Raw genomic sequence first — 128,710 nt, 5'->3', positions numbered from 1 at the left:
TGGCAGTCATCATTTTCTGTCGATTTTTTTTTGTCAAGTGAGCGCGCTAACGACCAACCAACAGGGATTATTCGCACGGTTATCGCTAATGTATGTGGACCAAATCGCTGTTCAGGCAACCCGACTAATCAGTGTCGCATATAATTCTAGCTTATAAATCGGAATTGAACACGGCAACGTTGCACAAGTGCACAAGTTTAAATCAGCGCCAAGCAGAGCGCCGCTATTGTTATTCTGAGATCTAAATTCAGGCAGTATTTCTTTTTTTGACCTCAGGTAACATATAATATAATCACGGTGCATTATAAAGCCTGACAGCTGAAGATAATAAAAACAAAAGCGCAGCACAGACAATTTCGCTTGATTTCAAGCAGACCGCAGACAAAGCAAAAGCAGCTGTGCGGCAGTGACCAAGCTAGACTGAAGCCTATAACGTCAGTGTCTACAACGCACCCCTTAGACCTACGACGCCACTGGTTTGTTGATTTTGAAAATGACACGCAAATGTCACAAACTGGGTCGCCGTTATCGCAGCCAGCTGTGCTGCTTTAGCGGACCCCTAAGATGGTCACACGAACAGGCACGGGCGGATGTATTGAACCTTCTCCACTCTGGTGCAGTCGAAGGCGCTGATGAACTCGGCCATGTTTAGAATGGGCACCATGCATCGAAGCGAGGTGTAGCGCTCGTCGCTGCTCTGGTCGGCGTTACAGGTGAGCAGGCAGTACCTGCGGAAGAAGGTCTGCTGAGCAGTTACCCACACGTCCTGGAAGTTGTCCGACGAGCTCACCGACGCGTAGGAGGTTTTCATGACTCTATGAGCCATCTTCACCGCTCGCGTCCAGCGGAACAGGTCGAGAGCCCTGGCCGGCGGCATGTCCTTGAGAGACGTGCGTAGGATCGACCGGACCGAGGTCTCGCTGCAACGCATGAAGTACTCGACGTTGTTCGCGTACCATTCCCCGCTCACTGGCGCGCTGGTCGGCATGCCGGCGTTGAAGACTTCCCTGGCGATAAGCACGCCCACGGTTCCCGTGTCGAACTCGATGGGAACTCGGTCCGAGTACATGATGGGGGCTCTCCGCATGGCGCCGGACAGGATCACAGCGTTCATGGCTCGAGAGTACGTGACTTGCTCCGAGAAGAAGAGTCCGTTTAGGATGGCGTCGTCTAAAGAGGGCGGCTGCTTGAGTCGCCTGGAGGCCTCGGACGTTTTCAGGAACGCGTACAATGCGCCGAAGTCTCCCGAGAAGTTTGCGCTCTGGAAGAGCGCGACGGACTCCTTGGGCATCGGCTCCAGCGACGACTGGTGCAAAGCCAGGCGCACGTCGGCCAAAGCGTTCACTGCGCTCTCCACGTCCTCCTCGGTCATTCCGGAGATGACGGGACGTTCGGCGGCAAGCTTCTGGATCGCGTCGAAAATCGCGACCGCGCGAGAGGGTTCCGAGTCAGAACTGTGAGTTAGATTACTCACCAGTCGCGACCAAGTCGGAGGCATGACGTCTTGGCTGGCGCCGATGCACAGGTGATCGACGATGTCATTGGTGTCCTGGCCCATTGGAAACCACTTTAGGTATTGGAACTTTCCAATCTCCATCACGATGTGCAAGAAGACGTAGACGCGGCCATGTTCCAGGTGCTGGCGGAAGTGGTTGACTCTGGCTTTGATTGTGTCCAGTCCGTTGGCAACGACCGTCGACTTGTCGCTTATTTGGGTGCCGGGTGGCGCGATGGAGTTGATCACCTTCCTCCATCCATGCTCGCCGAAGTCCTCGTTAAAAAATTTGAAGCCAGACGCAGTGAATGTCTGTACGTCGACCGGGATAGGCGAGTGCGAAACGAGCTTGCGCTCCAGCTCCAGCAAAGCAGCTGCTGTTCTTTGCGCGTTCTTGCCTGCCAATCGCGGCACGAGCGGACGCAGGGCATTCAGCACTCTCACGATGAAGTTCCTGGCACCGGTCCCGTTGGGCATCCTCACTCTGAGCTTCTCGGCCAGGGTGCTGCCGGGCGTCAGATGGACTGATAAGGCGCCACGGTACATCACCAGGTTTGTGCTCAGCAGAGAAGTGATGCCCCTGGTTAGCGACAGCCGGATTACTTGCCTCAACAGCAACGACATGTTTCGGATGCTCAGAATGTCCATGTCCCTGCGAAAGAAGTTCACCAGGTTCGCTTCCGTGTCTGTGGGAGGAGACGTTGTCGCCATGTATGTGTAGCAGGACCTGAACAGGACGAGAAGTTTCTAGTGAGAAGGCGTGTGTCTGTAAGATTCGAAAGAATTGTGCTCTCCTTCATGCAAGCTTAACAGAAGGACCATGCTTGTGGTGGCTTCGTTCGAAACAGTGATTTCTTTCTTTTTGTCCACAGTTAAAATATCGGCTGCCGAATAAAGAGGCCCCCGCCCGTTCCTTTAAGTGCACTTCGGTTTAAAAATATTGCGTTTATGGTTTTATAAACCTTCCATAATAATTTCGTGCCGGAAATACATCTTATGCTCGGAAATTTCGTAGAAGGATTTCATACTCGGACGTGCTCCTGCCTCCATCGAGACAGGTAATCATGGTCACGGGCTAAAGCGTTGAGTTGAAAATGCCGAATATAAGTAATGTGTACTTTTGCGGTACTTAAGCCGAGAGAATGGCTACGAGGCTCCCTTTTTATATAAGAGAGTGCGCTCGAGGACAGCTTACTCTTTTTTTACTCCTATATAGGCGTATTCGTGTTTAGAGCGCATGAGCTACCGCAATGGATATGTGAAGGATCCGGCTGCACATCCGTGGGTTCACCTGTAGAACTTGCCCAACTCTGCGACGCCCGTCTGATCGCCGATGCTCGCGACGAGTTCGTCGTCTTTCATGGACCAGTGGAGACTGGCGAACATATCTCTCGTAGCCTCGCCGGTCAGATTGTCGGCGGCTCCGTCGGCCACGCCGTTGGTGTAGCGCTCGACCGTCCAGCGCCGGCACACGTGCCGGTAGAAGTTGCGGCACGGCTCCACACCTTTGTCCATGAGCGAGTCGAGGAACCTGAGCGCCCGGCGGCAGTCGTGGTTCGAGCAGTGCAGCAGCTCGCCGCGGGGACGCGGAGACAGTACGGCCACCAGCGCGATGCTGACGACCACGACTGCGCACACGGAGGCGCCCAGCGCGATGGCTGTGCGCACGTCGCGCTCGGTAGGCGTAGACTCCCGCGGGAGGTAGTGCATCGTGTTGTCGCCGACTGCAGTGTGAAAGGGAGCGCACGAGGGCGAGAGACAGGTGCGAGTTTTAGTGCTCGTCCTCCGCGACCTTGTCTAAAATGATGCGTCGCCACGCCATTTTAATCGCTGCATCTATTTACTCCAGTCACTATCATGATCTCAGGAGCCCTACAGATGGAGGTAGTATAGTTCATTGTTCGATGGAGACCCGTCTGGCGAGGGAAAACAAGCACTCTCCAAGGTCAATTACGAAGAAATGCGCAAATAACATTACGGGTGCCGAAGCGTCAATGTTTTTGCGTTTTTATTCATAATTAACCTCGGAGAGTGCTTGTTTCTTCGGAGAAAAAAGGGGGTATTTTTGACACTTTTGTGCTCAATCTCGCGAGTTCTTTGAAAGGAATGGAAGCAAAGAGCGCAAGGCGACGGCTTCCATTCAAGTGTGCTCCTCTCACGTGTCGAAGATCCACCCAGACATTTTTGGAAGCTAGTAATTTGCACTCCACTGCAAGTTACTAGCGATCCCTCGAAGTTTACATGTACACTTCACGACAACACACAACGCAGCGAAGGACACAGACTCGCACTATCGTTGCCGATGTATACATTCGTGACCGCGATCAGCAGTTTGTTCCGCAGTATGCGGCTGTCCTCAATAAGTTCACGCAGTTTCTTTCCCATCCCCGGAGCCTGCAACGAGAAGCAGACGCTCGCGATTCAGTGCAGAGCCCCGATCCGAATAGTCGGGGACGGAGGCGGCCTGTACTTGCACCACTTGGAACCTTGACTCCGTGACCACCATGACCACTGATCTGCTGACTTTCCGTTTTCGGTTTCCGGCCGCATTTCCAGTCTTTGGAAGTGGCGCCTATGATTGGTCCGATTGTAAATACGTCATAGAAATGACGTCGCGGCAGTTTTATTTTTCGTAGGCGCTTTGAATCTGGGAGGGTATCGGTACTTTCATGCGCGGTTTTCTCAGCAACGCGTAGCTACTCTGCGTAGAAAAGAACGTCGTCGGTAGTGCTCTCGAGGAATAATCTGTCTTGCATAGTTAAATACAGTTAAAACTCGATTTAACGAAGCGAACAGAAGCAACGAATTATTTCGTTAAAAAGAAAAATTCGTAAAATCGAGGTAGGCATTTTCCCGCCCTTTCAAAATCCCGAATTGTAACGTAGCTCCACCATGAAAATATCGAGGAATCGCATTTGCCGAGAAGCCGCGCCTGCGCCCATGTAAAGCCCACGAAAGCGGCCCGAATCGCTTGTGCATGAAAGCGCCATATTGTAAAACGGATTTGAAGCCAAGGTGGGACACGCCGCCGACTGCTGAGTCCTTCGTTCCGTGCAGTGGCGCAGCTTGGAGTCCCGTCAAAAACGAAACCAGGGTCGTGACTTGGGGCACCTAGAAGTTACTGCTGTCACACTGCCAACAAGCTGCGAGATATCGTGGGCAAAATAAGTAAAAAAAAATCACCTATATTTTACACTTTTACTCCCCCCCAAAAAACTTCGTTAAATAGGATATAGTGGTATTTTTTTTTTTCGCTATTTCGGGTTATTGAGAACATTGAACCCTAAGGAAACTTGCCGAGGAATCAAAATCTGTTCGTTAGATCGGGAACTTCGAAAATATGGTTTCGTTATATAGAGTTTTTAGAGCCCCGTTAATAGCTTCCTACCGTTTGTCTGGAGAAGCACGCCTGATGTGCTACCCATGGGAGCTTGCGTGTGGAAATCTGACAGAAAATATTTTCTTGTTGATTAATGCCGCTTCCGCCAGTGATAACGTGCACGAAATTGCAGAGCCGGAGCACCGAAACTAGAGTGACTACAATAAAACGAAGCAGGCAAGCAATTATGCCATCCAGTAGCGTGAAATTCTTTGCCTAAATACAAATAACGTTGTATACGCTAGTTTGATGGTTTTCGGACTGTTGAAGTTTGCTGTGTTTGTTCTTTCGACAGAGGACAACTACGATGGATGCATAAGCTGTTTTTAAGCCTTTTGCTATGATGACAATGAACCAGTGCTTCACTCTTACGTCAGTGGGCCGGTCCACTGGAGACGGCAACACGTTAATCGGTACAGACCGAAAATCACTATTTATGGCGGCCATATCACTAATATCGTGCGAGGAATTGAACGCAGTGACGTAGGCAATGCAACTTGCAGCGGACTGACGATTTCCGCCTCGGTAGAGCAGGGACGTTCCCCTCCTGCGAAAGAATGTCTTCCGAAGCCAGTTCCGTAGGTGATGGGTGTAGCTTCGGAGACTGAAACAAGACAAGATTTGAGAACACGTGATAAGTTCAAAGCACAGGTGTGCGTGAAGGGCCGGGACATTTAACGCACTCTGAACTACATTCGTTATCCAGTCAACGAAACCCCGTGAGGGGTGGTTTATGGGGGTTTAACGTCCCAAAGCGACTCAGGCTATGAGGGACGCCGTAGTGAAGGGCTCCGGAAATTTCGACCACCTGGGGTTCTTTAACGTGCACTGACATCGCACAGCACACGTGCCTCTAGAATTTCGCCTTCATCGAAATTCAACCGCCGCGGCCGGGATCGAACTCGCGTCTTTCGGGTCAGCAGCAGAGTGCCATAACCACTGAGTCACCGCGGCGGTCGCGAGGAATGACTATAGATGGTTAAATGTTGTGGTGCCTTGAACGCACACTGGGAATCCTGGGACCGCGCAAGGCTGTAGCTTGGAGCGTGCGTAAGGAATAAAAACAAAAACACCGTAAGGTTACAGCTTACAATTAGGGCACAAACATATGGGAAACTGTCTGATAAGAGCACGCTCCGATGGGCGTGACAACAAAAGCGGAGAACAGTTTCCTGCTTCGGGTAAACGCGGCGAGTGTTCGTTAGAACGCTGTCTAGAACGTACCACACTAGGAGAAGTTAACCTTGCTGTTTCTCAGAATTATTCGCGTATTTAACCCAAGCGCTGAACGCAACATCGAGGAAGAGGAGGAAATGGCTATAGCGCTCGCCGTAGCAACCACGAACTCCAAGACAACACTATAAGCGATTTAAAATCAGCAGTCCGAAATTATATCCGGGGAGGGGTACCTACAGCGTCCCAGAAAACGCTTAAGGAAACCAAATACCCAAGCACGCTTCAACTGATGTGGACACCCGCCCACACATCCCTTCTCGGGAACGATGCTGCCTACAACGCGACTCGAGGAAGTTGCCAGCCGAGCCGCTGGACCGGCAAAGCCGCCGGATCCGTGGGAGATGTAGGAAGGCTCACCACGTCCCAGGAGATCCTGGAACACTACAGACTAGACAGACTGACGTACCCACCAGCACACACATCACTCATCAAGGCATATTCAGTAACATGGAGAAGGCTATAACACCTTTCCACACCCTACATTATATAGAACATATACCCCGAAACATACCTGAAACACTGTAAGGAGTGCTATCAAGCAGCAAATCTTTTCCACGTGTTATGGGCGTGTTCCAAAGAACCACCAGAGCACAGCACAAGCTATCCATAAAAGAATTGGGAGGCCATATGCTGTCCAACTCCGACCCGGCCGTTCAAGCCAGGGTCATAGCCCGAGGCGGAGGCAGTCGCCGCTGCTCAAGGGCCACAGGTTGGCTAACAAAACCATCGTCCTCCGTCCATCCGTGGCAAGACCTCCCCTTCTCCAAACCCAAGTGGTATTTTATGCACCAACAAAAGTATTTACGCATGCACGCACACACGTTTGTGGTCAATTTGAGTTTGGTTTCCGGCCGCTGCCCAAATCATCTCCATGTGGAAGCACCTGCTAAGGGGCCGGCAACAAGACGGTGCCCTTATTGACCGTGAAACCTCTCGTATAGAGGTAGGATCTCTGCCTATAATAAGGCTTCGAGGAAGTGGTTCCGTGAGGAGTAGACAGTAGAAGAAAACGTAGTAGATGAAAACGCTGTCGATGCCAAGACTTTTAATCAAACCCCGAACGGAGCATGTCTCCCGGAGTTCCCGGGTTCGAACCCGACCGCGGCGGCTGCGTTTTTATGGAGGAAAAACGCTAAGGCGCCCGTGTGCTGTGCGATGTCAGCGCACGTTAAAGATCCCCAGGTGGTCGAAATTATTCCGGAGCCCTCCACTACGGCACCTCCTTCCTTTCCTCTTTCACTCCCTCCCTTATCCCTTTCCTTACGGCGCGGTTCAGGTGTCCAACGATATATGAGACAGATACTGCGCCTTTCCTTTCCCCAAAAAAACCAATTATTATTATTATTATGTCTTCCGGCCAGTTTTAAAGAATGGTGGTTCTGCCGCTCAAACTGGGCAGCCTCTGACGGAGCCCCGACTGTTCTTCCTTCGCCATATTCCCGTCCTGAACAAATATGTCTAGCTCTGAACGTAGTAGGTGGCGAGGCTAGAACCTTTAAGTGTAGTTTTGTATTGTAAACGCCAGCTTTCATTTCTTCCCGGGATGCATACTTTCATGTCCTAAATACGGTATGCATGGAAACAATTCTTGACTGCACTGCACTGTACTCGCTGCTCCTGCAGCTACTTACGAAACACTTACCCTCGTTAGCGCCGCTATGAAGCGCGCCAATAATGGCGACACACTGCCCATGGGGCTTCGACCAGACAGCTCCCCCTTCGGCTCGAAGTCTTGAGCGCCGGGTTGAGCTTTGCCTTCGACGGCCTCTAGCGCTGCGCCCTCGCTCTTCGCACTTGCGGAATGTGCATTCGACGGAGTCTCAGCTTTCTCTCCGACGTTCGTGGCCGTTGGGCTCCCGTCCTTCGTCGGCAAGGAATATGTCTTCCACGGCACCAGAACTCTCCCTTCGATGTTTACGGACTTTGGGCTTTCACCCTTCGAGTAAGAGCGATGTGCCTCCCGCGGTATCTGAGCGCTCCCTTCGAAGTTCACGGGCTTTGGGCTTTCCCCCTTAGAGTCCGAGGGATGTGTCTTCCGCAGTGTCTGGGCGGTCCCTTCAACACCCACAGGCTTTGGGCTTTCACCCTTCGAGTCCGAGGGACGTGCCTCCCGCGCTATCTGAGCGCTCCCTTCAACACCCACAGGCTTTGGACTCTTGACCTTCGAGTCCGAGGGACGTGCCTTCAATGGCGAATGAGCTTTCGCTTTGACACCGGCGTGCTTTGGGCTCCTATCCTTGGTGTCTGAGGAACTTTCGTCCGATGTGGCCGTTCCTGGCGACACCGTCGGTACCGCCGTGTGCCGACGTGCTGCAAAGACGCAAGCACGCATGACCACGCGCACCAGACTGTTATGATATGTGAGCCACAATATGTCCTAGAGCTATTGGGGAGACATCGCGCAAACTATTGCAGACACCGCACACAGCCGCATCCAACCACTTTGCCCTCTGAAGAGTCGACCGGAGCCGAAAAGCAGGAGGCTGAGCAAAGTTCTAGGCGGCAAAAATTTACGACTCAACAAAACAAGAGAAACAAAACTGGCATATATACAGAATACAATATGACCTGATCTGGCATGTTTAGAAGCCATGTTTAAGTCGACGATTTTCAGTGTACGAAAACAAAATTTGGTTTTGGATATTGAGCCATGAAGTAGTGTCAGTGGGATATTATACCCGTACGATCTATAATGCGCTCTCACTCATTCTTGCTTAAATATTCGAGGGGGGGGGGGGGAGAGGACAAGCTCTAGACCATTGTCGTTAACACGTGAGTGTAATTTGCGAGATATCCCGGATTCACGTTGCCTAAGGGGAACGTTACCCAGAAGAGCCTTGAAAATGTGCTCTGTAGTAAGGCTGATGATGATGATGATGTACAGTAATTTCCAGAGTATACAGTCGCCCATACACCTATCTAGAGCGCTCGAACGGCGCCATCTGTTATGCATTTAAACACTGCTGCGTACCCGGCCCAATATAGTTGTTGGGCATGATGAGTAAACACAATCCATAGGATTGTGCGTACGTGATAACGTATTTTTTCGAGTCTAGGGCACTCGCAAATGACACAGTGCAATCGAGTGCTGTGTAGACAACTGCACAGTCTGCAGACTGGTTGAGAAAAAAAAAAAACTTAACTGGACTGTGCACCAGGCACACAAAATCGCGTTGGACATTTCACGATTTTAAAGATTTCGGGGCCCACGGTACTGAAAATCCGGGCGCATAGCGTTCGACTACGACCGCACAGGCCCAGCCCTCTCGGCGCCCGGGCTGCCTGCACGTTCCCATATTACGTGGTCGAGAGCGTTTCTCTCCCCGCACGTTATGCAATATTGGTCTTTCTCCTCTTTCGAGATTTTTATGTATACCCAGAAGGGGCTTATATGATTTCCCCCTTGTAATCTCCCAGTTACAAACCATGCTGGCGTCACTTTTGACATGATTTGCACGTGCGCAGTCTCCCATTGTTTGCGCAGTTCCCCCGGTGCCAACTCTGCGCTAAGGTTCCCGCAGGGTTAAAAAGGACCCCTCAAACCAGTGAAATTGAAGAGCTTAGCTTTCCTCTTTTTTTTTTTTTGAGCCCACAGTAGGTTCGCGCTGAGGAGAACGTGAATGGCACAAGGGAAGGATAGGTAACATATACTCACGTGCTGGAGAAGTGTCAAGCGCATCGACCTGCGGCGAGAGGCTCTGGGAAGCCGGCAATTGTGGGGAAGCACAGGCCGGACCGGACGCGAGCGACTGCGAAGAGTCGGTGGGCGCTGAGCCGCTGGACTTGGAGTCGTCGCGCCGCTGGGAACCCTTGCGCTGACGCTGCGCCTGGTGTTTGCTTTGGCTCTTGTCCTTGGGCTTGCTCTGCGCCCGCGGCGTGGCTGTCTTGGCGCTAGGCGACAGAGGGCCGGCTTGACGAGGTTGCTGCTGCTCAGCCATGGTGGAACGCAACGCTTCTTCTGCTTCCTCTTCTTCTTCTCACGCGCAAGGCACGCGCTCACGCAGGGACATTTCTTCAGGAACGTACAGTCGTCCACAGACCTGTCTAGAGCGCTCGAACTCCGTGTCATCTGAGTTGGATGGATGGATGGATGGATAAGGCTGAACCCTTTAAACCGGGCGGTGGCTCAAGCCACCTAGCCATGACCTGTGAATTTTTACTCTTGTCTTGATTTTAGCCACGAACCAGATAACCTTTGCTTGTTCACTTCTACCCGCTTAAAATCTACTTTTCCTTCACTGTACTAAACCCCAATGCCTTGGATAAATCAGCCCCGCTGCTTTCCACTGTACGGTGAAGCCCTTTACAGAAAAGTATCAAGTGTTCAGCCGTTTCCTCCTCCTCTCCACAAGCACCGTACAACGTGTCAATCTCCGCAGCGCAGGGCTGGGCCGCGTTGCGAGAGCGTGCGGACGCGTTTCGCATGAGCTCCGAGGATTACGGCTACCACCCGCGGAATAGCCCTCGACCGGCTGCTGAAACCTTTACTAACGCCTTCAGGACCTCGTCCGGATCACGAGGACGACCGGTGTTTGCGTGCAAGTGCTCGTGTGCCTATTTTTCGGCGCATTTTGCGTCGACCACGTTTTTTCCGCCGCTAGGCCTAATAGGCCTAGCACGAGTACGGCCGCCTGGCGGTAACCACTCCCGACGACCTCGGCTCCCCGGAGGGAGCTGACACGCCTGCAACATGGAAGTCACCGTCGAGGGTGAACCGATCACAGAACATGATTTGAACGACGGAACATGGACCTCCATGGCACTCAAGAACCAGCAACGATTCCGCCGGCGCGGCGTCGACAAAGAAGACGGACGCTCGGCGCCGGGCCGAGCCGCCATCGGGACGCCGGCGTTGGGGACGAGGCCGCCGTCATTACTGGCGCCCAAGGCTACGCGAAGAAAGGCAAGCCCCTTGACTCTACCCATAGGAAGCCTAGGCCTCCCCATAGAAGAAGACCCCCGATCCCGAGGCTACCGGCAGAGCATTACAAAATTGTAATCAGACCGCAGTCTCCCCTTGACCTTCCCACCCATGGCGGAGCGCTACTGCTCGAAGCGTTTCGTCAAGCCGCCAAGATTACCGATGACAACACCCTTACCGAAGATATTCTTCAGAAACACCCAGTAAAGCACACCTTCACGATAAGCACGCCCAACGAGAAACGTGCGCACGCTTACCTCAACTTGCAAGCGTTCGTCATGGGGGAAAAGCAGTACCCCATCAAAGCTTACGCGCCTTCCCCGGATCTCTCGGTAAAAGGCCTCATCCACAACGAGTATTGTGGCGAAACGGCCCAAACTACAACACCTACAACCCCGACTGGACTATCCTATCGGCAAGACGGTATGGGAGAACAAATCGTATAATCATTACGGTAGCCGGAACGGAGCTCCCCCGACTACTCCGATACCCCGGCACAAGACATAAAGTGGTCCTCTTTCTCAACCGAGTAGAGGCCTGCTTCAACTGCCGCAAGACAGGGCACCGACAAGACGTCTGCCCACAACCAAAACGAACCCGCTGCGTCAGGTGCGGAGAAGAGCACCCCCCACCACATGAGGGACAACCACCAACCTGCGTCCCCGTTTGCATCGTCTGCACGGGGGCGCACAGAACCGGGAGCACCAGCATGCAAGTTCAAATTCGTCAAGCAGCAAGCCACCCAGAAACCCGACCTGGCCAGGAACGCCTACCAAAACGCCGGGCAGAGCGACACCTTCGGACGCCAATCGAGGGACAGAACCCGACAAAAAGAGACGCTGACCCTAGGCGACGAGAGGGAGGAGTCCTTCCCGCCGCTGCCACGAAGTAGAAGCAAGTATGCTACACGACGCAGCCAGTCGCAGGACCTTCGACAGGACCTACCATCGTCCAGCCGGAAGCGGGACCCCAAGAACCCCTGGACAAAGCCAGAAGAAAAGGCTCTCAAGTGGCAGGAAGATCCGGAGAAGCAGGCACTTCGCAATCAGGTGAGGGAGCAAGCCATTTTAATAGAACGCATGCAGTCCCAGATCAGTGAGCTAGGCAGTAAACTCGCGAGCCTCACGCAAACCCAACGCCACATTGAAAGCGCGACAACCGCTAATGACAGGTCTCAATCCCTCCCTCCTTCCGAAGGTGCGGGTATGGACATAGAACAACCGAAGGCTCAAAAAAGACAGGCCCAAAAAGACCAGCAAGAGGCCCAGAATCCCAAGAAGCGAATTGAAACAGACGCGGCGTCCCAACCGACGTAATAATAATTGGTTTTTTGGGGGAAAGGAAATGGCGCAGTATCTGTCTCATATATCGTTGGACACCTGAACCGCGCCGTAAGGGAAGGGATGTAGGAGGGAGTGAAAGAAGAAAGAGAAATAGGTGCCGTAGTGGAGGGCTCCGGCATAATTTCGGCCACCTGGGGATCTTTAACGTGCACTGACATCGCACAGCACACGGGCGCCTTAGCGTTTTGCCTCCATAAAAAAGCAGCCGCCGTGGTCGGGTTTGAACCCGGGAACTCCGGATCAGTAGTCGAGCTCCCTAACCACTAAGCCACCGCGGCGGGACCAACCGACGTCAACTTTCGCTGTTAAAGCCAAGCTAGCTCTCCAGCAGAATGAGAGGGTCAACAAACTGGAAGCCCGAGCAGATAGGCTAGACGCGACATGCACAGATATCGCCAAGAACCTACAACAGACCAGAGAAGAAATAATGGACGCCATCAAGGCATTACAAGCCCAAGTGAGCGCAATAGCGAGCGCCGTTACGCAGCTGACAGTGCCCCAACATGGCAGCTCGTAATCAAGATATCATCATCTGGCAATGGAACTGTAGAGGTTTTCGAGGCAAAAAAATCCAATCTGCAGCTTTATATTCAAAACTTAGAAGTCAAACCGGACATTATTACGATCCAAGAACCGATGGGACCCGTTAGTTTACCAGGATACAAAACCATATCACAAAAAAACATACCACACAAAGCAGCAATGACAGCCACGCTAGTGGGTAACCAACTCACGGCCATTCAACATGAATTCGACGATTCTCAAGCAGACTACACGCTCACCGAAATTATTCCCGCCAGAAAGAGGCAGGGGAGCCTATACTTTCTTAACCTATACAGCTCCCCAAAAGATCAATCCAGAGAAATCCCGGCATTACTAGAGTCCACCACGAAATTAGCCAAGAATGGGCAGCTAGTGATTACGGGCGACTTCAACGCGCCACACGTAGAGTGGGGATACCAGAAGACAAGCAAGAAAGGCAACATCCTCTGGAACAAAATCCAAGGATTAGGACTCTCGCTACTAAACGATCCTAGCACAGCGACCAGAACTGGCAACAGCGTTAGCCGAGACACCACCCCGGACCTCACGCTAGCCAGGAATGCGCAGAACCCCGCCTGGCGAAACACAGGCACAGACCTAAACAGCGACCACTACATCCTGGCCATTACCCTTCGCACCGAGATTCGGAAGAAGGGCTGGAAGGTAACGAAATTTACAGACTGGGAAAAATTTCGGAAAGAACGGGATCAAACGGCCCCGACTGAAATCGAAGACATCCAAGATTGGGTTAGATCAATATGTAAGGATGTAGAGTCGCACACAAGCGAAATAACAACAGACGCCGCACAACCTAACCTCGATTCAAGATTGGCACACATGTGGGAGGCAAAAAATAGTCTTATGAAGAGGTGGAAGAGACAGCGACTCAACAAAAGCCTACGAAGTCGAATCGCCCAACTCGAAAGAGAAATTGAACAATATGCGATAGAACTTACCCGGCAACAATGGTATCATACCTGTGACATCCTGAACAGACAACTGGGTAGTAAGAGGGCGTGGCACCTGCTCCGCCACCTTCTCGACCCCACACAGTCCAAGTCGGCTGCGCAAGGACAGCTCGCTAAAGTCATCCATCAACACCCCGGGGACGAACACTACTTCTTGGACCTCCTCAGGGACAAATACCTAAATACCGCATACGACGGAGAAACGAGCCCACAGTATTCGGGACAACCAAATCCGCAGCTGGACGAGCCGTTCAGTAATGCAGAAGTCTGGGCAGCCCTGGGCCAGCTTAGAACCTCAGCGGCAGGACCAGATCTGATTACGAATAAAATCCTCCGCAACCTGGACCTGAAATCTGTCACTGCAGTCACAGATTACTTCAACGTATGCTGGGAGACAGGAATCATTCCCAGCAGCTGGAAACATGCCCGAGTGACATTTATTCCAAAACCCAACAAGAAACTCAACGTGGACAACCTAAGACCCATTTTCCTCACATCCTGTCTCGGGAAACTCATGGAGCACGTGGTTCTGAACAGACTACGGGACTACACCGAAGACCACAACCTCATGCCACACTCCATGGTGGGCTTCAGAAGAGGACTCTCCACCCAAGACGTCATGCTCCAGCTATCACGTGACATACTCGACCCCTCCATTAAGAACACAAGAGCAATATTGAGCCTCGATCTCAAAAAGGCATTCGACAACGTGTCACACAATACCATTCTGAAACACCTAGCCGACCTCAACCCAGGCGAACGGGCGTACAATTATGTTAAAGCCTTCCTAGAAAATAGAACGGTGATCACCGTTGGACAACTGAAATCCACCCCAATCAGGCTCGGTAACAGAGGGACACCACAAGGAGCAGTCTTGTCGCCCTTCCTCTTTAATCTGGCTTTAATCAAGCTTCCAGACAGGCTCAACGCAATTCAAAACATCCATCACACTCTGTACGCAGACGACATAACTATCTGGACGAACCGCGGCTCCGATGGACAAATTGAAGAAGCTCTCCAAGCAGCGGCTGAAACGGTTGAGTTGGAGGCAAGGAGAGCCGGCCTCGAGTGTTCCCAACCAAAATCAGAACTCCTAATCGTACGGCGGAGCAAGAAACCTGAAGACAGGATCCCCATCAACATTACGATCCAAGGCAAAAACATAGATGAAGTGGAGAACATACGGGTCTTAGGACTCCACATCTCCAACACCTCCCGCAACACTGTAGCACTGGGGAGACTCGAAAGCTCAGTACACCGGGTGGCGCGCATTATCAGGCGCATCGCCAACAAGAGACGAGGCATGAAGGAGCACGACCTATACAAACTCCTTCAAGCATTCGTCATCAGCAAAATTACATACGCCTTCCCATATCTCCATCTCAAGAAAGGAGAAGAACAAAAGATCGATACCCTAATACGGTATGCATACAAAACGGCGTTGGGCCTTCCTAAATTCACAGCCAACGAGAAACTCCTCGCCCTGGGAGTACACAATACCTTTTCTGAACTTAAGGAAGCCCACCTAACAACACAGACGGCTCGACTCTCCAGCACTGCAGCGGGCAGAATCATCCTGGACAGACTTGGCATCGAAGGGGAGCCTATGGCGGACCATCCAGGCCCCGTTCCTAGCCATATCCGAAAAAAGATAAAAATATTACCTCTACCCAAGAACATGAACCCGCAAACCCAACAGGGTCGGCGGGAAGCAAAAACCAGAGCTCTGCATCGACGCTTGCAGAGTCTTCCAAACGTCATCTACGTCGGTGCAGCCAACTACCAAGACAGCCCCCACAGATTCACCATCTGTGGGGTATCTCATCCTCAGTACCCGGACCCGGCCACTCCACTCATGGCCGCTACAGTATTTACCAAGAACGCGGAAACCGCGGAAGAAGCTGCAATTGCAGCTGCTATCGCCTTTACGGACGCTACAACCATCGTTAGCGATTCCAAATATGCCATTGCGAACTTTGCCAAAGGCCGCATCTCACTCACGGCCATAAATATCCTGGAAAATGTTAAAGACACATCTCCCCTCCGAGACATTGACCTGGTATGGGTCCCGGCGCACGCCGGAAACCCCGGAAACGAGGCCGCCAACGCACAAGCTCGAGTTAAAGCCGACCGATCAGTAGACGGTCCGAACCCGGAGGCAACCGGTGAAGCGCTTACCTCCTATCACGACCACACCACCCATTTTAGACTCGCACGTAGGCAGTTCCCGCCGCCGCACCCCTCCCTGTCAAGGGAGCAGCAGGTGGCGTGGAGAAGACTACAAACCGACTCTCTCCCAAACCCAAATGTGTACTCGCACATATTTATTACAACTTCCAGCCCTAACTGCCGCTTCTGCGATGCAAAAGCTACTTGAGACCACATAATCTGGGACTGTAAAGCACATCCCCCACCCCCAGATCTCATGGCTGCTCCCTCACCTGACGCGTGGCTTTCAGTAAAGGTCAGCGACGACCGAGGCACTCAAGTCAAGGCTGTCGAATGGGCCTGTGCGGTACGAGACCTACATGGTCTGGACCTCACTTACTGACCACGAATCTACACTTTCTTTCAATAAAGATTTTACTCACTCACTCACTCCGCAGCGCACAGAGCGGCGTCCAGTGGCAACGCCTGGTTCGAGATAGCGCGTCTTTGAATATCGGCTGAGCATCAGACATGCGCTGTAGTTTCTGCTACAACGTTGTGAATGCCAACGCGTGCAGCGCACATCTAGTCACTACCGCCACATAAGTTAATGAGCGACTGAGGCGTCCACTGTCCCAGGGGACCAGTTATGCGCCTTTCCTTTGCTTTCCAAGAAAACTGAAGAGTGGTTTTGAGGAAAGGAAATGGCGCAGTAACTGTGTCACATCGGTGGACACCCGAATCGCGCCCAGTGGCGGCGAGACACCTGTGGCTCGGCTGAAGATCAAACTCCAGCGTATAAGCCACACGAGCCGCAGCTGGCCCAGTGAAGCTTTCGCTGCATAAGCGCCGCATTCACGAAGGGCGAACGCAAGGCATGTTGAGCAGTACAAGGATCCCGCGTGCAGGAGGCGTGCTTAGATGCCCGCTACGAATTCCAGTTTCCTTGGCGCACAGGTGGCGCTGATAGCAATTTCCGCTCTGGCCTCGTGCTCCGTTTACTTATGCCATGCACCGTGGCCAATCCCCCGCCGTGGGTATGTGCCATTAGCCTGAGGACATCATCATAATCGTCCGCACCCATACACGCTACGTGGTCGATGCAAAGAATGTACGGTACTAACCGCATACACGCTCGAGCTAGGTCAAATGAATTCCGTTCCGGCCGCCGACACCCTGGCCCCACGCTGCCCGAATAGACGGGTCTCGAAGATGGACAGCCGACATGCGGCACACAAATCATCCCGGAGAGCGCTTCATCACTGCGCCAACGATGATTTACGTTCCGTGCTTGCAAAAAGATGTCCAAAGACTCGTGCTTCACCCCCCGTTCGCCTCGCTTCCTTCCGATCTATTTTCGCACCACTTCCACCGAACATTCCATCTTCGTACCTTCTTCACACGCTCTTTCTAGTCTTCCTTGTCTTCGTCGATTGGCTGCAGAGCCACTGAAGCGCACCGGCGTGCAATAGCATAGCTGTTGATGCTCCTTTGCTGAAAGTGACGTACATTGCGGTCTGGTGACGCAAATTCCCTGCAGCCAGTGGGAACGCTCCAATCCAGCCAAAAAGCGAATTTAGCTTCCAACGACACGTTTTTTTCCCCCTCCGATGAGGCTTCTAATGCTATCCCATTAATTTGTGTAGGCCGTGCAACGCGCTCGTCTTCTTGCATTCCGAATGCTGCTGCTTCGGAGCAAAATACTGTTCCCTCCCCCTTCCCCTAACCTGCCGCGGTGGCTCAGTGGTTACGGCGCTCGGATACTGATCCGGAGTTCCCGGGTTCGAACCCGACCGCGGCGGCTGCGTTTCGATGGAGAGAGAATAAACATTTAATTGTCAAAAAGAAGACCGGAGCGGATTGTGGGTAGGGTCCTCAGTCCAAGACTCCAGTGGCTTCCGCCGATGCTTTGGCGATGGCGACTAGCGCCTCATGGTCTTCCAGGGTGCCGCTGGCCAGAGTCACCTCCAACTGCGCCAGCGCCGCTTTGTGCGGCTTTAAGTGGTTCGGTTTAGCTGAGCATGCCCATGTAATGTGCGTGAATGTATGAATTTAGCCACACCAAGGACATGTATCTGCGTATAATGTTGGGTGAATACTGGGGAAAGTAAGCGTTTGGATGCGTCTAAGGTGGTAGGAGTCCTCCGGGGAAAGTTTATTATGTGGCGGGGAGTAGAGACGCCTATTTAGGCGGAGGGTCTCTAGGCGGGTTGAAAAATGGGTTGAGAGGGGGGTAGAGAGTAGAGTCACTGTGCCCCGCTCGGTTGGTGTAATCTCGAGCTAGGGCATCTGCCCTAATATTGCGATCGAGACCTGCGTGTCCTGGGACCCAGGCGATGACGTGATCATAATGGAGATGGCCGCCCAGTACGCGGAGAACCGTGCGCTGGACACGTCCACTCGTATAGTCTCTGCAGGTGGCTTGGGAGTCTGTAAAAATGTGAGTGCCGTGGTGTTGCGTGTCGCTCATTTTGATCGTGATGGCTATTGCAATGGCTTCTGCGGCCACCGGATTCTGTGCCGTGAAGGACGCTCCAAGAAAAGAGGTGTTGGCGTGATTGACAGCAGCGCAAGCATATCTGTGGGGCTGTGCATAGGAAGCCACATCCACATACATGAATCCGAGGTGTCTTGGCCGTATTGCCTACGGAGGCTGCGAAGACGGGCCTGACGGCGCGGGGCCCGTGACTCGTGGTTCATATGGCGAGGGATGGGGTCCATGTAAAGGCGTGAGCGGACAGCATTTGAAAGAACTTCGGTCAGGGCCATGGTGGCTTGCAGGTCACCTATCCTTGAAAGGATGGCCCTACCTGCCGAGGTAGTGAGGAGACGAGTCTGTTGGGAGTTCAGAACAGCCTCCTGGATTTCCGCAAACGTGTTGTGAATCCCAAGTGCAAGCAGTCTAGTGGTGGATGTACACTACCCATGGGAAGGCCCAGAGCTGTTTTAAAGAGGGTACGGATAAGGATATCGATCCTACTCTCCGCGGTGCGATCAACATTGTGGTATGGGAGACCATACCGGATTCGACTCATGGCCATGGCAGGGCCGTGGCGAGGCGGATGGTGTCATCCTCGCGCATGCCCTTGCGATGTCCAGCGATGCGTCGTACCATACGGGCGATATTGAGCACAGACGTGCGTAGAGGGGCAATGGTGTGGGTGGGCTTGCCGTCATGCTGGACACAGAGGCCAAGCACTTGGATGAGTGATTTTTCTTCTATAGGGTGGTTGTGAATTTTGAGCATGATTGGGCCGGGTGAACGATAGCGGGGACCATGAAAACAGATGATTTCCGATTTGTCCGGTGCACACTGCATACCGCTAGTCTGAACAAAATGCTCGACCACATCGATGGCTGTTTGTAAGGCTAGCTCTTTGGCGGCGAGGGATCCTCGGGTTGACCAGATGGTGATGTCATCCGCATAGATGGTATATCCGATGTCGGAGAGTGTAGAGAGCTTGTGGGCGAGAGGGGTCATGGCTATATTGAATAGTAGTGGTGATAGGACAGCACCTTGTGGAGTGCCCTTGTCAGGTGTTTGGAAGGGCGACGATCTAGTAGATCCGATACCTATGGTGGCTGTGAGGAAGGTGGAGATATATTGGAAGATGCGAGATACATAGTGTATCTGATTTAGACCTAGGATTGCAGAATGGGAAATGGTGCCGAAGGCGCCCATAATGTCAAGTGTTAGAAGGTGCTCTCCGCCAGGAGGTATCTTCGTGAGGACTTCGTGTTTGATAAGAAAGGCGTCTTGCGTTGAAAGACCTGACGAAAGTCGAGCATAAAACGGGGAGATTATGATCTTCAATATAGTTTTGCAGGTGTGTCTGGATGACTCGCTCCTATAGCCTGCCCAAGCAGGAGGTGAGCGATATGGGCCATTGAGGGGGTATTTTGCCTTGGGTCCGCAGTTCATCATTGATGTATTAAGTATAGCGTTAGTGATTTTGTCGGCACCTGGGGCACTAGAGCGGCTACAAGCGCGTGCAGCTGCGAAGACCTTTTCATAAGTGATTGGCGCGTCGAGTTCCGGGTTGGTGTGGCCGGTGTAAGTGGTAGATGAGGTAAGTGGCTGTCAAGCGCCGAAGTATTTGGAGCGGAGGGTGTCCAGAAGCTCTTGGTCAGTGCCGGTGAATTGATGGGCTACTGCTTGCAAGGTTCTGTTGGTAGACGCATTTTTGTTTCAGGATGTAGAAGGCTGCGCAGTATGGCCCATGTTTTTGAAGTACTCAGTGTGCCACGAAGGCAGTCGCAAAATTGATGTCAGTTTTGGGTGGAGAGTTGCGTTGCGTAGTCCTGAGCTTGTAAGGTAAGCTGCGCTATGCGCTTTTTGAGGGTGCGGTTATGTCGTTGTCGGCGCCATCTTTTCAGCAGGCCATGACGGGCCTCCCAGAGGTGGAGGAAATGGGGGTCGACTGCGGGGTTGTCAACGGTCTGTTGGAGGGCCTGCGTGTGCGATTGATGGGTGTGACAGAGGGCCTGGGTCCATGCCGCGATATCAGTAATAGAGCTAGAATGTGGAGCCGTGGCTCTGTAGGTTTCCCCAATTGGTGAACTTGATGATACCGAGGGGCACCCGGTGCTGTGGGACAGTATGCTGATTCAGAGTATGTAATGGTCGCTTCCTAGTGTTTCTCCTAGGTTAGTCCTGGTAGGGCGGGTGACATTCTAGTGAAAGTGAGATCCGGAGAGGTGTCACGGGAGACACTATTACCTAGCCTTGTGGGGGCTGAGAGATCGGTTATCAAGGCAAGGTGCGCGGCGTCCACGGCATCCAGGAGAGTGCTCCGCTTGGCTGTATCGACTCGGTAAGCCCAGGCGGTGTGGGGAGCATTAAAGTCGCAAAGTACCACGAAGCGATTACGTTGGGCTATGCGGTGGCATTCCGAAAGCAGGGGGCCAAACAGAGCGTGTTTTTGTTGAGGGGGACTGTACACACTGAGGATGAACGCCCTTTGCTTGCGGGCCTTTCGGGGAATAATTTCGATGAATTGATGATCGATGTTGGACGAGTTGAGGGCATGTGCTGTAGCAGCTCTCGTTTTCTAAACAAGGATGGCTACCCGGGATGCGAGGTGAGTCTGAAGCGTGTAATAGCCTTATATGCGGATGAGCCCTTTGCCCACTTCTTGAAGACAAATGACGTCTGGGGGAACTGGGGCGGAATGTATATATTGGAGAAGAGCTGCTGCTTTAGGACGAAAAGAACGGCAGTTCCACTGCCAGATTTCAAGGTGGTGGAGCGGCGGTGTCGATGCGCTATTGGGCGCCATGATGGCTCTCTAGTGCCGGGATGCTATCCCGAATCACTGGCTTCCGACGGAAGACACATGCAACGTTGGTGGGGCCCACTAGGGGAGTCGCCAGATGGGATTCGTGAGGGATGTGTACATCTCCTGCATTTGCTGCTGGAGTTGTTGCATAGTAACCAGCTGTTGCTGGAAGGTGGCCATTTGCTGCTGCATTCGGTGTTGGTATTGTGAGTGTTGCTGTGTCACGGTCAGCAAGATATCGTTCTTCGTACGGTCCAAGTATTCTAACTGGGCAGAAGTGAAGGGCGCAGATGTTTGGGGGGGGGGGGGGGGTGTTGCGTTGCTGTCGAATTGTTTGGTGGGGGCGTTACTGAAGCAGGCGCGGAAGGGTTATGCGACTGGTCTCCCGGAGCTCGTGTTGTGTGCTTGGTGGTTTGTTGCCCTAGCTGTGTGTTCAGGCGTGATATTTCTGCCTTGATTTTGGTGATTTGTGTAGATTTAGTTTTTGGCGCAGAGGAGGCAACAACTGACCAGCTCATTTGTGGTCTTGAGGCCGGTGCTTCCAATTGTGGACCCTTGGCCGTCCCGGATGGTTTGCTGACCGGTATTTTACTTGTCTTCATGCGCACTGGGGAGGGGGTCTGCTTTCGGGGAAGCTTTCCTGAGGAGTCCCTTTCGGAGTTGAACCACTTTGGGCGATCCTCTTGAGCTTTCCGGATCGTGCTTTGAACCAGGCGTTCGCGGCATTCCCGTGCTCCACTAAGGTGAGCTTCCCGCAGGATGCACACCTCGGGGTGCAGGTTTGTCCAGAGGTTGGGTTGAGAGTGCCAAATGTGTGGCAGATAGAGATGTCCGGTGTGGGGCAGACGTCGGAATGGTGGCCCACTTGGTGACAGACTTGACATACTTGCTTGGTCGGCTTGAATGGGTAGCAGGGCAGTTCACCTCCATAGTAGATGACCGACCACGGAGCATTACGGGTATTGAAGGTAAGGACGGCCGTTCTCGTGGCGCCCAGCATGCGAGCCCGGAGGACTTCCACGCAGAAAAAAGGGGTCCTGAGGCCACCCATAAGCTCGGTTTCCGAGGTGTTGGGGTTGAGGCCATGAATGGCGCCCTTGGAGTCGGTCTCCGGGGTTGCAACGTAGGCAGAGGCGGCGTAGGCCTTGGAGGCGAGCGTAAGGCTGTCGATTTGTCGGACTTGATTTGCCGTATCAAGATCGGAGGTGCTGGCGATAATGATGTTGGAGCCCTGATGAATGCGCACCCTGAGGGAGCTCGTATTTATGGCGGAGCGGCAGGCTTGGGCTACAGCAATGGAGATCTCTTAGGTGGTTAAATTCTTCAGAGGTAGACCTTTCTTGGGGCGGATAATTCTGCAGTCCTGCTTGGGTAATGGGGGAAGGCGGTCGCGGCGAGGTGGTCTTCGAAGGGGTGGATATAGGTGGCGCAGTTGAGGGTTGGATTGACTCCCGCCACCGTGATTGGCTTACCTCGAGCCAGGTGTTTGCTGTGACACACAGCGTTTAGATAGTCCAATCAGATGGGTCCTTCACAGGAGTCCCTGACGGAGAACCAGCGTTCTCCTGTGGCGGTGGAAAGTCTGGAGGAGGATTGAGCTCCATGTCTTCTTCCTCTTCGGAGGTGGAAAGGAGGGAGCGGCGGTGGCAACGGGAGCACTGAGGAGCTTCGTCGTGACTCATGCCTTGCAGCTGTAGGCGGACCCGCGCCGAGCCTGGGTAGGCTTAACGCGGCGGCCTGAATCGTGGGACTTTCAGGGTGCCGGAAAAAGGTGTAATTACCGTTATCCAGACGTAAAACTTGCCCCAGACGTGCCTGATGATGTTCGGTCGGTGGTCCACAATAAAGGGTGGCGTCCGATAAAGACTGTAGGGGTAATCTGATGAATTTGGTGGAGCTCATGTGAAATGCGTCCGTACACATCAGCCACCTAGCGGCGGAAAAAAAACGTTTCGATGTAGGCGAAATGCTAAGGCGCCCGTGTGCTGTGCGATGTCAGTGCACGTTAAAGATACCCAGGTGGTCGAAATTATTCCAGAGCCCTCCACTACGCACCTTTCTTCCTTCACTCCCTCCTTTATCCCTTCCCTTACGGCGCGGTTCAGGTGTCCGCCGAGAAATGAGACAGATACTGCGCCATTTCCTTTCCCCCAAAACCAATTATCATTATTATTGCGTTACATTGGATGCCTCCTCGAGCGTGCTAACCATGCCCATGAACAAAGGTGAATCAGACTTCTGTTGTGAAGGACTGGTTCAGTTTACTCAAATTAAATGTTTTACGACTGGCTACGAAGCGAACTAGCTCAGCCCCACTGCATTTTACATTAATAACGGCCTAGTATTGAAGCGTTTGTCAGTAATCTCGGGTCCGAGAGCAAGGAGTTGGATTGGGGGGGGGGGGGGGGTGCGCGCTGCCTTCTTTGAATTGTGTGTGTGTGTGGGGGGGGATGCTCTTACTTCCGGAGTCTCTGTGGCCAGTACTTATTCAAAGGAAAGAAAAAGTTGTGAGCTGAGCCCTCAAAATGTGAGTTTTTCTAGTTGATTTGCTAACAAGCTCAACTACGCACAAGTGAAGTAAATGTGCAATCATTACAATTTGTACGCATTGACTACAGGGTCGCAAAGTATATATGCTCCGGGAACAGGATAACGTCCATGTTCTTATTTCATCTCCAATGCATAGGGAGGGGCTGGTATTCTTGCACTGCCGAACTTTTTTCGTGCACCAAACACGCACTGATCCGACCAACTGCGATTTGTAGCCCTCGTGAAAGGACTGCATGCTCGGAGAAGGAATATTCAAGCAAAAAGCACACAGGAACCAGTCGCAGCAAGAAACACCTCAGCCAAGCGGTTTTGTAAAGATGGCCGCCGCAACAGCGAGCTCGCTTAAGTGACATCACGCGCAAGTTATGTGCGTGCCGTAATGGTCAACACATTACGAGCATCGCAGTATGGCGCTGATCTTTGGAGTTCCCATAAAAAGGCACACACCGCGGTAGTTCAGGGGTCATGGCAACAGGCTGCAAAGCACAAGGTACAGGTATTGAATCCCAGCCGAATATAAATGGAGGCAAAATGCAATAATGGCTGAGTGCTGTGTGAAGCCAGTGCACATTAAAAAACCTCTTTTTCTTTATATTCCACTCACAGCACAGTTCGTGCAGAGAGAATGCAATAATTATTGCGCATTCCCTTGCCTCGTAAGACATTTCCATTTTGTGCCAGATCGCCACCCCAATTCACGCAACTACCCAAGCATGTTCAAGGGCCAATTGCAGCTCTTTCGCGTTCCTCCAGATTACGAACAGTAAAAGATACAGCTGTGACATCTCAGTGATAACACAACTTCGTCATGAGACTATGACGTCTCTACTGACGATGTGATCACATGACGTCAAGCTTTGCGTGACACTGCCGTGGCTCCCACAGGAAGTACCACCAAGTCTCTACAAGCCATTCGCGTGCTCGCCCAAAATAACACATCACCAGTTAAGCTAGTTGGACCGTTCTCCACAATTCCTGGCTGGCCTCCTTAATGGTTTTGGTTGGGGTAAGTGCCACTGTGGCCACCACATTACTGTTTTTGTGGACGATATGGGCCAGGATCAACATAGTCAAGAGGAGCAATCACAAATGGGGCTGCCATTTTCTCCTGTGGAACATCTTCAGTTACATCAGAAAGTGATGTTGAAACCTGTGTGCACAGGAAACAGAGCAATATAAAAAACATTGGGACCAGTCAGCGAGATTTTGGTTGTAGCACTAGTTGTACGGTGCACCATGTTTTTATTCGAGCACATGGCCATTAGCCGATCCAGGAAAAAGGAAGTGGGTGGTACACATTCTGCAAGCTCACTGTTCACTACCAGGCTTTGCGCATTCCAAAAAGTGGTGGTTGCACGGTAACGCCCAGAACCTCGGAATTTTTTTTCGCACCTCACATTAGTATCAATCAATAGCATGACGCATTTCTTCACCACTGGACACCCATACTACAGAAGACCCAAGTCTTATGGTACCTGACACCAGTGATTATGATCACTAAAGGCAGTGCACACATTGGGATTCAATCAGACAACAATATTCACTTATGCAGTATTTGCTTTCCAAGCAAAGAGGCTGACTATAGCAAGCAAGAAAAAGTTCATTCAGATGAACTGATGCCTAGCTGTGCCAAAGCAAGAAAGTTGTGCTCATTGAAGCCAAAGCATATAAAAGGATTTGAACACATGACAACATTCACTCATGATTCCTGGTTTTTCACAAGACAGAAGACTAACTACAGCAAGCAAACAAAAAGTTCATTTAATCAAACTGATAAACTGATTTCCAGCTTTGCCAAGGCAAGAAGGCAGAATTACAAGTTTGTTGTTGCAACTGGCAGCAAATCAGATTTGGCTCCTATTATTGTAGACCAGCCATATATGAGTGAAACGTACCAAACATACCCATTAATAGTCACAGTAGACACATCCTTGATTCAAGCAGTAGGCTAAATTATTCATGCAGAAAAGAAAACTTTCTTATCACAAACTTCACTATGAAGACATTCATGATGTGTGCAGATGACAAGGTTTATTTTGCAGGTGCAGCTATAGGTGTGGCAGTCGCCCTTCTGAAGTTGTTGAAATGTTCCATGTACTGTTGAACAGTATCCACGGGATTGTAAAGTTCATTCATACGACCCTGCAGGTATTGGGGAGGGCCTTGCACAGCCGAGCCCATAAAGCCTTGAAGAAACTCACGCATCAGGTCCCAACAACTTGACGGCACTACACACGGAAGGTACTCAACCTGGAAGGTTCAAGAACATCTTCAACACCAGAATCATACACAAGCATAAACCTTTCAATGTTTACGGGAATCTCCCACGGTGGTTTATATTTCTAATAAGGGAGTATTTACTCCCTTTTTACAAATCTACTCCACCATAGGCAATTCGAACCCTGGACCACCAACTCAGTGGGGCAGTTGCTCTACCATCAGCTAGCCGGGACAGCTACCATGTGCTAGCTGTCCTGGCTAGCTGATGGTAGAGCAACTGCCCCAGTGAGTCGGTGGTCCTAGGTTCGAACCCCGGACTAGGATGAACATTTCTTCGACTACGAAGTCTCTGTGGAAGCTCTTTATGACTGCACTTGGATGGATGCTAGTAAGTAATAACCCTTATTATAAACAATCCACATAGGCAGTTTAACCTCAGAGCACATGTGTGGCTTGTTCTCCTGAAACTCTTCACCCTTAACAAACAACTATCATTAAAAATATAGTCTCCTGTATTCAAGCTTGAAGAAACTGCACCACATTGAAAACACGGTGCGTGTGTTTGCAGTGTACGTGATGTAGTGTCTATAATTTAAAATAAAGGATTTTCCTACGTGCAGCATTTAAACGCCGCGAGAATGCTCACGTTTACCCGAGCATGTCATACAGGAGCCTACGCGGGAAGTGGTACTACCGCATTAAGGGCACAGGGTAAGGTAAAATTAGAAAAAAATCGTTTTCTTTTTCTTTTGGAATTTTAGAAGTTCAATTCTTTCTACACATGTTCCATGATCGCACTTTCCTCAGAAAGCCATATTTACGGCTGAAAAACGCTTTTTCCGAAACCAAGTAGTGAGCGACCACGCCCCCTTTCAGGATTAACGTCAATTTTTTCAACCAAAAAGTCCACCACCGGATTTCAAAACTTGTCTAAAATCAGCTACATATAAAAAATTGTCTGGCAACTATTGTACAGCTCCTCTTTTTTAGCCAAGACAATCCTGAGACGCTTTGCACGTTTTTTCCATGTTTCTGCAACCTTCATGCAGCTGCGTCCGAGTGCTATCCCTTTCGATCAGTATTGTAAATTGTGCCGGTGTTGGTTGCTGCTGATAAGTTGAGATGCCCAGAGCAAAGAAGGCCTTCGTCAGGCGTGAATTTCACGGCAACCGCTACGCTCATCGTGAAAAAGCAAAAGGATGTCCACGACCGAATGAGATCCCGAACGCCGAACGCGCCAGCTCCTCGACATCGAAGCTTTCAAGATTTTCTCTGTGCTTCCAGGAAGAGGATGTGCTACAGAGCAGCAGCCAATATGCCTTAATGGACATGGACGGCATTTGTGCCGCAATTACACAGATTTGTGTGTGCAGAGAGTGCGGTGGAAGTGTTGAGCTCATCGAAATTGTGACAAAATGGGTAGGTGTTGCAAGCGTTTACAGTTTGAACTGTGAAGTGTGTAGTGCCGCACAACGATTTGAGACGTAGAAGAAAACTACTTCTGGCCTCTATGAAGCCAACCTCAGGTTAGTGTATGCCTTGAGGTCCATTGGTAAGGGAATGGCTGCAGGAAATATACTCTGTGCTATGCTAAACCTTCCTAAGCCGCCGACAAAGTTTGCGAAATACAATCAAGAGCTTCTAGGTCTCATCGAAGCTGCTGCTCAGGAGTCGATGAAAAGGGCAGCTGATGAAGCTGTGCAGCTGAATGAGGGGGATAAAGACATCGCAGTTGCTCTTGATGGAAGCTGGCAGAAGCGAGGCCATACTTCCAAATAACGGCATAGTCTCTGCGACCAGTGTAGGCTCTGGGAAAGTGCTGGATGTGGAGGTTTTGTCTAAACGTTGTCCAAAGTGCAGCATCAAGGGTACAAACAGTGACCCCCTTCATAGAGAGGTGTGCCAAAGCAACTACCAAGGCACCAGCGGTGGAATGGAAGTCGCAGGAGCACTGAAAATTTTCGGCAGGAGTGAGGAGCTTCACGGCGTTCGATACGTCAAATACCTTGGGGATGGTGACAGCAAGGCTTTTATTTTATGGCTGTGAAGGCACAAATGCCATATGGTGATTCCGTTGAAATATCCAAGGTTGAGTGCATAGGGCACGTGCAAAAAAGGATGGGCACAAGGTTACGAAGGCTAAAAAAAGGAAACAAAGCAGGAAAACTCTGATGGAAAGAGCCTCTCGGGCCGAGGCCGACTGACTGATGCAGTAATAGACAAGCTCCAGACGTACTATGGTTTGGCCATCAGAAGAAATGTAGGAAACCTGGATGAAATGCGAAAGGCCGTTTGGGCAACCTTCTTTCACTTATCGGCCACAGACGATGACCCATGCCATGGACTTTGCCCAAAGGGACCTGATACGTGGTGTGCCTTCAACAGAAGTCAGTCAGAGGGCAAGCCATTTTTCCACAAGGAGAGTTTGCCTGCATCTGTCTTGGAGGCTATCAAACCCATTTATAGGGAGCTATTGAAGGCTGAGCTCCTAGAGAAGTGCCTGCATGGGCGAACTCAAAATGCAAATGAGTCGTTCAACCATGTTGTTTGGGAACGCGCGCCAAAGAATGTGTTTGTTAGGCTTCGGACCCTACGGTTGGCAACACTGGATGCTGTTCTTTCATTTAATGATGGTAGCATCGCACGGGCCAACGTTTTGAAGGCGTGTGGATTGAACCCAGGGAGCAACACCATCAAGTGGCTGAGGGAAGCTGACCATAAGCGCATGTACTTTGCGGACCAAGCAACACGACAGCTTACAAAAGAGGCCCGACAGTCAAAACGACAAGCCGAAAAGCGAAAAAATGACGGCGACAGTGACTAAGAAGCAGGGGGCTATTAAACCAATTACTATGGAGGCGTTTCTGCAAATAAAAAATGGTTTTTCACATCTTTTTTCTCTTTCCGCTCTATTATCTCAAAACAGTGTTTTTTCTTACAAAGGTACCATTATTTCCAATGCCTTTCAAGACAGACAGCTGATTTTTTTTTTCAATCATCTACATAAGTGTTGCCAACTACTGAACTAGAATTAAGCAATTTCACTGAGCAGTTATTCTGTTATGAATTTTGAAATGCGCAAAGAAAGGCCAGATTTGTGTACTGCCGGAAAAAATTTTATTAAAAATCGAATTTTCAACACATTTCAAATATTCTAGTTCAGTAAAAAGAGCACAAAATTTGGCAAACAATGATATATGTGTTATTAGGCTACTGTTATTAGTTAGTGAGAAACATGTACCTCAACATGGCCTAAAATGCATGGGAAGTATAGGGCTTACCCTGTGCCCTTAAAACTGCTAACACGAGAGCACAAACTTATTGTAGATTAATAGGCTAAATTGTTCACGAGGCCGCACGTGACCATAACGACAACGGTGTTCGTTCCTAGAGCATCGAATATGACAGAATTCGCATGTTTTAAGGCGCGAAACATGTGGCGAATGAATATTTATACGCTAGGCGAAACTCACCTCAACGAGAATGCCCCGGAAGCTCGGTCCCATCGAAACGCTGCCAACTTTGACGAGAAAGTCGGCTATTTCGTATCGAGGTCCCTTGGATTCAATCTTTGTCGATTTCTTGGAACTGTAGATACCGGCCATTTTGAGCATGAGCATGTCGAAGGTTATGTCCGCAACAAGGCACATGCCCGTGTCCAGCAACGCGAAGCATGTCGCAGGATGTTCCGTGTCATGGATTATGTTCACAGAACGGCTTGGGTCTGAACAAAATAAAGCACGTGCCATTAAATTACGCGGGAACAACTTTTTTGGCAATGCAATTAACTGAACGGTAAGTTTATGACTAGTTCATCGGAGAAGAAACGTTACTCACTAATATTAGGTGCACTGTAGTATGTCTCGCAGTCAACGGTAAATATTCCTTCCCGAACAGCTCCTAACGTCTCAAGGCGTTTCTGCAGAAGTTCCGTAGCTTGCTGGCCGCTTTTTCCTTCTGGTATCGGGAACTGATGTATGCTGGACGAAGCGGAGCCAAACAAATCAAACAAATAGGGGTTGAGGCAAAACCCATCAACAACTTCAGACACAGTAAAGAACGAGAATTTTACCTTACGACACCCATGCTCAGAACAGTGCCAGAACGTGCAAATTGAACTGCAAAACATCCAACTCTATCAACTAGCACAGCAAACAAATCGCGTGCGCCGCCATCACAGGAGCGATTATGCCGCCACCTAAAGTTGGTTTCGACATGAACCACACTACACTTTACGAACTTACACGAAATATAAATAAAAAAACCAATCCTACTTGAATAAAAAAAATTAGTTTTTATTACTATGCTGCATTTATATAAACTTATTTTTAGCAAAAAACCAACTACGAATTGATGAGAGTAACGCGCACTCCAGAATTCGTCTGCACGCTTGCTGCGTTGGCATCGGCAGCAGTTTCCGTGCTGAGCAGGTGTTTGCTTCGAAATACTTTATTCGTTGCGAAAAACATTCGACAAAAGCTGCTTCATGATTCATTTTTAGTTTATGCATGCTCCATGTGACTACCTGCGTTGTGTTAGTCAATGTGCAGCGACTGCATTGCCCGATTCGAAGCGTTCCGCATACGTGTAGTCGGGTAACAGACGTGAGTATATTCGAATGTCTCGTCTACTTTCGCAGACATAGAGCGCGAAAACTTCAAAAATCACGACTACGCCTACTTAAATGCATACCCGGGTCTGACGAGACTGTGTTTCAACTGCACCCGTGGCTCAAACGTTTGTTGCGTTTCCGTTAAGGTCCTTGAAGTTTGGAGCTGGCGACATGGGAAATGCTGAAGCACACGAAGGTGGCCCACCACCTGATCTACTCAACAGAGACCTTGACCTTAGCGTCAAAGTTGACGACCGCTCTTTCCACAAGGTACGCACACCGCTTTCGCAGCAAATGCATGCAGCGCGCGCATGAGTGCACGTTTTATCATATGTCTTTCCTTTTTCAGCACATCAACGGCGACCACAGCGAGAAGAGCCTTACGGACCTACCTTGGAGCCTTAGGGACGCGGTTTCGTTGTATGAAACTCTGAACGTGTCGTTCAACGAACTTACAACGCTGCCCCCCGAGACGCCGTTCAGACTGCCGCACCTTCGCGTATTGGACCTGAGCTACAACCGGCTCAAGTCTTTGCCGGACAGCATCGGTTTCCTCTTCCACCTCGAAGAGTTGCTAGTGCCCTTCAACCAGCTTGACTCCATACCAGACACGATCGTCTACCTGAAAGTGCTGCGAAAGATAGACCTTTCTCACAACTGCATCACGCAGCTCCCCGACAACCTCGGAAAAATCACTTCCCTGGCCAAGCTTAACGTGAGCCACAACAAGCTTACTTCTCTTCCCAAATCGCTGGGCAAACTGCCCAACCTGAAGATTCTCCTTGCTGCGGGCAATGCCGACATTACCAGTCCTCCTTCGGCAGTTTGCGAAAAGGGCTCTGACGCCACTCTCCAGCACCTGCGAAAATCGGTCCACATTCAAGAGAAGCCGACGTTGCGCGCTGTGGAATGCAACCAGTTTCCAAGAGTGCGCGGTAATCAGGTTGCATCTTCAGTGCCGAATCTCCACTCAGCGCAAGCACAGTACTTGCAAATCCAGACTGACACAGTGAACACTGCGAGTCGCATCAAGACGCCCCTGCTCCCACCAATTGGTGCTACAAAGTTGGAGCCCAACATACTGACCGACAGGATAACAGGTCTGTTCTCACCGTGACCTAAAGAGCATGTATTTTTACACTAATGCTTTTTCTTGTATGCCGTAGCTTGTTTTCTGTTGGAGTTGTCCTCTACAACACGAGTTATCTTAAGACATTCAAGCACGCAGGGCACTTCACCTCCTGCACTGGATGTGATAGCCTGATCTGGTACTGAACCACATTCCAGTGCCTGTGCCAGCATGGTGATAAGGCATAAAAAAATGTGTTATCAGTTAAACCATGTTTTTCCTGCACAATGGCTTTGCGCTGAAATATATGCATTGTAGAGGAGCAAGTGTATGTGATGTTCTTGTGATGCATGTTTCCAATTGTTAAGGAAACACCCAAACTCCCTGAACAACAGGGGCAGTATCAAGTGGAATTAATATCATTACATCCAATTTTTATGTTCACTATGTTTTACCCAACTGTGTTACAGCACCCAGAAGCTATAATGTACTGCTTGATGTTGATTATAGAACTATTTTTTCAGGTCTTCTGTATGGGGCTGCTATAGGAGATGCTATTGGTGTTGCCACGGAGTTCATGACTGCAGACGAATGTGCTTTCTACTACGACCCACAGTGCCTAGAATATGCGTGTATTAGGAGGGATGAACACAGAGTGAGGTGGAAGCAGGGAGACTGGACATGCAATGCTGACCACATGGCAAGTAGAACTTTTTATAGCCTCCTAGTGTGTAGTCCAAGTGTATAAAGCAAGATGTTTAACGAAATTTAGTAGGTTGGTAGCGTTAACATAGAATCCTGTTTTGATGACTTCTGCAATCATGTATGCATGCTGGACACATTAAAAACAGAGAGGAAACACATGAGATAGGCAATTTACAAGAGCTGAAATAGTAAAAAAATATTTGTGCCTTCAGTGCTATTTGGTCATCTTTTATTTAACACAACATTGTTTAGAGCCATGTTGGCACGTACTGCTCTGGTTACTTTTGGCAATGTGCCTTTTTAGTTGTACGTTGTCATTTCAGGGCTTTTATTTTGTATAATGCTCATACGGTGATCAGATGACTAGCTGTGGAGTCGTGTGTCTTGAGCTGTCATGCATGCAAAACCTGTGTGCTCTGGTATTCATGTCACTTACACTGCCCATTTCCGTTAATTTCCTACAGTTCTTAGTCCTTGATTCGCTGTTGCGGTGGGCTGGTGTTGTCGACGAACTCGACTTTGCTAAGCGACTGGTGTCTTGGAAACGGTCCGGCGTACCAGAGCTTGGTGATGTTGAAGGCTTCCTGCTGTCTGACCTCACAAAACTGGTTAGCCAATGTCATGCCAACTGACTCTACCCTTTTCTTGAAAATGACCCTGGTAGGTGTTGTTTAAATTTAATAAAGCATTATGCGAGCCATGGTGCATCAGTGTATTTTCTTAAAAAAAAAAAGAACCTGTTTTGGGTAAGCCTGTTTGATATTGGTATGATGTGACTGTAGGCTACTCCCAAAATAAAAGATTGTCGTGTTGGTCACCTGCAGCTTTCCAAAAAATTTATAAGCCTCTTGCTGACCTTCTAGTCTCGTCGATCTACACCATTCACATATACTGCCTGTGTCCTGGATAGGTGCTTTAAAAAAAAATGCATACATAAAGATGCACTCATAACTGGCTTATAAAAGTGAATTCCAAGCCAGTTAGGTGAATGTGTACTGTTCTCAAGCTAACCGTTCAACAAACCTGGTCCAATACTAGAAAAGGGTGGCAAGTTGAATTAGGCAGTATACATTACTTTCAGAACACAAAGTGAAAACCTAGTTTAAAACATAACAGAAAATGGATGCAAGAGGCAAAAGAGCATGGACTCGTTGGTGTGCATTTGTTTGTGGTATGAGAAAACAAGAAGTAATGCTGGACTATGGATAAATTCTGCCCATCCTGTGCAGTACTCCTCTTTATGTTGGTGTGTTTTGGTTTGGTTTTTGTTTTCAACAACTGTTCAATGCTGTTCTTACTTAATGCAAGTTGTTTCTGCAAGCAAGATTTACTAGGTGATTACTAACAGCTCTGCAAAACATTCCTGATTTCTGGTTAAGGATCCATACTAATAAGCTGCGTCTTAATTAGGTGCTGCAGGAAGAGGGCTACATGAATGCTCCGCACCAAGTAGCGCTGCAGGTCTTCCAGCGAAGCCAGCCAGCCTGCAACAATGGCCTGGGCAAGCTGCATGAAGCCAATGCACCAGCTCTGGTTGACAACGGCTCCTTGACCAGGGCCATTGCACTAGGTGCGCTCCAGAAAGCACCACTCGTTTGGCTGCTCATACGGCACTGTGACCAGTCGCATTAGCAAGTTTGAAGCAGTGCAGGTTAAAGTAGACCTCTGTCAAAGAGGTGCACTATGACTTGAATGCTACAGGAAAGAACGTGTGCTAACAGTGCATAGTACCACAGTGGCTTTTTATGAAGTTAGCCAGTGCTGTCATATGAGAGCTGCTGGAGGCAATCGGAATAGCAGCTAAAGACATCAAAAGGACATTATTTAAGGAGGTGCAGAAACAAGTGATTTGTGCTCTTGCCTAAATGATGTCCTTTTATGGAGAGGAATGATGGATGCAATAAGTACAACAGGCAGCTAAATAGGGCAGTTAAATTGAAAAACTGTGCACTGAGCACACAAAACAGCACTGTGGATACAATGAAATGAGGAAATGGCACTGCAGTCATGTTTCATGCTGGTACCAACACATGCAAGTGATATAGTAGCATGTAATTCACAAAATGCGATGCTGCTTGTAGTTAGCATAGCTCATTTTGAGAAGTACAGTCTATCTCCTACAGAGTGGCCTCGAAGAATGGGCATCAGCTGGCCTATTGTTCACTGTGCAGGCATACCGGTGTTCCACAACCTGTCAGAGGTGGCCTCAAACTCTGTGCGCATATGCCTGGCCACTCACCCAGAAGAGCAGTGCAAGGCAGCATCTGTGGCCATTTCGACAACCCTGGCAACCATATTGCAGGCATGAAGATCACACCACAGCTATTGTAGGTACAGCCTTGGCCAAGTCTTCAGGTGACAGGGCTAACTTTTGAGCCACATGTTCAGACAGGTACATACAGCACACGATGCTCAAAAGTAAGGAGAAGTGAGGACAAAAGCGTGCCTCCATCTCCGGAGGTCTGGAACCTCAGGCATACCATAGATGCCCGGCTACACAGCTCAAAACCAAACCCTTGGCCTGAAGTGTTTCACCAAGGCTGTACCTGTTTGTAAGGTATGCACATTTGCATGTGTTGTGTTTAGGTGACTCACTTCAGCTTTCAATCTTGTAGCCTGGAGTAGTATAGCAAAGCATTAACAGTTCTTTCTCTGTTGAGCACCGCAGTTGTGCCTACAAAAATGTTTGAAAATAGAGAAGCATTGGACTACTTATTCCCTTTGGTAAATGCGTACAGCAAAGCCTTCACTCCAGTCCTAATAAGCTGCCCCCCGACAGGTTTAGATGCAAAAAGGCTTAGTCATCACCATGTTTATATTCATGTCAATTTGGAATTGACAAACATTTCCAAAAGTTCCCTGTCAGAAAATGAGAAAATTAAGACAAGAAAATTAAGCCCCAAGCTCCCATACTTCGGAGAATGGGAGCCATTTAATGGTACTAGTGACTCAAGCCTCCCAAGATTATTCCTATGACAAATAAAACAAATTCATGAAGGCGCATGTGTTTGGTCACTAGGCCTTAAGAACCGTGGCAGAAATGATCACAGCTTGAGGTCACTCATTTTGTGCTGCTTCTACGATCGGCAGGGTCAACACAACCTCTACAGCTGCCTGGACGTGGATAGGCTACTACAGACCGTCCATCAGCTGTCAGTGCAGCAGCTGACAAATGAAAGTAGTATCGCAAACTTCAAGAAGTGCTTCGAAGCTAGCAGTTTTGATGAGTGAGTACATGTGCATGTTCAAATATTTAATTTAATCACACCTGTTCAAATTCAGCGCTTTTCAGTCGCGGTGCACACATTGTTAGTGCTACTGAAATACAACTGGTTTCACAGGGTCCAACATTGCAAGTCACATCTGCTGGTAACTAGAGTAAAAAGAAAATTATCAAAGAAATGCAAGCTGCCGTACTGTAAAAACTGTTTCTAACAATGCTATTTTATTTTGCCGAAAGAAAAAAATGTTGCAAGTGCCATGTGCCTTTGTACATTTGCACAGTCAAATTTGCAATGAAAAGCCGTCTTCTACTTTATACACTGCTTACATAAGCATAAGAAAGGCAGATTGATTTCCCAGATATTTTAGAGTACTTTAAAAAAGAAAAACCAATCACAGCTTTAAACATGCAGGTTGCATCTGAACGACCAGCAGATGACCAGTCACCCATTCAAGTCCCTATCAGCAAGCATTACAGCTCTCAGGCAGTGTGCTGATTACAGGTGAGGCGTTGGCATTCCACTTTCGAATCAAATGGGGAGGCTATACCTCAATGCAGAATGCAGTGATGGCTTATAGGTAGAACGTTTGCCTTATGTGCAAGAAGCCCATGGTTTGAATCCCGGTGCCGCAGAAATTTTGCACCAGATGAAAAAAAAAAAAAAACATCCGAGTTCTGATGGAATTGAATAAGCAGGCCTGGGGTGCAGCCTGAACCTGGTGACCAGAGCAGACAATGCACCCTCTCACCGGAACAGAAGTTGGTTACCCTGTTATAGTACTTGGCCATCACCTCCTGTATGAATAAATGAGGACCAAGTGACAACAGATTAGTTGAAAGAGTGGGATGTTGTGCTAGAAAAACTTGCCACCCTGCATACGCATTGCCTCACCATCTAGCATACCTGAAACTTGGAAGAACGCTAAAATCATCTTAATTCATAAGAAAGAGGACGTCAAGAATTTGAGAAATTAGACCGATCAGCTTAGTGCCCATTGTTTACAAGATATTTACTAAGGTAACCACTAACCAAATTAGACTAACATTAAACTTAAATGCGTGAAAGGACCAGGCTGGCTTTAGACAGGGCTACTTGACTATAAACCACATTCACGCCATCAATCAGGTGTTACAGAAATGCGGAGGATATAACCAGTAGCCTGCATAGAATGTGAGAAAGCCTACGACTCAACAGAAACCTCAGTAGTCATGTAGGTGTTGTGTAACCAGGGTGTAGAAGAGGTATATGTGAACGTAATGGAAAATATCTATAGCAGTCGCACAGCGACCGCATTCTTTCACAAGGAAAGTGGTAAACTACCAATCAGGAAGGGTAAACACAAAGTGAACAAGGGAACCTCAGGCATACCATAGCTGCCCAGCTACAAAGGTCAGAACCAAACCCTGTGGGCTGAAATCTTTGACCAAGGCTGTACCTGTTTGTAAGGTATGCACATTTGCCTTAGGGAGCTTGGCAACATTTCGACAACAGGACTTGTCTTTTGTCAAGGAAAAGTGTTCATCATTGTCAGACAAGAAGATATGATCTCTCTGATATTATTCATCACATGTTAACAGGAGGTTTCAGTAGGCCATTTTTTTCTCTCACGGGTAAAAATAAACAAAAAGGACACAAAACCTTAGGCACTTGATTGATGTGAAAAAGTGAATCCAACAGCTGTATCAGATTCACCATGCAGGGAATTATTTAATTAATACAGTTAATACCAATTAATTAATGCACCCTCCCAATAAGGGTTGTGGAACAGCCACTGCAGTGTGCCGCACTAGTCGTCTAGATAGCTAGCATCTACCTGTGGATAACCGGAATGCAGCTGAGCGAGGTGAGCGTGTTTTTGGGTACTGTTGCTGATAACACTGTAACATGTCTCTCACATAGTGCCGTAAAAATCGGTCTTGCTTACTCTAAACACTGCCCATTTGACCATAGCTGCACTCTCCACAAAAACGCCCAGGCTACCGAAAGTTTTTTTGACCTGATAATGGTGACACTCGTCATTAGGCCAGTGCACATTATAATGCAACTGTAGACAACTCATGGTGCATGTAAAACAATCTCCGAACAGGCCTCGTGTTGCATGAAAAGCATCGGCACTCTTCACTGCTGGGCAAGAGGTACTTTCTACACAGCCAACTCTTGCTTGTTCAAACTTATTATAAGTGTAATATATTAAGTGTAATAAAAAGGTTCCCTAGGATGTAAATGATGCTCAACAGATTTTTCGCCCCCTTCTAGTTTGAATTATCTTGCTTGCCCAGGTCCAGCATTAGCCTCCTGGCCATGCAAGGGGGCCATAGCAGTGTCAACTGTTGCTTGGCGGGTGCATTCCTCGGCTGTCGGGATGGCTTCTCAGCCTTACCAGAGTCTTGGGTCCAGGGTCTGCTGCCCAAACAGCGTGCGTGGCTGAATGAGCGAGTCAACAGCCTACTTGACAAAATGGGCCTCCCCTGAGGACTGTCGCTTCTTGCATTTTGCATTCGGCTGCTCCTGATGGAAGATGGACCTTCCTTATCTGCAGAGTTGCATGTGGCACACTTTTCACTTGAAATGTGCTATTCTGTACAGCGGCATAATACTTGTTGGAAGGGACGGTAGTAGAGGCTGGTGTAAAATGCTTGCTTGCTAGCTTGACTACCACCCAATTTATGTGTCACACTGAGTGAAGTGATCTATGAACTGAGAAGCTTTGCACAGGGTTGCCCTTGACAAGGACACAAGCAGTAGAGGCACACCAAGTCAGAGCAGTTCCTATTTCCAATGTAAACATAGAAAAAAAAATTCTAAATGGCTGTTAGCACTAACGAGTTACAAAATATATGTGACCAACATAATCAAGCGTGACTGCCATTTAGGTATAACCAATAATTTCTCGGTGCAGGGTACTTATGAGGGTTGTGTTGCTCACTCTGAGGGTGGTGTTATAATATCAGGCATCTCTTTTGAACCTGTTTTGCAAGCGGTCTTTTAAAAAAGCAAGTTGTTAACAGTTCAGTGCCCAAGCTTTTTAAGTCTTTTCAGAATGTGTCCACTTACTGTCTTTTTGTGTACTTTTGTGTCAACTTCCCTTTCCATGATGTGCCTTTACAACACATTTACTCTCTTGTTGACTAATTGCCACTGTACAGCTCTTAATGCATTACTTACATTATTATTTTTGTGAAATCGTGCATCAAATTATGAGATGGAAACTGGGGATGTGTGCTTGAATAATCACTTCCGGCGATATTTTCACTTGTGCGTGATAGGGTATGCAACTGCATGTGCTGAATCCACATTTTGGAGTGAAATCAGCATGAAAACGCTTCTCTTCAAAAGTATTAAGCATGCTCTTCTGCTCACTGGGACAAATTTCATAGAACTGTGCGTAGTCCCGTTTCTGTCCTTCAACCAACCAGCTTGCCCTGAAAGTTATCATCGCTGGAAGTGAACATTACAGTACGCTGTCCCTGAGCATGTCAGCCTTTCATGAAAAGCCAGCACAGTACTTGCCGTAGAGGTAATGTCTTGTATCTATAAAATGCTAGTGGCTGTGACTGCATGTTGACAATCTATGTGTACATACAGAACTTTTGGAGAGAAATGTGTATTCATGTGCTAAGCAATGCAAGAATGGCAGCTGTTTTTGAAAAGGGGGTATCCAGTGCTTTGTGCTTCTTCACTTCTGTTGTAATGTCGTTCTTAATGCCTTATGAACACTCATGGTGCATATCTGGCAGACGCAGACTACATGTGCCACCAAGCCTTTATAACACTAATTTGAGCTGAAACTGCATCAAGTCTTTGATTACACCCATACACATGGCTGCTATTTCATATGAAATGTCCAATATAAAAGAAGAATGTAAAGTAGAATTAAGAATCGAATCAGTGGTTCATTTTGACTGAGTACAATATTGCCACAGGTGAAGGATAGTGCTGCACAATTTCGATTGGTGCAATTTTTCTTCTCACATACTATTACTTAGTACTTTCATAGTGGAAACATGAAAGCAACCTTGAAACTGGTCAGTGTGCAGTTATAAAAGAAGTCACAAATGCTCATGCGGCGTCTTACCAGGCCAGGGCCAAAGGTAGTAAAAACGGACATCTACTTTCATGTAACTGCAGGCTTGGTTATTGGATCGGCCATAACATACCTCTATTCAAAACAAAGCTTTGTTCAATCTTTCTTTGTCTTCTGTGGACTCTGAGCAACTGTACTGCATGTGCAATAATGTATTGTGACTGCTGCTCTTTTATTCCCACCAGATCTGAATGTTATGTGCAAGATGTGCATTACATGAACAATACTGTCATAAAAAGAACTAGAGCTATTCATTATCCAGATATACTAATTATAGCAGTGGCAGCATAGGAAAGTTTTAGCAGCTTCGTCTAGTGTGTTTTGCAATTATTTGCTTTATATCAAGTCTGCCTTCAACTTAAGATATGTGCTTTCTAGACACAAGAATTCTAATATGGGAGCGCTTTATGTGTCAAAAGTGTGACAATTTTTTATAGAAAATGGTTAAAAGAACAGCACAACAGACAGTGCACTGGCATTCTTATACATGCTATGTTGCATTTTCTGGGGAAATTCCTCTACCTCTTGCTTTTACGAGAGCAGAAAGTTGGGCTAGTTGATTGATATACATACTGAAGAAGTTGGCGCGGAAAAAAGAGGAAGTTGACGCGGCTCTTGTTTTTAGTTCACAAGCCTCACTTATCTGTGATAGCACTATTGCATGGCATGAAAGCTTAAAGAACAAAATCGACTTCTGCTCTTCCTTTGTTCAAAGGAAGCCTAACCAGAGTATTAACCAGCACTGATATGTAGGTCTTGTCTGAAATGCTAGCAAAATGCTGATGGAGATCGATTTTGTCGTGAACAGTGACAGTGTTTAGGTTGAACTATAGAAGAAGCATCGCACTGCTTTCTACCTCAGTACGGAGCCAGCAACATATAAACAGATTAGTCTTGGCTCAACCGCAGAACTGCTGTACAACACACCTTAAAGGAACTGCAATGACTTCTCGTAATCATACAGACCGAAATCATACTTCTGATGGTGGTGTTAAATTTGGCACCTTTGATTAGTCCAACACTTGAAGGGGCTCTGAAAGGGGCTCTAATAAAGCTCCAGTATGGCTGGGATGTTAAAGCACGCCTCTTCATGAATACTGTCCAGCAAGAAATTTTCTAATGCTCTTTGTAGAGGCTGAATTATCTGCAGTCAAAATTTGAATTTCCGCGTCTTTGCGCTTTTCCCTCTCCTCTCGTCACTTTTTGCACGCTGGAAGGTTGGCGCTCCTCTGCTGGCCCCACCTCCAGGGGAGAGCTTCCCGACCCGCCGGAGTTAGGCGGCTTATTGGCCGCAGCCTTGGTAGCTGCCCGACGTCTGAAAGAATCTAACCAGTAGCCACCTCTCAACATGTATACGTAGATGCGAGCGACGGAGGCGGGTGCTAGCATAAAAAAGCCGCTGGGAAGGGCTCACCAACTTTCGCGCGTGATTGCAGGTCCTCTGCTGCGTGTAGGAGTGTATTATTTGGCTCAGGTTTTCATGACAACACAATGCAGTGATTGAGCGAGTTGATGTGCTTTCCTCCCCTTTAACCGACAGCAAGATACAAGCAACCAACATTATCAATGCTAAATAAATTCATTTAATTCATTTAAATAAATTCATTTCATTTGAGTTAATACCAAATTACTGTACAAGTGCACAACTGTACACTTCTATCAACAGATTAATTCAGCGCGAAGGAACGAGGACACGAGAAAACACACAACACGGCTGGATTAATCTGTTGATGTCAATGAACCAGCCAACCAAGACCAAAACCATAGTTTGCACAGCTAACAGACAGACATATACATGGATAATCTCGCATACTAATTGCATGCTGTGGGTGCCTGCCCATTTCCATGGCTGTGGGCTAGCCACATCTCATGGAATGGTAGGTGTTGGGGAGGCTACTGCAGTAAGAAATGACAGAAAGCTTGGTTTGGCATTCCGTTCATGTGCAAAGTTCATGGGACATGAGTGCATGGAACAGTTCTGCTAGGCTGAACTGTTCCCAGCAGCAAACTGTAGCCAGTGAATTATTGTCTTAGCACCATTCGTTGGGTGTTTCAGGGGCCAATTTAAATACTGGTTTGTAGGACCTATGAGTTAAAGAGCCCGAAAGCTTTCACATTTACCTTCAGCTCAGCTGCACAAAACTCCTTTGCATTTCTTGAAAAACATACAGTGTACCTTAAGTCAGTCCACACCTACTTCTTTATGTGCCTGTTCTCTCATCAAAGCTGCAGTCATTATTGCAGCAAACAAGTTCCCACTGCCAAAACGAAATGCTGTTTTAATCTTGTTTTGCAAGAAAGGTCTCAAAACTAATGTTTTAAACATCATATCCATGTGGTCAAATCTTAATGCAAATATTAATTTAAATAACATAAATATAAAGTTTAATATGTACATATTATATTATATATTAAATAATAAAGTAATTTTGAAGGGATCCGAATACATATATTGCAGTCGACAGGGATGCTTTTGTGAAAAAATTATGCTCTTTCTCCTTGAAGGTTTCTTAAGCCCCAAGCTTTTGAACTGCTTGAAGATAGTGATGCAATGATGTGTTGAGTGCTATGAAGATGGAATTATGGCACAGATTAAATATGCACTTAACACTTTTTTTTCTTCAGAACTAACCTTTTGCTCAGAATTCTGTGCGTATCGGGGCTGGCTGCATGTTGCCAGAGAATTTGTGTAACCAGTTATGTACTGAATTGTGAAGCATGCCAAAATGTCACAACGATGGGACAATTAAACTGCTTAAATTGCATTCTTGCCTCATGTGTTGATATTTGATATTGAAAGCTGATGTGAAAGCCACAGCTGCATCCTAATTTGAAGGGACATTGAAGACACCTCCATCCAAATATTGCTCATATTAAAATTCGACTGCGTGGCCTTTTGTGGTTCTGTTGGTTTTCGGCCGCAAAAGATATATTAATAGCCAAGAAATTTGGAGCTGGAAATGGAACATTTTTTCCCGTCATTCGATTGACACTTATGATTTTGATGTCGAGAGAATTATGGATTCCGTGAAAAATGGTTGTAGGTGGATGGTGGTAGTACATATGGTCAAGCTAGAGAGATCAGCATACAAAGATCAGCATAGCTTCTCTGTTTTCAGTGAAAGTAGCTTTGTTTTAATTAGAATAATGGACTGATACAGGCCAACTTCAATTCGTCCTCACTGTCCCATCAAGCAAAGCAAGGCCACAGCTTCAAAAGGCGCTCTTACCACAGTACTGAATTGTCGTGTAGTGTGTCTTTCATTAAAGCAAACCAAATACACCTAATCTGGGTGCATTCCTGAAGTCAGAAACAATGGCTCCTTGTGCAAGCGGCTACGGTATCGCCGTAGTACAGTGTTAGTTTAATAAACAGCTATTCGGTTAAAGCATCTCATGTTTAGTGCATTCCGACAATTATTATTAGAACATTTGGGTCACAAGGAATTTGTACTTATTCAACATTCCTATAACAGCAACCCTTGTCTGAAAAAAATTTATCAGCAAAGAGTAGGATATACATATAATGGATTATTTACCATGACGAGAGAAACACTGACAGCCAAAAAATTCACTGGACATTTCCCCCTAACAAAATGTGAATTGCAACTATAGCTGGTTGGCAATATGATGACGCACGATGATGAGGTGAGCAATACTAGTAGAATGCTTGTGAGGTGACATGCCAGCAGTGGTACCAATGATATGCAGTACCATTGTAATGCTACCAGTATCATGCATTTTGCATGACGGAGCAGCACACACACATGCATCTGTGCCCATGAAAGCAATGAGCAACAATGCCTGTTTGTGAGCCACTAGGCGGAATAGCGGGCGGCCATGGTGCGGCGCGCCTCCCCCCTTTCCTTTGTCCTGCTGCCACTAGTACCCTCCTCCCCTGCTTCCATGCGTGCTGTGCCTCCACTTTTCTCCTTGCACTCCTCTCTGTCTGCACATTGTGCGTGCGGACGTGACTGCATCGTGCAAAAACCAAGGATGTGGCACTAACAGCCACCACAGTAAAATCAGTGACGCAGCATGTTCCCATTTTTAAAAGGAGAAGCTCTTCCGAGTCTGAGCCGCTTCTTCCTCTCAGAAAGAACAAACTTTCAACTCGTGGCAAGCTCAATGTGAAGACCACATGCTCAAGAGTCAACCACTGCTTGCATTTTAATTTATGTTTTACTCCATCATGCTGAATGCTTTACATTCCTCACGGTCGGCTGTTGAACGCCCCTCGTAGTAGGGGGCAGGCTTGCCCACTTCAGGGTCGTACGTCCATTTGGGAAACATACGCTTGTACAGGTGCATCAGCACTGTGTCTTGAGACTTCAGCTGGCCATTGAACACACATTTCATGTGGCCATGCGTGCCTGCACAAATTCCATTAATAAAAAAAGATCAGTTCCAGAAATCCATACCAATCCACAAACTTCATCCAAATTCCATTAGAAAGAAATTCAGCCATCTTGAAACCTCTATATGGCCATTAGAAATGACGGGCAGGAGTGAGTGGCATCTCATGCAAACATATGCCATTTTCATAATTTCGGCTGCATGACAGTACAACAAAATACGAACACAGTGCATTAAGAGGTCACGGCAGAACAGGGCCGAGTATCCCTCTTCCCTAGGCTGCTACGCAGGATATGTGCGAGTTACTGGGAGCATTACAGTAGATCAAAAGAGGTAAACAATGCATAAAGCAAAAATTTCCAACTTTGCAAGTTCTGTACAGCACCAACAAGGCGCAACCCACCAAACGTAGCTATCACACTACAGCAGCAGCAAGAGTTCATTTCATTTATTAATACCCTCAGGGCCGTTTGGCATTTTTTAATGCCTAATGCACCTGCAAATAAAAGGGACGAACAAAACAAAAACACACCAAGTGGCTCCTTGATATGTCCTCTTCTTCCATATTTGGTCTTGAGCTCGACAGGCTTGAACCACAGTATGTCATCTGCAGAAGGGTACAAAAATACCCATGAGAGACAAAGGCAGTGAGCCAGCCGCATTCAAGCCTGCCAAAACAAACCTACAAGACACATTAAATTCGACAACAGCAGGAGGAAATTATCTGTGACAGCGTAGGTTTCCTTCACAAAGGGAGGTCAAACAGAAAATTACAGGGAATGAAATTCTGAGTCGCTGATTGACACTGTGCTGAATCCTAACCAACAATACTTTACGGGCCTAATGAGCACAGGAAGGATTAGAATACGTTGGGCGGATGATGCGACTCACCCCTGTTGAAGAACATGTAGCGGACGACGGCGGACTTGCGGTTGATTTTGAAGGGGTGCCCACTCAGGACCGCTCGTTTGACGACGACCCGGTCTGGATTGGCGTTCAGGACGGCACCAGACCCAACAAGTCTGTGCTGGCCTGTATGAACCGACATATAACAAGTGAGTGAATCAAAATCGAAAAGCAGGCTACAGCTTACTGCAGCTAATACCAAGCTGTGTAACATTACGCATAGCCCACAAAAACATATAAATATGTGTACACATTTGCGCAAGCACTATATATGCAGGCCTCCAAATAACTTCACGTGAACAATGTCCATTGACATTGACAATGTCCACATGGCATGGTTGGGAGCTTTTTTGCACCATGCTCACATGCAGGATTAGCAGCAAACTAAAAATGGTTCAAGGTGTGCTAAAAAAAGAACAAAGAAATGGAATGTATTTGAAAAAACAAACAAACAGCAAGAGTGCGGTGCAGATATTGAAATTAAGGCCCTAATTAGGACTACTAATGCAAGAGAATGCCAGGTACTCTAGGGCATCACACACATGCACCTCATGAGAAGCTAATAAAAGTAACAGTCCAGTGTATTTAAGAGAAACCCTAAAGCTGGAGTAGATTTCAATTAGGGAGTAATAACGCCCCAATAGTAATCAAAGTTCCGCACCATTTCCATTTTGAGCTGATCAATTTGGCCTCGCCCTACCATCTGCTAGGTGTACTGGTCAGCTTAGTATGTAGAGTGACTGCCCCAGACAGGCAGTAGTTCCCGGTTCAATACCTGAACTGCAACAATTTTTCTCAAATGGCACAGCCTCTGAGAAAGCTGTATACCTTTCCTTCATAGCCAAATGTTTCCGCTCTTGTGTACGCTAAGAGCAATATTTCCCAATTGTTTTGCATTAATATCTTCTGTCACACATCACCAAAATGCACGTGAGATGTTCTAATGTTCGAAAAGTTATGTACCGTTCTCATCCTCTATGAACACCACTGCAGAGACTGGTGGGAATATGATGGGCGCATACATTGTAGCAACAGACACGGCATCACTCTTGAGGAACCTGTCATACTGGAAAAAGCAAAACAAGAAAGCAGTTATGATGTGCGTGTGCTGCCAATTCAATGTCCCCACAGGGAGTTTACCCAGAAAATCTAAAGAATGCCATATGTGAGTTCACTAGACCAAAACACCATTTTGCTTACTTGACCACGATTCCCCATTTTTACAACTGAACACCTCGCAGCTGTGCTTGAGATGGTGCACAATGAAGCAAAGTGTCAACAGCAAATTAGTAGGCCTCGAGCTTTTTGCACGCTAAGGTTTACTACTAAGGTGCACATCACGTCATGCATTAGTGACTATTACAGTCAAACATCAATATAACGAACGGGGATGTAGTGAATTACAGGACATACCGAACTATTCCTGATATTTTTAACAAGTGCATGCAATTTTTATTTCATATATCGAGCGCGGTTGGCTATAAAACGAATATATCGAACTTCCCAGAGCCAAACAATGCCCGTTCGGATGGCAGGTGGTAGGCTTCGCTGCACTACACATGTGACTGGTGGTGGTGCTTTTATCTCGCACTCGCCTACAGCGCGCTACAGAAGATACAGCGGCTTAGCGAATTGGTAGCCAGGTGGTCAGCACGCGTTCGCGCCTCTCGCACCCATCGACAGCGCCCCACCAGAAGCAGCGGCACGGCACGGACGGATGTAATGGAGGGGGTGAAAACGACGACTGCTTTCGCTCTGACACACCATAGCTGATGCGATATGGTTGCCATGCGGGAACGCCATCCTAGCTGGCGCTCGGCCTGCTGTCGTTGTGTGCTTGCACAGCTGTGCAGGGAAGCCAGCATAGCTGGCACTCGGCTTCTTGCGACTTCTGGAATTGCCATGAGAGCTTTCGAAATGGTGCTAAATCTTCGGAAAAGGTCTCCCTGTTTACCTAATAACGATCACCTGATTTGCTGTCCCTTTAGTGATTAAACTGCGCTGCTCTTGGTGCAAACTTTATAGTACCAATTACGGCTACATCGAACAATTTTGTGATTTTCATTTCTTTGTTATAAAGGTATACATATAATAAAATGCGCCGGCAGGCTCGCGCTATTAAATGCGTTGCCATAAATACATGATGCATTTCAAGAGCTTTCAAGTCCTTACAGCAAATACAGAGAAACTCCCCACAATTCAGAAACCTTTGTCAATCATTTGCTATGTGCATCACAATTAAAGCATTTAACACTTCTTTGCACTGAAAACCTGAAAATTTGTTTTCTGCAAGAGAGATACACAAAAGAGGCAGTCTACAGAACAGAAAAATCTAATTCTGAATTCTGGACAACTAAAGAGCAGCAAGTAGCCATGGCAATCTACATTCCAAAGAGTTATGACAGCTATTTCAGTTGGTGAACCAACATTCATGGTGGAGGTGAGGGGAACTATGACACACAACTCCCAACACATATTCGAACACAGAGTTCTGCACAAAGAACAGCTCCTCGTTGCAGTGACAGCTATGTGAGGAACTTTCTTCAGGGTCTACGGCATTGTGCAATAGTGTGGCCACAGTTCAAAACTGTCGTATTCACTTCCACATTCCACAACAGAGTCTGTCTGTTTCCACAAACATATTTTTCTTGTACAGTAGGTGGTTGCGGAGGTTTCCAACTATGACATAATACAACTACGATGATGTATAAATCACGGAGAAGGTCCTTCATCACAACACTATCACTGGAAACATGAAGGTGTGCATTGGGCTCTTGTGATTCCTTGCTCATTAAGAAACTGTGTCTGAGGGCTAATTTAAACATTTTGAAGCTCCTTAAAATTCACTGTAGCCCCGGCATATGAATGCTTTGATATTAACCTCAATCCATGAGCTTTGCTGCTGCAGTGAACAAATGCCAGACCTGAAACCATTTGAACTTACGCCCTTAAAAAAAAATGTGGTCAGTGGTGGCAACAGCAACATGTGCACTTGGTAGCTGTTGTAATGAGAATGCCCACTGCTTTTGGCTGTGCTAAATTTAAAAATGACTGTGAATTTCAAGGTGCTTAAAATGCTGACTACAATCTGGAATGCATGATCATGAGCGTATGAGAGTGCTTGGGTTGTGTCTTGTGTAGCAAAATGATGATAAGGCCGCATGCCAGAGGTAATAAAGAACATGAAAAAAATACAACAAAGCTTCTCAGTACAGTCAAACCTGGATATAACGAAATTGAAAAAAGTTCGCAATTTTTCGTTATATCCAGGTTTTCGTTAGATGCAGTTTTGGGTTAAGACTGGTAAGGATCATGCCAAAACTAAATAAAAATTCGACAGATATCAATTCAAGTGAACTCGCCATTCAAAGAATTTATTTAATAGAGAAAAACTGCGTAATTTTCGCTTGCTGTTTTTGCCCAATTGAAGCCACTACTCGGCGCTTCAAGGAAACTAAGGCATCCAGGGCTGCTTCATCGTCCTGCGAGCCGACGAAATGGCGCAGAACGTCCACCACGTCCATCAGTTCCCTCGCGGTGGGCACAGCACAAAACGTATCAGGCTCTGACGAACCGCCACCTTCAAGGCTATCCTTAACGGTTTCCACAAGTGCCGCATCAGTCATCTCTTCCATAGCCACGGCGCCGTTGTCCACGAACAAAAAGTTGCACAGCTCGACACCGTCGGGCACCCCACCGTTCATGCGTAGTTCATCCCACGCTTCTGCGACCTCGGGTGGGCTTGAAAGTTCGTCTTCAGTGACTGTAGCTTGAATGGCCTTATTTACCTGAGCCTTGGCGAAGCAATTGGCGATCACTTGTGATTCGACCTCTTGCCACGACGCAGCAAGCATTCCGATTGCTTGGTAGATATCCACTTTTGTTGGCCGTTCAAGGCGGATGTCCAGGTGCATCTTTTGTATCAATCGACGGCGGTAACAGCATTTAAAGCTGTTAATAACCCCTTTGTCTAAGGGTTGTACCAGAGAAGTGCAGTTAGGTGGCAAATACTGCAGCTCGACGTTCGAAAGCTGTAGGCCTTCCACATGGTGCGCGGAGCAGTTGTCAAGCAGCAAAAAAATGCTGCGAACTTGTCGCTTGACATCTTGGTTGAGCTCCTTCAGCCAGTCGGAAAAAATTGCCCACGACATCCAAGCTTTGGAGTTTGCCACATATTTTACTGGCATCCGCCTTGTTCCTTTAAAACATCCGGATCAGGCATTGCGGCCAATAACCAATAGGATTCGCTTGTCGCTGCCATCAGTGTTGGCGCAAAGCAAAACCGTCACACGGAGTTTACTTTGCTTTCCACCGCAGCAGTCTTCTCCTTTTAGTGAGAACGGGCGGCTCGGTAGCATTTAATAAACCAGGGCCGTCTCATCAGCATTATAAATGTCGGCAGCTTCATAGTGGCTGAAAATGCCGGGAAGCTTCTCAGCCACCCACGAGGCAGCAGCATCGCTGTCTGCGGAGGCAGACTCGCCAGATACCACTTTTCCGACGACATCGTGCCGGCTTTTAAATCCTTGTAGCCAGCCGTTACTCGCTTTGAAGTCGTCGTGGCCCAGGATGCAAGCAAGATCTATGGCTTTCTGCTGCAAAATCACGCCACTTATGGGCACGTTTTGTGCTCGTCTGTCCAAAAACCATGCAAAAACGGCGTTGTACACATCAGCATACGTCGACGTCTTCAGTCTTTTCTTTTGGGCACTTGTGCCCGACTCCATCGCACTGCGGATGCTTTGTTCTGCAGCAAGAATGGTTGACAGGGCGCTGGCTGGTATATTGAAGCGGGCAGCGACAGCCTTCTTTTTTTCGCCGGCGGTAACCGCATTCAAAATCGAGAGCTTATCTTCAAGCGACAAAACTTTGCATTTCCTCACAGCGGAACTCATCGTAACGAACCGACACCGTAAACACACACCAGCACACGCACGTCAACATGCTGACGAAGAAGAAGAAGGCTTACCATAACTGCGCCGCAACACCACGAAGAATTTGTCATAGTAGTGCCACCTAGTGTCAAGCTACAAAATGAAAGCTTAAAAGTTGCTACGCTTGCCACGGAGCGGCACTCAACATCATCATCATCACCGAGGTCTGCTTGTTTGCTGCGATTGCAAGCGTTCTGCTCGCGGTTTACTTTACCTTTTAATATAAAAACTTACTTAAACAATATTCATTAAAGTTGCGCACTGCCCGGTCAAATTTCGGGCAAAACATTACAAGATACAGCTCGATGATCAGAGCCACGGATTCGTTACATCAAGGTCGACTGCCGCAACGAGTTCGTTACATGGAGGTCGCCTATACATGGGCTTCAATGGGGGATGTGCTGGGGAATTGAAAAATTTCGTAAAATCCAGGAATTCGTTACATAGAGGTTCGTTACATAGAGGTTCAACTGTAATACTGAAGGCCATTGTTACATTATTGCAAAAACTCCTGCAGCCCCATTTCTCATAAGCTCAACGGCGCAAAAGCATCAAGCTTCTCTGAAGGCCTTAGGCTTAGTGAAGCTAAACTTGGAACCAATTCTACGCACAACGTTCATGGGCCCACTACTATAAAAGGTGAAGTTTGCTTTGTTTTGTTAAAGTCAGCTTTTCAAAACCTATGGAACTGTCTCACAGCACTCTGATATGAACAGGCCAACTCACTTTGTGCTTGTCCCCATTGGTGTGTGCCGAGAAGATGGGGCAGGCGGAGAAGCGGCGGAAGCCAATGTGGAAAATGAGTCTCTCCTTGGACTTGATGGGATCTGTGTAACCAGGGTGTCGCTTGATGGCCACATTGAGCACAGACATCTTCTGCTCGTGAGGAAGCAGGCCGAACAGCACCAGGGGATCTCCTGCCTGGACCGCATCTGGTACATGGCAAGAGCAAGACAGTACCAACGCCGTCAGAAGCAGTAGAGGCTGCCATGTTAAAGCTACACCTCGTCAAGCATTTGTCAGGTGAACGCATGCCAATTTGATTTGAAGTTTGAGACTAAAACGTTTGCTATGTTTGCTGGCATAATGACTGTAATGTTTTCCCATAAAATCAATTAGAATTCTGCACTTGTGTTCATTACAACTGTAAAATTTCAATGCAAAAAGTTCCAACGAAATCAGATGAACAATGTACAGGTGTGACCATGTAAGTGCATTCATCACACTCCACAAACGTGAATGCAGACGTACTGAAATAAAAATTGAACCTTCACGACATTCTGATATATGCGAAAGTATACTAATAAGCCAATAACTCAAACAAGTACCGATGCTGGTTTATTTGACAGGGCATATGCTTGATATGTCCTGCGAAGGAAGCATGTCTTAAGCTTGTTTTTATTGTTTTCAAGAAATTTAACATGTTTGCCTGCCTATGAACACCTTTCATTCAAATGCACCAGCAGAGGTAAATGGGTCTGACGGAAGCTGCACATATGATATTTTTCAGATTATGAGTTCGCATGCATGCAAAAGGAGCATGTCTACAGGATGACAGCATGCTACAAGAGATACGAAAATGTGTTGAACAAAGTATGCTTCAGTTCTTACCATAAACAGTCCTTGGTACATTGGCGATGTGGACGGTGACGTACCAGCCAGGCTACAATGAATGAAAAAGTTGTTTTTAAATTATGGAAAGAGTATTTCCACTTCTTTTAAGCTGCCATGCATTTAAGCTGCCAGCAAAATAGACTGGAAAAATTGGGGTTTGTATGAAGTGATCAAACTAGGTACGCATTACTGTTTATTTAAATGAAACTAAGCGGCTGCCTTGCTAAGCCAGCTGGCAAGATGAGCTGACATCGCAAGCTCAGTCTTTGCATCTTTCATGAAAAAACTGCACTTCAGCAGGTATCACAGTGTTTTAAGACCTCAGACAACAAGTGTTTTTGCATTTCTTCCACATAAGTACGCAACCACAACAGCAACAGGTCGAAACTAATAGGCTTCATTCAGCAGCATTTGAACATCCAGCCACCTTAATGCAGCTAAAGCTTCAGACTCGGAATGAATTTTACTGATTGGCTTAGAACTAATGAGAAGATTCTGAGCAAAGAATAGAGGCAAAATATAACACACACCATGGCACCGTCTTTTTCTTCATTAATGACTCGTTTCTTGGTCCTGGCAAAGTTCTCAAACTGAAACACCCGGGCGTAGTCTAGAGGAAGGTTCTCTTTAGGGTCCCAAGGTGATGAGTGGAAGCTCTTCAGACCACGATACCTGCGGGCATGTTGGCTTAGTCAACTGCTGAGACATTACGCATAAAATGACACACAATGCAGCGGCAGTCTGAAGTACATTAGACAAACCCTATGGGACTTTACAAATGTGTTCAGCTTGTTAGAAGTAGCTGAAATGCCATTTCGTGTGCGAGCATATAGGCGCGCAGCGAGCTATGGAAAGGAAAATCGTAGCAATAATGCTAAGCAACAGGAAGCAAGCAGAGTGGGTAGGGAACAAATGCGGGTTACTGATATTTTAGCAGAAATAAAAAAAAGGGGAAATGGGCATGGGCATTACATGTAATGCAAAGAACAGTTACCTGAGAGCCTCCAAGACTTTATTTTTTTAATCCGAAAGCAAATTAAACTCTGAAACCATCAACACGCGGTAAGTTTTGCAACCTCACCTTGCAAACCTTGTCCTTGCAGGCCGGTCGAGAGGGGTATCTATTTCGTCCGGAAACATCTGGTCCATGCGCTCCTCTCTGAACCTTACAAGACTGAAAAGAGGTTAAGTGCCTCGGATCAGCCCAGAACATGGAGTACAAATTAAAGTTTGACTATCTTGACTGAACGTCACATTTTAATGAAAAATTGGCTACTTTCACTGAAGACAGAGCTCTTATAAATTAGGAAAGGCCAGCAAATGTTGCACGTATCATTGCCATATATTTTTCTCAAGCAAGCTGCAATGACATCAAGCACTCCCTTGTTTGAGGCTACATGGCCTAGAGCAACAAGGCTATGTAGGTCACAGAAAGTGGCAAGGGATTAAAACATAGGAAAAGGCAGAACAGAGCAGAATTACCATGCGAGTTCAAGAGGCAATAGCAACTAAACATTGCCTTATAAAAATCTACAACATGTGCTTTCACTGCTAAACACTGCCTTATAAAAATCTACAACATGTGCTTTAACTGCTCAGATAGGTTTTACTGTTTCAAGCAACGACTGCATACCTAGCTTTTTCCTCTTCCAAGTCGAGGTGGTTGTCATATCCTTCTTTTCCTCCAGCAATTGAGATCTGAAATGCATTGTCTATGATGTCAAAACGCCTTAAAATCATGTCAAAATTCAGCGAATTTTCAAAAACATTCAAAGTTTAGAAAACATGGAAAGTCTCCAAAAGAAAGTTATCAGTACCTGAAAAGTACTCAGCACAGGAGACTATCCAATAGCTACGCTCGATACTGGTGCACTGCCCAGTCATGGCTCAGTTGTTTTTGACTTTACAGCCATCAAGCTTTAATTTACTCATTTGCAGCCCACAACTGTACCCACCGACTCTGTGTCGTCGGCAATGGTTGCGTTGTCAGTGTCCGACACCTCCTCGTCGTCCCCGTCCATTGGTTCGAAGCCTTCTCCTCCCTCTTCTTCGTCCCCACTATCGGCATCAGAATCTGAGCCTTCTCCGCCGCTCTCATTATCCAAGATCCAGCATGCCTGGTAGTCGGATGTGCCTTTGGGGACCTTCTTAACCACTTTCTTCTTTGACGAAGTCTGTGACTGTGTTGCTGGAGAACATACCAACACAGGCAAAGGGAAGGAAAACAGCAATCAGTAAAAAAATGTACTCCCTCCAGGAACACTTACATGGCTGGGCCGCAAGTTTTTGTGCAGTGCTACAGAATACACAGCATCAAACAAAACAAGCCCACGAAGCTGAGCCCAACATTTTTTCGTAAAATTAAGTTGTGAAAGTAGTAAAACATTGTCTAGTAACATATTCATTGCTGCAGTGATTTTTGAAGCCCTAATCCCTATGCGTTGCGGTGCACTGGAGGGCCACCCTTAAATTTTCTTGGGTGCGATGTGATCGACTAGTGAACTAGTGGCAAAGCCAGCTTCTTGGACCATCAAGAGGTGGCAATAGCGAACTAGCATGCATGCTTTCCACGGGCTCTCTTAAAAATTTGAGCTGCCCCATGGCTTCATCGCATGATTTGGTATTTGTGGCCACACGACATCAACACACAACGTTGCCCATAAATGACCCACAATGCAGTGCACAAAAGACCATTCCAGGAATTCATTTTCACTTTCATTTTGTATTTTAGTTTTCATGAATAAAAAGTTTCAATCTTAGACAACATTGCCGCAAATTAAGCCCGTGGAAATAAAACTATGCATGGACTATTTGCTTTCACGAGACAACCTCATCACTCTGCAATGGCCCATGAAAATACAGTCGACCGCAAAACAGCAAAACGACCTACAATGTACAATGAAGGAATTTAGGCATGCCCAAAGGCTGGTTTGTTGCTTTACAATGCACACATGTAGCAGCGCCACCACTGCCCTTCACAGATGTCCCTGAGCTGTGATGCGCATAGCGAGTGCAAGTTGACACCACAGTGAAGACAGCACAGGAGAATCCAAATTAAGTAGTAGCTATGGTAACCACCACATCAACACAAATAAAAAAAAATCTGCAGCCGGCCGCATGGCCCGAACATTCTGATGAGCAGCACTAGCGTTGCCTGCCGGTCAAAAAGCAAAACTAAGCACTATGATCTTACGATCTCTGTGCTCAGGAAACCACCACTGGTGAACCCTGTGAACAACAAGCGCTAGCATGTCGACTAAGATGGCAGCTGCAGCAGGCGGTTTTGCAGCGATCCAGTTGGGAGCTGACAAACTGACGTAAACTTCAGGAAGTGCTTGCCGGCACATTCCACCTCTCTGCAGTTAGTAAGCACTATGTGTTGTGCATGTGTTTGCGTTCTGGCTAAATGAGCTGAGCATACATGGTTTTAGCCATTTTCTTTGCTCCTTGGGGCGTTTGGAGCAGCATTTCTTGCAACGTCTCGGGATCACTGCTATGACTGCAAGCAGTGCAAGAATATCGAAGCACCAATAGTGCTTTCTTGGCGAAAAGTTGCAAATTGTCAGTGCTGTCGCGAGTGGCCACAAAAACAAAGACACTGCAGCCAAGAATGGGATCAGTGCATCAATGCTGTCAACATTCCTCTAAGATACAAGATACAAGCGCAAGTGACACAATGTGGGACAGACCCATCACACAAGAAAATTGGAGCAGCGACTTTCCATGATGCTGACATTGCCACCCACACATGGTTTGCAGATGTATTAGTAAACAGAGTTCCTGTCAGTGTGAAAGCCAAGGAGGTTGCTTGCGCATTTGGTGTGTAAGAGGCGTTCAAGACAACCAATGAATGGGTGAGGAGTTTCAAACAATGGCATGGCATGGTTTCAAAACCACAGCAGAAGAAGAATCCGCTGCGCCGCGCAATCTTGCATACAACTGACAAGAGTTGGAGCCAATCAAGGTGCTGCAGGAGTACAGATCAGAAGATATTTTAATGCTGAAGAAACAGCTGCTTCCTGAGAGAACGCTCCTTGCGAAGACAGATCGTTGCAAAGGTGGAAAGAAGCCGAAGCAATGCTTGGCCGCGCTGTTTTGTTGTAATGCTGCAGGTACGGAGAAGCTGAAGCCATTTGTGACTGGCGCTTCAGAAACGTAAGCAGCCTTCTGGCTGACTATGTGGCCAACAAAAACACCTGGATAATGGTGGAGTTGTTTCAAGCCTGGCTTCAGCAGGTGGAGAAAATGATGCGGCTACAGAACCACATGATTACCCTTGTTGTCAGCAATTGTGCTGCACACAAGTTCCCGGTGCTCAAGCACATGAATGTGATTTTCTTTCCATCGAATTGCACTTCCCTGTTGTAGCCATTAGATTAAGACATAATACGGTCTGCAAGGGCACACTATTGCACAAGAATGCTGCAACAAATTCTGCTGAACCTCGAGCACAAGGTTGAGTTGCTAACTAAGATAAATGCTCACCAAGCCACTGAAATGGAGCATGCCGCAGAGCATGCCGTGAACCTCGATGTGGTAAGGCCGGCTGCAGTTGCACAATCCATAGAACAACAAAGTGTCCAGAAGAAAATTAGTTATCTATTTCTTTCATTTATTATTTTAGCCTTTCATCAAGTTCCTCTTCAATTAATGTTAAATAAAGAGATTTTTTTTCCTGAACGTATATAGCTTGCTCTGCTGAGCAGTCATGGTGGTAGAACCCTACTGTTACGCTTATTATGGGACTGCAGAGAAGAAACATACTAGCTGGGAAAAGCAAGAACAGTGCGTGAAAAAGTGAAACACTATTGTGCGCTGCATTATTAAAAATTTCCCACAAGCCAAATATGTCTCTGGAATTCACAAGGTTTAGTGGCTCTTGTGGACCTTTTGCATGCGCAGAATATCGTACGTGCCTTGTGACAGCTCCCCAGGCACCTGTATAGCTGTCGGTAGATGAGCGGCAGCAGCGAGGAGGGGTGAGTGGGGAGCTGGTTAAGTTGCAGCCCACATGCGCTTCTGCGCTGCTGCTTTAATCTTGCACAGTTCCTGGATACGGGAACCTCCAAACTGCATTTTGTAAGCTTCAGGGGTCAAGAAAAAAAAATGTGGATGACAAAAGCCTCGGAGCCAACCCACGGAACTGCACCACAGCGTTGCCTGCGTGCCATCTCTCGCCACATACCGTATTTACGCGCATAATTTGCGCCCTCGCATAATTTGCGCACCCTTAACTTATCACCCGAGTTTACAAAAAAACATTTTTTACTAGCATATTTTACGCACCGCGCTGTGCTAGATCACCATCATGCACGCGGGCTCTAACCAGTAGCATTCGGCTATTCCGCGTGTTTGTTCGGAAGGCTTTTTGAATCTTTTGTGCACTGGACGTCCATGGTGGTGTCAAGGGCCGCTGTCACAATCGCGGCGGCACCAGCGGCATCGCCACTCGGAACGGCCAGCAGCGCTTCCAGGGAGGATCGGCAGCTGATAAAAGAGCCAACACCGCTGTTTCTTTGGCTGATGCATGTGACTCAACTGCCGGCTATGCTTTTCTTGGTGGCTCCGACTGCTTGTGTTTGGTTGTTCGGTCGTGTCGTGCGATGGGATATCACAACTATGCGGCAAGTTTCAAACTGCTTGTCAGCTCCTTATCACAGCTCGGAGCGGCGAAGCCAGCGAGAATAACCGCGTGCGCACAAGTTTGCCCATAGACGACAATTGTTGTGTCGGCAAACTTGTGCGCATGTGGCTATTCTCGCTGGCTTCGCAGCTCCGCGCCATGATAAGGCGCCGACAAGCAGTTTGGTCAACGCTCACGCGGTACTGTTAAAGAATTGTGTGGTGTGATAATTGATTTATCGATTCGTGCTAGCTATCCTGGACGAAGTTGCAAAAGCAAACTTACGGAATCTGGAACTACCGAACAATTGGCTGGGCCGCAAGCGATGACGCTGTTTTAGAGTCTTATTCAGCTTCATGCATGCACCTTCATGCCATCCCGCAAAAAGGGGGGGGGATGCGCGGCTTTTCATTTAGAGTGAACCTTTTTTTCGGGGGGGGGGGGGGGGGGGGGGGGGGGGGGGGGGGGGCGGCGGCCAGCGTGGGGTGCAGATCCCGGTGCCGACGTATATGCAGCAACATACACTATACCTAAATTGCGCGTTATGACCTTTGTGGAGTTCTTTAAGTCGCGCTCGCGAAATCCTCGCGTAATTTGCGCACCGCATTCCCTTCTTCGAGCCCTAACTTCTGAATAAAAAGTGCGCAAATTATGCGTGTAAATATGGTAGTTTCATTTTTGCGCTTATGGTCATATGCACTCACATCACAGCGGCGATGGAACTGCACCAACAGCTGCAACAAAATTCACACTCCCTGTAACCATGTAGCACGCAGCAGTGTGCTTGAAGACTGCAAACACCATGATGGTCAAGTGCTAATGGAATGCAAAATCCCGGCTCAGCCGGCGTGTTGTTGGCTTTCCGTGCGAGCTCTACGTAAGCGAGGTAGAACAACAGTGCAAAGGGACATTCATGATGTACCATGCAGGAATGCTGCCCCCTATGTGACATAACAACCAAGTTTATATTGCATGGGTGTCTGCGTGAGCTAGAAAGGAAGGGACTTGCTCATGAAAACTTAGTGGGGAAATCACAGTACCCAGGGATGTAACAGCGGGTTTCTACTGTACATGCTACTGGCCAGAGGGCCTTATGTGAAGGGCATTTGTCACTTTGTTCTTAAGTTGTGTGCGCCTCGTCCCATGTATCTACTGGAGTTTCTGGTGGTGCCAGCCCTCACCTTCCGCTTCTGCCAACTCTTCAGGTGTGGGCCAGGTCTGCTCAGCATCCATGTCATCAGGCACGTTCTCAGATTGGAGGGACTCCTGCTTCGAAGGGTCAGCCTTCTCCAGAAGCTTGGGTGTCAGGTCCGCCATTTCTACAGACTTCTGTTAGAAAAAAAGAAAAACAGGCTCCCCTTCACTGTCATCTTCTAAGCCAGTGCACAGAAGCTGCACAACAGCGAGTCCTGATAAAGCTGAATTGAACAACAATTCAACAATCCTGCAATTAAATGAACATATTTCATTTCTCACCATACCCCCTGCCGCCCCTGCATGAACAACCACAGAGTGAAATAATTTCTGTGAACACCAAAAAATAAAAAGTTGTGCCTTCCATGAACTCTATGAAGCTACAGTGGAATTCTAGTTTTTGGTTGATTGCTCCCTGCTGCAACAGTCTTCACTGAGGGTAAGAAAAGTCGAATACTAATAGATACTGAATCGCTTATCATCCTCCCATAAAAAATTTTCGACCTTGCTTATGCAGCACTATAAGGCATCAGCGATTAAAAAGCCCTCTGTGTTTTCTCTCTAAACTTACACACTGGACCGAGTGGGAGAAAAAAAAATATTAAAGACTGGGATCACACTCCCCCCACAAAAGCATCACCCAGCCAACGCGGCTCAGTTGTCTATTTTTTTTGTTACCGCTTGCTATCCCATCACTGCTATACAAACAAGGAGAAAATGGAAGGGAGACAAGCGCCAACGTTTCCTATACACCGTGCACCCTGCCATCTTCACTGCTTCGTCTATCAACATTGTTGTGGCTTTAAAGCGAGAGCGTTAAGGAGCCCCTGTCATAGAAAAGCTAGCATTGTTGTCGGCGTACGTCGTTGGTTTCTTTGACTGGAAGCGAAAAATAAACGAAAAATCCCGAGAGAAGCAACCCAGGCGGCAGGTGGGCCACCTATGCCACGAGACCGTGTGGCATCATCACAACCTGCCCATCGGACTGTGAACAATTGCCCACCGCAGCACGTGGTAATTAAATTAATGATTGGTAGTGAGAGGTTGCTCGGGAATAGTAACCTGGGTTGCACAAGCACCACTGGTGGCAGTGCCTACCATTGCAGGGATGTGGCGCATCGCTTAACCACTGTACAACTGCGCCAGGAGTGGTATGAGGACTCCCGGGGATCTATGAGTGTAAAGTAGAGAATGACCACTTCCGCATATATGGGCCATAACTCATTGGCAAGCCAATGACAGGCCCTTACTGCTGACGTCACGTGTGCCTTACTATCTTGAAAGGCGGAATTCGAGCAAGAGACCGGCACCGGATGTCGCTGCGAGGTGAAGGAATGGGGATTTTTAGGAATTACGTGTAAATTATCGGCTTGCTTTTGAGGCCTTGCACACACCATGAACATTCAACAGCCTTTACTCCATGCAATTCAGAGATTTTATAACTGCTTTTAAAGCTGTTTCAAAAGCCTTTCAATTTGAGGTCCGCACATATTTCAAACAAATTTGCAGTCTCCTCTAAGTCAAATCATCAAACACAAAGTGTAATTATAATCACATATCCCATAAAACAGTGCTGTAGCAGCTAGTGTGATATGCCGCTTTAGCCTTCAAGAAAAGGAAAGGAAAACATCTGGAAATGTTACTGCTGGCATGTTAAAAATTGCATACAATTATCTGGATTGTGCTGGTAGCACGACTTACAGAACTGTCTCGGGACTTCAGAACCAGCATGTGAGGGTCATCAGGAGCATCGATCTGTGTCATCTGAAAGTCCCCGTGGCCTGGTATGTGGACAAGTGAGTTCACGCTGAGTGGCTTTCCCCTGATGTATCCCGACACCTTCAGTGTTCCCACAAGGTTCTGGAAAAATAAAATGGATGGAGGCGGAGAAATTTTCACTGGCTAGCAGCACTCCACACATATGCATGCTTGTCTAAAAGTTTAAATCCCGAAAAATGTCTCTCGTGATATTCTTATTGCAAAATTTGGACACATGCAAGGAAGAAAACAAGCAGGTGCCTCAGAACAGCCACAATCTGTAGATGGAAGCTGCTACTAGATATGCACACGAACACAGACCCCATGAAGTTCCAATGTAAACTGCAAGGCTAATTATGAGCATGCAACGGTCCCACAATACATATGTATAGAAAAATCGGACCTGGAAACTGCACCAACATGAAGGGATGGTTTACACACAAAGGGCTGCAACTTAACCAATGTGGCATCGTTATTTAGAGTTCCATATTTGTTATGTGATTATTACAAAGCTCAAATATCAGAAATCAACACCCACTTCGCTTAATCTAAGCTTACCACAAAGGCAACAAAGTTTAGCTGTAGTTTTGTTCCTGTAGAGGCACTGATCAGAATCACTTCTGCTTCAATGCGATATTCTGTAGTGAATCTGAAGGCAGAGTTGCTCTTCGGGAGACCATATAATCTTCCACTGCACAATGGATTCACATGTGCAGATTCAGCTGTCATTTTATTTTTTTCTAACCTCTGAAAACAAAGCCCACCTCCTTTGCTTCCGGGGACAGAAACAAACCAATCTGCTTCAAGAGCACTTACTTGGCCTTCATGAGTGCAGAACTCCACGCTCTCTGCCAGCATGTGTGGACGAGAATCTCGATAGTTTATCTGTCGGCGCTTCTGATCCGCTATCTGTCTCAGCAGCAGCAGGCCATCTTCTTTCTTGTCCACCGCACGGAGTTTCTCTCCTGGGAACCTGCAGTGGACACGGAGTGCTCCAAATGACAGTGCCATCATACATGCAGATTAGCGGGCCCCTGAAACAGTTTGTTACACAAAATAGGGCAGAAGAAATGTAAACAAAAAAAAGAACAGTAGGAGACAACACAAGTGGTACCTTGTGTTGTCAGTAGTATCTTGCGGTTCTGCCGTGTATCTTCCATGGTTCTTCGATCCTTATGCATTAAAAACTGTTCCGCAGCCAAATACTCCTAGGTTTTTAGACCCTTCCTCCCGCAAGCAAGAAATCTGTGGGCAAACCGCACTGGACCCCAGATATTCCATGAAGGAATCTTAAAAAATGCATCGAGCAAATAGTACCGCTCCCTCCAAGCGTGGCCGATAAATATGTCCCTGCTTGGAGTGCATGTTCTGCCTTAATTAACCCTGAGGCATAGTTATAGTTAAGCGGCTCCTAAAAAAAGGCAGACGATAGTGGTGTACCTGTAGATTAAAGAACTGCATGCTTACCTGGATTCTAATGCTTTGGTAACCTGCTTCCTTGCCTCTGACCGCTGCTTTTGTGGAAGTGCTTCAAGACCCTGCACAATACAGTCAGCAAAATTAAAAACAACCCTCGAATAGCAACAGGCCTGAATGAATGGAAGAAAAAATTATTTGGTAAAAGAATTCAGAAATGTGGTGACTTTAGCAGAAAAGCATCCCCTCAGGTACACAACTTCCAAGCCTCTTTAGGTAGTGTTGAGTATGGCAGTAAACTCAACAAATGCACAAGAACTACCACCACTACATATTCACAATCAACAGTCCATGCAAAAAGTGAAGAAAGTAAAAAAGAATGTAAATTATTTATAATGACACGAAATATGCAGCTAATGGTTACATTTGTAGCGGGCATACAAAGTGGGTCACGAGGGAAGAAATAAAGCAGGTGTGAAAGGAGGAAGAGGGAGAAAGAGTAGCTGTAGTGGAGGGCTTCAGATTAATTTCGACCACCTGGGGTCCTGTAATGTGCACTGGCATCACACATTACATGTGTGTTTTCGCACTTTACCTCCGTCAATATGCAGCTAGCTGCCATGGCTGGGACTCAATGCCATCACAACACGCTTAGCAGGTGAATGCCATCAGCCAGTGACCCACCCACCGTGACAAGTGGATAAAGAATAAATTTTTGTAGTAAATAAACTACAAATGCACCCTGCTTGGGACCAAACTCACTAACAGCCTGGCAGAGTCACCTTGGATCATGTTCTACAGAAGGCAACATGGAGTATAGAAAAATGCTGATCCAAATATTTCCCCAAATTCATGAACATGTTTTTCACAGCTATCTCGTGCAAAAATGTACAGCCAAGATGCACAATTTCCTTGCTGTTTTGCTGATGTAACATAGCATTGTGCAGCATTGTGATGCTACAAGGCAGGATCTTTGGCTGTATTCGCTATTTAACTAGCTAAACCGTCTTTTACACATTACATGCTTTTTGATAAACAAGCGGTCAAAAATGCTCGGGAGTTGTCTGTGCAAGATTAAAACCTAAGTCGTGCTGAGACACCAATTACAGCCTCCCAAATGCATAATACATTCAGCATTTGACATATACTGCATGTATATCATGTGTACATCGCTTTCAGTAGAATGTGTCACTGAAAGCCCATGATAAGTAAGTCTCCACCTCAAGGCATTTTCAATGCTTGCCTCTATCAGGATTTTACCAGAAAGCAAACCACCAATGGATGATCTCTCAGTGTACACACAAAGCTTACCAAGCATAAGAGATCACATAAAGGAAAGACAAGAGTGTTACGCAGACTGCTCTACACATGGTAAAGGGACAAATATAAAGGGAAAGATGAGGTGAGGGAGAGACAAAAGAAAAGATACAGCATGCCCACAAGCTTTAGGCAGTCTATTCAACCTGCATGACACAAATGTCTTAAATGTGCAGCTCTTAGACTGACCTGTACAACATGGATAGGAGATGGCAAACCCTGCGCAAAGAGCGTTGACAGCATCATATCGCCCACATCATCATAGCCCCCATCCTCGAGGGAGTACAGCAGCAAAGTTGAGTCAGCAACCTACATTATGACCAGACAGAAGGCAAGCGCAACAAACACAGAAATCAATGTCTGCAAAGTAGACCATCCTCTGCCTCCCTACATGCCCAAAATTTTCACAAAGGAGTCTCTGCAACTCCAAAATCAGATTCTTGAGGCTAGCTCCTGCACGTAGCAGTATTCCATTCCATTTATAACACAAATACATGTTAATAACACGAGAATTTTCTTACAGCTGACAAATTTCTTGTGTGGGCTAAATAAAAAAAAGAAGGGCAGAGAGACACCATAAAATACAAGTGCTTGCCATGCACAGTTCAATGAAGATGTTTCAATTACCTTGGCAGCATCAAGTGTTGCGTACACGTCTCCTGGCCTTGGAAGCACAAAGGAGTACCTCTTCTTAAACCGAGGCAGACTAAAGAAGAAAGCAAGGAATGATTTGGTAACAGTGTTCAAGATCATGCAATCATACAAAATACACATGCGTTATGTGGGAGTGCCGAACCACTAACATAGAACACACGACAACACAACACTGATGTCATTCTGTATTCGACCGTCACTATTTTGTGCTGCCACATGTCACAAGTGCAGGTCCTTTCAATATGAAAGAGAACAAAGTTTGAGAATACGATACATGATTACTCAAAAGTTGTGCGTGACAAGCATACTTTTTCTTGTTTTGTAACTAGTTTTCCTCTTTGCACATAATATCCAAAATTCATTTTCAACTTTGACACAGAAATAATATTAAAAATCTGTCATTCTGTGCAAACTGGGTGTCCCCGTTCATATTGGACGGAGCTGTACATCGCCGACTAGCCCACAGCTTTTAGGTTTAGTTTTAGTTTAACAATGAAAAAAAAAAAAAGGCGCCGACAACGATAATTCGATGCGCTCGACGAAAGCAAACCGCTGTTTACCTGATATGGCAGTATCCTTGACTGCTTTCAGTGACGACGGCGTCTTCATCGCAACTTTTTACAAGTTCGAGGAACTTGACGGGGTCTTCGTTTGCGTGCAGGGGGATGATCGCCTACGGGAAGACGCGAAAAATGTAAAGACCGGTGCTTCCGAAAAGTGCTCCACTATCAGCTAGCTGTGAATACGTCTCACCGTCAGGAAAGGTGGCACCCCGCTTCCACCGAGCGATCGCTTTCTTTCAGTGGCCTCTTCTCTCTTCAGCTTTCTCAGCTGCTGAAGCTGTAAGTCAGCAAAGGACGGTGCGAAAGTAAGTTCAAGTCCACTGACCGCAAGCTGGTAACACGAAACCGTAGCTGTTACTCGGCACACGGGAGATATCAAACATACTAAAAAGATTTTGCGCCAAAACAACACACACAACAAACTGCAAAAGGCACATCAAGCCGATTTAAACAGCAAAGTGGAGTTATAGCCTCATGTGCTGCCCAGCGGGCTAACAGAAAGCTACAGTAGTAACACTATCATTTTTCTTTCACGGCTCGGTGTGTTCGACAGGCTGTCACCTCAGGATCATTTCGCAGAGATGCTGTCAGCTGTCATCAGCTAAACCATCCGTGACAGCTCCCTAATAACGCATCGTAACACGCGCTCGCTGCATTTCTGCAACGGCGCGTGAGTTCTGTACACGGGACACTTTGCATTAACTCAACTCAGTTGGGACAATTGATAATTTACGGCTGGAAAATGCGCAAGATGCATCAAAGGGACACTTACCTGATTTTTTCGTTCCAGTCTTTTCAGCTCATGCTTCGCCTTGCGCGTGACAGCTTTGAGACTGACCTTCCCTAAGTGCGACAAAACACGACAGATAACGAGGAAACAGAAAATTTAAGGGAACCAACGAATCAACTACGCATGCAATCGACACTGCAATGCTAAAAGAAAGCACATGGCCTCACACGTAGACATGTAATCAAAAGGCTGGAGGCGTCAAGCTGACGCTTAAAGAGCTAATGGATAATACCTTACCCCTGCTTAGAGATTCCAGTGATCTATTGCTCCTGTGACGACCATGCTTATGCGTTTTGTTCTGCTGTTTAAAGGCTCCCGGCCTATGTGCCACATTATCGCTGCGCAGCGCCATGTTTTCTTCCTGACACTGAAGATGGTCAGGCTTCGACCGCACTGTAGTAATCACAACTTTCCGCAAAAACATGACAAAATAATTGTTTTAAAATACTCAATTTAGTTTTAATGAAAATATGTTGGAAAAATTAACAATTGTATTAGAAGACAAATCAGGTTGTGAGTTGTTGTTTCTTTACTTTCATTTCGAAACAAATGTCAAGATTCGAATCGCCAGAGAGCTTTTAAAAATGGCGGCCGCGCTACCGCAGGTCCCCGATCGGTTAAAACAAGTGGCTCCTTACGTAAAAATAGCAGCTGAGCATGATTCCAGAGATCCAGTCATCGCCTACTGGTGTAAGTCAAGCGTTATAAATTATTGTCACTTCAAAACCGTGATCGTGGCCTGAGAAAGGAGAAGGGGCGGTCACCTAAGGCACAGGCACCGAATGTGTTGTTTGTCTGTTTAAACGATGAATGATTGTGCCTTAGAGAAGTGACACCTGACTTTTTTCCTCCTAAAACGTGCGCGCTGTATTTGTGAAGGTTTGAAAAAAGTGGTTGCTGCTTGAGAACGTGTTTTAAACACTCCGGACGGCACACCGGACGTTGCTCGAACGAGCGCTTGAGTTTATCTTGACAGCTGCAGCGTTAACTATCGCTGATGGGTAACGTTATTCTCCGTTACAGGCCGGCTGTATGCTTTGCAGACTGGCATGAAGGTTGACAGGTCTTCCTCTGAAAGCAGAGGATTTCTGATGGCTTACATGGATTGGTTGGAGAAGGTATGTGCGCGTATTACATTGCCGACCGGCGCCTAGAATACACACTGCGCGAGTGCAATGTCAACACCTCTTGCAATGTCGTTGGCATTTATTCTGACACACATGGCATTGCAACTGCTCCTGCTATGCATGCGGGCAAGCAAAAGTGAGAACAATGTAACTAGAGGTAAGCTGCGTTCGCCTCAGGATACTTTTGCATACAGATTGCATTCTCATTTTTTCTTTTCCGTGTGATGGTTCTGACAGATTGCCTAAGTAGAAGAGACAGTACCCCGACGTGCATTTACAGCACAAGAGTGCCCATGTGGGCAGGTTCATTCATAGTGCTGAGATTGAAGGAGCGTGGGGCAGAGCATATGGAGAACTTCATTTGCCTGTGTCTGTCCACTGCCAGCGTTGTTTATTGTACGCATCTTTGTACGCATTCCCGTCCAGGAAAAATCCATCCGGAAAGATGAAGAAGCGATCTCAAACGATGTTGTTGCTCAGGCTCACATTGAAACTAGAGCATTGAAGCTTTTCCTGTGGGCAGATGGTGAAGACAGAGCGGCACGCTTTAACAAGTATGTGCATTTTCACACTGACACAATTTATTTGCCCTTCTGCTGTAAGACAGTTTCTGGCATGCTCATTTTTTTTTATTTTGTTATTGCAGGAACGTTGTTAAGGCGTTCTACACAGCTGGGTACTTGTTTGATGTGCTCACAACATTTGGGGAACTAACAGAAGAGGTATGTCAGTGTTATCTTTGGGGCAAGTTTTTGTAGTGATGTAGTGGTCATCATTTGTAGTGATGACTTCCAGAAAGTTCTTGTTGACTGTTTGAAGAAGTATAGCTACCAAATTTTGGTTGCGTGTTTTCTACTTTGTAATGATGCATGGGACCTTAGTATACATAGATCACCATGTTGTGTTCAGCAGCGACCAGTAAATAATTTATAATTGAATTTTTTCTCTCATGCCGTTTTTGTTTTGTATGGCTGTGATGTCAAGGTTCAGTGAAGGTCACTTGAGGCATCAAAAAGCAGCGAAATAATCATTGCTTTGTTGTTTTAATTTAATGCAGTGCATAAGCCAGCCTTCCTCAAGAGCTGGAAGGATATGAACGAAGAGGCAGTGATTATATCACAGGGTTTTTGTGCATCACATGACCTATGACCTACATATACTGAACCTTGATGTCACAGCCATTGCTCAGTTTCTGAAACCTGAAGTGCATGAGAGAAATAACTCAATTATAAATTATTTGCCGGTCGCAGGCGAATACGATGTGGCAATCCATGAGTACTAAAGTCTTGTGCATCGTTAAAAAGAAGAAAACATGGAAGTAAAAATTTGGTGTCTATATTCCTATAAAGTACTTAGACGTGCTTTGTTAGTGCTGATGGCTAAATCTTTTCACTTGCGCTGTTTTTTTTCACACACACTTAATTAGTAGGCAGAAAGTATTTCATGCTCCACTTATCGTGTGAATCTCCTGTGCCAAATTTGTGACGCCTGTCTGCAGGTTGCCAGCCATCGTAAATATGCAAGGTGGAAGGCAGCGTACATTCACAGGTGCCTCAAGAACGGCGAAGTGCCAGTTCCGGGCCCCATGAAGGGAGACGACGAAGGATTCGAGGAGGATGCTGGTGGTATGACCGCATTGTGTCACCAGTCAGCAGCATATGCTAAATTATCTAATCTCACGTTCAGCCCCTGTGCTCAAGAAGTAGTGCTAATATGCTTGAAGCACACAAAGGCACTAAGGCTGAGAAAAAAGTGTAGGACATATGCTAGCTTCTGTATATTTCTAGGCATTGCATGTATGTTACCACTCAATGCAATAGAACGATTCCATTTCAACTTAAACATTGCATGATGTGGTTGGGTACCATTTGAAAAGAGCTTCAGGTTAAGGTTGAGAACGCAGTCACAAAAATAGTTTAATTTGAACAGTATTTATTAGGCAACCTTGAGGGCATTTTGTTCTTTGACCACAGATATCTCATATCAGTTATCATTTCTTGTTCATCGTGTGCTTGAAATTAGCTCAGAAACTGCACTCGCTACTTTATTTTCTTAAACAGACTCTGAAAATCTGAAACTGCTGGTGCTGTGGTTAGCTCTTACACTCGAAGCATGGGTAGCTGCATGACTGATGCTTAACTCAATGGCAGCCAGTCCAAAGCAGCAGCTTTAGCACATAGTGCCAAGTGTAGCAAGTAGTGCTTTCCCGAGTTTAGTCATCATTTATGCGTGCTGAGTGGAGAACTGTGCTTGTCTGTAATAGTGCTCCACTGCATCTTGCTGTGAGCAATACCCCAGGTCACATTCTTGCGAACTTATTTGGTAACTGTGATTGCAAACTACAATACGATGTTTAGGATTATGGGGCTTAACTTCCCAAAACGACTCGGGCTATGAGGGACGCCGTAGTGAAGGGCTCCGGAAATTTTGACCACTTGGTGTTCTTTAACGTGCGCTGACATCGACAGTACACCAGCCTCTAGAATTTTGCCTTCATCGAAATTCAACCACCGTGGTCGGGATCAAACCCACGTCTTTTAGGTCAGCAGCCAAGCACCATAACCACTGATCCACTGCAGCGGCTTACAGCACTAGGTGACATGGAGGGTAACACATTTCATCCAAGCTTTAGAGGCACAGGCAAAAACATTCGAGAGGCTTATACCCCCTTCCACAAGTTTAAGGTCTTCCCCTTCAATAATTTATTCATTCATTCAAAGGGTAACGAAGTACATTATCTGCATCCTCAGTACTTAGCGATGGCTTTCAACATGCTTCACTTGCAGTCATTGAATGGAACCTGATGTGGCTTTTAATGTTGGCTGGCAAGTAGCTTTGATATTTTTGGTGCAGGAATCAATATCAGGTGGCATGTAATCTGAGCACAACAAAATAGCACTGCTATATTTTCTTGGAAGCTTGCCATGTGCTATTGCTAGTGAGACTCCTAAACTGGTCTGTCCTTAGTGGCCTCAAGTGACATGATGCTGTATGGCACGAAATATTTCGAGAAAGATGATAATTTCTCAGGCTCACCTCAAAGGTGGCATGTTTTCTTTTACCTCACTTATTTAGCCTTAAAGGGCTGTTGTGAGGCTTCTTGTCAATATGTGGCATCATTGCTCATTTCAGCGGTAGGGGGCAACCCGAGCCCGTCAAATGGCCCAACTGGAGCTGTTGGAGGCAGTGATGGCTTTCCGCCTCTCCCACCGGGATTCGGCATAGGCGGTGCCACTGCCTCTGGATTCTCAGAGCCCAGCACGAGCGGTCGATCATCCTATGGTGACCAGCAGCCGATGCCTTCGTCACTCCCTGTGCCCACCCCAGGATCTCAGGCCCCACCTTCGACGCCGAGTGGCTCCACCCAGCCATCGCCTTCCATGGCCCCACTTGATGAAATCCGTGCTGCAAGTAAGCACTTTTCCCGATACCCATGGAAATGAAAGTCAAGGCTTGTGTAGGCAGAGTTTTGTGTTTAGTTCTTCTGCTGACTTTACTGCTGTAAAGGCCCGATGGGTACAGTCTTTGTCAAAAGTTTAGAGCCCACTAGGACTTGTAGCCGAAGCAGGAGAGCTGCAGTACCACCGCTTTTAAAATATAGGCGATGCATAGTTCAGAAATAGTGCTTAAGTGAAGAAGTGGAATTCCGAATTGGGGTCCTTGTTTTTTTATTCTTATGCTTTTCTGAATGAAACCAAAAATACTGATGTGAAGAATGTGAAATGAAACATGCTGACATGAGCCAGCCATGTGCCCATGGCTGTTCCAAACGCAAGGAGCTATCTAGTGGACATCGTGCTTGCACAATGAAATGCGCCTCCAATTTCCGTAACAGCAAGAAATGTGTTTCAATGTTAAAGTGACACTGAGGACAAATTGAAAGTGGTCTGTATATTCAGATCACTGTGTTCTAACGACAAAGAAGCTACTTTCAGTGAAAACGAAGCTTTTAAGAGGTATAAAAGGCCAAAAAATGAAACACGGGTGTTGCTACCACTGACCGATTTCACAATTAAATCATGGTGCATCACCACAGTTTTTCTTGTGTGGATCTCAGAAGCTAGGTTACAACAACACTCACTCCAAAATGGCGATGGCGGAGTCCTTTTTTGTATCTTTGCGCTTGCATTTTAAATGATGACATAATTGCTGTTTAAATCCGTCGAGACATTAGACTTCTCCTACAGCATTGAAGATGTGTGGAGAACTTCAGTGATAATGTCATCTACAGTGAGGTTTCAGATTTCCACTGCTTTTGCCCACACCCTGCTGCACGTTGACAGATGCTGCCAAACAATTCTTCATGGGATTTACTTTTGGTGATATTGGGTTTCTTCCTTCGAGGAAGCATTTCTACATTGGAAATGTACAGTCATTGTAGGTGATGTCTAAATACGGCCCCCTTCCTGGTGCTGTGTGCTGCAGAGATGCCTAAACACTGTAGCAGCTTTATTTGGTGATTACTTAACATTTCAAGTGTTCTTATGTAAAGACTTTGCATGCTTTACCTGCAAGTTTCATACTTTCAACGCTTTAAGCTCATCCAATACTAAAGCTTTTCCAATTCCTTTTTAAGAGGAAACTGCATGCTGGTGTGAGAGGGCACGTCTAATTCATAGAATAGCCACAGAAGTGTGTTCAGCCAGCAGCACATGCTTGTGTGTTGTCTTTAATGTTGGTTACACCTCTGCATTAGCCAGAATTTTGAGTAAAAACTGGAGCATGTTTGCCTATCGTGTCACCACATGTAGAGTCGGCAGTAGTTTATGAGATGTCTGTGCTTGGAAGACAGTGCTACAGATTTATTATAGAACTCTCTTGCAACTCAGTAGCCTGGTATTGATACCAGTAGATAGAGTTTTCATATCCTTTTATCATACTTGCATTTTCATGTGAGTGGCTTATGTGATGTCACTGAAACCATTTTTCTTTCTGCGCTCCTCCATACCTTAACCTTTCTGCCGACTGTGCAGCTGTATACAACATGAGAGAACCTTAACCTAATGGTTCTTCTTGGATTGCATTCACTGTCTGTGATTTACTGAGACCTCGTTTTATGCTTGCTAAACTTTATTGTTGACTTTCTCAAATTTACTTCCTCTACTTCTTTGAATTCTGCCTCGTAGATGGCAAGGCCCTCAACCCAGAAGACTTCCTCAAGGCGCAGAAGTACTGCAAGTTTGCAGGCAGCGCACTGCAGTACGAAGACGTCCCAACTGCCATTGAAAACCTGCAGAAGGCACTCAGGTTGCTTACCACAGGCTCGGAGGGGCCCTGATAGCCTCTGTCACCGAGGGCCCAAAGATGAAGCAAAAGTACAGAAGCTCCTTTCCTCCTGGAATAGCTAGGAGAAGCTGCCCCTCAAACAAAACAAGTGTCACTTAATGCCCCCTCTCTGTCTGGTGCAAAGTCATTTCTTGTGTATGTTTGTAGCTGTTGTTGTGAAACTTGCTTTTACAGAGCTTGGTGCTCCCACATCAGATGATGGGGTGCTTTCTTCTTGTTTACTGAGAGGACAAAATGAGACTTGCCATGCTTACTCAGTTCTGACGTGCACCTTTTTCCACTAAAACTGAGCTGCAGAACGGCATGCGTGTTGCGATGTGATACGAAGCTATAACTGTGCGGGGAAAAGCCCCACTGTCAGTTTCATTGCAAGATAGCAGTTACGCCTATTTGCATTGGCAGTTGACATTTTGTTGGAGGTGTTAGGCGTAACTACTTTGCTGTGCTGTTTGCATTTTCCTGAGTTTTTATTTTTTTCCACTTTCTGTTTTTGTGAACATGAAAACAAGGTGCGCATTAAGATAGGGGGCACGTCAGAACTGAGTATAATTACACGTGAGAAGTGTGCAGCCTATTTTGTATAGGATGGTGTGAACAACGGAGAAAAATGGTGAACATTGTTGTATAATGAGGTACTGCTGCGTCTTGGTACTGTTAGATGGACAGGCAGGCATGGTCGGGCAATTGTGACACACCTCTGTGACATCGCAAAACAAGCAATGTCAAGCAGTTTTGTTTGGCCATTTCCCTTACTCTATAAGAGGGTGTTCACAAGTGCAGATGGAATACTGCAGTTTTCTTAGCCACCTTGCAACAGGATCGCTAAATGACATGTATATTATCTGCTCACATGCTTTCTAGCTGCAACTGGATAGCAGTATTGCACTTTTGCAATTTAACTTGATGCACTTTTTCAATGAAAGCTACTTTTGTGTGTCGGAAAGAGCTTCTCTAGTGAAATTTTTATGTACAAGAAGGCAGAAGAACATCTCTCAAAGTGCAGTTAGCTGCTGGGAAATGTGATTCTGTTCTGTCAGCTGCATAGAACAGCCACCTTCAGTTGCACCACACAGTGCATCTCCCACTTTTCTAAATGGCAGTATTGTTTTAAAGCATCTTATCTTGTTGAAAAGGTAACAGACACCGAGGGGAGAGTGTAAATAATGTGTACGCAGTTGCTTTCGAGCATAAAAACAGCAAAAAAGAAAAATTAACTTTAGCAAGAGGACTTTTTAACTACAGCTTGAGGATTCAAACTGCCATTTTCCATTCCTGAGAACGCAGTTTTCACAACGCCACTGCACTGATGAATGAGCTTGTGTGTAATGGTGTTATCCATTCTAATCAACTGCCGCCATTTTTCCAATGGGTGGCGCTGCTTAACCGAAAGTTGCTGTTCTGTGTCATTGACAGAAGAGAGACTGCTGGGAAGCTGTAACCATGCTGTTTCACAATTTGCGGTTCAGAGAGTCATGATTGCTCCTGCCATGTTGCTTTTTAACAAGCTCATTTTGAATAACCCTGGTCAACAGCAGCAATAAGGGTGAGCAAATGTCAGCGAAGTGGCTTGTTTATATTGGGGCCATCGTTAAAGAAAAGCATGCAGGTGATATTTTGTAGCTTGGTTTTGCTTGCATAGTGTTCTGGATTCTGGCAATTAGAAGCCGGATTATAGCATTGATTTTTGCTACTTCACATTACTTTAATGATGGAAACCAGGCATTTTGGTATCATGCAAAGTTTTGCCATGACATAAAACTCGAATGAAATGGTTAATTTTGGCTTGAGAAGTTCATTGCAAGTTGTCACCGATGTTGACATTTAAGATAGAAGAGTTGGCATGCATAGTTGTGACAGAAAAGTGTAGAAATGAGTCTGTTTAGTGTAACTATCCTGTACCAATTTCTTTCCATTTTTGTATTTCCTGCCTCTCGTCATTGGTTGATACAACACTACGTCTCTGCTATTGCTGGGCTTGGTGGGCGAGTAACCAAGAAGGGATGTGGAGTGTGTCATCAACTCAGCCGTTGACCAGGAGTTGGAAATACAAGAAATGGACTCAGTTTTGGAATGTTTTTATTATACCTGCCCTGGTACAACAAAAAAGTAGAAACACTGGAGAAATTTTCTTGATGTCGCAGGAGGGGCGACCACAGCAGAAAGGTAACAAGGACTCTATTCCAGAAAGAATAACTTGATGTAAGTTATTAACGCAACAGCGTTAAGGAGCTGTGTGGCAGAAAAGCTGATGTTGTTGGGGTCTTTGGCCATGAGTGAAAAATGGGTGGACACCTGAACTGTGCCATAAGGGAAGGGATTTTCCTTTCCTTATGGTGCAGTACAGGTGTCCAGAGAGAATTGTGGTACAGGCGGCATTTCCTTTCCTTAAAACGAATTTTCATTTCAGTTTCCTTCGCTTTATATGAGACAGGCGTCCTTTCCTTTCCTTAAATTGTTCAAGGGGCCATGGGTGGGGCCGAAGGGGGTTGAGGTGCCATGGACTCCTTGGCAGCACTGCAACTGTAACACACTGTGGCAGAGGAAGCTTAAGCGTCCTCCAAATTTTTTTTTTTATATTTGTGCCCACCTGTGCTAACTTTTGCATTGGATAATGCAACTTGTATTGCTTATTAGGCATCTTGATGCTTTATTTCAGTGTTGCATGCCATACATTTCTGGAGTGTGTATCAAAATGAGGGTGAACAAAGGTGTGATGTGAGAGAAGTGGAATGATGATGTTTTTTGTTTCATAACTGTGGAAATTTTTCTCATTCTGAATAAACTGTGTAAACACAGGGTTTAGTTCCCGACTGTTTGTCTTCCTTGCTGTAATGAGGAGCCAGCTAAATCAGTGGTGAAAAAGCAAAACATGTCATAACCTTGAACAGATATCAGACAAAATTTCAAGACATTAGAGAGGCCACTGGACTTGTAGCACTAAATTAGCAATGCAGCTCCAATTATGTGCCAAACCCAACGTTTGGGTAAATGTAGCACTCTATGACCTTAGAACGAGAAGCCTTCTCTTTTTACTGAGAGCAAGGTTCACAAGGGGGAGCTTCTTGAGGGGAAGCTTCACAGCTGGTCTCAGTAAAGAGTGATATCTTGTGTCACCGCTTTTGCAAGGCACAGAGCGTGCAATCGTTGCATCGCAGCTGGACTGGTCTTGACATTGACTTTACAAAAAGGAGCAAGCAGCCTTACGTGAAGCAAGTCTGAAAATTGACAATTTAACGGATGTCGGGAGATTGCGGCGCTGAGTTTGTATGAACTTCCATGGCACTTAGGCTTTTGCTTGTACAGGAGAACCTGGATCAGGTTTAATTGTTTTGTAGAGAGACAAACTGTGTTGTCTGGTGAAAGAATTCATGCATGGACAGACTCAATAGCTGCAGTGTGGTTAGTGGTGGTTGCTGTCTGCCTGACAGTAATGTACTCCTGGTTTAAGTTTCTATTTGTGGGGGAGGGGGAGGGCACACTGTTGGTGATGTGATGCGAAAGGTGGCCTGTGCCACATTTGAAGCTGCTGGGAAAATAAGATGAAATCAATCTGTGCTAGTCTTATTTTTGGCTTGCCTAACAAGAAGTGACCTGATCCTGTACAGTATGGTCCACTGTTAAAGGGAACATGTGGTTGCGTGTCGCGTGTCGTTGGCTTTCCGTGAGGCGCTGCTGCGGAAAGCCGGAAAGAATGCCGCGCTGATTATGGACCGGAGTTTTTTTCGGCATTCTGTCCCCTTGCATGGATCTCATTTTTCACACCCACAATGCATCGATTACCTGTTCTCCTGGTTTAAGTTTCTATTTGTGGGGGAGGGGGAGGGCACACTGTTGGTGATGTGATGCGAAAGGTGGCCTGTGCCACATTTGAAGCTGCTGGGAAAATAAGATGAAATCAATCTGTGCTAGTCTTATTTTTGGCTTGCCTAACAAGAAGTGACCTGATCCTGTACAGTATGGTCCACTGTTAAAGGGAACATGTGGTTGCGTGTCGCGTGTCGTTGGCTTTCCGTGAGGCGCTGCTGCGGAAAGCCGGAAAGAATGCCGCGCTGATTATGGACCGGAGTTTTTTTCGGCATTCTGTCCCCTTGCATGGATCTCATTTTTCACACCCACAATGCATCGATTACCTGTTCTCGCTGCTGAATTGGCTTTTTCCATTCTGTGGTTGCGTTTCGTGCGAAATAAGCAACATTTTCTAAGGAGTAAATTATCCACGTGTGAGTGCCTTGGCTCATATGCCACATAACGTGTACTGTACGCGTACAACCGGGCTTCCTTAACTCTTCCTTTACCGGGGAAAAATGACCGATTTTGAGTGTTTTAAAATATAAATTATTGCTGCAAGAAGTGCTCAACGCACTTTGCATTGTAATACATCAAACTGTATCTTATCAGTTAAACTCCCCAACTGTCTCCTGAGAAAGCAGTCGTGTAAGGACATGAAGAGGAGATAGATATGGGATGTGCTACTCATTACGTTTGTTCGGAGTTCTGTTCTTGATTTTTTTTTTGTTTAGTAGAGTTTGCAGTTCCTCCTTTTCTTCATTTATCAGTTGGTAGTGAATGGGTTCTATAGGTGAAAAGGGGGCGTGGCCTTGCTTGACATCATCATAGTAAAAAATTTCCGCATCACCAGATGTTACTGGGGCTTCCTTTGAGATTCCAGTGTGCATATATATGTGTAGATAACCAGCAGGCACATTGTCCCAAAATAAATAAAATTCGGATGGCGCGTTTGGTAAGATATCTTGACACTATGTTGCATCTTGGCAGTACGTTCCAAAGGCCCTAAAGCACCAAATAGAGCCACTTTCATCATTTACAAATCAAGCACACTACATAAAATACAACGTGAACTCTAAAACGAGCGCGAAGTCTCGCAATCGGAACTCAAAAACCTACCATTCAGCATGGTCGTCTAACTCGCCACTGCTGGTCTTAAAAAAAACAAAAAAACATCAGAACTAACAATGAGGGGCAACTTCATGAAACCGACAAAAATGTTCAGGTACAATGAGGGGCAACTTCATGAAACCGACAAAAATGTTCAGTGCAGCCTTTCGCCTTCGAGGAGCGCAGGCCCAACAGACGCCATGATCGCTGACCAGCTAAGCTTCATTTTTCACGTCGCTTACCCGAGAAAATGAAAAAAAAAAAAAAAAAACGTGGCCTCCGCGATCAGCTCTGGCAACGCATGGTTGATATTCTAGTACACATTACCGTTGAGGTAGAGTATATTTAAGGCCACTTTTGGCACTGTATCCGCCTATAAAATCAAAGTACATCATTGCACATGCCTAATTTCTGCCTATAATTGACTGAAGTCTCATATGATTGATTGCATGAAATACGGATCGAAGTACATATTCATAAATCGATTGCATATCTCGCTGCAAAGCAGAAAAGTACGGCATATGCATGTTCGCGTTTCATTCCGGTCTGGCTGTACGCTCCCATTTGTACGCGTACACTCATCGAGAGCCACCGCCGCTATCGTGGTTTCGGCATCCTAGCGTGCGGGGAAGTATGCTTCCGAAAGTTCTCGCGGGATATTGCATCGACAAACTGCTTCGTGACAAAGCTTCTTGCTTCCGACTTTTATACTCACGGCCGTTTACACGAGGTCGCGGGATCGAATGCCGCATTTTGAAGGAGCCGATGTGCAAGTACGCCTGCACCCTTTCCTTACCGCGCCATACGCCATCGATTTTTGAACCTACCGCCAATAATTAGTCGTCTTTTCTGGACATGCCGCCCCATCTAGTTTTCTTCTATAACACCATTTTTTTATTTCCGCGTTTCTAGAGCGGATTGCGGAGGCCACATTATTAAAGCTGAAATTTGGGATAGTTGGAAATAATTCACAATCATATTGTTCAAAACGTCGGCTTGGTGGCCAATGGGGTGGAAAAGGGGACGTGACGTTCCTTGACATCATGACAATCAAAACTTTGCCGGTGCATTCGGTGTTGTAGGAGTAAACTAGATGGCGCAGCTTGTCCAGGAACACCGTCTTGAAATTTTGGCGGCAGGTCCAAAACGGGGGTAGGGCGCGGTAAGGAAAATCTGGGTCGAAAAATAAACACCCGAAAAAAATAAAAAAGATTTGCATCAAGTGCAATATAATAACTTCTGAAAATAATCGCATCGGGGTATCTAAACTTGCAGACAGACAGACAGAAAAACTGAAAATAGAGCAGCGCGTAACAGAACAGGACACAAAGGAGAGAGACAGAACGACACGAGCGCTAACTATCAACTGTTTATTTCTTGCTGTCGCTACGTATAAATACATGAGCCACAACGAGAAACGAAAAACGAAAAAGATTGATAAGTCAGCCTTTCGCTGGTTGCCATCGATCTAGATAGGAGAGCTCTTTCGCTGACAGTGCCACTGATGCCACGCTCACACACTTGTTACCTGCACGCGAAATACTACCAGCCTCAATAATCTCTCGAAAAATCTTATCATTGTGGCTGGTTATGATTTGGCTCTTCTTAAAAAGTGGCATGCATGAATTTGGACTGTCCCGTTTCTCAGACTCGACCTTGCAGTGACGACAGTGTTGGCTTAGGTGGCCCGATCTGCTTTCATTAACATTGTAGTCATGTTCTTTTAACCTGCTATTCACACATCTCCCTGTTTGCCCAATATACTCATGGCCACAAGACAATGGTACGCGATAGACAACACCCTCCTCACAAGTGACAAATCGTTTCTGATGGTCTATTACGCATCTTTTTTTTCTCCTGGATACCGCACGGTATTATCAAGTACTGCCTGACAAATACGCTCAAAAGCTCATGTGAGCACATGATGCAAGAATGCTTGGCATCACAGATTAGACGACTGTCTGATTCTGGGTATCCTGGGCCACTAATTGTTTCTGTGGCTGAAGGCCTGCTCCAAAAAATGAAAAAAAAAAACCACGATTGTTCAACAAGCAGGAAGGTACCAATGAACATCAGGATCGCAAGAAAGTAGCTGTTATCTAAGAGCGTACGTTGTTGGGCTAGTCGGTCAATCATAGTAAATACAAGAAGGGGGGTACTGCGCACAAAAAGACAAGGACAAGAAGATAACACAACTGCGCCTGTTGTGTTATCTTCTTGTCCTTGTCTTTTTGTGCGCAGTACCCCCCTTCTAGCTGTTATCTCTTACATTCATCATACATCCCACAACCTAAAGAAAATAGGAAAACGAGCAGGCGTTGAAGTTGTATTTTCAGTACCCGTAAAACTGTCTATGCTTTGCAAAAAGACCAATCCGTGCGGTATCCAGGAGAAAAAAAAAAGATGTGTAATAACCCGCCACAATGATAAGATTGTTCGAGAGATTATTGAGGCTCGTAGTATTTCGCGTGTAGGTAACAAGTGTGTGAGCGTGGCATCAGTGGCGCTGTCAGCGAAAGAGCTCTCCTATCTAGATCGATGGCAACCAACGAAAGGCTGACATCAATCTTTTTTGTTTTTCGTTTCTCGTTGTGGCTCAGGTATTTATACGTAGCGACAGCAAGAAATAAACAGTTGATAGTTAGCGCTCGTGTCGTTCTGTGTCTCTCCTTTGTGTAGCGCTCGTGTCGTCCTGTGTCTCTCCTTTGTGCCCTGTTTTGTTACGCGCTCCTCTATTTTCATGGATCACCAACTCGCCCAACAAGCAACACTTCTAGAAAAACTTTATTGAGCAAGGTTTTTCAGCAGCGCAGGGGACAAAGGACATGACAAGTGCACAGACACGGCGCTGAACTTACAACTGGTTTATTGAGGTGATTTTCACTACTTAAGTACAGTGGCAACCAATCTCAAATGAAAAGACAGATACACAAAACAGATTGACGAAAATGATAATTCCTGAGCACAGGTCTACAGTGGCACAAGACAAGCTGCGCACGTTTTTCTATTCTAATCAAGGAAACGTAGTTCTTAATCAGACAGAGCTACTGAGGCAACGCTTACGCATTCATCTTTGAATTTATGGATTTCATGAGCTTCAATGATTTCACGTGTGATTTTTGTTCTATTATCTGACAGCACTCGACACTGAGTGAAAACAGGATAACACGCCTTTCGCTTCTACACATTCTAAGCTTGTAAAGCGCGGCATCGCAAAGTTGTGGTTAAGAAATGCCCTAGAAAAATCATACCATCATGCGATGCAAGACAGCTATCAAAATCAGGTGGTACGCTTACAAGCAGCAGGATACCCTTCCGACCTTATGATTGCAATATCAGAGAGCCTGGTAAGATAAATCATTAATTCAAGCCGCAGAGATTCCACTGAAAGGCCCAAGGAAGAAAAAAGAAAGTATGTGGTTATTCCTTATCTACACCGCATTTCACATAATCTGGAAAGGGTGGAGCGCGTGCCGATGTAAACGTTGTTTTTTCCGCGCCCGGTAAGCTCTCCAAACTCTGCCATATTGTAAACAGCAGCAATGAAAGGATGGTTGGCTGCGATAAGAAACACCAAAAAGGTTTTGTACCATGTAGCAGCAATGTTGTGTACAGGTTTCCGCTTACATGTGGCAAGCACTACACGGGGCAAACTGGTCGTTGCCTCAACGACCGGCTGCGGGAACACAACAACAACGTGAGCGGCACCGCTTCCCGTCACCTTGGCATTCATTGCAAAGATTGCACAGAGGAAAGAAAAAAGAACAAAAAAACCGCCGTGTTATCCTGTTTTCACTGAGTGTCGAGCGCTGTCAGATAATAGAACAAAAATCACTCCTGAAATCATTGAAGCTCATGAAATCCATAAATTCAAAGATGAATGCGTAAGTGTTGCCTCAATAGATCTGTCTGATAAAGAACTACGTTTCCTTGATGAGAATAGAAAAACGTGCGCAGCTGGTCTTGTGCCACTGTAGACCTGTGCTTAGGAATTGTCATTTTCGTCAATTTGTTTTGTGTATCTGTTTTTTCATTTGAGATTGGTTGCCACTGTATTTAAATAGTGAAAATCACCTCAATTAACCAGTTGTAAGTTCAGCGCCGTGTCTGTGGACTTGTCACGTCCTTTGTCCCCTGCGCTGCTGAAAAACCATGTCACACTAACTTGCCCAAGCTTCTACAGTATCTTTATTGAGCAAGTGAGCTTTAGACCCAGCTGGGTCCCTGGGCCACTGCGCGGTCCCGCACTGCATCAAGTAGGTCATGCCGGGACATGACGTCGGCAGCCCGAGTCACCGCAGCAAGCTGCGATGTCGGGTCTGCAGACATAAGCAGGACCTCCCAGCTCGAGATGGCGTGCTGTCCCCGCGGGGGAGGGTCAGCAGGGCAGCCGAAAAGGATATGGGAGAGTGTGGCGTGGGGGTCACCGCATAGGGAGCATGCAGGGCATGTGCCGCAATAGTGGGATAAGAGCTGAGGGGATGACAGAGAGCGGGTCTGGAGGCGTCTGAAGAGGATCTGTTGGGAGTGCGTAAGAGAGGCAATATGCTTCTTGCATTTCACACCATGCAGCATGTGAAAGAGTATTTAGCAAGGAGGACACTCGGGTATTAGTTGGAGCGTGAGGTGGTACGGCGAGCGCAGGGTTCTTTAAAAACGAATAATTCTCTAGAAGTTTGTCAACTTCTAATGATTTTAATACTTCCAACGGATACGAGTAAATACCTCGCACCCTTCCTGCTGGTTGATATTTTTTACTCCTCTTGCCGCATGGTGGTGGTGGTAGCGGTTCATTAGAAGACATAACTGAAAGAAAAAAAAAATGCGTGCGTCGTCTGCGGAAACTATCGATTCGGGTGGATATTTTGTGCTAAGTTTACATATCAGTGCTCGCTGAACGCCTTATTTAGGCGATGTATTTATGACCGAAGATGTTCCCGCTGAGCCACTGGGTCGGCGGGGGCTCCCCTCGCAGCTGCATGGTGGCGGCCGCATCGAAGAGCAAGGCGCTTGGTCTGCTTGCGCGGGCAAAAGGAACCGCTTTCGCGTCATACCGTTAAAGGCGGAGCTTAAGTTCCCCCCACCCCACCCCCATTTTTTTTTTGGCGCACGTATGACATATGACGGACGAACCACAGAAAATGACAGGTCATCTCTCCACATTTTTTGTCATGCTTGTCCACAAAAATGTATTTCTGCCTGCGCGGGCGGTCACGTGATAGGTTACAGCCACACCGGCGCCGCTCAGCCCACAGACGAGCCAGTAACAGCTGTGCTGTAAAACTCCCAGGAGTTTCGCTCTCTTCAGGAATCAAGAACCAGCAGCACAGCCGCAGAAATTTCCTGATCTACTGAAGGTGCCAGCGCACGCCCATAGCTGCCCCCTTTTCGTCCCCAAAAATAGGGAGCTAGAAAAAGCACGCTGGGGAACTCCCCTTTTAACCCGCCGCGGTGGCTCAGTGGTTAGAGCGCTCGGCTACTGATCGGAGTTCGCGGGTTCGAGCCCGACCGCGGCGGCCGCGTTTCGATGGAGGCGAAACGCTAAGGCGCTCGTGTCTGTGCGATGTCAGTGGTCGAAATTATTGCGGAGCACTCCACTACGGCACCTCTTTCTTCCTTTCTTCTTTCACTCCCTTCTTTATCTCTTCCCTTACGGTGCGGTTCAGGTGTCCGTCGATATGTGCGACAGATACTGCGCCATTTCCTTTCCCTAAAAACCAGTTTTCAATTTTCAACTCCCATTTCCCTTCAGCACCAGTCAACGCACAGATTGCGCCGTCGCAGCTGCGTGCACTGAAAGAGAACACCGGACGCATATTGTCATCATAAATAAACATATCTTTTTATTTTTCTGTAAAAGTGTGTGTACAGCCGTGCACGCGTGATGTCGAATGCGTGAAGTACGTAAAACGAGTCGCCGCCATTTATTTTATTCTTTTTTTAACTCCCGCGGCGGAAATGGATCTTTTTCTTTCATTTTTTTTCACACACACAACACACGCACACACACAGGCACGCAGACGCACACAAGAGTTGGGACATGCAAGTTCGCTCTATGTACAAGGCGCGCCTTTCCTCTCGTTCGATACCTCAGCTGCCGGCCGTGACACTGCAGCGGTACAACCTACGCTCTTTCGTGTTTGAACTCATTTACTGGCGATGCCCTGGCTGATGTGTAATGCGTTTCGCAACTTTCGTCAGGCACTCCACTCTGTCCATATTCCTGCAGCCGACACAGGCGATGATACACGTATTGTATGATTTGGGAAGGTCAACACCAATTCAGAATGCGATGGGCATGCATATTGACTTCTCGCATATACGAACAACGGAGCTCGCGACAAATATGCGTCACTTTTTTTTTTGTTAATGCGGAAACATCGGTTGTCTTTGGTATAGGTCAAACAGGAAACGGCTTGACGCTCTTACGCTTTTAATATGCTACAGAGCTTTAAATGTCCTGAGAGGCTCGCGAGACGTAAAGGAACGCATTGCACGCACATGGGGTAAGGAGACGGAAAAAAAGAATCGAACGGTAAATACATGATTGCGCGAGGTACCTTAGAAGCCGCGTATTTCGGCGCGTCGTGTTTAAAAGCAAACATAAGCACTCCCAGGGTGCATCGGGCGACGATATTGTTCTCGAAGGCAACCACGTTGAAACGGTAGTGAAAAAACGACATATACAGTCACGAAATATTGCACACCATACACTGCATCGTAAAATTCTCTTTTTTTTTTCTTGAAACACTTTGTACACAGACGAAACGAAAAAAAAAAGAGATGCGTATATCTTGTTCCAGGCAAAAGCGATGCCGTCGCGATGCTTGTAATGCGTGCTCTTTGGTGAAGGCGCGAGGCAATTTCGTTCGACGAAATTAGAATGCACATCTTAATTTCACATCTCATTAGAGTGTCGTGGTAGAGCGAGTAAAGTCGAAAGACTTGCGGAGTATCGTTCATCTTATTACGAGGGGAAATAATGAAAGAGCAAATGAAGAGAAAAAAAAAGTAAAATGCATTGCGGATGAAGAACAGTGTCGTGAACGACAACGCGCGATTTGGTAAGTGAAAAGAAAAAAAAATGTTTCGAGACGTGAAGCGCTTGCCCGTTAATGCGTGAAGTGAAAGGTGTGGCGATGACTGCAGGAGAAAATTCCCCGTAAACTCGTTTTTTTTTTTTACATAGAAATGTACGCACGGGAAAAAGGGATGCGAGTCGGGAGAGTGGCCGTGGGAAGAACAACTCACTCGTTTTTCTGTGCTGCGGAAAGGAAAGAAGCAAATAATAAATCCATACGGCAAAGAACACACTGTGTGGCGTACAAACACTTGTGACGCAGGCAAGCTTCCCTACAGAGCGCGAGGCGGCTCCTACAGACTGGTATACGATCACCTTGTCGCTCTCAACGTCCACGTCGTTTTCGGTGCGTTTAAAAAATGGGACGGCACATTGCGACCGCTTTCCCGACATCTGGTGAATTAACAAAAAAAATTAAAAGCAAATGAGAATGCTAGTGTCCACGAAAGGGTTGAGTTGTGCTGTGACGACGAAAAGTATGAAATAAAGACGGGAAAGAAATAATGCACTACAACAGTTAATGCCGGCTGTGACCACGTACGGGAGCGTAAGACAGTGCGAAGATTATCATACTTGCTACTGTTTGCTGCTGACTAGAGCAATTCATTCTCGAAGCGTGGGTGAAAGGTTGCAAGCGTGTGTTATGGGAGTTTCTCTGTGGGACCATCGGCCTCGGTCTAAAAAGCTCACGAAAATCAGCTCGAACGCCAAGCAACGTATGCTGGTGTCATCTCTATGTAGGGTCGAGGATCGGACACCATATGGGTTAGCGACTCTAGGTAGGACTGTCTTACTCTCTCTCTCTCTCTGTCTTATATGGTATAGGCTAATCTTGACTAGCCGCATTAGCAAAGGCTACGTGTGACTAGCGAATTCCTAGAACAATGACCCGGTGTTCGCAAAAGCAGATCGCTGATTGGTTCGTAGACGGAGTCCAATCTGGCCCCCCATCGAGTCCTCACTCCAGTCGCCAAAGGCGGGGCCAAATCGATGGTCGCTCCTCGTCACGGGAATAGGACTGTATTCCCCTCGTCGCACACACGCGCGAAGCACACGCGGCGTCTGGTTCTTTTTGATCGAGTCCACTTTGGGTCCAAGCACGGTCAAACGCACGACACGAAGATAAGACACACTCGACGCTCTAATAAAACAGAATGAGCAAACAAAACATTAAAACAGCGAGAGAACACAGCTTATCACACTCACAGTCCGTCTCACGGTAACCGGAGAGCGAGCAGGGCGCTGCGCTATCAGGATAAAGGAGATGTGTCAGGAGGCGCAGACAGTCCTCGCCTCGTGATACCCATCGTAAGATGGAAAGCTCACAAAAGCACACCCTTCACTGGCCCCCATTCAAAATGACACCCACATCTTCTGTTCAGAGAGAAACGCCATGTTCATATCGCACGTGTCATGAAAATTGCCAAGCGAGGAGCTAGCGTTCGCGGCGTCTGAGATTCATCATTCGGTGCTCGCGCGTGCGCGCACCAATAGCGTAACGCTGGAGCTGCAGCTGAGCGGTGAGACAACGGGTAACACCGGAGCCCTTTTCCGAAGCGAGGCAGTCCGCTCCTCTTCCTCGCTCCTTTCCTCACAGCAGGCGGGCGCGCTAGACCTGGGTGATGTTGCGTGTCACTCCTCCGGTCTTGTCGAGCGAGTGCTGCGACGAAGTGTAGACCGCGTTGTAGCTGGGCACTTGCGGGGGCAGCGGCGGCGGCACGGCAATTCCATCCTGTCCAGGGCGGTGCTTGGCGAGTCTGGCGGGCGCCGGCACGCCACCGTAGTCGCTCTTGGAGTAGAGCGACGGTGTGGACGAGTTGAGCGAGACGCCATCCTCGACCATCATGATGGGCGGCGGCTCGTGCCTCTGCTTGGCCTGCTGCACCTTGTTGTAGTGGTCGAGCAGCACGCTGGCGGGCCACGAGTTGACCGGGCTGATGGCCGCCGCGTCCAGGCGGCCCGTGGGCGTCGTCTGCTTCACGTCCTCGTCCACGATGGGCGTCGTCTGCGGCGGCGGCGCCGTGATGTCGTCGCGAGCGATCTTGGCGGGCAGCGGCGGGGGCTGCGAAGCGTTGCCGTTGTCCGTGGACTTCTTGGGTGGCGGGGCCTTGCGCCGCCGGGCCATGAGCAGGATAATGACGATGATGCCGACCAGAAGCACGGCCAAGGGCACGGCGATGATGAGCGCCAGCTGGGCGGCGTTCAGCTTGTCCCTGGTGCTGCGGGAGCCGCTGGGCTGACCGTGGGCGCCTGCGCCGCCCGCCGCGCCGCTGCCCCACGAGGACGAAGGCTGCGTCGAAGTCGACGTAGTCGTGGGCGGCGGGATGATGACTACCTCGACTACGTTGGAGACGGGCCCCGCGTTTCCCTGGTCGTCCACGGCGCGGATGGCGAAATAGAGCGGCGGCGACGCCTGTTGGCTGTTCTTGAGTCGCACGGTGGCCGTCTGCGTGGAGCCGAATGGCTTGGGAGGCTCGTAGTAGGGTCCGTCGACGTCCCACTGGCCAACCAGCTGGCCGTGACTCGCAAAGCGGCGTTGAGCGTTGAGCCTGTCCTTGAAGCTCTTCAGCTCGTAGCGACTCGCTGCACCAGGACAGACAAGACCAGACAGGAGTTAGATAGGCAGCGCACCGGAAGACATGAGAAAAATCGTGTCATGTGTATCGACAATTCAAGTTGTTCTTAAATAAAGAGGACACAGTGTACCGCTTGCGCGGGTAGTAACGACTTTAGAGTGTCCAAGTGTCTCCACGACTAACGGCCAGAAGGTCGGGCGCTGCTAGCCTTTTCTGCTGAGCAATTTTGCGGACCTTCGTTGAATCAAGCTTTGTCTACACGAGAATGCAAGTGAGAGGAAGACAGTGTTAGAGGAGGGGAAAAAAAAACGAAAGCGGGAGGAGCTAGGTGTTGCTGAAATCAGACGACTGGTTCAAGTGACAAAGAGGTTCCTCTGCCTAAAGACGAAATGGATGAAGTTCCACCTAGAGGGAGAAGGAAACTAATGTAGACCGATCCGAGGAGGACGCAGAAGCGGCTTGGGAAAGAGAACATTGCAGAAAGAAGCAAAATCCAATACTCTGTGCCCCGTTATAGCTCTGCTAGCAGGTAAAAGTGCCACAAAGTTTTCGAACGCCAAACATTCTTTGGTTGTTTTCGAGGGCCAGCCAACGCGTTGATGGTATGCCGGCCACTGTGCCGCAGCCGTGCCAAAAGCACCGGCGCGCGGGGACACCGTGTGGCCGGGCCGGTTCCTAACGTCTTCGGGCTCGACATGTGTCGTACGTAGGAAATGAGGCTCGGCGGATAGAAAAGGCCGCGCACCCACGAGCAAGCGCACATAACATGTCGTGTGTTCGTTGTATCAAGTGTATGCACCAGGGACACACTCTTCCTAAACAAATAACGTAGCCCAACAAGCAGGGGTGGATTTAAAGGAAGGACGGTATGAGAGGGGGGAGTTAGGGGAAGGAAGCCGTCCTCCCTTCTCAAGCTAGAAATGTAGTACGGAAAATATAGAAATGGACCGTAAATACGCCTTGGTACAAAACTACTGCTTGCACTGATGCAGACAACACGCTACTGACCTTGTCCTTCGTCGAAGTCATCGCCCGGCGCTGTCCAGTTGAACGTCACGGCCATCCTGCGATTGTCGGTGGACACCACGCGCAGGTCGGTGATGCGGCTCGGCGGTAGCACGTCCCGGTCCGCCTTGGGCACGGTCACGAAGAACGAGCCGTAGTGGTTGATGCGCGTGAAGCGACTCGTCTTCTGCGAGTAGCTGTCCGACACGCGGCTGCCGCAGCACGACGGGTACTCTGCGAATGTTGAGAACGTCGCGCCCCTTAGGCTTGAATCATCGCCGCACACTTCTTCCGCCACACTCCCTTTGCATCGAACCGCAGGGGCACGATTGAACATGACCGATCATGCTGCCCGATGCATAAAAGGCAAGAATGGCCATAGCTTCAAATTTAGGTCGCAGTTTCTTATCGATTTTTTGGAGAAGCATCGCGCCTTTCAACAGGTGGTCCATGGACCTCTGTGAACTTATTCAGAGGCAATTTATGCCATGTACGCCCCCTGCTCACCTCGCTAGCGCGTCTCAATATTTTGCTACATCTTCAGTTCCCTTTCACATTATCTGGCTCGATTTCCCCATCGCATCAGTTCGCTCGCACGATCACAGGGACAGCTGCCGCTTCTCCGTTCCATCAAAACGCTGTTCTGTACAAACCTCCTGCCACATGAACAGTGTGGTTATGAAAATTGATACGAACAAGTCTTCTGCGACTTGAAAAGTGCGTTGATGTGGCAGTATTTGTACGGTACAGCGATTATGCGGTACATGTTATGTGGCACTGTGTTTAAGTGGCACATTGCTTTGGCGGCGACTGATTTTGTGAGAGAGCGCCCTCGAGAGTAAGCAAGTGATAGATAATGAGCAGCCGAGCTGAACACATTGCTACCTTTGCAGTACCTGAGTACCTCACAAACCAACTCTCATTAATTTTTTTTTGCTTGCACTAGTTCTTCCACTCGCGACTGCTCTAAATGATGCAGTGCGTTGCCATTCACGTGCAGATCTGCGCGTACCTGCTCCCTCGGGGAACCTGCTCTCGTACTCTCCGCTCGAGGCCCCGATGACGACGGCGGAGACGTCGTTGTCGTTCGCCACCACTGTCAGGTCGTACCGTCCGGTGCTTGTGAAGTCGGTGAAGTAGCGGCTGTACACGCCGTCGTTCTGCGTTATGTCCGGATCTGCGTGGCGAGCGAAAAAACAAAAACACATGTAGCTATCGGGCGCCTGCGGCTAGGAGGTCACAACTAGCACAATACATGAACAGTGAAAAAAGAAAGTTTCACATTTCCTTGGTGACTGCGATGTGGAAAATTACTGTTGAGATATATGGAATTAATGGCGCCCAAAACGTGTCCCCTAATATGGGTGTTTTGCCGTCCATCTGTTGATCCACGAACTCTCAGCCCTCACTATTACTGTCACTATCCCCACGCACAAACACCATCATCGTGTCGTAGGCATCCGCTAAACGGCACCAAACCGTAGCCTATAGGAGCAAGGCCGCTTTCACGGAAAGGACGTTTTCGCGCCATATCTACACCTGCAAGTGCAGTGTATGCAAGACATACACTGTGTTGTGCCCTGGACCTCCTCGATCCTCGCCCATTAACAGAGCAAAAGATCCTGGGTCCGTGGCCACAACAGTCGACTGCCCTCAAGGCATACAAGACACTCTTTGCCTACTTGAGTGCGACTGGATTGAGTGACAAATTGTGACCGCGTTGAGCGCGTGTGTGTGTTAGGCCTTTTTCCCCTTCTCTCACCCTCCTTTTAGTCCCCAATTCCTCTTCCCCAGTGCAGGGTAGCCAACCGGAACCCCTTTCTGGTTAACATTCCTGCCTTTCCCTCCTCCTCTTTATCTATCTATCTACACCTGGGCTTTGACGTACGCCGTAAATGGTTCTCAGATTTAACTGCAGTCATTTGGGGGTTCTTTACCGAGCGGTGAAGTCTAATGTGCCACCTGAACTAAAACTATTATTAATTATGTATCCGTGAATAGCGTCCAGCCCTAACGGCAGGAAAGAGTGGCAAGCAGCGCACAATGTTGATGAAAGGATGAGCAATGAAAACAATAGACTGCTACTGAGAAGGAAAGTGGTTCGAGGAGTTGATGTCCATTATACATATATTTGTTGCCTTTTGAGAAAGCGTGAATAAATTCGTTAGAACCATCACTTCGTTCTGTTGTTGCCATGCTGCAATGCACAGCAAGGGAGGAAAAGATCGATGAGCGAAACGAAACAGTCACAGGGAAAGCGGTGTGCCGAGCAGCAAAGGCGGCCACGCACCCCCAGCTCCGTTGTCGATCAGGTGGAGGCGGGTGATGCTGTCCGTGTCCGGGTGCCGGATCAGGGCCGTCACCATGGCCTTGGCCACCGGGTGAGAGCCCTTCTTCAGCTCGGCGTAGAGGATGAACCTGTCCGAGGCGTTCACCTGCACAGGACGCACTAGTTGTGATTTCTACTTCTCTTATCATCGAAAAACAAAGCAAGAAGGATAGAGATAAGCTGGAAGCTGTCGACAGAAGTAACCTCGTTATCCACGTGATCTCAGTATTTTGGACGCAACAGTATCGCCGTGAAGAGAGAGTGCCCCGAAACGAACGCAGAGAGAGAGAGAGAGAGAGAGAGAGAGAGAGAGAGAGAGAGAGAGAGAGAGAGAGAGAGAGAGAGAGAGAGAGAGAGAGAGAGAGAGAGAGAGAGAGAGAGAGCTCACCGCGGAGGTGCGACCGCTGACCCAGACGTCGAGCAGGATGGGCGTCTCCTTGGCAGCCGGCCTGGCGTAGACTAGCCCGATCACCGGCTGGTCCGTTTTCGTGGTCGGCTCCGCCCGAAGCTCCCACATGCCAACCTGCGGTGGCGAAACATCCCAGGATACACGCAACCGATAATCGTCACCATCATCATCACCACCACCACAACAACAGCAATAATAATCCCAGCTTCGAACCCTGCGGAACAAAGGCCTCGGCCCCTGATTTCCAATCAGTCCTGGACTGCGCTAACTTGGGCCATCCAGAACATTCTGGAGACTTAGTTTATTGTCTCCTGGCCACCCTCCTATTCTGAGTATTAGCATTAGTGTTCCCCCTGGAGGGTGGCGGGTGGCGTGATCCCTCCATCGATCACCGTGTGACGCGCCGTACCCCCGCTCCATTCTTGCGAACCAACCCATCAATCACCCCGTCTCCACTCTCCCCGCATCTCTACTCTGATTGGCAACCGTGGTGTCCCTCTCGCACCAGTCGCCTTCCACCGTCTCTAACTCCTCCCCGTCCCACTTTACCCCTGCCTCCTCTCCCGTAGAAGTGGAGAGGGTCATCGCTCTCTCCACTTTGCATCCTGCCAACCGAGGCTTCACACGCTAACGCCGGGCACTTTTTGCGATAATGAATGTTCTAATGCTGACGCATTAAAAAAAAAACGAAAATAAATGGTTGGTTTCACTGTCCGGCCATGTGTTGTCCGCGATGCTCTGCACTGCTGGGTACATCAGAAATTTTTTTAGGAACATCCCTCAAGGTGGTAATAAGAGTAGTAAGTACTCATTAGTGTCCACCCAAGCGACTAACCCTGTTAGACAAAACCCGTTCCTACTTCGAGTTATTGATCAATTCGTTCTCGCCCTACCATGTGCGAGCAGTCCCGGTTAGCTTAGTTGGTAGAGAGACTGCCCCCCGACAGGCGGTTGTACCGGGCTCGAAGCCCGGGCCAGGACGAATTTTTCTTTAACTACGAAGTTTCTGTGACAGCTGTTCCATTGTAGCCGTATGGTGCGCTTGGGTGGACGCTATAATGAATCCCTTATTGCTAGGTACAACCTTTCAAAGCCCCCTTTCTTCTTAGGCGGACCCGACACAGAAACTTGCTTATTGGCAGAAATAAAGAACAAAACTACAAAACTAGAAATTTTTTTCTCCTTGCAAGCAGACAAGATAGTTTGGGACGAAGAGAAACAATACGGGGGGGGGGGGGGGGGGGGGGGAGTACGTATAAAGTTAGTTTAGTTTATGAGGGTTTAACGTCCCAAAGCGACTCAGGCTAAACAAACGAACAAACAAACGTATAACAAACGTATAAACAAACGAACAAGGCAGAAGCTCTCGATATCATGCATTTCCGTTACGTATGTACATCGCCGCGCCAAACACAGCGGCTCCCACATCTGTTTCAATGAGCCGGCAATGTATAAGACCATCGCATCCCTGCTTATCAATCTCGACACGAAGAACGGAGTCCAAGACCTATAGACCGGAGAAAGAGTGAAGGTGAGGAAGGGAAGAAGGAGAAGTCAAGAGACGGGATCCCGATATCGCGGGGGGGGGGGGGGGGGGGGGGGGGGGGGGACGCCGTAACAAAGTATCCGGTCCGCGGAAAAAGGAAACCATGTCCCGCTTCGACGACTACTCCGCGAGTAACGAACACTTCCCTTCTCTCGAGAACCGTCACGAAGCGAGCATCCGCCAGTTCTGACAAGCAGTCTCGAAGAGGTGGTGGGAAGAAGCGGCGCCCTTTAATACGCCTGTATCCGGCGCCCGGTATCAGAGGAGAGAGACAGCAGAAAGAAGAAAAGAAAACAAAGGGAAATACATAAACGGGCAAGGTCTGAGAAAAAGGTCACCTCGCGGCGGTGTAGAAGAGAGGGAAGCGAGAGTTTGTACACACAAAACGCCCGGCTCGTTTCTCGACGACGACGCCTTCCCCCTTTTTTTCTCGCTATTTTCGAGTGGTAAAACACATAAAAAGAATAAAAGAAGTAAAGGGAGTCGGAGCCAATTCCGCTGGGATAAAAATTGATTGGACGGGTCGATGGAGTCATACGGCTCGGGCTCTCCGGAGCTGCGGCTCTTTCCCTCATCGCTTCAGTTGGACCCCGGACGACAAGGGGAAAGAGGCGGGGGGAGAGGGAAGAAAACAAAGAACTTTAGGGAAGAATAGGCTGTAGGGGTAAGGGCACTTGGGAAAGGGCCAATTAGAGAATTTCTCCTGTGAGGTACGACGCAGATAATGCGAAGAAAGATCTGCAAGGCATTTAAGATGTGAAATAACTGATAGCATAGGCGAAGAGGAGTATGGAAAACAACGTTAATGTAAGGAAACACAATGAACAAGGCTAGTTTAAAAACGAGCGCACGTGACGCTAGGCTGGCGAAGAGCGATGTATTGCCACGGTAATGTGCTGAGGCGCAGGAAAACGCATAACAGTAAAAAACAATAACAAAAATATAAAGTTCCGGACCAAGGTCTAATTCGAGGTGAAGGCTACAACTCGAGAAAAATAGTACAGGAGCGGAGAGTTCCCGGCAATTTGTTACGGGAACGTAAAGTCCAAAACTGAGGAGACCTGAATAAAAAGCCAACGAAGCTGTTGCCACGGCGTAAAAGAAAAGGGGGAGAAAAATGATCCACGTTCTCTGGTCCTGATTGCACAAATAAATGGAATCACTTAACGCACAGTACATTTGAAGCGACCCCCGAGCCAGCCATGGCGGTCGACGCTGGCGGGTGTGACGTCACGCGTGCGCATACTTTGTACGTCGATATGCATGGCGCCAAGGCGTTTCCTTTACATTGGTCGCCTTTGCCTAAACCTTGCTGTAATTTCCTGATTTCGCTATCGTATCCGAGAAAAAAACGGCAGATACGTTTTGCTTTTCTTTTTTCTCTTCAGATACCAACTTCCCTCACCTCTTTCCCGCGTCTACAAATACACGAGCCACCTAAGTCGGAACCAAAGTCGCAGTCGTTCTAGCAGTGTTAGCAAAACAAAGGTCGCGGACGGCGGCAGCCGCCAGGGGCTTTGTACTCAACTCCCGCCCAGGAAGTCTGTCTCACTGCTTTCCCTCCGCAAAGCGTATAGGCGCGATGGCGGGACGTGTCGAGCGCCTCAAAGGACCTCCGAGACTACCCCCCCCCCCCCCCCCCCCCCCCACCGGCCGTCATATACCAGCCAGCCGGCCGGCAGGAGCATCAAGCTGCAAAAGCAACTTTGCCTGCTTGCTGCCGGGCGGCCCGTTCGATGTGTCGCGCCTGATCCCCAACGTGCCTCACAATCCAAGACCCTGCTGCCTTTTCCTCCCCTTTTCTTCCCTCCTCATTCCCTCTCGGCGGAGCGCGACCAAGCCGAATCCATAGCCGGAGTAATGAGCCGGCCCGTTCGTTACACGAGCGGCAGTTGTCGGAAGCGAGTGATTCCGAGTCACGTCAGAGAACAAACGCAGCGTGGAGAAGGGCGCCACGCCGCGGCGCAGTGGAGAAGCCGAGAGTACGGGAGGGAGGAAAGAAGGAAGGTAGATGTGGAAGGAGAGCTCGAGGACGACAGTCGCGCCACCACCGGAGACGAGAGAAAGCGAACGGAAACGAGCCTGCCAAGTACAGGCAGGAACACCGACAACCAGAGAGAAAGGACAAAAAAAAAACAAAACAAAACAAAGACATTGGGGAAAACGAAGGAAATGTTGAAACGAGAAGCAGAAACAGATGGAACGAGAAGTGGAGCAGTTTCGTTTCCGATGGGGGAATTAAAGAGGTATATATATATACGCGGGCAGCAGCGTGTATAATACACAGTACGTGTACGCGGGTGCAGATGCGTGTCGGTGCGCTCGCGTACACAAAGAGCCGTCTATTGGAAATCGAAACCTCGCGTCCCGCGTTATAATAAGGGCTAGGACAATAAAAAAAATGTAACGAAGCTTGGCTGTTAGTGTATTGCTCAGTGCGTCTGTCGTTTCACCTCCACCCCCTCCCCCCTCAACCTTGTTCTTCGTGTTCCTTGTCGACAAGGCAGGAACTCTGTACGCAGTCAGGAAAGCAGTGCAGCAAAGGTAGCGAGGACACAGTGCGTGTGCGCGACGCGACGCAACCTGCTCACGCACACACACTCGCCGCTCAGCATGCTCGGGACGTTGGAGCAGAAACACAACGCGTCTGCGCGCAAAGGTTGATTTTATTTTGTTTTGTGTTTGGTTCCATCTTTCTCTCCTGGGTAAAAGGGTGCACTGAAGCGCTCCTCGACCAAGCGTCACAACAGGAGTAGACACAAGCACACCAACACAAAGAAAAGCGAATCAAGCGTCTTCGTTACTACCACAGCGGCTAATAGTCATGTCATCCTCTGCCGTAACAAGTAGCCGCAATTACTATTACTAGTGCGCTAAGCGTAGGGACCGAAAAAAAAAAAAGGTCTCTTGCTTGCACGGATGAAAAGAAAGGGTAGAGAATTTAAAAAAAAGAACTCCAAAAGGAAGTGATGATGTAGAGACGGTTAATCATTGAGGTGCAGGCGGTCCTCCGGGACCTTCTATTACATTGTCGCGGGTGTTTGCGTTTAGTAGGAGATTTAGTTTGCACAGTACGCCGTCTCCATATGCGGCAGACTGAGATGAGACCGCTTTATTGGCCGAAGGAAGCCGTCTAGCATTAATCTGGACTTCGCGTATGAAAAACTGAAAAGAGATATTAAAGGCCAAGAGCGAAAACGGAGCTAGTCAAACAACGGGACAGAGTAACGAAGTTATCGAGATTTCGACGGTTGCATTAAGAATGCCGCCTACGGAGAAGAAAAAAATGATTAAAACGCTATTTGCACAAGGCTAATGACTTTTGCAAATAGACTACAGGCTTGTAGATATCCCGCAGAAAAATCAGCCCGATGAATGTTTTCAAAGCAATGTCATTACAAGGCCTATATTAGGTCGTGTATACGGATTACGTCAAACAGCATACGGGGAACACATGGATACAAGGCAGACAATCGTCCTCGATTGCCAAACATTGAAGAATGCTTGCTGTTACCCACTATCTGCATATATAGTACTACGGTTTAGCGTATGCGTCATTGTATGAGGGTAGAATTTCTGGTCATTACAGTAGCGTGCAGCGCATAGCACACTGCATGTGCGCACATTGGTGGTGGCTGAATCGCTATCTATTGCGCATTATTCACGGAGACTCCCCGTTTACGGCTGACACAATAAGAACTGAAAGACGCAAGCTGTTTCACAACAACAAACAATTAAAACAAGGTGCTCAAGTTCTGTATATGTTGTCACGATGTTTTGGTCAATCAGCAGAAGAATTTAAAGAGTGTTCTTCGGTTACCAGCACTGGCACACGGCCTCATAATTTATGTCCGCCACAGGGGCATCTTCTCTAGGCTCGCTGGACGGAGCTGGTCTGTTTGCGAAAGATCGCGATCGCGCGTGTCCGACTCTACAACGTTCGGGACTGTTCAGACAAGTTATCTGGAAAGTTCCTGCTTAAAGACAGCGCAGTCGACAGCCGTGCACGGCTACTCTGATCTCGACAAGGGTGCAGGTTGCTAGCGTGGACACAGAACGAGTTGCTATCTTTTCGCTGAAAAAGTTGGCTTTAATAAACAGTTCGCCTCCAAAAACTTCCTTCCAGCCTGATGCAGTGCCTCTGGCTCAGATAAGAACTCGGGCATAGATGAGGGAGCAAGCCTTCACCTGTAAAAACATTTAATATCCTATGTACAAAGCAAGAAAGAAAACATGGAAACAGAACGGCAGAGAATGTGCTAGGTTTAATGCACTGCGAAGTGTGCTATAAGGCTGCAATAATATCAAGTCTATTGATGAAAGTTTTTCTTGACATCATAAGCACTGCTTCCTTGCGGTAAGGAATTGTTATATGTAACCTGTATGATCAGCTCTGCCCAAGCCTTTCGGCAATTTATTGCCGCATTTCCTACTGAACATGGCGAACTGGAGACGATAGCTTTTAAATGCACTTTACAGCGTATTTTAGTCGTACTGCTTATTGCGCATTTTTTTCTGCCAGTTTCTGTTTTGTTTAGAGCGATTCATGATTGTTTATTTCTAAGTTCCGTCCTGCGCAAAACAAACGTAATTTATTAGACAGCTCCTGAGTTGACTCTTTCTCTGCAATAGGCGTCGTGTATGCTTTTCAACATTTTCTAAATACAAGCGCAGTCAGCTGTTCCCGCAGCTTGCTGCTTCATACAAAAACTGTTGTGCCACTTCAAGCGGCATATGCACAAAGCCCACATTCTTGCTGTGGGATGGTCATTTGGTCCGGAGAGTGGACGTCAGGTACGAAGGAAGTCATCTGCTTCGAAATCGATCCCACCCTCCGGTGCGCAGCCAACAATGCCGCTCACTAACCCACCTGCTTACGCATTCAGTCACTCGCTTCACGCACCTGCCTCGCCGAATCGCTTATCCCCTCAATTCGGCCGTCAATTTGTCTGCCTGCCTAGCTAGGCCTCATTTTATTTTATTCATCACCGATTCGTCTCCGGCGCTCTTCCAGCCAGACAAGCTTCGGTAATAAATGCTCGCTTACAGCAACAAGCAAGCGAAGCCAGTAAAGAGGAGCCGATATCCCGGCTTCTCCGCTCGCGAAGCGAACACGAGAAGAATGCGTGGCTGAGCAGTAGCTTCTCGAGACCCGCCGCGTCGTGCAAAGCCACCTCCTCTCCCCTTATGCTGCCCTTTCCCTTTCCTGGACGACAAACGCGGTTTGGCTTCGAATAAATAACGCCGCTAGCGAGCGCGCAAGCCGCGCTATATAGGCAAACCGCGGCGGCTTCCGAACGAGAATCCCCGCGCATTCTTCGCCGCCAGTATTGTTTATTTTTCTCGCGCGAAACCGAAATCACGAATCGCCAAAGGAACACAGAAATGGCTGCTACGAAAGTTGAAGGAACACAAAGAGCGCTAGCGAAGGAGGGAGAGAAAGAAAAAGAATGAAAGAAAGCGTGAAACGGAAGTGACTGCACGCAACGGAGGCGACTAACGCCTGCCGCACGGAAGGAAGTGAGCAAGGGGTAGAAGGAAGGCTGGCTGGAGGCGGAAAGAAGTCTGAAAAATAGCCGAAAATCTCAAGCCGCCGCGCCGCCACCAATGCTGGCGGGCGCAGCACGTGTGGTGTGCAGGGCGCGCGCGGTTTTAAGGTTTGAGGCGGCCTGGGACAGCGTAAAAAATGGTGCGGAATATAGGACGCCGTGGCAGCACAGAGCCCTTGTGGGAGGCGGGGGACAGAGTCCCGAGAGCGTTTGCGGCGCAGCACAGCAGCTGATGCGGACGCCGCGGCTCCGTGCTTGAGCCTCGGGGAAGAGGCGGCTCTGAACTGTGTCTTCTGCCTCCAGGGCTGCTGCTGCTGCTGCTGGTGCTGTTTTGCGCCCGAGGCGGTGGCGCTTGCAGAGGTCGGTGGCGCATGTCTGAGCACGGTGCTACGAGGAGAAACGCATGGCGAACTTTTCACGAGGCCTAAGAAAGGGGATGGGGGTGGGAAGGGAGCCACAGGCCCTTGCGATACAGAAACCGAGGAGCGGGATCGAGAGCGTCCGTGATAAACTAACCGCGTCTGGGCGCCGGTGCGGTGGAGGGATTACTGGATTATGTGGCGCCAAGCTGGGTGCTACGTCTAGATCACGAGAACACGTTAATAACTTCTTGGCCCTCTCTCCAGTATCGTTTTGCGTTTTTCTTTCATGCCGTTCGATCGAAGCGCCCTACCTGATCAGGTTAGCTTTCTTTATTAACATTGTCTGACAAAAACGAAATGATGTTAAAGAGCAGGAAGAGATTCGCTTCTTGGTAGATATTTTTTTTTTGTTATGACGCGAACTTATTAATTTGGCTGGTAGAGAGTACAGACAATCTAATGAGTGCGGAAAAAATAAATCGTGCTGGAAAATTACACAATGTGATGCGTCCTTTCAGCGTAAGCGGTATGCTTGTATTTTTGGTCTTTTAAAACTTGCTTTTAATGTTCGCCTTTTAAATGCGCCTTAATTGCTCCGATGGCGGTGGTTCCGATGCGAGTGCTAGTTCCTTTCGCTCCTGCTATGGGTGCTAATGCAGTGCGGCTCTTTAGCGCCTCCCCCTCCTGCTCCTTGTTTCGCTTTCTCCTCTCTTTCGCATTCTTTCAAGCCGCCCACACAACCCTCCGGTAACGAAACCCACAACGAATTTTCAGGAGTTACTTCGCACGATAAGCATTTGGCAAGTATGAGGCAGCCCCCCCCCCCCCCCCCCCTTCCCCTTGCAATGCGAAAGAAGTGACAGCGATGGTTGCGCCTACTCGAAAAGGCCCACCGACTTGAGGGCGCCGGACTGCATTCGACTCATGCCTGTGACGTCACGCTAGCGTCACACGATCGGCGTTCTCCATTGCGCTCGTCCTCCGATCTCCCTTTCGCGAAAGCGTCTTTGTGCACGTTTTCTTCCTTTTACCGTCCTCCTCGCAGATAGGATTAGATCGACGCGCCACCTGTCGAAGTTAGAACGTTAACATTTCGGCAGAGATCTACCTGATCCGAAGGCGAATTAGAGAGAAAAAAAGGACATTCCTACCAAAGACGAAAAGAAACGCAGTGGCAAACGCCGGCCAAGAAGGCGAGCCCGTTTACCGGGGCCTCTGATTAGGGAACCTGCACGTTGCACCGCCGCCTCTCTACCTCTGATTAAGTCGCCATGCCGTCTATCGAATGCACTACGGAGCTCTGCCCAGTGTGGCACTAATCGCGTGCTCCTATCAGCACAGTATGATATACTGTTCCATTTTTCTTCGTTTCCTAAGGCCCACCTGAGTCACACTGTCCCTTGGCTGCAAACGAACGAGGGAGATTGCCGTGATGTCATATTTTTTGTATGCACTTATTCAGCATACTTCGGAGAAAGCTCATCATCATAAAAGTATTGCTATAGATTTAGCCACCTGGGGGAATAAAATGTAGAACAAGCTCCCCTATTCTGTGAAAATGTTCAAGCAAAGAAAAGAAGGCAGTGGAAAGTACTTTAGGGGAAACAAGCAAAGAGGAAAGATCTTGCGCCACAACCAGGGTGAAATAAACAATGGCAGCTCGCCGACAAGAAAACAGGGATATGGAGTGGCACAACATCCCCCCTCTTTCCCCCCGTCCTCTGATTCTGAAAACGATAAACTTGTCCCAGCGAAAATCACGAACGAAGCAGCAGAGCGAAGTTAAGGAGAAGGACTTCCTTAGCTTTGGAACTTATCCGGCCAGTAAGCTTCGCGGCTTCAGCTCTTGGACAGCCTAGTTCCTTCAAGCAGCCGGACCGGCGAGGCGTTGTTTTAACGCGACTTTTCATTCTCGCCGGCTTCCTTCGCGTCATTTCCGGCGGATAACGTCAGTCGGAAGCAATTGAATCGTTCTCGGACGAGACGTTGCAGCCCGAGAACGGTGTCACGTTGATTTATCGCGACTTCGAAAGCGATTCCGGTGCTGGAGAGAGGTCAATACTAGCTCGCCCGCGCACTGCGTAAAGCATCGGGACGCTGCGTCCCCCGTTGCTACCGGGGGTGAAAAATGAAGGCATCTGGTTCCCAGGATATCTGCAGCTGGCCGTACTAGCCGTAAGTACAGCACAGACTGCCTAGTCCCATTATGAGGCCAGATAGTCAGGAAAAGGCGACATCTATAATTCGCCTGCACACCCGAACGCTCAGAGCCCAACTGTTGTTGATAATGTGCACAGACAGAGCTCGAGAGAGCCGGCAGGCCCTCCAGTGCACTAGACAGAATTACTGACGCAAGGAAACGGTTCTTTGGTATTCGCTGTTAGTTCTCCAGTTTGAACAGGTGCCAGAACTTGATGCCAGCAATGAAGTCACGTATAATTCTCAATCGGTACGGATCTCTAAAATTTTTGTCTCAAACATGACACCATCGTTATTTCATCGTTGAAGTGCAATTGCTCGACGCCTGTTTGACGAACCCCGGCTATTCACAAGCATGTGTGAAAATCTGTCTTTGGTCCGAAGGTTAGATAAAAAGTTGGGAGCCATCTCAACCACATTCCTAAAGAAGAAAATGCGATAGCATTTGTAAGTTGGCCCACCCCCAAATGTTCCAAACAACCCCCAAAATTTTGGGAGTAGGCCCAGCCTATTAAATTAAGGTGGATTAGTTGGAATTAGTGGGGATTAATGGTGGATTCAGATGAATAAGTGTATTCTCATATGATAATCCAATTGAAGGTGCTGGAACAATCTAGTCCTCAGATTTTCAAATTTGGCGGTTCTGATGACGTCACGACCCTCCCGACCAATCAGAGATTTTCTTTACAGAGAAACCGTAAATTTTTTGGATGACGACAACCTAAATCCTATCGCAGTGATAGCAGCAGCAGCTGCTTTCAACTTTGCGCTCGGAAACTTGCCATTATTTTATCAGGTAGCAGCCACATTGCATGACATAAAACTTCCGCGCTAATCAGGCGCCTAATTGTCGAAAGAAATGAAATTGTTTTTTAGGGAAAGGAAATGGCGCAGTATCTGTCTCACATATCGGCGGACACCTGAACCGCGCCGTAAGGGAAGGGATAAAGGAGGGAGTGAAAGAAGGAAGAAAGAAAGAGGTGCCCGTAGTGGAGGGCTCCGGAATAATTTCGACCACCTGGAGATCTTTAACGAGCACTGACATCGCACATCACACGGGCGCCTTAGCGTTTTGCCTCCATCCGATACGCAGCCGCTGCAGTCGGATTCGAACCCGGGAGCTTATAGAAACCTGTCGTTAACTTTTTTAGCTCATGCCTTGGGTACTTGCACGCGGTGACACTGGGAATTGGCTTAAAAATTAACAAATATAGAAGGAAGAACATAAGGAAAGTGACGTACCGGCGGGTCGTTGATGCGGAACGTGTAGCTCCAGAACTCGTAGTCGAAGTTGAACACGTAGTCGCTGTAACGGTAGCTCTGCTGCGGCGAGCCGGGCGGCGCGATCAGCTCGAGTCCCTCTTGGGGCACCGAAGGCAGCGAGATCTTGCTGAAGTCGTAGCCGACGACCACGACCAGCAGCTGGCGCGCCAGACTGTGGTCGATGTCGAAGTTGAGCACCAGCGGACCGGAGGCCTGCTCGGCCTCGCCGAACTCCCGCTTGTCCACCTGCGCCACACGAGTGGGGTGACATCAACAGTGAACGACGCGAGAAACGCTGAATGACTGCAGGCGAGGCAGGTTGAATCCTACAGTAAGCAAACGAGCTGGGTGCTTTTCTTTATTGAGTCTCAAAAGCGATTAGGCGAGCAATGCGTGAACGCAATTGTGAGAACTGAGTGAGGTGCAGCACCGTGAAAAGACGCATCGGGCTCACTTTCAATTCAGTACTTTCTGGGGCTTGTTCAGCATTTCAATTATTATGCAGAACGGCTTAAAAAGCAGAAAAGATTGCAGACCCCCATTCCTTTACCGCCGGCCTGTTGAAGACTAAAGGGAATAAGCAAAACTGGTGCCACTCTATGCTGCTTCAATGGCAAGCTAGGAGAAAAGTCGCACCGGATAACGTACTTGGAACTTGCATATAGGGCGTGTGCTCGTACCATGACGTAGTTGTCGGTGTCGTCCCAGGAGTATCCTCGCAGCAGCAGTGAGTAGAAGGCCTCGTACAGCTCGGCCTGTGTGGCCACGCTGCCCCGCTGGTCGTCGCCCACGGTGGCCTCGTGCACGTGCCACGTGCGACCACCCGTGTGCTCCACCAGAGCGTCCAGGTGCGCGCTGGGTGTCTCGGAGCTCGGGTACACCAGACTCTGTAGACGAACCTGAAAGCAGCGCCACCAAGGCGAACGCCGACGGAAGACGTGGGTGAGGAGAATGGCGAACACACGAGGGGGCACTGCTTCTCTACTAAAGCTTGTGTGGGTTATCCTGTCTATTAGAGCTGTCCTTGAGGATGCCTCCTTTACGAAACAGTGAGTTCGGCCCAGGAATCTTATCGACGAAAGTTCGTCCTCAAGAGCATTTCAGGAACCAAAAGGAAAACCTCCAATCCAATCCTGTCCAATCCTGTCCTGTCCTGTTCGGTCCTGTCCTCTCCTGTCCTGTTCGGAACCACCAATCCAATCCTGTCCAATCCTGTCCAATCCTATCCAATCCTATCCAATCCTGTCCTGTTCGGTCCTGTCCTCTCCTGTCCTGTTCGGTCCAGTCCTGTGCTATCCTGTCCTATCCTAACACTGACGTCAATCTGTAGGCCTACCGATTAATCGTTTTCCAGTGACATCCATGTTCTGCGGAAGGTCTTGCCTTGGCAAAGCTATAGCAGGAGTCCGTACCGTAAAGTCCGTACTATTTCTGTGTTTTTTTTTTACTACAGCCATGTAGTTACTTGATCAGCGAAGCTGTTTTTTTCCACGCCGTCAAGTTAGACGCTTACATTTACCCCTGTATGCAAGCCTCAGTATTTCGCGGAAACTTTTTGCGATCCTAACTCCTGCGGTCCCGTAATTGGAAGAAACGAAAACCGTATGTACCGTTTTGAGAGTAGCCATCTGTTTTAATATACGATCAGTTAACCACTGCCGGGCGCCATTGCGAGCGTGCTGGAGTCGGTACTCACCTGGGACGATCTCAGCGACTCCTGGAAGCGTTCGGACACGTCAGCCTCCATGTCTCCGTTGCTAAGCAACAGGATCACTCCACCGGCGGCAGCAGATCCGTTGGAGCTCGGGTAAAGAAGCTCGCGGTCTTCGTTCAGCATCTGAATTAATAAGTGCGCTCGCTTGCAATTCGGAGAGTATGCATAACGACGGACACACTACGTATAAAATAAAGCACTGCTCGGTTCTTGGGGTATTCTTCGGTATGGGCTCCAACATCGGCTTCTCTTTAAGCCCATTAAGCACGGTATTATGCGCGACGATAAGACCGGGCGGCTCGCTTTCACATGCTAATCAGGATGTTATACATAGCATCAAGGATGCCCAGTATGCTCGTCTCGCGTTATCACTCCTCCCAGACGCTCCCCGAGAAGCTTTAAATCAAGTTGCTTGAAAGAGCTTTGGGCTTGTCACACAAATCGCGGCGTAGAGCGCCGCCAAGTTGGATATTTTCAAGCCTTGTGGTGTCAGACATGCGCAAGACATTTTCGCACTGCGCAAAGTTGCGGTCGCGACACACTCAGTTTTTTTTTCTTGACTTGACTGTTCCGCGGCGTGTGTAAAATGTTATGCTACCGTGTGGTAACCTTGTGCAGTCGCGTACTAGAGGGATTTCAAGGACGGTCTCTCTCTGTTGGCCAAAACACAGCACAGTTATGGACGCTATGACTGCTTCGTGACGTCACAGATACGCTAATTGGCGGTGACGAAACTGTGCAGACAGGACAGCGCTCGTGCCGTCGTATCCTTTCCTCGTCCTTGTCTTGTCTGCGCTGTTTTCTCCCGATGAATTACCAACAAGCCCATTCATCCATCTTAGCAAAATGATTCGTGACTACATCACCGGTTGCTCCCGGAGTTTTTGTTTCATCTGGCCGGACGTTGTGCCGTCTCTTTCGACAGCTGATGTAAGAGTGAGTGATAAAATGTGGTCGATTTTCCTTTGCGGTCATGACGCGAGAATAGATGCGAGGTGACACAATGTACGGTCTCACGTGGTCTGAAAACTCTCACCTGTAGCGCTCTGGACAGGCCGTCCTCGATGGATGAGTTGAACTTTGCGTTGGGTGCCGGCAGCCGCTGTCCCAGCTTGGCTCGCGTTACCGAGCTGTTCATGGTGGTGAGCGGGAAGCGGGCGGATGCCTCTACCTGGCCGAACGCCACCAGGCCAAGCCGACTGTCGTCGGGCGCATCCATGCGCGCGAACTTGTCGAGCGCCCGGATCATGAACGCCCTCCGGTCCTGCGGGACGTCAACGACAAGAGGAGAGCATGTTAATCGAATGATTCAGCGACTGATTGATTGGCTGTACGGACGATTGATTTACCAGTCGATAAAGCGATGCACCGTGGGGGACAAATCAGCTGTGAACGCGGCTATTCAAACGCGAACACTAAAGCACCAAACATTAACTGGAAGAAAAGAAACACTAATGGGTTTCTTATTATTTTTGAGAGTGCCGTTTTGAAGGCCCCAGCGCGAACAGCATGGACGGAGAAAGACGCTGAGCGAGCGAATAAAGCGTTAAACGTACAACTGAAATTTACTGAAAATTTTGTGCACATATATGTAAGCACAAATCGAAAATTTAAAATATGTGTCAAACTTCCATAGGCTCGCACCAGTAAGTTGAACATGTGTTCGCCCGCATCTCGTCTCTCTCCTGCCACTTATTGATCTTGAAGATGCGGCACCAATAAGCCCAGTCTTCCACTCATTCAAAAAGCGGTAATCGCACATCTGAGGTGAAAATCGACCGCTCAAGCATTTATTTTACCTGCACTAAAATCTTCTCATTATGACTGATCGCTTTCAAATGGTCTAGACCGCGACAATGCAAGATTGCGGCTACTGATAAATTATGCCCGTAGTGAACGAGAGCCGCAGAAATTTGACACCTTTTGTGTGAGAGCATCATTTCAGTGAGAACTCTCCTGGCAGGTATCGCACAGCGGCTAATGCAAATCAAGCGGCGCGGTCGGAGCATCGTGTTTGATTTATTTACGGGTGACGACTGCACTTGCATACACAAAAGACGAAAAGAAAGGACAAGAGATAAACAAAAAAACAACCGAGCAGGCAGCGTCAATCTAAAGGGAATCAAAACGCGTACGCAAAGGGAGGTTGTCGCACGACTAGCGCAAAGCTAACTCAGCAGGACGAATATTTAAGCTGACCTTCGCTACAATTACTATTTAGCACGCGAAGGTACAGATTATAACAGCAAGGCACTGTACACAGACACTTCGATTTCCGGTTCGTGCGAAAGGACGGTGGCAGAGGGCCACTTCCCAGCAAATATTCCGCGGCGCGTACCTTTCCTTTCTTTGCGTCACAATACGATCCCTAAGGTTGCACAACAAAATGATAAACATCATGCAGACCTGTGTACGCAAACAAAACATGCTTTGAAAAGACGTGCGTCGTGAACTAGATGGAGGCACTCGTGTAAAAAAAAAAAGACCAGATTCTGCAGATTAAAAAAACCGTAACTAAGCGTGGCCTGTGCGACCGGTCAAACGAAGACGCCGAGAGAAAAAAAAAGCAGCTGCTAAATATTAAAGGAAACACAAGCAACAAAAAACACTCTACCGCGTCGCGGGCACAGAGCAAACACGAGCGCCCGCGCGCATTAACGGCAAAAGGGGGGAGCACAAGCACAAGCGAGCCGTTCTCCAGCCCGCCCGGCCGCCAGCTCGCGCTTTGTTCCACGCTTCTTTAAACACGCCCGGACGCACGCACAACAAGGAATACCCACGCACGCACGCGCGCGCGAACAGGAACAAACAGATGCTCGAGATTTTCTTACGCGCGAAAACGCGCTCGCGACCCGAACAACACGAGCGGAAGATGGATAAGAAAGAGATCGAAAGAACGGAGGGGACAAAAACTCCCCAAGAAATCGTTTCCGGCCAGCGACGACGACAGACGGCGGCGACGACGCTTCGAAGAGCACGCGCAGCAGCGTCACAGGAAGAAGAGCGCTTCTGAACATGACAAGCGCATTGTTAGTCAAGCGAGCGAGGCGACCGTAGCGCGCTCTCCTTCGCACTCCTTCTCACCCCTTTCCCGCCTCACCCCTCCCTGCACCACGGCCGAGGAGCACGGAGGCAACCTATTCACACGACGACAAGAGGATCCCCGATAAAGCAGACGGCGCTAGAGCGGTAGGCATGAAAACAGAAGTCGAAAATGGCGACATCAACTAGTCGAGACGTTGCCGCACATTCGGCGGCGGCGTCGACAAGGTGGAAGCAGCGAAAGGAAGGAGGTCGTCCGTTGGAGTGAAAGAAGAATTGAAAAATAAGCGAATACTACGTCGAAGACGAGAAAAGAAAAAGAAGGCGACGTGGAGGGGAGGGGAAGGTTCTTTTAAAATTTAATCACCGAAGGTCTTCTGGCACGCCGTTCGTCGCTCGCTCCGTTGCTCGCTCGCACCATCCGTCGCCGCCTTATTCACGTCGCAGAAGCAACGAAAGGATTTCATACCTGAAAGCGCCAAGTGAGCCAACGTAAAGCGTGCCGGAAGGTTGTTGCGAAAGACCTACTGATAGATGAAAAAAAAAGGTGTGTAAAGGACTAAAGAGTAAAGATAACTGGATGAAGAGTCGTCTACCAAGAGTCATGAGATGCACTTTTCTCGATCATGTGACCGCTTATTTTTTGTATTTAAGATAGAGAGAAAGAAAGAAAGCAAAGCAAAGACGAGGAAATCTTGAGTCAGGCTTTCACTACTCCCCTCGTGCCCATCGCTCTCCCCCCTCCCTCCTGAAAAATAAAAAGAACGAAAGATAAGCTGAACTATACACCTGGATTTCGTTGGTGCCTGTAGAGGACTGCAAACAGTGAAGGTGCACAAGCGAAATGGACGTGTCAAACGCAGCCAATCTTCGCACGGCCAAGGAACGAAATAATCAAGGAGGAAGATTACAAGGAAAAAGGAAGATGATTTTGGGATGCGTTTTCTGCGCGTGCGGTTTCTATAATCGGAGCACCTGACTGACATGACAGCGCTGATGGCTGCGTTCGGCGGCCTGAGGTCCTTTTTGCGTAACACCTCGCCTAGGCTCTCCTACCTTCACATATGCCGAATTGGTCGTGCGCCACTTTACACTGGCAGATACCGGGGAGTCTTCACACTCACTACCTGGAGAGTAGGCGCCTCTACCCCCCCCCCCCCCCCCCCCCCCCCGCCATTACCATACTCTCGACCGATGCGAGAGCGCCGTCGGGAGGCAGCTCCAGATCATCTCGTACGCATCGCTTGTGATGAGAACCGCTTCCACCCTACCGTACGATGCACTCACTGCCACCTGCCAGGCCCCAGCAGGCGACCGCTAGCATTACCTTCGGTCCTTCCTGCAAACGCGGGCCATCGACCCCATGCTAAACTCATACCTATCTTATCCAGAGGACGTTCCGCTAGCCGCCGACCCGGTTAACCAGAAAAGACCAGTGACCTGAGCGAGGCGCTAAGCAGAAGTCAGACCGCTCCTGGAATTATAGGAGCCATTCTAGGGAGTAACAGTCACACTTATTTTTCTAGTAAATAAAGTTTAATCCTACACCTGCTCCTCTTGAATTAAAAACACATTAGCACTAAAGCTAAGAATTACGATCTCGTCTCACGGCCTGCGGCGCAAGGCAGTACGGGTTCAGCAAATTTTGATGGACGCAGGCGCTCTCTTAAGTGACTAGGTTACAGATTTCTCCGCTGTATGATAAAAGACAGACGACCTTAAAAAGCTCGCACCGCTTCTTCGTCCGTCACCGTCCCTTCACTGCGCTTGTCGAGGAGGCACTATCTAGTGAAATATTACTCGACAGCTCAGCCATCTTAGAGGCCCCTTTTTCCCGGGTCCTCCGGGCCGCGACACATCGAAAGGGTGGCGGCTGCAGTAGCCGAGCACGAGCGCTCGCGCGCGCGCGCACGCACGCACGCACGGCTATTCAGAAGCGACAGCAACAGCATATAGCCGATGGCGGCGAAAGCGGCAAAGGCGGAGGTGGCTAGCTCAGCGCCGCATCAATCATGCGCGAACGTAACGTCTTAAGAAATTGAGCCTGTCTCGCTCGTGTCAGCGTGCTCAGTCTGTGAGAGGAGGCCGGCAGAAAAAAAATGACGACATTTAATTTTAAATATTTCCCGTGCACTCTCGCTAGCACGCTAAAGGAATAAAAATAATAAAAAATACACGAAAAAAACTGGCCCCAGGGTGGGAGGGGGATTCAAAAAAGAAAATAATGGCGAAACAAAGCAGCGAACTGGGCACGAGCTTTCTGTTTAGTTTTTGTTCGCGGATGTCTGACGCCCGAAGCGGCGTCTTATCAGGAGCTCGCAGAACGCGGCATTCGCCTGGGCGCCGCTTTGCTTTTCGCAGGTCGCTTCAGAAAGAGAATGTGGACGAGGTGGCGACAGGAACGACTCTCGGCGCATGTTTCTTTTTCTCTGTTGCTCGTTCGTGTGTTTTGAGTGTCGCGCCTAAAGAGAAGAAAATGTTCGAGGGACGGTCATAACTTCGCTGCCGCCGGTAGCTTCTCGCTTATCGCTCAGGCGTACCGCTTAGGCCTGGAGCAAGTCTTCATCGACTTGCGACCTGCTAAGGCTTCCTTTTTGGCGCGCTGAGCATTAAACTATGGAATAAATTCAAACAAAAAACAGAACGAAGGAGACGAAGGTCATCTAACAGGTCGGGACCGAGACGCTGCCGCTTTCAAGGTTCTCATTAAAATGAAAACACTTTATACAGTTCGAAATCTGCTGCACCATATATATGCTCCAAATCGGGCCGTATCTTAGCGTCAGTGTAATAGGCACACCCGAAAAACATCGCAAGACGCGCTTAAAGAAAGAAAAAAAAAAGATGTTCTGAAGATATCTCACCGCGTTTCCAGAAAATTAGAAGGCCTGATACTCAAATACAAACAACCAGTTACATATCAGCAGACTGCACGAATCATACGAGTCCAAAAAGGCAGCTATGATATCGACAAAAGCCAACAGACACAGAAACCAAGGTGCAAAGGGAATGTTTTTAAAAAATTTTTGTGGCGTTGTGCTTAACAGTGGAATAATAATACAGTGATAAATCTATCGCTTAGAGAAAATTACTTATAAAGCAGCAGAAAAAACAACCATGCCGCGGGTGGGATATATGAACCCACGACCTCCGAATATCGCGTCCGGTGCTCTACCAACTGACCTACGGCTATATATATATATATATATATATATATATATATATATATATATATATATATATATATATATATATATATATATATATATATATATATATATATATATATATATATATATATTACGAAGGTAGGTTGCGTTGGCTCTGCAGGATAAACGTTTAAGACAAGTGGGCACTTCTACAGAGACACATTCATTTGTCAACGTTTCGGCCGCGGTCGGTGCGGTCTTCTTCTGTAGTGGTATCACTACAGTCCTGAAGAAGACCGCACCACGGTCGTAACGTTGATATATATATATATATATATATATATATATATATATATATATATATATATATATATATATATATATATATATATATATATATATATATATATATATATATATATATATATATATATATATATATATATATATATATATATAATACCATCACCCAGAAAACTAGGCTAAAAGACGACCCTCGTGGCCAAACGACAGTAATGAGGATAGAGGTAAAGTATCAGTGTACATAAAATTACATCAGCATTAACAAAATTTCACCTCTAACCAAGGAGTGAGTTATCGCTTTAGTAAATGCTTTGCGATTTGGATAAAGGTTCTGGCTGAAGATAAGGAATCGCGGAAACTCGGCAGCCTTGCTGCCATTGCAGACAACCACCAAAACCGTTAGCGCTAGTTGAGTTCCCCTGTAAAGCTTGAGTTCTTGCAACAAGACCATCTATGAGAGAAAGCCCGCTTGTCTCACCAGTGCTCGCTCAGTTTTCCTGTGAAACTTGCGTTCTTGCATAGCGACCAATTCTGCAAGAAAGCTCGCTTGTCGCACGAAGAATTTTGACTTAAAAGGGAAAGGTTGATATAAGAGGAAATAATAATAATAATAATAATAATAATAATAATAATAATAATAATAATAATAATAATAATAATAATAATAATAATAATAATAATAATAATAATAATAATTGGTTTTGGGGGAAAGGAAATGGCGCAGTATCTGTCTCATATATCGGCGGACTCCTGAACCGCGCCGTAAGGAAAGGGATAAAGGAGGGAGAGAAAGAAGAAAGGAAGAAAGAGGTGCCGTAATGGAGGGCTCCGGAATAATGTCGACCACCTGGGGATCTATAACGTGCACTGACATCGCACAGCACACGGGCGCCTTAGCGTTTTGCCTCCATAAAAACGGAGCCGCCGCGATCGGGCTAGATCCCAGAAATGAGAGACGCAGTAATTATTTCCTCACTTCTCGGTGGACACCCAAGCCGCGCAGTGAGGGAAGGGAGGAGAGTGGGAGTGAAAGAAGAAGGAGAGAAAGGTGTCATAGTGGAGGGCTTCGAAATAATTTCGACCAGCTGGGGATCTTTAACCTGCATTGACATCATTCTGCACACGGGCGCCGGCTGGGTTCGAACCCCGGTATTGCGGATCAGTAGCCGAGCGCTCTAAGTACTGAGCGACCGCGGTGGGGTTTTAAAGGGACACTGAGGACATATAAAAGTTGGCCTGCATCAATAAGGTGCCGATTTCTAATTAAAAAAAGAGACCAGTATTTTGACCGTACACAGGGCCTTTATAATCTCGGATAGATCAAAAAGCATAATGCAGGTGGCGCCATCAGCGGCCGATTTCATAAGCAAAATACGTGCGCCAACACCGAATTTTCGGTGCTGATCTCAGAGGCTACGTTGTACCGCCATTCTCTTCAAAGCAGTGACAACCCGTCATTTTCGGTAACGACCACACGCGTTCGAATCAGCATTTGATACGATTTCTAAGTCAATTGTTTTAAAAAATGAATGCGTCTTTGTCGACGGGACAAATATCAACATAGCCAGAACGAGCCAAGAAATCAATTTTCGCTGCGAAAAATAAGTGAACGGAATAGTCGTCAGTGTATAGCTAAAGAGTTAGCAATTGTTTTGTGCCTCCAGCAGTTAATACGGAGGCTTTTCAAAGGTGGTTTCCGAAAAATTGGATTCTTCTCCTCTTTGATTACCATTCGGGCGGAGACGTTCATTTCGAGGAAGGGATTCAATAAATGCTGCCCTTAGTTTTTTGAACTATTCCTCTAAAAGGTCCTAAAATGTACAAAATTACATTCCGCAATATAAACAGACAAATCACCCGCGTGAGTAGATAGATGATTTGTGCTTATCCCCTGAACAATCATTGGTTCAAGGGAACACACACTGTCTGTTGACGTGCGTACGATTTGAGAAATGGACGCCGGCATCGTTGTGATTGATTTTTTGACCCAGCAATTATTCATTGACCTGCGTTCAATCAAAAAATCCGCTATAATCTAAGACAAGTTATTTATCTGACATACTCACGCACTCATTCAGCGTCCCCTCAACTGGACACGTCTCATGAAATGAACACGTCTCACGAAATAGAAAAGTTCGTACTGATTGAACAGAGCACAAAGAAAGTCCTCTTGAGCTGTTCAATCAGTATGAACCTTTACCAACTCGTCCAACTCAGCATTCTGCTAAATAGACATGCTACGTCTGGTCAGTTATACACGTATACGGCCAACTAAACGTACTCGGCTGCTGGACATTTCCGAAAAACTAAATACATTTATTAAGCAGATCAATTGTTCGGCTTTTTTTTTAATAATCACTATGTTCAAGGAGATGGGGTAGCTCAGCCTACTGCGCTGGCCGAAGAAAGTTAATTTATGCAACTAAATCCAATTCGTTCACCGAGTAGTATTCGACACGACATTCACGGGACCAAAAACAAAAAAAGGAAAGGGGGTGGGGGGGTGGAGAAGGAATAGAAATGTCACCGCGGCGGAAGTGTCAAAAGGGAAATGAAACGTGAAACGGGAGTGCGGATGCGAGGAGCAGTTAATTATTTTTGGTGGTGATTTAGATAGCGCGAGGAAGTGGGCGCAAAGCAGGGTAAGGATTGCTACGGGCGCGCGAGTTGAATGGGGGATCCGGGTGACAAAGTGTGACCTCGTTAATTACCCGGACTCTTGCCCCCCCACACACTTCCGCAGAGGCACGTGTCAAGTGCGCTTGGTCGCCTTCGCGCGAATTTCCTGCGGTTCGCGTTTCATCGTCGAGCCACGCTCATTAACCCTTGCCTTCCCATTTGTTGGAGCAACGTGCAGGTTTGCCTTTGTGGTAGATGTGTTCGCGTTCTTTCTTTCTTTGTTTCTTTGAAATTGCTCTCCGGAATTAGACAATTAGCCGCACTATTAGCGCAGCAAACCGGATCTCCTAATCGCGGGATGGGAGAACGATTACGCAGTGTGGCCTGTGCCCATGTTTGACGGTACAAAACGCCAGGAAACCAATAAGTCGATCGATTCATTTTTACTTATTTTATGCAGGTGAAAGCAAATTTTCGTGGATAAGGAAAAGGACAACTAAGATGTTTATTTCGTGTGCACACGTATGTATATACTAGCCCCTGTGTTGTAATTATTTCTGGTAAGCAAGTTTACAGTGCATATCGGCTACTCTTGCTGCAGAAAAACAGCGCGTCATTTCTATGATAGATATTGTCCTCGTTGCGAAAAGGAGAGAGGCCTTTGTAATCAAATTTACGTAAATCTAATTGATGTGAGGCATCTGCGAATATAACTAGCAATGTAATTTGCATTCTGTAACGAAATTGGCCTTTATACGAAACTTTCGAAACCTTGTTGTCTTAGTGGTTGGGATATTTAATTTCTTTCGTGCCCTCGACTTTTCTAAAACTTGCTGGCTTTGTTGTTTTTATGCCGTCTTCTTGCCGACCTGAGGAGATTTAGAATATAATGCAGGAAACCGTTGAGTTTTAAAGTTTCGGGTTACTTATAGTCAGGAATCTACGAATGTACCTTTCTTTCCTTTCAGTTTCGTTTAGTCTCTCATGCTAGTGTTTCCCCACGTGTTTAATTGCCTTTTGTTTTCTGCCCCATAGGCTATTTACACCTTGGCTACAACTTATAAGTTGCATAATTCGCATAGACCACTTGGAAATATATGCACATACTTTTGAAACACTCCTTGAAGGACAGAGCCGTATGCACGCGACAGAACTCCCGAGGGGCGACACTACAATAAACGGCCCGCTCTGTACAAGGGTCAAGATACCCGGAAAAGCAAGCTGTCACTATTGCCCCAAGGAAATCCCCGGAGACAGGAAGCAAAACCAAACAAGATAAAACAAAGACTTGCCTGGTGCCCTCAATTCCAGCCTCTTTCCTCCTCCTACACCGCCGGAAGGCCGATTCAACCGAGTCTATTCATTTGCCGCTAATTTGGCGCCGTTGTAAAAGAGACATCTCGGCTGGAGAGAGTCTCACCCTCTTATCCCCGCGCGCGGACTGCTGAAAGGGAGGCGATATTCGATCGAAGCCGATGAAGAAACAGAGCGGAAGAGTTTTTATTTTTCTCTCTCTTTCACGAAGAAAGTAGAAACGACATCATCATCATCATCGCCAGCAGCAGCGACAGACGAAGCAGCCAGCAGTGGCAGCAGCGGTGGTCGCACACGAAAGGAAAGACAGAAGGGGCACAAAGGAGAACGGGACGTTCGCGTCGGGATTTCTTCCGCCGTGCTTGCAAGAAGGTCCGGGGGGGTCCAATTATAGCCTCCGAGATGGGCGCGCGATTGTTGAGGCGCCGCCGCCACTACCGTCGTCTGGCGAGGATGGCCGCTGCCGCCACCGTTCTCTTTCTCTGATCCTTCGCTTCATCTCTCTATCTCTCTCAAGCGTGCCCCGCAGGGAAGGGGGTGGCGGTCAATAGCCGAGGGTCGGTCGGAGTGCCAGCGTTCAAGAAGGAGTGCGGTTGAGGGACGAAGCGAAGGAGGAGCGGCCGTACGCCGTTTTCCGCAAAGAGTTGTCGTCGAGTTGGTGGGGATAGTGAGAGGGGAGAGCCGTTTGGGGGTGGTAGGAACCGAAGGTGGAACGGGACATGGGGGAAAAACGGGGGGAAAGGGTAACAGTTGTCCCCAGGCCTAGGGACGATAAAGAGCAGACGGAGGAAACGAACTATGTACAAGGGTAAAAAAAATATATATATATATAGAAAGAGAAAGGGGGCACCCAAACAAAGAAAAAGGGCAGGCCGCGCTGCGATTCGCGTAATGATCCGGAGAGCGTTAGGCCTGGTCGCAACGAGCGGACGAATTAGGGGCCGAATCTGTAAGGAGCTGGGAGAAAACAAATAACCTCGGCCGCCGCTTCCGAGACAACGAAAGAGCAGAGAGAAAGAGAGGGAGATGCAAGAGGGAGGGCAGGGGAACCAATAATGACGTAGTGCTTCTAACCCCGAGCAAAAAAAAAAATAAAAGAAGAAAAGATCAGAGAGAGTACGTCACGCTTCTCCGGCGCTTCTTCGCTGCCTCCTGACGAGGTTTGGTTAAAGCGCGCAGTGGCGGCCGCACTGGGTTTCAGTACGCGTTGCGTAACGGACCGGCGAGCTCCTCCAGAAAGGCTCTTGAGAGCAGGTGGAAACAAAAGTGCGAAGACAGAAGTTTTTTTTTTGTTTAAGTTATTTTCGCAAGCATTGCGAAACAGAAGGGAGTGCGCGCGGAGGGACACATGCCCTCGCACCGAAAATGCACACTAGGAAAGTAACTGTACGGAGCACTAAAAAAAAAAAGAACATCGTTCACGATAGTGTCCCGGGACAACCAAAGAAAGGGTGGAGAGGATGGGGAGGAGGAGAAGAGTGGGGCGGGAGAAGGACACCCACATAGCCGGTACTAATTGGGCGTGCGCAGCACGGGTTTGCCTCCGCGGCCCCTGTGATGTTTTTCTTGCGCACCACCCGCCACCTACCTCCCTGCACTGCCGGCTAGCTGTCTCGTTTTTTTTCTTTTCTACCTTCGGCTTTTTCTCTCGAAGGAACGCGATGAGCGAGCACTTTGATTCGCGGCGAGCCTAATTAGCGAAACAAAAGGTGGTGGCTGTCCGCAGAGCTGACGCCGGCAGAAGGAGAGCGCGCGGGCGAAGCGCTTGTTTGCCACTGGGGACGTGCGCAAACAGCCCTTCCCCGTAATGGCGTAGGCGGCCGGTGCCACGAGAGGGCGCGCGCGGGACGGGGTCCTTTGGAGCGGCTGCGCGGGGCCGATGAATAGGACGCGTTCCAAAGGGGCTCTGGCCGCACACTGCGAGGGGCCCGGAAGTAATGCCTCGGAAATGAGGGTGGAAAAAGGTTAGAAAAGAAAAGGGAGCACGAATATTTCGACGTTGCAGAAAGGCTCCGAAGGACGCAAAAGAGGAAGTGCAGGGTATCACGCGAGGTCACCTTGAGTGCAGTTCGCTCGTTTGCTTTGGGCTTTTAGTTCGTGGTTGAAACAGCAGCGTGAAATAACGAAATCTTGAATTGATTTGATTTGTTTTGATAGGGTTTAACGTCCCAAAGCGACTCAGGCTATACGAGGGACGCCGTAGCGGAGGACTCCGGGATAATTTCGACCAGCTGGGGATCTTTAACGTGCGCTGACATCTCACAGCAGACGGGCATCTAGCATTTCGCCTCCATTGAAATGCGACCACCACAGCCGGGATCGAACTCGCGTCTTTCGGCCCGCAGCCGGCGAAATAACGAAAGACCCGGGGGAGACGACATAGTGCGAGCGCTTCTTATTCCCTGGATATATAGCTATTTCGCGAGGCCGTTTGTCACAAATACACGCATAGAAGCACTCATATTAAGCTCACTCTAATATTCGAGACAAACCATTTTAGACTGAATTATTTGCAGCAACATGCCATGCGCAAAGTAGTGTTAATTGATTTTCTACAGCTTGTACACCACAAGAAAAATAACAAAAAGCAAAAACAGGTGCTTTTAAGGTGAATAAATCTTACAGTCGAGCTTAGATTTCTACCAAAGATCGCAAATACCGTGATAAGCGTGTCTGTCAAAGATGGACAACGATATAAGCAGGCGTTAGGAATGGAACAATAAAACACTGTTAAGTCAACTCAACTTCTTGAGGAAATTGTTTGCAATGCGAGATTATGAATTTAGTAGGCTAGCACTAAAAAAAAATCGCAAATGCACTACGTGCTATTAAAACAAGAGGAAGAGATAGCCACGCTGGAAGTAACGACTGTATACTTCCTTTCGCAGCCTAGTTCGCGTGTCGGACGTGTGTCTGTCGCGCGCGGAGTGTTGTGTCTGCCTGTTCTCGTCTTTGTGCGCTGTCGGTCACGGGCAGCAACATCTCCGTCCAGCCTTTTTTCTCGTTTAAAATTTTTTTTTTACTCTTAGTTGCGGCGAATACCAGTGCACCGACCAGAGCAGGTTTCTTGAAGTGATTTGCAAAAAATTCAGTTCATTAATGCTTAATCATTCGAGAAAACCATTTTGCAAATTCTGCGCTGCAAACTTCGGCGTGCGAAAATCTCATAACCCGAGAATTTTCTCTAAACTAAGAAATGTAATAGAAAACACACACAAAAGCCGGAACCTTTTATTAAGAAGTCATCAACCACCTGAATTAGCCCGTTATTTTGAATACAACCTTTATTACCATTGAGACGTCAGCTGACAAGAGGTAGGATTCATAACTTCATATATTCTGAGTTTTTGAGCCGCACCGTACCATGTCCTTCCTAGAGGACTATTTAAACCGCTGCAGTGGTCCGTGAAGAAAAAAAAGAAGAAAAATTACCGCTTTAAAATTACATTTCCTGTTTCAGTTTGCAAGGTATCCTTGCCTACCCCCATCCTGGGTATGCACCATTTCATCAGAGGCCAACACAGCGCCAAAAACCTGCGAGATTTTCAGAGAGTAGTGTACATAATCTCCCGATGCCATACAGGGATCGTACCTGGCACATTGCGTCATAACATTTCATTTCTGACCGACTGAAGCACCTTTCAGGGAGTTAAAACGTCAAAAAATCTCAAAAACAAACAGGCAATTGCGCCGGCAGGGGTAGCCGCAGTGTGAAGGTGTCACAAAATTCGGCGCATTTTCAAAAAAAAAAAAACGGCGCTGTGCCTAAGCAATCGCGCCCGCGCGCGGTAAAATAAAACAAAAAACAGCGGGGAAGGACCCCCGGAGAGTGCGTAGCTTTGCGCACTGCTGCAACTCAGCTCGCCGGCGGGGCGCCAAAGTAAACATAGACACGCGCGGCGTCGATTTTTCTCGAATGTTGGAGAAGTTTTTGCTTGTTGTCGACGGAAAGGGGGTAACCTTGTGCGCGCCAAAGTGATACCCTCCCCCTTCGCTCCGGCGCCGATGACTCAGCGTGCCGCGAATGACCTAGATTGTTCTAGAAGGTGGTTTCCGCGCTCGACCAATGGGGTTGCGGGATCGGCGCAAGAAGCAGATGGAGTTTGTGCAGTTGAAGCTGCGTGTATGTGCGCGCCTGCCTTGGCGCGAAGAACAAACAGACGTGGTCTGCGCCTATAAATGAGGGGCTGCAACCGCTGTCGGTTATCCCGAGCCACCGTTTAAGCTTCAGAGAAGCGCGCCCGCTCGACTCCCGGGAGAACACCACTCGACCAGCCAAGGACGGACCAGCGAGGCAACTTGCGCCAGTCTGCGGATCGGCCCCGTCGTGCTTCTGAAGTCGTCGGACTGTCGCAGTGCCCGGTGATCAAATTGTGTTTTCATTATTTGTCTCTCTGTGTGTTAGTGCGCTTGAGGTGCAGGTATTTTGTTATTGTAAGCTCTCTCCATTGTTACTTTGCACGAGTTGCATTGTATTTGAAAATCACGTATGTGCTCGTACGAGTGATTGTAAATTCCTCTGTATCGTCTCTTTGCTGTATAAACCTTGTTTTGTTTTGTGAACCTTTGGCTCCGACCCATTCTCTGGCTTGCGACCGGCGAAAGCTGGGCACCAAACGACCAACCCCCTTGTCATTTGGTAGCTGGTCTCCGGCTGAGCTTGCCACGCTGAGTCGAGGGCATCTCCTCAGTGACCGAGACCGCTACCCCCACACGCTCTAAGGATGTCTGGGAGCGCACGCAAAAGTGCGCGAAGTGGTGACAGAAGGCGACCCACCCACAGTGAGACTACATCTTCATTTTTTTCATAATATGACGAGGCATGACATGGAAAGACATGACATAGCATTACATGACACGGCATGACGTGACAATGCATAGCATAACGCAACTAGACCTCGCATGCAAACGCTTAAAAGAATGAGGGAACAATTAGGAACCGTTTGATGTCGGCTCGAAGGCCGCATAAGGTAGGAGAAAATTTGTAGTAGAGAGACAACACATGGATGAGGCGGAGTGCGGTTCGCTCACCCTGATTCCGCTGGCGGCGTTGACCTGGACGACCATGACGACGCGCAGGGGAGCTTCCTGGACGTAGTGGAAGCGCGTCCTACCCAGCAGGCGCTCACCAGCCTGGTTCCTAATTAAGGAAGAGAACAGAGAAAACCGAAGTCTTAGCGACGGCTTGCCACTGTGACATCATTATCATCATCATCATCACTGAGAGATTGAGTGCATGAGCTGTCTAAACCATTATAAAAATGGTCTATAGACTTCTTATAGACTTTATCGCCTTCCTATAGATATTTCTTTTTGTCTACTCTTAGGCTATAGACTGTCTATAGACAAGTCTGCTAAAAGTGTATGGCCATAAATCTATATTGTCTATAGACTGTCTATAGGATTTGTATTGCCTATAGAGCGTTCTCTAGGGCTCGTCTATATGGAGTCTATAGACTTTATAGACAGAAGTCTGTGGACAGTCTATAGACTGTCTAAAGTTTTTGTGAGGAGAAACCGCCAAAGGAACGGGAAAGGGTTAGAACAGGATGTAGAGGCTATGCGTCTCGGAAGAACAGAATGTTCAGTTGGCAGAAAACCGCGATGCGAGCCGACTAGAACTAACTAGACGTATCTGCACATTCACTATATCGTGGCTGTGAAGCTGTGGTTACGAAGCAGGCTATGCATATGTGGCAAGTGATAAGCAGTTGGCCTTGATAATAATTAATAATTGGTTTTGGGGGAAAGGAAATGGCACAGTATCTGTCTCATATATCGTTGGACACCTGAACCGCGCTGTAAGGGAAGGGTAAAGGAGGGAGTGAAGGAAGAAAGGAAGGAAGAGGTGCAGTAGTGGAGGGCTCCGGAATAATTTCGACCACGTGGGGATCTTTAACGTGCACTGACATCGCACAGCACACGGGCGCCTTAGCGTTTCGCCTCCATAAAAACGCAGCCGCCGCGGTCGGGTTCGAACCCGGGAACTCCGGATCAGTAGCCGAGCGCCCTAACCACTGAGCGACCGCGGCAGTTGGCCTTGATCTCGTTCATTTTCACGCTTTCTAGTAGTAACTTATATGCTGCTAACACGTAGCGTGTGCAGTCTCTCGTCACTTACTCAACCATGAAGCAGTGTTTCTCATAGAAGGTGTTTCATCGCAGTTGTCGTGGTTGGAGCAGTAAGCTGTCCGCATGAACGATTATACAGGGTGCACACACAGGCGTTCACATGAACGACACGAATAGAAGGCACAGGCCTTGTCGGGTCACTTTTAGGGTTTTTGCTTGCTTCCTCGCCATTACACTCAAGCGGACTCCAGATGCTGAAATCAGCTTGACTAATCACGAGGCAAGGAACGTGGGCAGAGTAAGGAAGAAGGTGATCGTTGTACTGATCTTCCGAAAGAGTAACTTAGACGCCACCTTTGTTCATCGACAGCTTTTTTTCCGCCACGAAACCCTTTTGCGGGAAAAAGAAAAAGGGAAGAAAGCAGAGCAAGTAGAGAAAGAAGACGGGAAGAAAAAAAAGGGCTGCGGTATAGCGGTGGTTGTAGCGGTGGGAGAAAAAGGAAGACAAAAAAAGCGACGCGAAACGCAATTCGATACACTTCCATCGGGTGTGTTTTGTCGCGCTCGGGAGATGCAGTGGCTCCCTCTCAGAGCAAGCACTGACAAGGCCGCTGCTAAGAACCGCCGCCGGCAGAAAGGACAGCTGCAACACTATCCGCGCGAGTCCGTGCGAGTGGCGAAAATCAAATTTGCGAACTGCGCGCGAACCAGGAAACGAAAGAAATGGAGAAAAGAAACGAAGAAAAGAGAAGAGAAGAAGAGGAAAACAAAGAGAAAAAAACGTAGGTGCTTCCGCGAGATATTGTCTCCACGTTTCGCGTTTCAAACGCGCCCCCCCCCCCCCCTGTTCTTTTCACTTTTGCCTGCGTGCCCAGAATGCCAGCGGCGAGACGCGGCGCGAGGGAGAATGTCTCAAGAAATCTTCGAGTTGAACACGGCGCGGGGAGGGGGTTCAAAGGTCTCGTCGGCTGCCTCGGGGCGGCGACTTCAAATATGGCGGGCCTCAGAAAATGAGGTTAAGGAGCGAGGCTCGCGTCGCTCCATTTCACCTCCGAGGTACCCGGATGAAGGTTGGCGACGAAGAAGGAGGGGGTTAGAGGACAACGAGAAGGGCGTCGCGTCTGCATTGTTCCGGTTAACGTGACGCCTCCCTCAGCCGAAGTGAACAGTCTTTCTTCGCGCTATACCGGGCATGCGTTGGTTGGCAGGTGTCGCCATCTTTCGAAGAGGCGCTGCACTAGTTATTTTTTCATTAAGTAGTTGCGTACAAACGACGTTGTAGCCAATATGCAGAGGCACAAAGAAGGCAGGAGAGCGAGCAGGCGGGAAAAAAGTTATCTCCCTCCGCTGATATGATAAGAAGCACCGGCTTGAAAAAAAGTACGAGTGACGTCACCCTTTGTACCTTCACCTATGACCCGATATATGTACCGTCTTACTGAAGGATACGAAAGAGCTGCTTAAGTCGCGCACATATTACTAGTACCCCGTCTGCCAAAAGTAACCAGACTGCCTGGTTTGCTTCTCAGTTGTATAGCGGAGCAGTTATCGCACCCAGCAAGCTATAAATCACTGTGAGGTATGGAGAACCATTTTCCTCATCTTCCAATACCATATGGTTTTTAGGAAAGCCGTAGGGGCTCCACTAGATGCGGGAGAAGCAAACCATGCAACCTGGTTACTTTTGACAAAGACTGTACATATGGCCAATGTTGCTTTAATTTAATAATGCTTCGGGTTCTCTCACGCACACCACTGCCCGCTGCACTGTTCTGTGCGTGGCGGCAATACGGACAAGCAGACCATATGGTGGGTCCCTGTACATACTGATATCTGTCCACAAATTTCACTACTGATATCCCCCCATGTATTAAGCTAAAAGGAAGGAATCGGACGCAGTTCCAGACCTATGTGCGTTATCGACTGGCGGACTCGAAGCAGGCACTGAGCTGCAAGGACCACGCCCACCATAAAGAAAAAAAAAACAAAGAAAGAAAGATTGATCCAAAACAACTTCTTCGGAGGCAGCGGGACAAGCAAAGATTGAAAGCTTCAGGTCCCGGCAGGCCCAACCGCCAGCTGGCTGTGACAGTTAAGTAAGCACGGCTCGTGCCCCTGCTTATTACCTTCGGTAGAAGTCCGCGTGGTTGACGATGACGTCCCAGGCGCTCCGGTAGTCGCACAGCGCGTTCTGCTTGGTCGGCGCCCGGTCGTTGTGCAAGTGCTCATCCTCATCGCAGAACTGGTTCACCTGCGCGTGAGGAGAGAGGGAAAGAGCGTGGAGAAAGAACGGCTCGTTAGGCAGCACTGGCTCCTGGCAAGCAGCGGGCCGATCAATGCCTTACAGTTGCGATTAATCTCCAGCCAGCGCCACTTGGGTCGATGGGTGCGCTATCAGTCGAGGCGCAGGCAGTGCGCCCGCAAACGGGTGCCCAAAGTCCGACTGCCAACTTACGCGAGCACAGCACCACGCCGTGGACTCCTCGTTAAAACGCCATCACGTGGTTTCTCTCCTCGGTAGGACCACAACATACGCCGGGCCATTCGGCCCATCCGCGCTAGTGCCAGCGCTGGAACCGCGCGTTGTTGGTGGCCCATTGCACTCACATGACGTAGACTTAACTGCAACAGCGTTTTACCTGAAAAGCGTGTAAGTGAATAGTGTATGCCTGTCGTTGCGTCACGAGGCACGGGCCTTTGGAGGGGCGCCTGTCCCAGAAGAGGTTGCTCTCCTTTGACGTAGCGTCGCGAATGCGTGTAGAATGCGTGCCTTAATAGGGTCGCTTACGAGGATCCTCTGGAAGAGGAGATCATCTTAAGATGTTCTCAAGAAGTCCACTTTATAGAAGTACAGGTTGGGAGATTCGCGTTAAGTGGTGCACTTAGGAGGCCAGTTTAAATGGAACACCTCAGTGCTTCCCCCCGCCAACCTTTACCATGTAAAACTTAGGAGGTTCTCTTTAAATGGTGAACATTAGGAGGTCCACTTTAGGAGGATCCACTTGAATCACATATGACCACAGAGTGCGCATTCTCGAAAGAGTGCCCAAATCCCGACAAAGCCGATCCTTGGGTAACATTTACCTGCATAACAACACCATCCTTGAATGTTCACATGAATAACATTGTTATTGGCCATCAGGTGAAGGTGGCAGACAAGGGGAAGGAGGGGCTCTTTATGACATATGAAAGAAGCCAGCAGTCACCGAAACCAAGGACCATAGGAGATGTCGTTTTAAAAAAATTAATTTGTAGTTTTTATTAATGTGAGATCAAAACAGAAGAGAAAAACAACCACATGCCGCCGGTAGGAGCCGTAGCCACGATCTCCGAATTTCGCGTCTGGTGCTCTACTGAGTGAGCCACGTCGGCGGTGGTCCACTTTTCTGCTTTCGGGGGATTTACATTGCGTGTAATCCAACCTTGTGAATAATGAGGGACTTCACTTCACAGTGCTCACCAGCGCCACGCCCGTCCATAGCGGCAGACGTTGTAAGTCCTGTATTTCTGCAACTGTCACGTGGAACGTGATCGAACGGCGAGGGCGAAAGATGTGCGAGAACCCTCTTATACTATAGTTTCCTATGCCCACATACAAGTCAAGTCAAGACGACTTGACTTGACCGTGATACCAAGGACGACGTATTTCAAGATCAATCGAATTAGCTTCTACGCCGTGTGAACCCATAAAGTGGACCTGGATGTTTCTGCATCATTTTGAGCGCTAGGCAAGCTTACTTACACTTTTGGAAGTCATCTAGGCAGCAGTGCGAATGCCAGATATTTCTAAAAATAAAGTTGAAGGACTGAGAAAGAGCACTGCGAATATCGAACACCAGTTAGGCCTTAATCAACTAAGTAGCACGGTGACCGGGGATGGCGGTTAGCTGTGCCGTTGAAAAGGACCCGAAACACAGGACCGAGCGCTCTGAAACTTAGTACTTTGGCAGAAGTTGCCTGACTGCGAACAGTTAACTACAACGCACGACAGGGATTCATGGGATGACTTACTACATCGAAGCCGAGAGAGTGCGCTGCTCACATATGGTATCGCTGAATTGAAGGTGCCCTCTAGAACTGTAACTCATATAAACTCCAACCGAAAAAGTCAGCGGGCTCAAACAGTGACTGCGTTGGGATAAGTCTTCACCGTCTCCAAATGGACTTATATGGGCTTCCGCACTCTCTAATGAATTTCATTACGGATACCGTCACAGTGTCACGTAAACAGAAGCAACCGCGTCCGGAAAATTGAGTGCACCGGTAGCTGCGCGAAAGATGCGGATTAATAAACGAATTTTCTAATATTGAAATAGTGGCCGGGGCACACTTAGTTATACCAACTATATATACCCTGAAACTGCGACCCCTGGTTGCCTCTGTGCAAAAATGAGTTTTCTCAGCACGCAGTTTCGGCATAGCAGACTGTGCTCCTAGAGCGTAGAACTGAACTTGGCTCCGACACTGCAGGTCGAACGGAGCACCCCAAAAATCCGGCTACAACATCGTCGGAAGCGGGCTCGATGTCGGGAGAGGAGGGGGCGCACGATGCAAAGGGCGCGGAAGCCACGAAGTCTAGCTGGGGCTGACACCGATGCACCCGCGCGGCAGAGGCGGCTCGTAAATTTGAAACTCATGAATCAATGAGCGCTCAAATGTTGCGCAAACACGCTCACAGAGGAGGACGAGGCGGTGAGAGAGAAAGCGCTGCCACCTCGGCTTGGCTTGGCTTGGCTTGGCTCGGAGCCCGGAGTCTGGCTCGTGCGTGATGAATGGATGTTGGCCTAAATGCGCCCCCCCCCCCCCCTTCCCAGGAACCCCCACCTTCCACAACACGACGCAACCTAGATGGCACCCTAACGGCGCTCCGGCGCGCCCTGATAAGTTATGGCACGGCGCACGTCTCCGCCTAAAGCGTGCTAGCGCACCATGCCGCTTGGTTCATCGTTGTCGCCCGCATGGTCACTGTGGTACGTCCTCGCTGCCAGACATAGACTGAAAGAGCAGGCTTGTGGGCGGCGACAGCGGGAAAGAATTTACATGCAATAACGGCGATATAGATGAGTCGCTGCAGATGATGCTGGTGTGGGGTGGTGCAGTGGTCGCCGAAAGGAACTATTTGCTGTTTTTTTTTAGGCTTGCTGCGAAATCCCTCGAAGATGAACGTTGGGGGCGGGGAAGAAAGAGAAAAATGGCGCCGAATATTCCTCAAATTGTTTCGAAACAGCTGTCTGCGGAGGTTGTCCCTTCGGGCGCTGGGAAGTGGAGAAATTTTCCAGAGTCCCTTTACTCGGAAAGTATTTGGAAGAGCGATCTCTGGTTTTACATGCCCATATCCTGCGAAATACGGGACGTAGATAAAAGTTACGCAATAGTTTCGTCATATTGCTTTGCTACTATACAGTGGACGCTGACGTGTCTCGCCGGCAAGAAAAATACTGTCACGTGACGTCCACATATAGAAGCGCTACTCGAGCTTGAGTTATCGTTTCGTGCGCCGGGCGAGCTCTGTAATCTTGTACGCAGTATCAAACTCGTGCGGAGGCAAGAAAAAAGTTGCAATTGATGTATTCCTTTTTTTCCAGCAGTTTTTCTTGGATATGGAAGCGCCAAAACAAGCTGTACGAATGATTAAAATCTGGCTTCAGGCACGGAACAAAAAGAGAATAAAAAATGGGCAGCCAAAATGAGATGGCGTGTTGCTCTCCTTACGTTTGGCAGAGTCTGAAGCGCCATGATAGAGGAGAAGACGTTTTCCTGGGTCCGGTTGGGCAGGGCGTGGCAGTCATCATCCCGGGGCCGCCCCGTCAGGGGGTCCACACGAGGCACGCATCCCTGGCCAGATGTCGTCCTGCGTCGAGTTTGTGAAAGATGAATGGTCAGCTCAATGTTTGATCGTACCAACCCTTACTGGTGAACGTGGCATTTAACTAACTAACTAACTAACTAACTAACTAACTAACTAACTAACTAACTAACTAACTAACTAACTAACTAACTAACTAACTAACTAACTAACTAACTAACTAACTAACTAACTAACTAACTAACTAACTAACTAACTAACTAACTAACTAACTAACTAACTAACTAACTAACTAACTAACTAACTAACTAACTAACTAACTAACTAACTAACTAAATAAATAAATAACTAATTAATTAGCCAAATAACTAATTGAACTGTTAAATAACTAGCTAATTAACTAAGTAATTAATTGCTGATTGATTGACCGATTAATTTTAAGTGGTTATCAGACTGTCTAGCTTTTACCTAACTGGCTATACTACAATGAACAATTTGTTCCAATCACACACCTAGCGGCGGGATTGTGCAATCTCCGTCACATTGCACTGCGAGAGCCGTGTGCTCCGGAAGCGCTCTAAACTAACTGGCTGTTCATGCGATGCGAGTTCCTCAAAGCCTATAGAACAATGAGATCCAATGGCAGAGACCACGAGTGATGACGGGCGGTGGGTCGCCAGCTTGGCTCCTCAGCGCGTGTTCATAATAGCAAGCTGTGTCAAGCACATGATTCCAGTTAATGTCACCACCGTACTCCTAAACCCATAAAAATGACGCGCTGTATGCAAGCCTCCATTGTTATTCTTTTTTCCAGAGATAACTCAGGAGATGAACTGCGAAACATGATCAATGAGTTAGACAGGTCGAGCAGTACGGTGGGTCTAAAAATTAATATGCAGAAAACCAAAGTAATGTTCAACAGTCTCGGAGGGAAACAGCAGGTGCGCAATTGGTAGCGAGGAGCTCCAAGTGGTTAGGGAATACGTCTACTTAGGGCAGGCAGTGACCGCAGATCCGTATGACGAGACGGAAATAACTAGAAGAATAAGAACGGGGTGGAGTACATATGGCATGTTCTCCCAGGTCTTGAATGAAAGTTTACCGATATCCCTCAAGAGAAAAGTATACAACAGCAGTATCTTACCGGTACGCACCTACGGGGAAGAAACGTGGAGGCTAACAAGAAAGGTTTCAACTTAAATTGAGGACAACGCAGCGAGCTATGGGAAGAAAAATGATAGGCGTAAATTTAAGAGAGAGGAAGGGGGCAGAGTGAGTAAGGGATCAAACATGGGTTAATGACATCGTAGCCGAAATTACGAGGAAAAAATGTGCTTGGGAAGGGCATGTAATGCGAAGGCAAGATAACCGCTGGTCCTTAAGGGTAACGGAGTGGATTCCAAGAGAAGGGAAGCGTAGCAGGGGGCGGAAGAAAATTTAAGTGGGTGGATGAGATTAAGAAGTTTGCGGTGATAGGGTTGCATCAGCTGTCCCAGGACAGGGTTAATTGGAGAGATTTGGGAGATGCCTTTGTCCTGCAGTAGGGGCATACAGGCTGATAATGATGATAAACTAGCAACCCGCTGAATTCAGGTCGAAATAGGCCGCAGGCGAAATCTTGATCGTGACACACGCACACAAAATACGCGTAGCGCAAGAGCATCTTCTCTCCGACACATAACATCGGCCCCCTTTTCAACGTTTCCAGCATTCAGCACTTTTACTAGTAATAATGAGGAAATTTTAATACGAGCATTCATACCGTTGAAAGTACTTCTAAATAAAAAAAAATAAAAGTTTACTCATCCGTTCACTAAATGAGAACGCCGATTCACTAATTAATCGACGCAGCGTTTAATTACATCCGCCCTTATCATTGCCAGTGTTGTAAAGCCTCTGCCCGGCTTGCGGACTTCAAAGCTTGCGGCCAAGCCTTATTATGATATATACACGCCAGGCACAACTAGAATAAAGTACAAATAAGGTAGCTGACGGAAAATCACGGTTGCCGCGAATAAATAACGAATCAAGGATGAAGTTGATATCCGAAATGCGACGCATAAATACGCTTACGCGCGCAGCCACAACTAATGACACGTAGCTCTGATGAATTGTTGTGAACCCTACAATAGCCAGCGCATTTCTCAAAGAAGCGCCCACGAATAATGCGGGCAGCAGCCACGACAAAGAGCCGAGAAATCAGAGCACCCCCGAGACAAGAAATGAGGAAAGAAAACGGGCCTCGTTTCGTAGGCGGCTAATGCTTTGTTCGTAGCGCGCAATTCAAGCGGCGGCGCCCATTATATTACGGCTTTCCTTTGTACGACAAGAGAGAAATTTGAGGACAAGGAACCACTGCAAAAGACGGAAAATTAGGCGTCCGGGAAACGGAGAGGAGCTTTGTGTTTCGCTCTTCCGACGATAGCTTGGTTCGTGCTCTCCGATACGAAAGAGAATTCGCGCGTGCCTTACATGCAAATGAGGAAGAGACGGGAAAAATACCGCTGCGTTTCAGTGTGTGCGCAGGGCGTACGAGAGCTGGGGCTTAGATTTGCAGCGCCGATGTATAATATTCGTGTTTATCATGACCGTACACATACGCTATTAAGCACGGCTGTTATTCCATCACTTTTATAGCCATGAGAATCCTAAGTAGGCCACGTTCCATTAAAAAATAAACCCGATTCGTCGGTTGGGTGGCTGATTTTAGTAGTGCAGGGCTGTAGATATGATGAAGGAATTACTCAGAAGAGATGGCATGTATCGAGTGGGTCCCACGGGATCTGCTGACCTATCAAAGCCAGGCAGATTTAGCGACCCGCCTTGCGAATATAAATTCATCACCGCCTCGGCTCCTTCATTTGGACAATTTTACCCTCCTTTCATCAAGAAAGGAACTCCTCCGGCGCCGCACACGTGCTCTCATCCCTCCGTGTGCGGTAACCCTCCCCCGCGGTCTTTCCCGTGCAGAGGAGGTTGCGCTTAGGAGGATCCGGGTCAGGGTTGCCCTCACACCAGCCATCACTCGGAGGTGGCCTCAGTTTCGAGAATTGTTTCCTCGGCCAGGGTGTCCGATATGTAAACAAGAGGACATTGAGGCCGACATTCATCACTTACTGTGGGACTGCCCAGCTCTCAAGCCTACAAGGATCCGGCGCCTGATGGTAGCAGGTCTTTCACCAAGCAACCCTGCTTCATACATTGCCTGAACGCAGTGACCGTACCATCGTTCTCTACTGGACTTCATCAAGTTAGCCAACCTTTTTCCATTCATTTAATCTCCACTACATCATTCATCGCACCTTCACCCATGATTGATGCAATAAATTTCGTTTAAAAAAAAGATGGCATATCTTTTCGATATTAACCTGGTTCAGCTTACTTGATGAAAACTCTCTCTCTCTCTCTCTCTCTCTCTCTCTATATATATATATATATATATATATATATATATATATATATACACGTCTGGTTAAAAATGCGCAGCTCATTTCGTAAAGCATAATCCGAGAAACAAACCAAAAAAAAGGAACAACCTCCGTATTCTGCGGCGTTTGCTGGGAGTGAGGCGAACGCTGTGCTCGATATTTAAGCGAGACTTGAAGCGGGCATTCACCCGTGCCTGCGCTTGCTCGCATGAATGTTTAGCCCTCTGTTCTCTACCAGTAATGGACGTTGTTTACCTAACGAGGGAGCAAACTGAGGGAAGGAGATTATTCTTACGACACTCCATGCATAATCGAGGCAAACAATGCATCTATGAGGAAGCGGGAGCCGTAGATGCATTGGAAAGCAGTCTTTTTTTTGAATACTTTAATGAAGACGGGAGCTTCCCCGCGCCGGTGGCTATATAGGCAGATGTTTTCTCCAAATGCAATGAATGCAGTTGCACCAGAGAGCTCTGTTTTGATGGAAATGCGACCGCTACCGGCAACCAATATTTTCGCGGAAAATAACGCGCAGTAATATTGATTGCCGAGCGTTAGAAGGTAGAGCTCTAAGCAAGCGCAAGCAGGTGAATGGCGAAATAATATCCCAGGTTCCGAGAATACTCGTCGCGATTCGAAAGTGGAGTGTTTAACGCAGTTTTTGAGGGGCTTCTTGTGCCGTCAAATCTATTAACAGTTTGGCTATCGAAAGAAGTGAGAAGCTCAGTTAACTA

At 47.8% G+C, this 128,710-nt stretch overlaps 5 protein-coding genes across 7 annotated transcripts in view; 2 read left to right on the top strand and 3 right to left on the bottom strand.

Moving 5' to 3' along the window:
• Positions 1–25,873: 25,873 nt before the first annotated feature.
• On the bottom strand, positions 25,874–30,276 carry MED20 (Mediator complex subunit 20). Its single transcript, XM_077631601.1, has 4 exons — positions 30,155–30,276; positions 29,920–30,062; positions 29,556–29,806; positions 25,874–26,112 (listed from the first exon to the last, which is right to left on the bottom strand). The coding sequence occupies exons 1-4, from the start codon at positions 30,166–30,168 to the stop codon at positions 25,894–25,896; spliced, it is 627 nt and encodes a 208-aa protein (XP_077487727.1). The 5' UTR covers positions 30,169–30,276; the 3' UTR covers positions 25,874–25,893.
• Positions 30,277–30,462: 186 nt separating this feature from the next.
• LOC144098748 (uncharacterized) lies at positions 30,463–39,538 on the top strand. The gene is made up of 10 exons (XM_077631600.1): positions 30,463–30,686; positions 30,841–30,964; positions 31,044–31,794; positions 32,288–32,463; positions 32,933–33,076; positions 33,879–34,038; positions 34,640–34,770; positions 35,559–35,695; positions 36,104–36,193; positions 37,972–39,538. The coding sequence occupies exons 2-10, from the start codon at positions 30,866–30,868 to the stop codon at positions 38,162–38,164; spliced, it is 1,881 nt and encodes a 626-aa protein (XP_077487726.1). The 5' UTR covers positions 30,463–30,686; positions 30,841–30,865; the 3' UTR covers positions 38,165–39,538.
• A 4,390-nt stretch (positions 39,539–43,928) lies between these two features.
• Tsr1 (Tsr1 ribosome assembly factor) lies at positions 43,929–65,295 on the bottom strand. The gene is made up of 20 exons (XM_077631599.1): positions 65,139–65,295; positions 64,884–64,954; positions 64,302–64,388; positions 64,109–64,221; positions 63,522–63,600; positions 63,084–63,203; positions 61,629–61,699; positions 60,978–61,134; positions 60,105–60,263; positions 58,391–58,538; positions 53,542–53,774; positions 53,220–53,284; positions 52,668–52,760; positions 52,117–52,258; positions 51,584–51,635; positions 50,699–50,904; positions 46,002–46,104; positions 45,024–45,164; positions 44,665–44,739; positions 43,929–44,149 (listed from the first exon to the last, which is right to left on the bottom strand). Exons 1-20 carry the CDS (start codon positions 65,251–65,253, stop codon positions 43,959–43,961), a joined length of 2,421 nt encoding a protein of 806 aa, XP_077487725.1. The 5' UTR covers positions 65,254–65,295; the 3' UTR covers positions 43,929–43,958.
• A 165-nt stretch (positions 65,296–65,460) lies between these two features.
• Positions 65,461–74,116, top strand: Vta1 (vesicle trafficking 1). Its single transcript, XM_077631598.1, has 7 exons — positions 65,461–65,591; positions 65,925–66,019; positions 66,455–66,582; positions 66,675–66,750; positions 67,527–67,653; positions 69,161–69,439; positions 71,155–74,116. The coding sequence occupies exons 1-7, from the start codon at positions 65,486–65,488 to the stop codon at positions 71,304–71,306; spliced, it is 963 nt and encodes a 320-aa protein (XP_077487724.1). The 5' UTR covers positions 65,461–65,485; the 3' UTR covers positions 71,307–74,116.
• Positions 74,117–82,027: 7,911 nt separating this feature from the next.
• The window catches only part of LOC144098744 (calcium-activated chloride channel regulator 2-like), a 573,215-nt gene continuing 526,532 nt past the window's right edge, over positions 82,028–128,710 (bottom strand). For all 3 annotated transcript variants that reach the window (XM_077631596.1, XM_077631595.1, XM_077631597.1), the window contains 12 exons: positions 124,455–124,593; positions 120,869–120,993; positions 117,702–117,810; positions 103,280–103,507; positions 102,226–102,366; positions 101,210–101,428; positions 100,509–100,775; positions 89,590–89,724; positions 89,163–89,307; positions 87,885–88,049; positions 86,876–87,106; positions 82,028–85,874 (listed from right to left, as the gene is read on the bottom strand). In XM_077631596.1, the coding sequence (XP_077487722.1) occupies positions 84,901–85,874; positions 86,876–87,106; positions 87,885–88,049; positions 89,163–89,307; positions 89,590–89,724; positions 100,509–100,775; positions 101,210–101,428; positions 102,226–102,366; positions 103,280–103,507; positions 117,702–117,810; positions 120,869–120,993; positions 124,455–124,593 (2,878 nt within the window). In that variant the 3' untranslated portion in view covers positions 82,028–84,900. The remainder of the gene's footprint in view (positions 85,875–86,875; positions 87,107–87,884; positions 88,050–89,162; positions 89,308–89,589; positions 89,725–100,508; positions 100,776–101,209; positions 101,429–102,225; positions 102,367–103,279; positions 103,508–117,701; positions 117,811–120,868; positions 120,994–124,454; positions 124,594–128,710) is intronic.

Source organism: Amblyomma americanum, chromosome 7 (genome assembly GCF_052857255.1).
Source record: "Amblyomma americanum isolate KBUSLIRL-KWMA chromosome 7, ASM5285725v1, whole genome shotgun sequence".
Taxonomy (NCBI): Eukaryota; Metazoa; Arthropoda; class Arachnida; order Ixodida; family Ixodidae; genus Amblyomma; species Amblyomma americanum.
This window is presented reverse-complemented; position numbering and strand designations above follow the sequence as displayed.

Coding starts and splice junctions, on each gene's coding strand:
- LOC144098748 (XM_077631600.1), top strand. CDS start 30,866: ATGGGAAATGCTGAAGCACACGAAGGTGGCCCACCACCTGATCTACTC. Junction 30,965..31,043: donor ACGACCGCTCTTTCCACAAG/GTACGCACACCG, acceptor TTCCTTTTTCAG/CACATCAACGGCGACCACAG. Junction 34,039..34,639: donor GACCAGGGCCATTGCACTAG/GTGCGCTCCAGA, acceptor TTCACTGTGCAG/GCATACCGGTGTTCCACAAC.
- Tsr1 (XM_077631599.1), bottom strand. CDS start 65,253: ATGGCGCTGCGCAGCGATAATGTGGCACATAGGCCGGGAGCCTTTAAA. Junction 61,700..63,083: donor CTCCTATCCATGTTGTACAG/GTCAGTCTAAGA, acceptor TGTATTGTGCAG/GGTCTTGAAGCACTTCCACA. Junction 44,740..45,023: donor CTACATGTTCTTCAACAGGG/GTGAGTCGCATC, acceptor ACCCTTCTGCAG/ATGACATACTGTGGTTCAAG.
- Vta1 (XM_077631598.1), top strand. CDS start 65,486: ATGGCGGCCGCGCTACCGCAGGTCCCCGATCGGTTAAAACAAGTGGCT. Junction 66,020..66,454: donor ACATGGATTGGTTGGAGAAG/GTATGTGCGCGT, acceptor ATTCCCGTCCAG/GAAAAATCCATCCGGAAAGA. Junction 66,751..67,526: donor TTGGGGAACTAACAGAAGAG/GTATGTCAGTGT, acceptor GCCTGTCTGCAG/GTTGCCAGCCATCGTAAATA.
- MED20 (XM_077631601.1), bottom strand. Junction 29,807..29,919: donor CTACAGTGCACCTAATATTA/GTGAGTAACGTT, acceptor TATTTTGTTCAG/ACCCAAGCCGTTCTGTGAAC. Junction 26,113..29,555: donor TCCGGGGCATTCTCGTTGAG/GTGAGTTTCGCC, acceptor TGAACCTTCCAG/GTTGAGTACCTTCCGTGTGT.